The sequence below is a fragment of the Haemaphysalis longicornis genome, unplaced genomic scaffold (genome assembly GCF_048455015.1).
Source record: "Haemaphysalis longicornis isolate Haplotype H1 unplaced genomic scaffold, Haemaphysalis longicornis Haplotype H1 scaffold_5, whole genome shotgun sequence".
NCBI classification, from domain to species: Eukaryota; Metazoa; Arthropoda; class Arachnida; order Ixodida; family Ixodidae; genus Haemaphysalis; species Haemaphysalis longicornis.
This window is the reverse complement of record NW_027526385.1, coordinates 73,250,423-73,394,601: the sequence shown is the minus strand read 5'-3', so window position 1 is coordinate 73,394,601 and position 144,179 is coordinate 73,250,423. Positions and strand designations below refer to the sequence as shown.

General features: G+C 47.0%; 2 protein-coding genes and 1 pseudogene across 2 annotated transcripts; 2 read left to right on the top strand and 1 right to left on the bottom strand.

Annotated features, from left to right (window-relative positions):
- Positions 1-44,897: 44,897 nt before the first annotated feature.
- On the top strand, positions 44,898-90,664 carry LOC144139769 (lysosomal alpha-glucosidase-like). The gene is made up of 13 exons (XM_077672030.1): positions 44,898-45,095; positions 47,174-47,284; positions 50,831-50,953; positions 58,489-58,658; positions 63,808-63,941; positions 64,567-64,715; positions 67,800-67,942; positions 71,790-71,874; positions 74,278-74,444; positions 76,754-76,842; positions 83,609-83,658; positions 88,036-88,173; positions 90,599-90,664. The coding sequence occupies exons 1-13, from the start codon at positions 44,904-44,906 to the stop codon at positions 90,662-90,664; spliced, it is 1,617 nt and encodes a 538-aa protein (XP_077528156.1). The 5' UTR covers positions 44,898-44,903.
- A 10,706-nt stretch (positions 90,665-101,370) lies between these two features.
- Positions 101,371-102,746, bottom strand: LOC144139768 (BTB/POZ domain-containing protein KCTD20 pseudogene; annotated as a pseudogene).
- Positions 102,747-109,487: 6,741 nt separating this feature from the next.
- LOC144139766 (uncharacterized) lies at positions 109,488-142,774 on the top strand. Its single transcript, XM_077672029.1, has 11 exons — positions 109,488-109,521; positions 109,673-109,687; positions 119,113-119,253; positions 121,327-121,593; positions 123,407-123,538; positions 126,556-126,791; positions 131,648-131,772; positions 133,595-133,715; positions 138,708-138,875; positions 139,157-139,276; positions 142,505-142,774. The coding sequence occupies exons 1-11, from the start codon at positions 109,488-109,490 to the stop codon at positions 142,703-142,705; spliced, it is 1,560 nt and encodes a 519-aa protein (XP_077528155.1). The 3' UTR covers positions 142,706-142,774.
- Positions 142,775-144,179: the final 1,405 nt, after the last annotated feature.

Here is a 144,179-nt window from a genome sequence, read left to right as displayed (position 1 = left end):
GGCATTTGGAAAAGAGAACGATCATACCGCGCATGTAGCAGAAAGCCTTTTTTTTTCAAATTCACATTGGAAACAACTAGCCTTCAGCATACGCAAGATCCCCTTCTAAGAGGATGAACTTGCGTATCTTGATGGTTGGTTTTGACACTTTTCTCACTGTATTGTGCTAACCGTCACGTGCTTGGCTTTCTACTTTGTGGTCATTAGTAAAAGTGCGAGTACAAGCAGGACTATATCCTTCGGCAACCCGCCGCGGTGGCTCAGTGGCTAAGGCGTTGCGCTGCTGAGCACGAGGTCGCGGGTTCGATTCCCGGCCGCGGCGGCCGCTTTTCTGATGGAGGCGAAAAGCAAAAACGCCCGTGTGTACGAGATTTCGGCGCACGATAAAGATCCCCAGGTGGTCAAAATTAATCCGGAGCCCTCCACTACGGCGCGCCTCATCGCCTGCGTTGCGTCGGCGCGTTAAACCCCACGATCAATCAATATCCTTCGGCACCCGTGCTCCGACTTTAGCGTACGTGCATACACAATGTACCATGCATTCCCGCTTGCGAGATTTTCGTGTTTCTTACCCTGCGCACACCTCGTATAGAGCGAGCCGAGGAAAGAAACGCAACGTCAAAGCCCCCACGGCGTGAATGGCTACGCCCCGCTATATGTTTACCTCGGGCTCATTTATGGTTACTTAGCCTCAGCGGCACGGGAGGCACCAAGGCTGAAATACGAAAGCGCAATCGTCTGCTAGTTCATGCGTGTGTTTACCCGGGATCATTATCCCCGCGCACAAAGAGAAGTGGCTAGCGAGTAAATGGGGGAAAGCAGCCGCAAAACAACGCAAAAGCAAAAGCGGGAGTTTTTTTTTGTGTGTGTTTTTTGTTCCCGAAACGCTTCTTTAACGATGGCAAACTCTTTAGTGGTTGCATAGAAGAGTGAATGCACGCCAGCACAAAACGGGTTGCTTGTCGAGAGCTCGAGGTGTTGTTGTGGTGGCCCTGTCGTAAAAAAGCAGGGTTGAGGAGTGGCTGCAGTGTTTTGAAATCGCACGCTGAGCATCCTCGACGTTGTAAACATTTTTAGAGGGTCACGTGTTCCCGCAAAGTAACGAAGCTGCAAGCTGGCGCTAACGACGTCGACAGAAATGTCTGTGTAACCTAATAGCGACGCAGTGTTCGCTTCAACAGCAGGAGTAACTTTTGTTGTTCTTCACTCTTTTTCGTCATTTATGCGGGCGGAAAACGTCATAATTCTTGCAGGCCTTCCACTTCTGTACGCGCTAAAAATGTTAACGCTGCTTTATCTGCAACTTTTTTATTCAACTCGAAATTTAAAGAAGTTCTTTTTTTTAGAAGATGGTATGTTTTCCCGCGGCTTGCTTTGAAAAGAATATATAAAGGTCTAGTTATATGAATATCTTTATAACCTTTCTGTGGCTTCATAAACGTGTGTCAAAAGTGTTAATGGAGGTACTACTGGAGATAACTTTCATAAAAACATGAATGTGCTAGCTCTAAACGTGCAGTCACTCTAAACGTGCATCATTGAAATCTCGTTTGTCTGAATATCTTTTATCCTATTCCCCACCTGAAGATATTCGCATGCAGTATTTTAACGTTGCTGGTGCTCAAGGCTACTTAACGCTGCTACAGTAGTTTGTTTTAACTCTTTAAACAGAATTAAGATTTACTTCCCTCTCGTGGTTGAAATATATTTTCAAATAAACGATACCCCGGAAGCCTGTAACGACAGCTTTAAAAATTACCCATAATATCCAGCCCAATATCACATCGCACAAAGAAGCATTCAATTTTTAAAAATAAAATTTGCCTGTCCAAGACGGTTGTCCAACGATGCTGCATGCATTCGGGGGAGCGGGGTCGTTTGAACGCGGTGCTTCTCCGGCAGTGCATTTCGAAACGCGTTCCTTACCAGCGCCATCCACGTGGCATTAGTAATGTCATTTCCAGCGATGCAGAACGTAAATTCAGGCAGGTCATATGCGGCACTCTGGAGTAGATCCGGCTAAAGGATATCAAAACAACATTACTTACAAAAACCGCGCGTGGAATTGGTCTCAAAAAGTTTGTATTTCGCGCGTTCGGTTTTCTGACTGCCTTGATGGTAGTTCGCGTCGCAGCTGACAGATGGCGTCACCTGTCCACGGCGCGTGCGCCGCTCGTGGGACCTTGTTCTCGGCGGTTGCACTCGGTCTTGCAAGAGGTAGTGTCAAACATCCCCCTCGCGAGGGGCACGATCAAATGCAGAGCATTTCCGGGGGCGCACGACGTTAAGTAGTTTGCGTTACGTTAGTGTTGTTGCACTTGTGGCAACTGCTGACGAGAGAGCGCTCGTGAGCAGTAATTTGAATGAGTCAGGGATATAAGGCGCGTTCGTAACCTCCCATTTTGTGTCGGCTTTGTGGCGCAGTGGGTAGAGCACCATCTACGTTGCGTTCCGCCCGCAGGGTCGAGGGATCGAAACCAGGCGCCGGATGGTATTTTTGTTTTATATAGTGTAGGGGGAGGGGTGCGGACTACGAATACGGACGTCAACGCGGGTGACATCGTGAGTTACTGAAATGTTCTGCATTTAAAAAGTTTTTACATTTTACAAATGCAAAGAATGGATAGAACCACAGGAGCTCGAACACAGGCCGTCAGCATCAGTGCCCGGACCTCTACCTCGAGGCTACAGATGCCGAGCGACTGGCTGTGCTCAGCAGTTACTCAATAGAATACAGTGCGAAGTGACATTACACGTGTCACGTGGAGCGCTGGGCAGCGAGACGTGCGGAAAGACGCTCCCCGATAAGTGTGTGTCGGACTTTGCTGTCTCCCGCTATGCTTCGTGGTTCTCGCTCATCGCTTACGTGACGTGTCACGAGCACGCTGGCCGGATGCCACATAAGCATTGGCCCATTGTCGGCGATTGCACTCGCGTCACTGTTGGCGGGCCTGGTTGGTATTTCATTGTTCTTTTAATGCGAAAGCTTTCTTTGTGGGACCTATGGCTTTCTCTCAGAAACTAATGCATTTCCCCATTGACCGGTTGGTCGACCGCAAAGCTCTTATGCGATCTATGGACACACGTTTTGTGTGCGAAACCGGTCTTCCATTGGGTCAGAATGGTTACTCGAAAATCACGAAAAAACAAAGGTTCGAGATAACACACTGCAACCGTTAATCACGAAGAAGGAGTACAATGGTATACTTTTATCTCGTAAATCACGTATCGGCATACATTTAGATCGTTCACATATACGTTTGGTTGCGCGGAGGAATCGTTCCATGGGTTCATTCTTCGTTTCTGATTTGGTTTTTAAAGTTCTGACGATTAATTGGACGCACTTAGAGCGAAAGTTGGACGCACTCTTAGCGAAGGTTTTCATGCATTTTTCGCATAGTTTTGATGTTATAAAGCCTTCGCGATTCTTTCAACTTTAGGAAAGCCATGGTAGAGCTTTCTAAAAAGGCTTCACTGTGCAACACGCAATGTGAGAAAGCCAGTTTACAAAAACTAAGCCTACACTTATCGTCTATAACACGGCTGTACTGTTAAACACTAGCGTTGCGTAAAGGACCTTTTTATGGTAGCAAATTAAGTCATATTACATCAAAATATGACCGAATTAAAACCTTATAGGCGTAAGTTTAGTCTTGTTGGCTGGCTTTTCCACAATGCGTATTGCGCGTGGATGCCATAATATATCGAAATCTATAGGCATTGTCAGCTTGGTTTCAAAAAGCACTTTACGATTATTTTTTTACTTGTTCCATATCACTTCTGAGGGAAACACGTTTGAGCGTATCCACAACTCAAGATATCGGTCACCCTCCTGCAAAACCTAATACGGCCGTCACTATTTCCAGCGAATGGAATGAATTAATGCTTGGACGACTCAAGACATTATTGATTAGTATGAAGAGTGTGCCAGCCATGTCTGTATGGGGAAGAAGGAGATATGTTCTATGGGGAGGGCTTTATAGTAACTTCTTGTGTCTTATATTTTCCCGCTTCCCACTCCTTCCGCCCAGACAAATATGCACAGCTGTCAACTTCCCTGTTCGAAAAGCACCAGTGCCGTTTTCCGATTATCGATCGAAGAGGCAACAGATGTCGTCGCCGCAGTCGACACCGAGCTCGTGTTGGGAAGCCAGTTCAGAAAAGTTTCGGCCGAAACATTTGTGGTAATCCGGCAATAGTGGCGGGGGACAATCCCACGGGAAGGAGATGTGCCGGCTGAGGATGAGGAGGTGGCGCGAGAGGAGCGAGGATAGGACATGGCGGACTCGGCTGGGCGACGTGTGTGCAGCCGGATCGGCTGAGCGGTGTACCTTGGCGTAGCGGGACTCCAAGTAAAGGTGTGATCGAGGGGGCTCAGTGTCCTTCTGGGGAACCGCGGCCGGGTGCAAGAACCCCGGTACCACACATTGGACACCGTTTATCCATAATCCACAGCCTCAAGGTAGTAAGAAGCCTCACTGACAATGTGGGCAAAGTGTTCCTTCATTTCAAGCTCTTTTAAGGCAGTTCACATGACCTTTGACGGCGGCGTACAACGTTTCCCAATACAAAATATATCCATGCTGGTATAACGCATATTTCAAATTTGAAGCTTTGTTTCAAAGCTGCGTAATTTGACCAGTTTACAAGGTATTTCCAAACAATAGCAGTTTTATCCGGGTGACGTCACCGACCGGCTGGTATTGGGGATATTGAGTGGAGCAGAGAAACGGGCGGACGAAAATTTCGGTGCCATTGTACTCTGTGAAAGTGTGAAATTCGCCGGCCATTAGCCGACCAGCGTAGCCGCTCGACGTTTCGCTACCCGAGCCGATCACGCCGAGGAAACATCTGAGCACTTTTCGCGCGCTGGGATAGGGAGAGACCGCATGGTCTCGTACAGAGACATAATTAATCGTTACAGATTGGACCGGGTTAATTATCCTCCCCTCACTGTGCTCTCAACAAATGGCAGTCTGTAGCATAGCGCCTCTTACAGACAAATGCATTCCCCAATCCGGTCGTGCCCAGCCATTGTTACCCGGTGCCCTACACGAGCGCATGTAAGCTATGAACGGGCAGGGCAGACCGGCGCCATATTATTTGGGAATGTCTAGAGAAGCAGAATTCGTTAGGTGCTTTGCTATTAATTAAGACCGAGGAGCAGTGGGAGACCGTTCTGCGCAGCTTTGATCCGGCCGTACAGATCCAGGGTAGTCCAAATGGCCGAAGACGCCGCCGGAGCCCGAGGACTTCTGGCCGCCGTATGAGGAGGGTGAAGAGGCTTCGCCTCCTTTGCTTCAAAACCATGTTGGACAAATAAATGTTCCTGTTCTGTGAAGTATTGACTAATCACAAACTGTCAATCAAGCAGCGCCGTCACGCGAGGTACGGTTCAATGGGATTATCTGTGCAGCCCACTTTTTTGTGTGGCACAAAATGTGGGAAAGCCAGCTTAGATAGACCTAGCTTTCTCCGATATTTCTAAAGTCGGCTTTTACACCATGCATAAATTCATTTCTGGAAGGACATTTTTTTCCAGGGGGAATATGCGCCCTTGCATCACATCGGAGGAGAACAGGAGCCGAATGTCGTGGGTGTGCGTAAGTGAGGGGAAGGCCGCTTTCCTCAGTGCGTAGGCCCGGCTTCTCGTCGTAGCTCGTCCGTGGTCACGTGTGTAGCACCCGTTGTAGCGTAGCATCGGGCCCACAAACGGAGACTTTGAAAAGATCACCGCTTCTCCTCGTCGGTATCGAACTTCGTTCCCTCAGGTTGCAAATAAGTACACAATGATAAAATAAGGAAAAAATGGTATACTGAATTACTTACACACAATTAGTAAAAACTCAATCCAATTCCTTCTAAGGTGTTTTCAGTATGGGCAGCACCCTCACTTGACTAAATTCGGTATCAACGCCAGGCAGATACTGGAACTAGTCAAGAGAGGGTGCCACAGCCCGTTTGGGGAATCACTGCTCTGCACTAGTGTAACTAGATAAGATACAGAGTACCGTCACTGAGGGACGCAAGTGATTAACGGGGGCCATTTTGTTGTTTATCAGTGTTGCCCGATTGTCACTTCAGCGGCCTCTCTGCTAACTTGGACGAGGTCATTTGTAAACAACACTGCCGAAGAAGCAGCAACACGGCATCTTCGGACGAACTTCTGTAGCTGAAATGCTGCGAAGGGCGTTAGCTTTCATTCGCATTCGGAACGATGACAGACCCGCTGCGGTGGCTCAGTGGCTAAGGCGTTGTGCTGCTGAGCACGAGGTCGCGGGTTCGATACCCGGCCGCGGCAGCCGCTTTTCCGTGGAAGCGAAAAGCAAAAACTCCCGTGTGTACGAGATTTCGGCTCCCGTTAAAGATCCCCAGGTGGTCACAATTAATCCGGAGCCTTCCACTACGGCGCGCCTCATTGCCTGCGTTGCGTCGGCGCGTAAACACTACAACAAATCAATCAACGACGACAGTCGCGCGCAGCCGCAGAGCAGGGAGGACAAGCTGAGACTACCATGGTTGGCCGACAGAAGACGCATAAACAACAAAATGGCGGCGCCCATGAACCGTTGCAGTGTAAACAAGCGTCACGTGATTCGAACTGACCAATGATCACGGCGGCGGCATGGAACAACAGGAGAAAAGAGTGCCCATATTCGGTAACCTTATCTGATGACACTAGCTTGCACTATACAGCTTTAAGGTTCAGTGGAACTGCTGTAATGTATTCTTCACGGCCTCGTTGGATGTAGTGTCACTAGATAAGGTAACAGAGTATCGGCACTCTTTTCTGCTATTGTTCCGTGCCGCCGCCGGGATCATTGGTCACTTCGAATCGCGCGACTGGCGCCGTTCCGAACGCGAATCAAAGATGACGCGCTTCGCAGCATTTCAACTGCAGAAGTGTGTCTGAAGATGCCGTGTTTCTGCGTCTTCGGCAGGGTTGTTTACAAATGACCTCGTCAAACTGAGCAATGAGGCCGCAGAAGCGGCAATCTGGCAACACTAATAAACAACAAAATGGCCACCGCTGCTCACTTGCGTGCCTGTGACGGTACTCTGTAGCTTATCTAGTGACACTAGTTGGATGTAGTCACCGCCTGTGCAACCTGCGCACTTGGTGTACAACCTCTTTGCGCAGTAGAAATACTGCGCAAAGAGGTTGTCTTCAGCACCTTCTTTCTCTGGTTCTTTTTTAACAAACGGGAACATTTTGCGCAAAACAACAGAAACTAATTAGTTGAATAAAATTTTCTTCATTAAAAAACTTCATATCACAGCACGGAGAGAAACATGCTGTGAAATCGACGCTGCTGCAGAACTCAAGAAATTGTACACATCTATCTGCCCGCGCTCAGGCAAGGTGACACTCTTTCAGCCAGTACACCAACAAAGATCCAATACAACCACAATCGCAAGGGTATTATTACGCCAAGCTACCACACACCTAAAAGCAAACACAAAGCAGACACTCGTGAAAAAAGACGGATCAAAAAAGAAGAGACGGCTAACGATCGAAGCCGAGATTCACTACGCGAGCTAAGTTAACTCGACACAGCCAAGCTAAAAATCGAACACACGCTGTCGTCTCAAGCAGACTTTATACGTTGCTCTTTCAGCGCCTCACTTCACCCCACAGTGCTGGCACGTAACTAAAGCCACTGAAGAGCCAGTTTTTTTGCTTCAACCGCTCGACTCTGTCCTTCGGTTTTTCTGCTTCGCATACTCTACATTCTGCTTTAGCAAGCAAGCTGCTTCCTTTGAGGAGATCTTCTTCCCGCTTAGTCAGCCTTTCCGCTTTCCTTAAGAAGCTGGCATGCGCTGAGTGCACCGGCACTTACTTCCGTCGGCTAGTTTGTGCTCTTCTGCATGTGCCGTGCGGGGCATCGCTACTATGAAGAAATGTGTCGCCATCGCCAGGTAAAGACGGGATATGTGAACGATCCGGGCGTTTCTTTTGAAGAAGGTATTGCAGAGGTGACAGAAAGTTAATGCGTTCGCATGTGCTCACCTTGAGTGCTGCTTTCGAATTGGCTGCTTTGAATAATGGACGACACTACGTCTTGGTGTTCAGATGCTCGTTATGTGAATTTTGCACATCCCCAGTCGCTTGAGAGCGTTCGTTGCTTGACCGAGGCAGGCTTAACGGCTTTAACTGTTGAAGTAACTTCTTTGTGGCACTTTCAATACACCACGTTAGAATCGATGCTTTTACGGAAACAAAGACAAGAGAGCTACTAATAAATTTGAAGATGAAAGAAGCGGTCAATGCACCCGTTCAAGATTCGAAAATTTTTAATGGGTCCATTAACAAATACAAAACTGCACGTTTCGTCACGTCTTACTTGGTAGTAACTACAGCGGGAGAAAATAAGGACGACGGAAGAAGGAACACATACAGCAGAACGGTGCTGTACGCGTTTTTTTTTTCATTGTTTCCGTTTTCCCGGCCGTAGTTACCACCAAATGTCATGTACCATCTCACCCACATCAAGTATTTCTTACTCTCCCATCTTCCGCTTATACCACCCGGCATGTTCAGCGCCAGATGACGCCCCAACATAGGCCTAACGGAGCCCGTAATTTATACGCACTACATGGAACGAAAACCCCACCTGGTATAAACAAAACCAAGCACAGCTCATTCTCATTCAGAGGCACGATAGCTTTAACTATGTATAGGCTTGGTGACGCGGCCGCACATCGAGCAGACTCAAGAAGAGCGTAATGAGCTCAGACTCCGACCAGGTTCGCCACATGTTCACGTTATGTTCTGAATGACTGCCTTTCCTAACGTGTTAATTCGTCTGATTCTGTAACTCCGTCAAGTATCAACCCTTTTTTTCGTATTACTTCCAATTCAACACGCTTCGCCGCTACCTCCAAAGATGCTTACTCAGTCTTCGTTGCCTTAGAAAGAAAACTTCAGCGACGAATTACTCCCAGCAGTGTGTTCGGCGGCTTTCATGTGACGTAGCTGTGGCTATACAAGAGATCTTCAATTTTTAGGTAAGTCCGAGGCCTCAATTTTGTTTTCCATTACAACATCCTTTATATCGCGTGGCTTGTTCTCCAGACTATATATACACCTGTGGGGTGTTGGTAAAGTCGATTTCATTTGTTATGACGTGCCCTTCCCTGAGTGTAGCGAGATCCCGACACCTCCGCGGCACAGGCCTGCATCCTGGGAGACCCCCCGATCTCCAGCGATAGCTGTGGGGGCCCCACCACCGCAGTCTTCAGGACTTCTTCTGGGAAACGGGTGCTAACTTGTACAGTCAGAACTTTCTGCCCAACGGCACACTATCGCTATCAAAAAAAGAAGGGTATGAATTCATTCAAGTAAGGAAAAAGCGGGGAGGCAGTAAGAGAGGGAGAGAGAAAGGGGATTTTTGTTTTGAGCTTGGCGTGTTTTACATTGCATGAAAAAGAACGACATCTTTCAAATTCACGAATAAGGAGGGGGTTTTACTGAATGGAAAAACGAACTACCACTGAGGGTACCTTAGTTAGACCAGAGTCCTTCAATGCTTCTCTGGTCATGAAACTTCCGGCCAAGTTTCCTACGGGGACAAAGGCTACCGCGAGGGGCTCCACCGCAGATCGGAGGGCATCGGGCGGACGCCGCTGCTCTGTAGCCAGACCGGCAGGCAGGAACGCAGTAGCAGCATGCCCGTTCGCACCAAATTTTTTCGCCACTCACAAAATGACAAGTCCATTTGAGCGGCCCACCTCACGTAAAGCGAAAGCGCAGTGCTGATAAGGCAGCGCTCGTCTGTTTTATCTTACTCCGTAGTCCGTTCCATGCCAAACGCGCTCTGACCACGCCCCCGGCTTCCCTGATGATGATGATGATGATTGCTATTGGTTACCCTTTGAAGCGGGGTGATGACATGTCATCTTACCAAAAAGGGCTAATATAACCATGTTTTACACTCTTGGTTTAATACTAGCGCTGCTTAGGGCAGGCACTAAAGCTTATTAGGCCCGAAATACTTTCTTTTCCCTGTTACAGGTGGTAACTGTCCTAGGCAATATTCCCCTCTCTGCTTTTCGTCCACCAGCATTCTAATCTTCTTTTCGTCCCCTCGACAGCCTTGAAGTTAACTTTGATCAACAGTCTTGATCAACACCAGCGCCGTGGTGCGGCCTCCCTGGGCAGCGTACGAAGCTCTCCCTTAGCGTGACGGCGACGTTTCATGACCAGAAAGGCATTGAAGGACTCTGGTTAGACCTTCACAATCAAGCGAAGCTTTTCGGGTCATGTGATGCATTATGCGGAATGAGAACTAACGTAATTCAAACAATATGGGGGATGTCTCCCACTATATTATGAGAGACTACTAAATGGATTGAGTTGCAAGTGCAGAGTACTAGTTGAAAGCGTAATTCGCCCTGCACTTGAAAAACTACGTACAAACACCGAATGTTTCTATAATATCGTGCGAGCGTCGATCGGCTGGTGGATCAGCGCCTTATCTCGTTAGAAATCGGGGAAAGGAGGGAGAATAGAGCGCACACTTCCCATGCGCAGAATGGTCCTGCCAGTGCAAACGTCGTCTGCTAAAGTGTTCCTGCAAGTGCGATACTACCCCTTTCCTGTTGTAATCACCCGCTAATCTTCATTGCCGGGTGGTGACAGAAATTTTCTGTGCACTTTTTTTTTGCGGCAGTGAAGATAGGCGGCTGATTTACGAGCGGAAAGAGGTTGTGTCGCACTTTCTGGAACACCCTAGCAGACGACGGTTGCACTTGTGGGACCATTCCGCGCAGTGTGCGATCTATTCTCGCTCCTGTCGCCGCTTTCTGCCATGATAATGTGCTAACCCAACCACCGGTCCACGCTCGCACGATATTATTAAAACATTTTGTGGCGGTACGAAAATGAAGTTTTTAACAGCAGCCGCATACACATCAAAATCGGCCTTCGGAGAAAAGTAATTTCAGTATTCTAACCAGGAGTGAGGCAAAATATTTCATCATGGAATAAACTCCACTCAAGCCCACAAAAAAGTATGCGACAGCGCAGGATAAGACCCCCAAAACACTGCAGCGCCGGCGATACAATATAGCGCTCCTTCAAGAGAAAGTGAATTCAATTGCCTATACCGAATACCGAACAGCAAAACCGAAACCAAGAGTCGGACACTTTCTACCGTGGACGTACGTGCATCCCAGCATGCATAGGCCGAAGTATCATATGCGTGTGCGAAGAAAACAAGTGCTTGAATACATATTGAAATACTGAGTAGCAGCGCATGATGAAGCTCTTCTTTCATTCTCCTTTCATCCCTCAGGACATTTCGTTGAAACGCTGGTGTCGGTGCTCCTACGCGTGCATGCGGAAACCTCCAACCTGGGGTTATTGTACTTGCTGCTTTTTAAATGCGAATGAATTTCTTAGTCGGGGGTTGTCGTGCTCCGTCGGCGTGCGCCTGCATTCCTCCAGCGCGAGCGCACGTGAGCCCGCGCCTCGTAGTTCTGCCTTCGTCGTCGTCGTCGTCGTAAATGCGAATGCATTTCTTAGTCGGGGGTTGTCGTGCTCCGTCGGCGTGCGCCCGCAGGTGTTATCTCTCCGCGCTCCTCCTCGCCCCTAGCAACAGCTGTGGCGCGCCTAACAACCGGAGCAGGTGGTAGCTCGGGCGGGAGTAGCGAAGGGCAAGGGGAGAGGAGGAGCGCGCTCGGGCGTGTGAGGGCGCTCGCATCGCGGAGCTCGGCGGGAGAGAGAGCTCGCGCGCGGGGCGGGCGTGTTGCGCGGGTCTCTCTCTCCTCTCCGCGTACCCTCTCTCCGCTCGCTGCGCTCGGAAAATGTATATAAATGCAGTGAAGCGCACGCCTCTCTCCGTTACTGCTTGCCGCAGCGCACTCATCGGTGCACCCAATGCATTCGCATTTCCGCACGATCCCCTTCGGGGAGGTGGGGGAGTTTTTTTGTGTAGACATTTACTTTGTTACGGGGCGAAACCATCACTCTCACGACGTTGTAGCACACCTATATATTGACATTTTCCCTACACAAGAAAAAGAAATGTTCCCGAAAAATGTGGCTCGTGGGTATAGAAGAGTATACAACTGAAGACGGATGCTTTCAGTGCTTTATGTTTTTGCGCCAGTTGTTGCGCGTCCCAATAAGCTTGACAAGGTCGTCGTCGAGACGAGCCGCTGTTCGTCGTCTTGAATCGATGAAGGAACATGCGCCGGCCTGGGACGAAAATTTGATGACGCAGCGTGCATGAATACCGAAACTTCCCGTTCGTTACCTAGCGGTTACCGAGGCACACAAAAAGAAAAGACGTCTACGGAAAATTAAGAAACGCAGGTCGAACTCTCTTAACTGCTTCACCTCCTGGAAAATTATTGCTCGAAACGAGTAGGAAAGGATCACAGCCCCTTTCCTAAAAGAAAGATGTTAAAACGCGAAGCTGGTAAAACCGGAACAGGAAGCTTACGCAAAGGAATTTGCCGTTGTTGTACCGACAAGAAAAATGTTTTGGAGGCAATGACACTGACACAGCAGTTTTGCTATAATATAAGTGGAGCTGAGGTTAACCTTGAAAAATCAAGAGGATTTCGGAAGACCTGGTGGGGTGCGCAACCGCATCAATCAGGAGGTATAACATGGAATTCTGAAACAATACGGTTCCTTGGGCTTCCTCTACATCAGATTCGAAACAGTAGACCTCATTCGTCTCCTGCGCTTACCGTTGTGAAGTGAAAAACGCAGGCATGGACGGGGCTGGAGCTGTCTAAATTTGCGCGGGCAGAAATGTGTAATGCATTTTTCGTTTCTAATCCCGTTTATGTAGTGCAGGTCCTTAGCGTCACACGAAATGAGCTTAAAACATTTCATAGAGTGTTGGCTAACATCGTTGGGCGGTCCAAGTGAGAGCCCACCAGCCGTGAAAGCCTTTTCCCCCCGTTAACGTCTGCTGGTGTTGGTTCGTGCACTCTGGTGTGCACTCTTCACTCTTGTGGATTCTGGCTTCGCTCTCGTGCACTCTGGCGTGCACTCTTCACCCTGGTGTGCACTCTTCACTCTGGTGTGCACTGTTAACTCTTCACCGTGTGAAGAGTGCACTTTTCGTGCACTCTTCACACGGGTCTCCTTTTTTTAAATCCTGATCGTTAGTTTTCAGGGGTTTCTATTCAGCATAAATTGAGTGCTCATTTTCCTTTTTACTGAGAAGCGGTATATGTATACCCCCCTGCCCCCCCCCCCCCCCCCCCACCTTTTATTCCGGTGAAGCCGCATTACTCGGCGCCGCTCCGGTGTTCCTTTTCGCCACCGCCTGCCTTCAGCCAAGTACTGGTAAGAAAACTGGCGCAATGGAAGTCTAGAAAAAGATCAAGAACACCTGGGTACTTTTAGAATGTTAAAGGGTGGCCATTTTCATAAAAAGACGTTTTAGTTATCCCATGCCCTTATGTCCAATATGCCGCGCCTCAACCACCGAGCCCTTCCGGTGGGTTGCTTCTCATTATTAAAAAAAAAAGCTAGCGCATATAACTGCTCTACTTGATTGGATAAATGCTGCTCTATATATGCATTTGCCACAATTATATTTGCAGTAGAAAAACAACATATACTTGTAACTTGTAGGTGAGAAGTGGCACGGAGTGGGTTTAGGCGTTACATTAGGACACACAAAGAACAGGCAATTCTTACTTTGTGAATATATGCATACGCTATTTTACGTGCATATATACAGAAATAACCGACTGGAGGCGTTGTCCGCTCGTATCGAAAACGGACTGCACTGTATTCGCAAGGATAACGCGTGATTTGGATAAATCACTACCGCGAATCTCAATATCTCAGCCGGTATAGTTGTTCTCCCGGGAAAAAAACTGCGTCACTCCTCGCACAGGGTTGTAACTAATCGTTTTGAGACGGCCGCTTCCCGACGAGTGACGCTGTAACGAAGGAAAAACGTGGTCCTTACTTGTGCGCCTGAGGCCGTGTACGACACCATGCACAGAAGAACGGTACTACCAAATGCAATCGTTGAACTATGTTGTTTCTGAAGAAGAAAAGTTAAAACATAATTTTTGTACCTCCTAGAGAACACGGACTACACCTCGACGCTGTGTCACCAACCGACAAGGATTAACCATAACGGTTAAACAAGAACTCCCTCATAAAAAAAGAAAACTCGTAAGCCTTAGTTACCCAAGCGGATGTACCAAAAAATTTAGTGCCCTTCCACTTTGTGAAGAAGGATGACCTACAAAGCTGTGGTGCGGAGCCTCAACGTGAGCTTTGACTGGGTCGTCGTCCAGGGGGTGCACGAAGCAAAACACGTTTATTTGTACTTTGCGGTTGACCATAGTTCCTTGTTAATTAGCTGAATGAACCTTTGACAAACTGCAGTTTTGTTCCGGTGGACAAACATGGGGCTGCCCGTTGCCCTCCCGTAGAATCCCATCTGTATTGACAGCGGACGAGAATTCCACAATATTTATAACTTTACTGTGAACCATCCAATTATGAAAACTATATAAAACCCGGCGTTATGTTAGAGTCGTCTTAGCGGTTAATTGTCATATACGTTTTTTTGTACGGTTTCAAAAAAACAAGCGCTAGAGCCACTTTCTGTAATGGTATTCTCTCCGAAGAGTGACGTGATTCACTGTGCAACGCTCGATGTGGGAAAGCCATCTTACAAAGATCAAGCTTACAAAGATCCCCTTAACGCCTGCTTCACCCCCTAACACATATTAATTGCTGGGAAGACATTTCAGGGCGCAGCCCCTTGGCGCCAGTCTCTGGGATCAGCCACGTCAGCGTCGTCGTGACCGAGCGAACGATGAAAAGACCGACGAGAGAAAGAAGGCAAAGGAGGAGAACGTCGGGACATTGGGAGGGGAGGGCGCTTCGCCGTGGCTCAGGGTTGGTTTTGGAGCAGTTCATAATGAAGTGATCAATGCCACCAGTCACACTGCACGAGGGGCACAAAGGGGAAGAAACAATGTTGATTTTATGTAGCCAAGCTGGTGTACGGGCTGAGTCTGTTCTTACTCGGTGGAGTAGACAGGCTTCGGCTCTTTTCAGGCCCTTTGTCACGACTGATTGATGAACTGGTCGCCACATCTGCCTAAAGTGCTCGCGAAGGATCTGTTTCTGTATGCGTTGGAAATCGCACCGCGTTTGCACCGTCCTTGTATAAGATAAGGCGTCCTTGGCTAAGCTGTCAGCATGTTCGTTTCCCAGATCTCCAGAAGTTAGGAGTGCCCCATGCTACATCGGCGGACATTATTTTTCTTAGGGACCACTGGATTGTGCTAAGAGAGGTGCCTCATCTCCTACTCGGATTCTTGCAGTCCACAGGACTAAGTGAGGTTGTGGTGACATTGTGTGTCTGTTATTTTAGGACTAAGTGACGTGTGATGACCTTGAGAGTTTTGATATGGTATTGGAGACGATTAGGCGGAGCGATTGCCGGCAGCTATGCAAGGCTAAGTCCGCCGAATTCAACAATACGGACCACATCATGGCCCCCTGCTCCGATTCCTTCGGGAATCCGGCGTGTATCTATACATTTAGTTTCCCTTTATGCTGATTAGCAAACTTCCGCAATAAAAAAAACAATACTTACTACTACTACTACTTCGCCGTGGCGGCGCGAGTCAGCGCTCTCCGAAAGTGTGCGGTGGGGGAAGGGAAGGGGCAGTATGCTGTGCCCGCACGATGCGCTCAACGCTTGGCGAGAACGTGAGGGGGCGGGGGGCGTTCGCGTGACAATGATGTGCGTAACTTTTCAGCCTGTTCATGAGTCATGCCAAGGACAAGTGGAATGTGCCTGCCGGGTACATGACGGAACGCTCGCCGAAGCCCGACTCCCCTAGACAGTGGCGCCAGATTTTTCTCTAGTATATATTAGTAGGAAACTCTAGGCATTGCTCAGTAAGAACTGGCTGAGAGCGCATGTGCGCGTTCCACAACAGCCGCTGCAGATGCGCACGACCGGTTCCGTCGCTCGCAGTTCAGCACTCACTCCTGATGGCTCCAGTGCGCTGGGGCAGCACTCACTCGTGGGTTCTCGCAACGGTGAGCCTTTACGGCGGTGGCGCGAAGTGCGTCTCAGGAAGTGACCGCGAACTGCGTCTTAGGCCGGGTTCACACTGTGGTCGCAAATGTCGTAATATCTTTTAAAAATGACGTCATTTGACGTCTCAGCCAACCGAACTGCGTTAAACGCCGTTTTTTTTAGGTCCGCAGTGCACGATACGGCTGTTACGTCGGTAGTCAGAACATCGCCGCTCTGGCTGCAAAAAAAAAACAACGATATTACTGCAGAAGGTTCATCAAATTTGTTTTGTTATTAGAAAAGTGAACCTCCAAAAAGATTAATTTGTCAGTGATTATGTAGAAGCTTCAAACACGATGAACAAGAAAAAAAATGTTACCCTTTTTTGTTAATTTTGGCTTCGAGACAAAAAAGAAACCATATGGCTAGCTAAGCCAAGTAGGCGAAGAACGTCGCTAGCGGCAATGGCGGCGCCCACGGCGGCCCGCGACTGCAGCAACAGATTTCCCTCTAGTATACATTGGTATGAAACTCTATAGAGCAATGAGCAACGCAACTGCTGGAAATGCGTGGTCCAGAACAGCTGCACCCAAATATCACAGTAGGGAGTATCGTAATCACCAGCCATTTTTTAAAGAAAATATAAGCCGTCATGTATTGAAATATGAAGGCCCTAGGACCTTTTTAATTTGATATGATTTTTTCTCTATGCGCCGGGCGTGTGGCACGCAGTTTTACGATCCCGGGGATTTTAGTGGGCTCCGCAACGTGGCGCTACACTCGCTAGCAATTCGTGTCTACATTGCTCTGCTACCGGAAACGATCTGCTGGATCCTAGCCCCAGGCAGCTTTGCTGTGAAAGAGCCCGAACATTTCCGAGTAGGTACCTTCAGCAACGCCTCGCCCGCGCACCTTATGATTTTTAAATATTTACCATCCCTGATTACACTGAAAAGTATCGGAAGTAATAAGCAGTTTGCTCACTCTCATGGCGCTTTGGGTTGAATTAGGTCTTCAAAGGACGTTCACAATTGTTAGAACACCAGTTCCTACGAAGGTTACCGAACGCTCTCACGTTTACTCCTTTACAAATGGACAAGAAACAGTGTGTCTGGGTAAACTCTCGTTGTAGCAACGAAAGCAGCTTTAGAGGGTTTGTTTTAGTGCTGCAATAAGAGCATTTGATCTCTAACAAGTTATATCATCAGCTCAATGACAATGTTTGAACCGAAAGCGTGTCAGGATAGACTGTGTAGTTAAAACTAAAAATACACAATGCTTTTATGCAGTTGTATGTTTCTTTTTACTAGACGTAATTGAGGTGGCTTTGCTTTATATCTGTACAATATTGGAATTTTGATGTCGTAGTGTTTACTTGTTCACTATAACAAATTAATTCCTCTAGTTCCCCACAGGCATAGCTCGGCAGGGCTTTTAGGGTAAACGGAGAAATCGCCGCACTCGCCTGGTAAATGTTGCTTGCATACTTTTTTATGACTTTCCTTGTGTTGATATTTGTCACCGATATTATCCATATGCCTGTATTTCATATGTATTTAGCTTTTAGAGCCATTACAATGTTTCACAATGCCCAATGGTGTCAATAAATTGTTTTTAAACTGGTCCCACGGGTTGTCTGCAAGATGTTGACGAAAAAATTGCTTGGAGAGCAAAATCCTAATATTTTAGCCAATTGGCCCCCCTCCACCAATGTGGGCGCCTAGATGCGCCCCTGGCGGCTACCACACTATTTGGGGAGTCTACGCGTGGCTTCGGTTGTACTACTAAACACGGTGCCAAAACAAGCGCGTTTTGAGATTACAGCGAACATTACAACACAGATTAGCGGACTCTATGTTCGCTCCCTACAAACATTACCAAGTTTGAATTTTTCGAGGGCTTATACAGAGAACATTTGTCTTAAACTAGAATATTTTAGGATAGAACTTCGAGTTAGTGAAAAATGAGCCGTCGGTAAGGAATGGACCATCCTGTGTGCGTTCCACTACGCGGAAGTAGCCCGTGCAAGGGTCTCTATGGGATACGTATCGCAACCAACTCCGTAACCACCGAGTCTCCAAAGTGCCTATTTACCTCCGTCGATCTCGGTTTAGTCCGTGCTCTTGCAACCACGCTGTGTTTACGGCCGAAGCGCGCTTTGGGAACGGGCCCGATTGCCTTCGTCGGGAACGGGTGCTCCTGAAAGGGAGCGCCGTTCTTGGTCTCCTTATGTTGATGCAAACGCTTCCTCGGCACGTGGCCTCGACAAAGAAGGACCCCGGATCGCTGCTTTAAAAAGTGTGCATGAATTGCATGTACGCTTAGGAATTGACTAGGGAATTCCGGCAGCAGGCCAGCCCCACCGTCCCTTAACGCCGATAGGACGCCCCTGGTGGGCAGTGTACCACATTAGGTACGCTCGATACACTTGTACCGCCGCCGCCATCGTCACTCCCTCGCCCTCTACCTTTGTTTCTCCTTTGCTTGTCCCGACGCAGAGAAGCCGGCACGGTACGCTCTTCGGAGCCTTTATGTCAACGTTTCGACCAGAGACAGGTCTTCTTCAGGAATGAAAGCTTTGGAGAAAAATCATACGGACTCAGTGTGGGGGCGGCGCCCCGAAATACAAGCCACATAGGAAACAAACACACAAACGAGGCGCCGCCCCCACACTGAGTCCGTATGATTTTTCTCGAAAGCTTTCATTTCTGAAGAAGACCTGTCTCTGGTCGAAGCGTCGACATAAAGGCTCCGAAGAGCGTACTTTTACTTTGTATTTGTATATACATATATATATATATATATATATATATATATATATATATATATATATATATATATATATATATATATATATATATATATATATATATATATATATATAGCGTCTCTCACTTCATCCTCCCCCTCTTCTGCTTCCGCCTGTCACCAGTCACTCTCCTCTAAAATAACTCCATAGTTCTCTATATAAAAACACGGCCAGCTCTGCATCTTTTGGTTCCTTGAAATTATGCGGACCTGTCCCAAAGTGAAAACATCTTCGTGCGTACTTACATCACAGGAACGCACCATCGTCATCATCACTAACTGGGCAATTTATTTTCCCTAACGTACAGTGTACTAGAAGGTAGAGGCGTGTCGGGTGGGGGAAACACTAATGGAGAGCGCGGGTCCATTTTCCGGTAAAAAGAAATGTATAGAGCGCAGGCGTTCCCCAGACCACTCCTGTTGCAGCCAGCGCCACCTATAAATTTTAAGCTCAAACTAAACAGTTATTTCACAGGTTTTATACAACTTTATATTAAGAAAAAAAAATAAGACTATTTAGTGCAACAAATAAGGAATAATTTAACAAATAAAACTTCTGAAACCAATTGCTAAGCAGCGGCCGCCAGGGATACCGCTTACAACAGGAGTTCATCACTAGAATTTTTAGTCGCAAAAGGTATCCCCCTAATCCGCCCCGAACGACACACCTCTTACTTCAAGTACACTGTACGTAATGTGACAGACAGAGTCAGGAGTCGGAGCACCCCTCAGAGAGAGACAGCAGCCGATTCGAAGGTGGTAAAGTAAAATGGCGTGCATTTGTGTGCTTCTTAGGGAGGGGCACCATAATATCTAAGATTATAAGAAACATGCAAGTTCCATCCGGCCGAAATTAAAGCGACATCACATCCGACAATCCATGTGCACTCCCACCCCCTTCTCCCTGTCAGCCGTCCTCGCACCGTACAGAGCGGAATACGCACGTACACAGTTGTCACAGTTGACGATGATGGTCTCACCACTTGCTTTCCGGAGTAACGGCCCCCCAATTTTTTCAAGTACTTCCCTCACCCAGGAATGTGTTTCAGAGGCAACCGTACTCGAACCTGCTGCTAAATAAACTAAAAGGGACGAGAAACCATGTACTTTTCCTCTGCATGTCATCACGTCGACATCGTCAAACTGACCATTTGAATACTGCGGCAACTAGGATTTGCATATAAGAGTGTGTTTAGATGACACCGTCTTCGCTCTAGACAGCATCCGCCATCTGTGGAGCGTTGCTGGAATCTAATCTTAGTTGGCGCCAAATTCAAACCCAAAACTGGGCTGGTGTCGAAGATCGCGGCAAATCTTTCGTGTCGGCTACTCCGGGCGTATCCTGTGCGTAGAGAAACTCCACATGGTGGGAACCCCCGCACGACATGTATACTGCTACTGCTTCGCTTAGAACATTCATCATTCATCGCTCTATTCATCATTACAGATCAGTGAAAAAAGAAAAAACAAGACACAAAATGGCGAGAAACGAACACCACAGCGTTGCACTCCCAACAAATTTATTTTTTTTAAAAGACACCGCTTCTAAACATATTTCAGTCACCCACGTGGCGCTAAATCATAACAAAAACCAAACCAAACACAATCACTGGCACGTCTGCGCAAGCGTAATCTATTTCCCGACATGGTTACACAAAGGTGCATTTATGCGAATTCCCTTTCGTCCCAACGCTACGGAGGGCATGATGATGCAGCAGTCGCATTTTCGTCTCATATGGTATTCCTCGATTATCTCTTTATTGGTTTATCCCTGTGCTTTGATAACATCACGGCATCTTCAAAAACCCGTACAACCCCGCACGGGCTAAAGTGTTTCGCCAAATGACTAAGCTGATTCCTATTCAGTGATCACTGGTGCATAGACAACCTATCGGTTTGTCCCACTTATATGTGTCCACACTGAAGTGGAAACACATACACAAAACCCCTTGCCCATTTGACAAATGGCTCATATTTCTTTACCGAGTACACATTTTTGGCGTCCCCTTATTCCCTTTAGTGTGTGCTGAGAAGAGCCCGCTGTCCGGTCTTCATGACTAGAGTAGTCACGGCGGAGCCGACATACATTTGAGCCCCAGCAAATCTAACAGTTCCTCACCAAACCCCTTAATTTTTAAAGCGAAGCTTTGTTGTTCTTACTGGTGGCGTCTGTAACGCGAGAACTGGTGAAGTGAAAGTGAAAACGCTTCAGTGGCTGGAATCGAACCTGAGTCCCTCGAGTTATGACGTCGTCGTCTATTCGAGTGCTCCATTCCGACATAGTCGAAGCGGTTCGAATTTCGAGAGGGGTATATCGACGTGCAAAATTAGACAGAAAAAAAATTCACCATCTTTCCGTAGGGGAACCTTGAGTAGTATGCGAAGCAGCCATGGGGTCCACTCAAGTTCCCATTCGTTTTCAGTTCGATCACGGCGTTGCGGGAGGAAAATGAGGGGAGCCTAGCGCGCGCGCGCGTCATTTATACCGCGGAGCTACAATGGCGCCCCCAGCGGAGTATGCAGCGGCTACCGTCGCGTCTCTAACCCTAAGCTGCTTCGCATTATCGCGCGCGGAGCCTTAGGTGTTGCCATTCGTTGCGCAATCCCGGAGAGGAGAGGAGCTTCGGAGAGGAAAGGAGGAATGCCGGAGAGGAGAGAAGCGTCAGAGAGGAGAGAAGGAATGCCTCGCATACTACTCAGGGTTCCCCTACGGGAAGAGGACGACGGTGGTTGAACGCGAAGCTATCTCTTGATGGATACTTTGGTTGGCCAATCCCTAGGGGCATCCTGCCACAATCATCATCAGCGGTGCCTGGCCAGGCATGCGCAGTGTGGGTGTTACTGTGGACGCCGCACAACGGCGCCCACACAACGGTGGAGGGAACAGGTCGACCTGCTTCGCATCCAAAATGCTGCACCCGAACGTTTTAAGCTGACGATGGTCCGTGACGAGAAAGCTTCGCGTTCAACCATCGTCGTCGTTAGATGGTGGGGTGCCTGATTTTTCGTTCCAAAAATGTCCTATTAAATTCTAAGGATCGTTTTCGTAAATGGGGGCTTTTAGGTGTCCGTTAGGTACCTTTAAGTGCAGAGCGCAGCATGTCAGCACGCTTATTTAACATTCCTCTCAGATCAGAATGCACCGGGCTTGTATATGCCTCAAAAGAAATGGCTCGTCGCGCCCTTGTGTGCTATGAGACATGATGGTGGTAGCGGGGCTAGAAATATTATTCATACCCACTCAGAGGGATTGGCTAGGGAGAAGGCGCCGAACCGTAGAAACCTTATTAATAAAATATAATAAATTAATAGATAAATAAATAAATAAAATATTACGAGGTGGATTACGATGACACGACGATGACAATGGCGACTACGGGGACGACGAAGATGACGACGATGATGATGATGAACATTCATTCCGTATGTTGGAACATACGCACACGGTAACAATGGCCCGGTCTACAAGCGTTACTGTGTTATGATTGGAGCTTATTGTATGTCTACTTTATTTTCCATAGAAGAGACTAGGTGTGGAACTAAAATTAATTTCGCTGTGATAAAAAGGAGAATTGCCATACCGTGATCACTTTTACTCTCGTCGTCGTTGTCATTATCACGGTAAGCGTGACAAGCAGCGATCCTTCCGCAAACGAAGAAGAAGAAGCCAGGATTCTACCAAGAAGGGCGGAACGGTAAGCTACCTCAGCTGTTCGTTCTTATTTTGCGTGAAGATGCAGAATTACTGCTTTTGCAATGACTGACGAGCTATTTAGGGAGCGAAAGCAAATAGTGGAACCAGTTGCTAGAACTGCGCTCGTTTCGTTTTGAGCTGATCTCAACACCCCCTCCCCTCCTCCCTCAAAAGTGAGAAGTAGAGAATATGCTCACGAAAAGGATAAACACCTTTACTATTGGCAAAATTTGCATGAACTCTTCAGGAGGTTGAGTCCTGAGTCCAGGACCCCATATGCTTTGCCAGCCGCTACTGCCCTCTCCACCAGTCGAAGCTGGTCGGACAGGCATGCGCTGTACAGGGCGCGCCTCCAGAGCTCAGGAGAATTAAACGGATTCGGTTTGCGCAGAGGGTGGGAGGGGCATCCACAAACCACGTGGAAAAGAGTGCAGTCTGCTCTACAAAAGGGGAGCGAGGAGACGTAATTTGTTCGGTGTAGTGGCATACTCTTCCTTTTTTTTTTGAGATTTCAAAACGATTTTTTAGAGAAAATTTCCCGGGTGAGTGAGCTAAAGGCAGATGGACTCTGCCCGACTAAGGCCCATTCACCCGTACATGAGCGTTACTAACAGCGGTAGCAGCGAACACAAACAAAGCACAGAATGCAAGAAAACAACATCAATTCCAAAGAACTTCACAGAAAACAATTCAGCCAAACAAATACACATAAATGCAAAACACGCAATCATACCGCGGATACATCAGCAGAGTTCATTCCATAGTACCGGTAAGATACTTCTTGACATCGCGTTTGAAGGCATGTTTCGAACGGGATTCGTGGACCATTTTCGGAATATCAGGATGCTTGTTCAGGGTACTAAATACCGAAATGTTTGGGTCCCATAGTTTGTCCTAATCATTGGGGTTTTGTATAGCTCGTGCCTAAATGTATAATACATGTTGGGTGGTTGATACTGTCTATAAAAGGCGGATTCATCGAGTTTGATTTCGTTGCAAATGCGTGTTAAGAGCTTGAATTCAAACAGCTGCGTAATTTTTAGCAAAGGAAAGGTTTTTCAAGGCCCGGTAGTGATGTGCCTGCTCGATAGATAGGTGTCGGTGGTGTGGTGGAAGGGTGCGTCGGGCCAGACGTTGATGTTGGGTAATTTCCGTGTATGTCAGAAGGGGAGCAAATCTCCCCGAGGCGCCATTTTCTTCGCTCCTCGTGCGGCGGGTCATTTCTCGCGCGAGGTCGTGCGCCGTCTCGAATTCACCTCACTCCTCGCGAAGTTGCTCGGACAGGACCCCAAGAGATAGCCAGCAACCTTTCGGTTATAAGGACCACCGCCATACTTTCGGCGATATCCTTGACAATTTCCTCCCGGATCGGGCAGTTTTTCCACCATCGCATCCATTGCTCAGTCTAAGGCATGCTGTCCTTCTTAGGCAGCTACAAACATTATCATTCCCCACTCCAAATCTCGTGTCCATCATATGTCCTGGGGAATGTGAGGACGCTTGCCCCTTCTGTTCTGTGGAACGAGAATCACTTCACCACATCACTTGGTCCTGTCCAGTAATAACCGCCCCACGTAAAAGAAATCATCCCATCCTCCATAACATATCATCCTTACCTGAGTGGGAGGCTACTATCTCCAGCCCAGCTTCCCACGTGCGAGAAGCGCTCGCCCAGTTGGCTGAAGACACCGAGCTCCCTAACACCGGGAGCCCCACGGTCTAGATGACTGAGTTAACAGCTCAGTGGTGCAATCACCACAAATTTCGGGCAAAATAAAGTTACTACTACTACTACTACTATGGCGCCGAGTGACGTTGGGGGAATATCACGCGACAGTCTGCGTGGCAGTTACTAAATTAGGGCGAGAACACATTTAATATTCAATGACTAGCTAAATGTATGCAACTTTCTGCTAGAACCCTGAATCCTGTAAGTGCGGGTCTTTACCAATGAACCGCAAATACGTCATTATTTTTCCCTGGCATTCTTTTTTAGATGCGACTACATCTCATTCACTCGCCTTGTCCCTCCATGCGGCGTTGTCTGTCCACACCCCTCCCCCTACACTATAAAAAAAGAATAGTTAGCGGCGCCCTGTTTCGATCCCACATCCCTGTGAGCAGAACGCGAGGTACATGGTGCTCTTCCCACTGCGCTACAAAACCGAGACAGAATCAAATTCTACGAACGCGCCTTATATCCTTGACTCATTCAAACTACGTCAAGAAGCTACTGATACAACGCATGATGGGGCAATGATTAACACTTGCAATAAAAGAAAAGAAGCTCCCACTTACAGCAACAATGAAGGAGTAAAGGTCGTTGCGACAGCGACGCCCCAAGCATACCACTTAGAGAGATTGACCAAGATTGGCCAATAAAACATAATAATTATCATAAAAAATAATAATCATACGCGTTCCCGCCACGTTTCACGCGATTTCAAAATCAATCCAACGGAAACACCAAGTGAACCCCACGATGCGTCGCATCTACACAGAGTTTCCCTCGCGGGGAGGTGGGCGCAATTTTTTGCTAATTGGTAAGGGCGAGGAATCACAGTGTTGTCCTCCTGTTTAGATGAAAAACGGCTAGCCAGATTAGGGACGCTAGATGCAACTGGTCTTAACTGACTTTCCTGCGTGTTGAACATTGTAATAACCAATTTATTGTGGTATACATCACCTATCTTAGCTGCTTGTCTTGTATAAACATAGATTTGCAACAATCTATTGTTCAGACATATGATTAGCTCCCGTTGCGCATGTAATCAACATCTTATTTGTATACTGTACCAAGTGTGCTTCCTTGTTCTGCCATAATCTTATATTCCAAATGTTCGTTTTTTTTTTGTTGTTGTTCGAGTGCAGAGTTTTTACATAGTTCTGTTTTTTTCTTGACTGCATCCACTGATTTCCGATGTGTACTCCCGGGCCGGTGGCCTCGTCAGGAGACGTACGAGCCTCCTTTTGCCACGTCTCGTGGACATAACTGCGTGCATGTATTTATGTCCGAAATAAATTGAAATTGAAACCGAAATGGAAATTTTTATGTGTGACCAGCTGTGTACAGGGACGCTTAGGGGGGGGGGGGGGGGCGGTCTGCTTTAGTGCTCGTGTGTGATGAGTATTTTTGTAGCATAGACGGCCTCGGGTATTTTTGTTGTTGTTTTTATTTTCTTGTTTTATTTTCCTTTCTGTTTTTTCCACCCCTTTCTCCCTTACCCATGTGTAACATAACCAATTTTAGCCACCCGTAAAAAGTAGTCACGCGCTGCAGGGGTGTAGCCGGAGGGGGTAGTGGGGGGGCTGTTTTGATTTCCCAGTCTTCCCCCCCCCCCCTCAAAAAAAAAGAAAAAATTCTGAGCACCGCATCTCTCCCTCCCCATTCTTTTCACCCATTTTTTTCGCCTGTGCTATTCACACACTGAATGGATATACAATAAGGCAAAAACAAAAATAAGAAGAGTGTCGGTTTATGAAGCCAAAAAATGACTGAAATTTTGCTGCGGGGTGAAGTTTCTTTGTTTTTGTTTTTTTTACTAGCGTCGAAAAATATTTCTGGTTACGCCAACCATACGCAGGGTAGCCAATCGCGGCCAGTTATAGCCAGCTCCCTCCTTTAAGCCGAATTCAACGAAACCAATGTTCGCGGTGACAGCCTAATGCTTTCCATCGTGGTTTAGAAAAAAAAAATAGTTTCGGCAAACGAATATATTGCAGGTTAGATGGGCTCAACTAGAGTTCCATTTAACACTGTAAATTGATTTACACCCCTAAGAGTGCAAATCACTGTCGATAACTTTACCACTTTACACCCTAGCAAAAGGAAAACCAAAGTAAAACACTGTTCTTGCTGTTTTGTCGTTTTTATAACTCTTACTCCCTGGCAAAAACACATGGGAACACCCTTTTAAATAGTGTTTTATCATTTAATGTTCTTTTTGTATTTAGATAGGGTGATATAGACAGAAATGGGGTAGTTCTTTTTTACAGTGTATTAACCCTATCAGCCGCACTGTGCACCCTTAACGCCCCGCTTGGAGCATTTGCAAACCTCTGCGAAAATGTGCACCGTTTCATTGCAGGACATCATGTGGGTGCACGGAGTACCGATTTTGCACCGTCGTCTGCGCAACCAGCGCAAGTTGGTACTCGTCTGCGGGGTCCCGCTCGCGGTGTTGCTGCTTCGCACTTTCTTGGCGTACGTACATACTAGGTGGAATTCACAATCAAACTGTACTCAATTACATTTACCTTGCAAGCAAGATTCTAAGTGTGGCCCTAGACTCTGCCTGACCTGTGGGCGGACTCCGTCAATGCGATGCGCACTTGAAGCCAGCTAAGCCACGTTTGTCAAGTGGTAGCTCGCTCTTCGCACCGACAGCGCTCACAGAATGTGCACAGTTAAAACACGGACGCTGCTCGGTGCAGTAGGCGTGAATGTGCGGTGAGCTTGCAATAAAACAGCGCATCCTTGTGTCCTTTTCTGACGGCATCCGCCCTCGCCTCCCCCCTTTCCCATTCTCCGTGCCCACACCCCCCCCCCCTTCGGACCGCATGAGTCATTAGACGCTTTCACTGTACAACGGCACGAGGTGATGGTTTGACCTTGACTTAAGGTCAAAGTGACGCTACGGGGAACGACCTCTTTTCTGGATTTGTACCCGGGGTAATGGAGGTTTCGCTATAAGGTAGCGCAGTTTAACGACCCAATCCAAAAGGGAGCTGCGGAGGTTTGAACGTTGCATGCGCAAATGTGGACAATGGAGAGTAGGGCGCGAGGTCAGAGCAAGCACAGGTGTTTCTCCATGACCTCGCCAACATTGGAACTGTCAAGCATACTGTCACGCAAATACGCTCGACAAATGCCCAGACCTGGTAAGTTGTTATCGCTGCTAATCGTCCTTTCTTTGTAAAAAGACGATTATCGCTCTTCTACGACCCACGTTATCGTCACGTTATTGCTCTTCTACGCCCCGCTACGCCTATTAAAGAAGCTCCTTGCAACCCGAAAGCGGTTTTTATTGTCACAGTATATCCTCCTAAGGGAGTCAGTTCTACTACCCAAACGCCTGCAATTATTCATAAACAATGCTCTAAACTAGAAATCGTTCAATTTCACATACACCTACACATTCACCACTGGGAATCCTGCCACCATTACACTGGCAACCCCATCGTATCATTGAAGGCTTTTACTTTCGTATATTTCTTTCAGGAGCCCACCCAGTAATGAATCCGATACACTCGACTGGCGCCTTCAGGAAGAGCTAAAGTCTTACATTGCAGGCGAAGAAAAGAACAGCACGATGAGGGTGAGTGTTGCTCTTCTATTTAATGTGTCCCCAGGACTGACCGCTCTACTCTATAAAGTGCCGTAAGTCAGGAGGAACTACAGTATATATCAAGCTGAGGCCCAAGAGAATGACCTCCTCACGTTGTGATGTTAATAGTTTATTGTTCTTATGTCGTGACCAGCGGTTTTGTTGGGGTGGTTTAAATTATAATACGGCATCGTCTTGGCTCGACTTTGTTAGAGGAGCAGGAGGAGGAATAAACCTTTATTCAGCCCAGGAGGACACGTTCCGCTTACTATGTACAGGGGGCCGCGAGTCCCAGTTGCGTCCAGAGATCATTGCACTAGGGCTTGCTGTCGCTCTGGTGCTGAGCTTGTCAGATCGGCCTCTCCCACTGCTCAGGGTCGTGTAGTAATGGTATGGGCGATGGCCGGGGCTTCGGCTTCAGGTGTAGGCATATTTCGGTAAGTGACCGTGGTAAGGATGCTGCCAGAAGTGTCCAAGGTGGCTAGCGTAGCTGGAGAATGGGGGGGAGGGATGTGCAATATCCGTATAGCGTGACTGCGCGTCGTTGCCGTAACGTTTCTCAATGTGGCGTACGCGGGCTTCTCTCCGCGCCAGGTTTTACGTCGGGTGTGAAAGGATGAATTCTCCCGTTAAAGTTCGGCATCGCTTCAGATCTTTACCGCGTAAGCAGTTCGCAAGAGCTTTGGGTGGGCGATATTTCTCCTTGCAAATAAATGCGCACGTTAAGCATATACAGTCATATACAAATGAAACGCGACCAATAGAATATGAACCAGAACACTGAAATAACCCGATTTCTTTCCGTTCACGTCGAATTAACGCGTGGCTCTATTACAGCAACAAAGTTGGGAAATGTGGGTTTCGTATGCACCAACAGCCCGCCGCCATTATTTCACATCCGCGAACAGTATTCTTTTTTTTTAATTTTCAGTGTTCCGGTTCATATTTTTTGAGTTCACATTTCATTTGTTCATGACTGTGGGTTGTTCACCTATTCGTTTTCACCACTGACAAAATACCAACCCAAACTGTTGTCTCCGCGAAGCAGTTCCACTTTACCGTTTCACTTTCGGCTGCAAACGTACAGTTGACACACCGATAACTCTCTTGTTAGTATAAGGCAAATTACCTTACCGCTGGCGCCCTGTAGCACAAGGTTTAATATTTTTCAAGATTTTGTATTTGTTTTATCAAAATAAAACCTTTTCGGGCAGCAAAACGAGCTGAGCGAGTCACCAAAACATTGCCGGCATCTTTGCGAGCCCCAATTTTGTGAAGGAGAGCGATGGGCGATTCACTGAGAAATCTTCCATTAGTTTTTATGCCCAAAGCACGCCCTATGAAATTTCGAAACTTTGGCACCCCGCTCACAGGCGGACAACGTACACGATGGTGACAACCGCACAACCCAGTTCGATGTGGTGGCGACTGCGGCGGCCTGTCGAAAGATCGAAAAGATGGCTGGACCCCGGGTTGAGTGCCTCCCGAGCTCGGGCACCGACGAGTGGCAGTGCTTGCGTCGAGGGTGCTGCTGGCAACCCGGTGACCTCTCCAATCGTGAGTATATCATCACAATCATCATCATAACCACTTTACTTGAAGCCTACTGCAGTACTAAGGTTTCGGATACTGACTTCCAACAGGCTCTTTTCTTCGTCCTCCGAACACATTCCTTGCCACCAGATTTTTGTGTCACCTGTCCTCCAGTTCCCAGTCTTCTTCTTCTTTTAGTCCCCCCTTTCCATAGCCACTGCGTTACACTGAAAACAGCAAGTGAAGCCTGCTTTGCTTCCTCCGCAAAGGGAAGGGTTCAGCCATGGATTTCCTGCTGGTCGCACTCTGCGTTGTTGACCTATTTTTTCCAGCGAAGCAATAGTTCGTATCCAGTAGGTCTTCTCCGGTGACATACCAAGCGTCGACCAACGATTTTCGGCGTACGAAAAACGTTTTTTGAAAAATGACCTAAAGCCCCGTTCTTAACATAAATATGCCTAAAACGCGGAGACTTCTCCAATGTAACCTGAGTACAAGTGAAAGTCCGAAATCAAATCCGAAAAATCACAGTACAAAATCGAAATCAAAGCTGTTGAAACGCGCGATCGGACGGACGTCGGCGTCAAAACGAGGAAGACCGAGGTTCGATTCCGACCACAGACAGCGTTGTCTTTTTTTTCCTAACGCCCTTGATGTGCCTTCGCTTATTAGCATCATCAGTTTTGGAAACTCTTTTCGTAAAGTTGGCTTTTCTGCCGTGCGTTTTGGGGATGGGACGGTCGCCATCACTGAGGCATAGAACGCGTCGCTTTAAAAAGGTCCTAGCCTTTATATTTTTATATACGGTGGCTTGCATTGCTGAGAATCAGCTTTAGAAGTAAAATTAGACGCGGGAGTTTAGAATAAAATTAGGCTTAAAATTAGAATTAGGTGTTAATCGAAAAAAGATAAACCATAGCTTGGGAACTGGACCTATGACAGCATGCTCTGTACCGCAACGCATTAACTATGAGCCACCGCACCGTATTGAGCATGATCCACGTAACTGCGGCAGGCAACGTTTTAAGGTGGGAGCTGGTTGGTACTTGCTTATATGTTGGCACATGTTTGTTGGTACTTAATGGTACTTGTTCATTGGACTGTTCAATGGTACTTGTTCAATGCTCATTGGACTTGTTCAATGGTACTTGTTCATTGAACATCGAAATGGACTGCGTCCAGCGCAAATAACTTTCCATGCACCCTTCGCCGCACCGACTTACAGTCTTGCCATGACTCTAACCTTTTCGGCCCTGGTGTCGTCCATCGGCAATACCGCACAAAATATCTGCTAGAGCCTGGAGAACAATACCGAAACTGCTAGTCCTCTGGCCAAGAGTTTTTCAGGGATGCCAGTTGCGACACCATTTTTGTGCTTTCGCAGAACTGAAAAAAAAAGGCTGCGGCTGAGCTCAGCTAACCTGAGATATGCAAAGCAAAAGCTTGGCCTAGTCTGGTTGACTCTTGCCTTCGCTTGGTTAACCTTTGATGTAGCTGTTTTGCCGACCATGGCTCCAAGCCATTCTGTCCCGTGCAACGCTCACAAAAGGAGGCCCGGACTCACTTTCACTCACTACGAACGCGGCGTTCCTCTTCATAATGCGCAAAACAAGTCACGTAGCCCCCGACGACCCAGGGGCGCATGCGTGGGAAGCTGCGAAGCTCGCCGGATGGCTATCAGCTGATCGGCCGCATCCGCGGCGGCCACTGCCGCTAGCTGAGGAGAACGACTGAAAACTGGGTCTTGTGCGCAGCGCCGAAAGCGGGCCTGGTGAGTCACGTTATGCGCTTCAAGGGGTGCGTCCCAGGAGATGTGTCTGCGGTCAAAAAGTGAGCTTGCGCATCCATGGCGAAACTGCTGGACGAGAGTAGTAACGCTTTGCTTTAAAAAATAGAAGGTAGAGAGGAAACACGGTTTGACGACGGGACAGGTGAGGGAACCAATAAATGGATTTCTCAAAGTGTCCCCTAATATATGAGTACTTGCACGACCACCTTTATTTGTGAGCTGAGGGTGTTGTTGCTCTTAAGACAACTTAGGAACGTTTTTTCTCTTAAAAAAAAAGTTTCAACTGCCTCATTACCTAATTAATTTTCACTCCTTTAACTTAATAAATACTTGCACTTACAGCTCAATTTTTTTATTCTAAGCTTGTGGAGCGCTAATCCTCAGAAAACATAGAAAAAGTGTTTTTTATCCAAAAAAAATGTGGTTGATTCTTCTGACATAGGAAACAGTAAAACACCAAAGGGAAATGTGCAGCGAAATCTGAAGCTGAGCATAATTTCCGGGTCGGCGGCTGTCTTGTGGGCGTGCCTGGCGAGCGGCGTCCTGCTGGCGGGTCGCTTCGACAAAGGTTTACCATCGTCATTTCTGTGCCGGATATGACGTCAGGGAAATCTTGGTGTACCTCGCATTATACACTTTCGTGTTAAAATATAAAACCCGAAAACGAACAACCCTAGGTATAGCGTACGCATTTGTACTAAAGGTTGCTTCCCCGCAAGAACACCCTGCGTGCATGGGTGCACCTTTTACAGGCCGCTTGCTTCGTCGTACTGGCGTCACTTCCGTGACGGATATGACGTCAGCGAAACCTTCGTGTATCCGGGAATAAAACACGTTCGTGTTAAAAAATTCCAAGCCTGAAAGGGCAAACACGTCAACCACTCCCCTTCCTTTGCTCCCGCTTCAAGTGAGAATCGGGATAAAAGCCACGAAACATTTTCCCAGTGTGGCGACCGAACTGCTACATGCCTCCGGCGCTCCGCCGCTACCGGGTGCAGTCCACTCACGTGTCCAGCGGCCGCCCCACCAGGCTTCTACTTCGGCACATCGCTCCGACGCGGCTGCCGGAAGAGTCGGCTGTCGTCAACGTGGCGATCGCCAAGATCGCTTACGACGTTGTCAGGATACTCGTAAGTTTAGTGTCTCTACAGCTGCGTTTTCGTCCTTCGTACCTGGGCTTTATTGTTATGAAAGCGAGCTTTTAAAGAGTTTTTCTTGGGCTACTAAAACCCAGAAATTTTGGTTCTGTCTGTCTGTCTGTCTGTCTGTCTGTCTGTCTGTCTGTGTGTCTGTCTGTCGCTCCATCTGTCTGTCTGTCGCTCCATCTGTCTGTCTGTCTGTCTGTCTGTCTGTCTGTCTGTCTGTCTGTCTGTCTGTCTGTAACTCGATTCAGCGGCCCACTCGGCCAAAGTGAAACAAGGTCTCCGCAATAGTCTCACAGCCAAATACTCACAGCCAAATCTAAACGTCAAAGACCGGAGTAATATTCATATTTGTCAACATTGTTGAACAAGAACAAGACATTACGCAAATATGAGAAAGAAAAGTAACACACAAGGGATATTTAGAGTGTTCCTTTATGAAAAAATTCATAGTCGCTTGCTTTTGCGAAAAAAAATGCTTCAGCCACTGCAGAAAAAAAATTACTCCGCCGTCGCCTGGTATATATATATATATATATATATATATATATATATATATATATATATATATATATAGCACAGTGAGGGAGATAGCGTGTTTTGCGATTTCTTACATTATTTAATTCCCAACAGTTTCGGAAGTGGAACTTCCCTCATCAGGGGTTCTGTTAGAAGGACACACAAAACTTCTGTACACCCGTCGCATACGCGGGACTCCTTTTCCTCTCACCCTCGTCAAGAAAGGAGAACGCTTGTGGAAAGTGAAGCAGAGGGAGAAGGAGCAACAGCATTTCGTAACTATACAGAAGTGGGAACGCAAGGTGTAGACAGAGAGGGGATAAAAAAGAAAATAGCCCGTGGCCAGTGGGAAGCAGCCCCAATCGCGACGTTGCTACTTTCCACTGGCCACTGTCTATTCTCTTTTTATCCCCTCTCTTTCTACACCTTGCGTTCACCTTCCCACTGCTGTATAGTTACGCAATGCTGTTGCTACTTCTCCCTCTGCTTCACTTTCCACAAGGGTTCTCCTTTCTTGACGAGGGTGAGAAGAAAAGGAGTCCCGCGTATGCGACGTGTGTACAGAAGTGTTGTGTGTCATTCTAACAGAACCCCTGATGAAGGCACTACGCCATTCCGACACGGTCGTGGCATCTTGTATTTTGACTTTAGCTCACGTCGCATAGGAGAAGGCTTCGCGTTTAACCATCTTTCTCTTAAGAAAGGGCCCTTGTTTGCTTCTTTGTGTGTGTGTCTTCGTTTTAGAGGGAATGCGTATAACATATATATATAGTTCACTATAGCACTGCATTTTGTACGTGACAGTGAGACGCACGCACTTGGATTTTCAACGCAGATCTCGGACGACAGCCGGCACGAGTTCGTGCCACCCGTTTCCGTTGCGTCCGCGAGTCCAGACGGCTACACTCCGGTCTCCTACTCCGTCCGTCTCGAACGCGAAGACTTGCTCAGGGTGACCTCCAAGGACAAGCCCAACAGAACACTGTAAGCGTCAGCCCGTTTGCCCCTTCGTGTCAAAACATTGGTACTAGGCTCGCAGATGAAAGTAAGGAACCAAGGACAAGCCCAACAGAAAACTGTAAGCGTCAGCCGTTTGCCCCTTCGTGTCAAAACATTGGTACTAGGCTCGCAGATGAAAGTAAGGAACCAAGGACAAGCCCAACAGAACACTGTAAGCGTCAGCCCGTTTGCCCCTTCGTGTCAAAACATTGGTACTGGGCTCGCAGATGAAAGTAAGGAACCAAGGACAAGCCCAACAGAAAACTGTAAGCGTCAGCCGTTTGCCCCTTCGTGTCAAAACATTGGTACTAGGCTCGCAGATGAAAGTAAGGAACCAAGGACAAGCCCAACAGAACACTGTAAGCGTCAGCCCGTTTGCCCCTTCGTGTCAAAACATTGGTACTGGGCTCGCAGATGAAAGTAAGGAACCAAGGACAAGCCCAACAGAAAACTGTAAGCGTCAGCCGTTTGCCCCTTCGTGTCAAAACATTGGTACTAGGCTCGCAGATGAAAGTAAGGAACCAAGGACAAGCCCAACAGAACACTGTAAGCGTCAGCCCGTTTGCCCCTTCGTGTCAAAACATTGGTACTAGGCTCGCAGATGAAAGTAAGGAACCAAGGACAAGCCCAACAGAAAACTAAGCGTCAGCCGTTTGCCCCTTCGTGTCAAAACATTGGTACTAGGCTCGCAGATGAAAGTAAGGAACCAAGGACAAGCCCAACAGAACACTGTAAGCGTCAGCCCGTTTGCCCCTTCGTGTCAAAACATTGGTACTAGGCTCGCAGATGAAAGTAAGGAACCACCGTTAAGCGCAGCAACAACCAGACGAAGGACGGGACCACGTGGACGGGACAGAGAAGGAACGCCTCTGTAACCTATTTCGTCTGTTTTGTAGCGTGAACTACACTGGCCGAGGTTGATCAGTTTCGCCTGGCTCCTGGAGAGCCGTACTGCGCATGCGCGAGAAGCAGTGACGTCACACGGCGCACAGCTGGCGCGCCGCAGCCGCTGCCGCCACGACTGGATTGGATTGGATTCGATTAAATTGGACTGGATTGGATTAGAAATCGTTTTAACAGCAGTACCCTGATAATCAGGTAATCCTAGACAACCAGGAAACCTAAAAATAACCAGCTGAACCGTTGCTCACGCGACGTATATCCTGGCATAGCCAAGCTAAGCCACTGGTAATTTTTTGCCATGCTTAACAGTGGTGTGATACGGAGCATTATAACCTGTCAATTAATTGCAGTAGAGACTACTTGTGTAATTGTCGTTAACGGTGGACCCTCGTGGCACCGTTGCAATCCCGTTGGGAGATAGGGTTGAGGGATTAAGTTCAGCAGCACAAGTCTGTCGCACAACTGCAATATCTCTACCAGCAAAGAGCCGACCACATCAATCAAGATGACAACCGTTCTCTTTTTTTTTTTACTGAAGCTGGTCATGCCCAACATTTGGGGATAAAAGATTGAAACGCGACAAAACTGAGTCGCCGCGCAGTTTAGAGTCGTTAGAAGGACTTCGCAAAGGTATTGCAGACTTTCTTTAATGTGAGACTTCCTTGCGTGTCCTGTTTGAAAAACATGCGAGTGGTGGTGCTCATGAGTACAATGTGCAGCATTTGTCAAAAGTTCCTAGGCCACACCAAATATTTCCAGTTTAGAAAAATTCCAAGCAATAGCTTAACCATTGGATGCTAGCCAAATATTTTATGTCTGTGTGAAACGATAGCGCTTTCGCAACGTTACGGCGTGAAACAGTGAAGTAAAGCTTAAAAGGTAAGCTCGCACGTTGAATTCTTAACTTTTCGCCTGGCCTGGACACTTCTGACACACAACTGTATGTTTCACCATTGTGTATTGCTTTGGCGCCGATGGTTACGTCTAGAGTTTCATACTTATGTATAATAAAGGTAAATCTGGCGCCACCGTCTAGGGCAACCGCGATTCAGCGAGTGCTCCGTCATGTACCGGGCAGCCACATTCCACTTGTCCTTGGCATGGCTCATAAACCGGCTAGAAAGTTGCTTCTGGCTGCGAAAAAAAGTAATAATATTACTGTAAAACGTTATTCAAATTTGATTTGTTATACAATTGAAGCTTCAGTAAGATGTAATTGCCGCGATTGTTTAGAAGCTTAGTGCAGAACAAAAAAAAATGTTACCCTTTTTGTTTATTTTGGTTTCGAAACGAAACAGAAGCCGTATGGCTAGTTAAGCCAAGTAGGCGAGGAACGACGTCGCGAGCTGCAATGGCGCCCCCCACGGCGGCCTGCGATTGCTGCACCAGACTTCCCTCTAATATATATTAGTTTGAAAGTATATGGTTGCGTCATCTCGCAGTCAATGCTGGACTATTTTTTATGCGCAAAGTTCTAGTTGAATTGAGCTATATGTTGCGCGTTGCAAGCTCCCTGGCCTATTCCCTATGAAAGCCGCATCGTCTGCTACACGAATTATTCAATTTTCATGTTTCTCAGCCAATCCCCACTGGGAGGTTGACCACGCCGTCTCTACTATTGGCGGTAATTCTTCGAAACGCCACGCCATGCCACTCGTAACGGAGCGGCGCTAACAGCTACCGCCGTAACACGCCGCAGCGGAATGCCAAACCAGGGTCACTCGTCTGAGGGCTCGCGGCTCCCCTTTCTGCAGCCTCGAACTGAATCTGGCACACCTATACTACGCGGACGGGCAGAAACAAATAACGCTGAAGCCGCACGCGGGCCTCGTCTACGGTATCCGGCGTGGACCGACGGGAGAGACGTTCCTGAACTTGAGCGAGCCGTCCAGGCACCTCTTCTACCGGGCCGTGATATCGGTGAGGGAAAAAGGGCCGCAACCCACGTCAAGAAGATGCCTCCTTACGTCAACCTTCTGTTGCAGAACCAAGTTCATATTTACTTGTCACTGGGCGATCGTGCTACTGAATTCAAGTGCAGCTTTCTGGCTCATAGCAATTATTTCAGAAGTGATAACACTATAGTTACTCAACGTAGTGCAATCAATTTCGTCACAGATGATATTACAGTCAAAAGTTTTCCGCGTGCAAAGTTTCAAGTTTGAATTTTTTTCCTTTACCAGGTTCCAGAGCTCTCAAAACTATCCCGTTGAACTGCATTTGCAGTGACTTTGGGCAACGAGTTACACAAGGGCTATTCAAGGTTCTGCTAAGATTTTATAGTGTTCATACCCGAGTCGACGTCTTGCTGTGTGCGACTTATAACGTTTCTGCTATGATTTTAATAGGCTCCTGGGTGGTTGTCTTTTTGAGCGGGAAAGCTGGGGATGTTTTGAAGTGAATTAAAATTCGGTTGACTTGACGTTTGGTTGGACAGCGGGACACGTACGTCCCACTTTCTACTTCAGGTTCTCGGCACTGTTGCTTCGTGACAAATATCGCGTCATTGCGTACGGGTCACGAACTACACCTACCAACTGTAGCAGAGCATTCCACATGCATTTTCGTAACGTTGCCACGGAAGAGAAGTACGCTGCAAGCCGAGCAGAATCCTTTGGTTTTTAATATGCATGTCTCAAATTTGTACTGTAGAAACTTTATAGGTGTCTTCATTGCTGCACCGATGTGATCACCGTCATCGGTGCCCATAGTCGCGTGAGCAGCTCTCGCTCGAGCTGCTTCGTCTTCATCAGTCGCCATGTTGTAAATAGAAGCACCATCGTATCGTCAGGACGTCGCGGCTATCGGTCTCTCCTTATTTTACATTTTTGGTGCCGATAAACCCGGGAAGAAGGCCCAGCGCGATTCGGAGTCATCCGAACTTTGGCCTACGAGAAGGAGGACCCCTCGACGCCGACGACGGACCATTTGATGGACATATCGACGATGGTGCTACCCATGGCTGACCGACGCGATGGGCAGGCAAGACGACGAGGCATCCTCCCCTCCGAGGATTTTCTTCGGTGGGTCTAGAAAGCGATTCCGCAAAAGGTGAGGGGAGTGCCGCAGCTCATCGCGCAATGAAAAACAGACTAGTACCTCTGATGCACGAACAGGGTGTTCCTCAATCTAAGATGCGCCTGCACGAACTGAAGATGACCAGAGAAAGGACGCGGTCAATTGCTCTTGAACTACGCAGAAACGCAGAAGCCGCATTAGGGCTGACTCTAATGACGAGCGATGTTTGCGAGCTATTGACGAGCTTTCTGCGCCAGCTTCGGAAAATTGAAGTTGAACTTAGACGGTTGAATGAGGACATTGAACCGCTTATTGACATCGACCACTTGGATGAGGAATTCGCAACCAACGCAGAGTACGATGACGATGTTACTCACGTTATGATCCGCATATACTATCGATTGAAAACCCAAAACTACGACACCACAGGGCATTGCAAGATCCTCGAGAAATTGAATTCATCTAAAAGTTTCGGAGAGTTTTTTACGGCTACAGAGGAATGCCACGACCCACGTGATCTCGAAACTTCGGATGAAGAAACTGTCTTGACAGCAACATCACTGCCATCAGATTTCGTACCGCAAGCAGAACAGGAGAATGCGACTCCCTCATTGGCTGCGCTTGATTTTCGAACTGAAGATGCCTTACTCTCGTCTGTTTTTCAAGAATTCGTCGACACTACTTCGAGCGAGACAGTTTGCTCATTAAATTCCCTACCACCAGCACAGGCTACGTATGACGGACGTATCGAGCTGGAGACAACGAATGTACTACCTGCAGCACATCAAGGGCAAGACAAGACACGAAAAGGAAAAGCGATGCACGACACTGAGGAGCGGGATGCTGCCATTTTCGAGAAATATCCCAAGAGGAGTGCTGCCGAATTTACCAGACAACCCGGCGTAAGAAAGAAAGTTCGCGGAAAGCATGATTTAAAGAAAAAGGAAACATCTGATAACTGCAACAGAATTGTCAGTGTACAGAGCCCCAGAAAGAAGCAGAAGTCCCAGGGAAACTTTTTTCGGATCTCGAAATGTGCATTTGAAGAACTAACATCTGAGTACAAAAGCGTTGAAGACGGCTTGCGAATTTCTACCTGGCTGCGTCGACTGCGCCGATATTCCCAGCGAGGATTCATTCAAAAGACGGCACCTGCAGCAGTTTCCCCTTATGACTGCCTACCGGATCGGATCGGAACGAACTTGTGTTAGTTTATGGAAGCGGCCTGACCACGGTTCGTTGTGGGCGGGGAAGATGTAGAAACTTTATAGGTGTCTTCATTGCTGCACCGATGTGATCACCATCATCGGTGCAGCAATGAAGACACCTATAAAGTTTCTACATCTTCCCCGCCCACATCGGTGCCCATAGTCGCGTGAGCAGCTCTCGCTCGAGCTGCTTCGTCTTCATCAGTCGCCATGTTGTAAATAGAAGCACCATCGTATCGTCAGGACGTCGCGGCTATCGGTCTCTCCTTATTTTACATGTACGTTTTGGGGAGCTACCTTCAAGCAGAAAAAAGCTTCTGGTGAACAAATAAGGTCTTTCTTCCTCATCAGTAACTACTTGCCAACAACCAATTGCTGCAAAACAACTACTTGCAAACAAACAATTGCTGCTGCAAACAACTGTTATTTATGAGCGTGTATAGATAAACGAACTGATTTTTACTGAAAGCGGTGCCATTCGCCTCACGACAGATTGGGGGCTGTTCATACCGCACCGACGTTATTTTTGTATAAAGGAAAGAACAAATATGTACCAGCTGAAGAAGCACGTTTACTGGAAAAACTTCAGTGGTATACGTCGACAGTTAGCATGTCTGCGCCAACGAATTGGAGCTTCACCTCGTGGTGGTGCCGCAAGAGCTCAACCACCAAAAAAGAAGTCCATGCTAACTACACATTGAACAGTTTGTTCGCACCATTTCACCAGAAGAAGTATCTGCACCAAGTAGGCAGCAGGAGAAATGCCCCCCCCCCCTCCTTTTCAGCAAAGTGACCCAACTGGACAGTGGGACACACGGGTCTTACTTTTGCCTCAGCAATGAAAGGCTTCTTAGGTTTTGGATTTGTTTTGGTATAATCAAAGAGTGAGAAATAGCTAACCTGGAATGTTTTCAACGCGATAACAATTGTTCCCTTGTTGTGTACACCAAAGGGTTAACTGCCTATTTATTTATTTATTCAAAATACCTTACAGGCCCAGCAGGGCATTGGGTAAGGGGTGCGAAAGGGCAGATCATCAACAAATAACAAGAGAAGTTATACAAAAACTAGATATATAATACAGCAACAAGTCACTGAAACAAGAGAAAAGGAACATGATAACAGCGAGCAAGAGTGGCAAGAAAATAAGTACAAGCAACAAGAACATCTAGTGTAGTAGCCGCAACCGCAAAAAAAAAGGAAAGAAAGGAAAAGGAAAACATCATGGTGCTAACAGAAAGGAATGCCAGCGTTCTTGTTTGGCGGTTTTACATGGAAAAATGCTTGTGCAGGTGATTGCGGAATGTTTCTGGGTTAGTTAGCGATACCATCGCTAACATCGTTTGTAATGCCATCGTTTGTAATGCGATTACATCGTTTGTAATGCCAGTGCACGCAGTGTTTTTCTGATAGTCAGCTAACGTAGCCTTGACGGAGGCAAAATGAGGTCAAGAAATGTGGCGGAAAGAAATTTAGTTCGGGAGATGTAAGGAGCATGTGGCAGTAACGAATAATATTAGCGAGGCAAGCACAGGTGAATAAACGGCACTCACGTAACCCCACGTGCGTTTAACTGGAATCGGCACCATATAAAGATACCCGAATACTGCTGCAAGATACTATGCGAAAGAGCGTTTATGAGCTGCATTGTCTTGCACGATTAGGGCGTACGGGCGGAAAGAATACCAAATAACGAAGTTTTCAACTACGATTCGTGGCCTGTACCTCACGTATGCAATTTCCGAAGAAGTGGACTCGAAAAGCTCTGTCTAAGGTTAAAAGGCAAATGAGAATAAAGTTTTTTTCCAACAAACAAGCAGTGAGCCATCCCTTCGCGTCCACAAAGTGCTAAAAGAAGTCGATGAATGCAGTATTCGAAAAGTTGTCAGCTATGATCCTATCCACAAAAGATAAATCGGGAATATAATTAGTGAACGCTCGCCTGCAGTTCAAAAGCACTGTCAAGTAAATAACGAGCAGAACGTTATCTGTCCCACTTAAATAAAAGCTGTACAACCAATCCGTGCTTCCAGTGCTAAGCTATGGGAAGAAAGCATGGAATCATATAGAAAAGCTTGAAATAAAATGGAGGTCAGCTTAATTATTCAAAAGAGAAAAGAGTTATATTGTGGCGCTAAGGAATTCTAAATGTCTTAAATTGCTCAGAAAACTATCGGGGACAAAGAATAGATGGGGATGTCGCATAAAAAAGCGATAGGGTGTCTATGGATATGTCATCATCCTTACAGGGGCATCAAACGGATGGGGATGAAGGTAATGAATGTGCCGACGTCATGGCGACGACGATTACGAGTGAACCAACTGAACCAATTCGAATTGAAGCAATAATATTTAACATGGAAAATTACCTCAAGCATTCTCAAAATCGTTTTTTTTTTATATATACTCGTATAACTCTAACTCCAAAACAAATACTACGCACCTGTCACTGGCACCGCAGTTGCACTGCGGCAAGTTCAGCGTTATAGGTACCAGAAATAAAAGCTAAGACAGGCTACCATAGTTGGCTGGGAACCACGCTTGCTTAACCGCATTCGGCTATGTTTCGTGTAAGGAATGGGTGACTTAGATTAAGGTTGCTGATGGACGTTCCGCGCTTTTCCTGGACCAGCACAACGACCGCGCCCACACGAACGCTGCGGACCATCCCTTCCTCATCTTCGTGGAGCCCCAGACGGGAGCGGCCCACGGCCTGTTTCTCAACAATGGCAACCAAATCGGTACGAAAAAATTCGACGACCTCTTACTCTGTGATGAAAGATGACCAGCGATGCTGTGGTGCGGAACGTTGTGGCGTTTTAGCCTCTAATGGTCATATCATTTGTTGCCGGAGAGTTTCGGTGATACAACAGTTAATGCCGCTTTCTGTAACCACACTCCCACCGTAGATGTACATGCATTTACAGGAGACAGTAATTCTGTTAAGTTTAAAACTTCACCGTGAACTAATTAAGGCATGTAAATGAAACTTGGCCCAATGGTGAAATTGTTTCAGCGGCTTATATCTATATAATTTTTTCTAGATACATTCCACAACAGTGAGAGACGTTTTGTATTTTTTGAGGGGGGGGGAGGGGAGGCCTGGCTATATACACTGTCTTATACCAAGATACACTGTAAAATAATTTGCACCTTTGGGTGTAAATTACGGTCTAAAACTAACACCCTTACCCCCAGCAAAAAATCCAGAAGAAAACGCCCTTTAGGATGTTTTCTTCGTCTATGATACCCTTGCACCCTAGAAAAACAAGAATACACCCTTTAAAAGGGTGTTTTATCCCGAATTACACCCTTTGAAGGTGTAAGTGCGTTAGTTATAGACAAAAGGGTGTAACTTATTTTACGGTGTATAAAAACCCCTCCCTAGGGGGGGTTTAGTAATTTGAGGCGAATATTTGTGATTTCTTTCCTTACTGGAAACCGCTTTTGGCGCAGCTGGGAGCCCTGCTCCAGAGAAAGCGTGAGACGAGAGCAGCAGAGACTGTAGTCAGGCCTAGCACAGCTCCGCTGGTTAGAGTGACCCTGCAACAGTTTGGATAAGTGCTTTCACTCTTCCTTCGAGTCTGGAACCACTACGAAAGATACAATTATGGCCAGCACAGATCGGCACTGAGTGTTTTGCACGTCGCACCAGATACGCCTTCCATTTTGGCTTTGTTTTTGCGGCTTCATTTTCAAAGTTGCTATCGAAAAGCGTTCATTGATGTAACTGAAGAAAAAACATCCAACAGCCACTACATGGCCTCAGTGACGTAATTCGAGCCTTCGAAGAGCGCCAACGCCGGGAAACAGAGAAAAATCTTTCGAGCGAGTTTACAAGTTATCTGATGGTCATACAGCCGTAATTTTCGGCTGAGGTACTTTGCAACCCCCTAATCTAAGTACTGGGTGTGTTGGGTGACTACGTTCTGCAAGCATTTAATATTTCAAGAAAAGTTGAAAAAAGTGTTGCAGAATCCCTTTAAGAGAGTCTTCTCAGCAATGGAATGAGAGAAAATGTGAAGCGGACTTTAAAGGGGCTTGGTTTATAGCGGGGTATACATAGCGCTCATGGATATATTTGAACCCGGCGCGGTGGCTCAGTGGCTAAGGCGTTGCGCTGCTGAGCACGAGGTCGCGGGTTCGATTCCCGGCCGCGGCGGCCGCTTTTCTTATGGAGGCGAAAAGCAAAAACGCCCGTGTGTACGAGATTTCGGCGCACGATAAAGATCCCCAGGTGGTCAAAATTATTCCGGAGCCCTCCACTACGGCGCGCCTCATCGCCTGCGTTGCGTCGGCGCGTTAAACCCCTCAATCAATCAATCATGGATATATTTGTTGAAATGTCCTATAGCACCAATAATTTTCTGTACAGTAGGACGGCCGACTTTAAAGGGGCTCGCTTTATAGCAGAGCGGCTTACGCATTTACCCCTCTACTCACTTTTTACGCAAATTTTATTATTGTGATCCTAATGTTCTTTTTTGTGAAGCGTACTAACGAATTGAAACCCCTCTGGGAATAGAGGGATTGCGTTCAGGATTGAAGGTTGAGGAAAAAAGACGCAACCACGAAGCGGACAAGAGGCAGCGCTAACGCTGGACTACCGGCTGAAGCTAAGCGAAAAACAAGTGGTAGAGCAATAGCATTCTTTTCCAAAGATATCTACTCTGTGACGCCTGCATTGGCCGTGGACTGTTCGCAGGTTGCGTCATTTCTAAAGCGAGGATTTAGAAATGACACAACTGGTGTCGCGCCGGTGTCGCGCCAAATCGCACTGCAGGAAAACCAACTTTACACAGCGGGTTAAAAAAAACATGGTGATTATAAGCGAAGGCACATCAAACGCCTCAAGAAACAATTAAAGCCGTTCCACGCAATTTGTAAGCTACCGGAAGTGCAGAGCAGTGATTCGCCATAATTGGTGGTGCCGCCATTATCCGCTCACTGCTACCACCCAGCACGCTCTTCGCCTCCCTCTCTCACTCCTCTCTTGATGAATATGCAATTCAAATATCCCGCCTTCGCAGGGCTCGCGTGCCCCCTCCCTGAAACTCTGCCAGCGGGAGTTCTGTTCTTTTTGCGCTTGCTTTAATTTCGTGTGCTGGAGATGTTTTGCGTCATTTCGAACGCGTAATTTTTTTTCTTGAGCGGCCTGAGCCTTCCTGCATCATTTCGAACGCCCCATTTTTTTCTTTCGCGGCCGTTTTTTTCGCTTACTATCGTAAAAACAAACCCAACGAGCGTTCTTGACTAAATTAACGCGGCGGCTGCCGGTTTACACACAGAGTTTGCCTGAAATGTACATGCAGTTTTCTTCGCGCTAAACAACGAGGAGATGTATGACAAGCGCCAGCTGGTCACGAGGTTCGAATGGTTATGACTGTTTAAACCACGTAGTTTTCGAAGCCTCAGCGTGGCTCCCCGACGACGGTACACCAGGCTCTACTTGGGTCCGTCATCTCGCGGCGCCGCCTGATTCCGGCAGTCGCTTGACATCGACCGTTAGTGAGCTACGACGACCAGGCGAGCCCATAAAGTGCTCTGCAGTTAAAAAACGCTTCTCGTGGTCGGAGCCGAACCTGGTTCTCACGCGTTATGAAGCCGACTTCTATGCGATTGCGCACTTCCGTCACAGTCGAAGCAGTTTGGATTTTGTCATTTGACTTCTACAGGGGTTGCGTGGGAGTAACCTTCGCATTTCTGCCATCCTTCTCTCAAGAAAGCGGCTTTGATTTTTTATTTTAAGTAAATATCAGTTGCTACTCCAGCATGTGTGTTTTTTTTTTTTCCACTCCCCTTGGCGTTTGCATCTTTTTGCGCTGGTCATTCCCAACCTTCAATTCTGAACCAATTGGCACGGATAGCAGCACTACTTACATTCAGAATACGCATGCGTATGCGTCCAGAACTGCTGACGTCCCCGCACGGGAAGATGACACTCCGGACGACCGGCGGTCAGCTGGACCTGTTCGTCTTCGCTGGACCTGCGCCCATGGTGGTCGCGGAGCAGTACCAGTGGCTTGTCGGCCGACCCGCGTTCGCCTCGATGAATACGCTGCTCTACCCGCTGCCGTCAAGCGGACCCGTGGCACTCGCCAGCATCGCTACCAACGAGCAGCTAGCGGTCAGTGTAGGCGTCTTTCAGGATGGGGCTTAGCTGAGGTGTGCTGCTAAGTGTTGAAACGCCAAAGCTTTAAAGGGGCGATGAAGACGTAACAAAGGTTTGGTACATTAAAAATAGAAATATTATCAGATACTTCAAAAAAATTGTCCAGATATTAAGAAAAAAAGCGCGCGAATCCACTGAGTGAAGTGGGTAAAAAGCGAAGCTATAAACGATTCCCACAACGATTACCCACGTGCCGTCACTTGGATTCACGCATGTGGCTCTACAAATAGTGAAACCAGAGACAAGTGAAATGCACTCAGCCAGACCTTTTATTACCCCCAGGAGATTTTCTTTGCTAACGTGTAATGAATGCATGATTCATGAAAGGTGGTTGGTTGAGTTGTATTTGTGAAGCACATGAGTGGAAACTATTTTTATAAAACGAAAGGAAGCTCAAACCTGGCGTTAAACGAACTCACTTCTCCGTCTCTGCCGCCACCGACGGAGGCGACGAAATCGGCGGTACAGGCGGGGAGAAGTGCGTTGATGTCAGCTTCCTTTAATTTTTTAGCTCCTAGCGCATGCGCAAGGCGCGCCCACGGCCGCTACACGTGCCGTAGGTGGAGCTCACAGGGGTGCGAGAGGTCGCGTGACGCTGTCACATGGCATTCTGCAACAATGCAGGCGGTAAACCCACAGATGTGTGCACCGTCTGTCTCCCGTGTCTCCGCGTGCGCTTGTAGCTCAATCCGTAAGACAACGGGCTTTCGCTCCATTCCTCTATTCGTTCCAGGTTCGATTCCAGGCTGTGCCAGTAGCTTCTCTTGTCTGTTCGCGGAAGTTTTCTGTTGACAACAACGGTCGCAACAGAACCCTTGGGGGGTAGAGGTAAAAAGCGTCTCTTTAAAATAGATAAAAGAGATGCAACTCCGCAGCTGCTTCCCGGCAATTTCTCTGTGACGTCCCAGAATCCTGTTTGTTGATTGATTGATTGATTGATTGTAGGGTTTAACGCGCCGACGCAACGCAGGCGATGAGGCACGCCGTAGTGGAGGGCTCCGGATTAATTTTGACCACCTGGGGATCTTTATCGTGCGCTGAAATCTCGTACACACGGGCGTTTTTGCTTTTCGCCTCCATCAGAAAAGCGGCCGCCGCGGCCGGGAATCGAACCCGCGATCTCGTGCTCAGAGAATCCTGTTTGTACGATCGGCGGCCACTGACCTAAGCCCACCGGGAAACGTGACTGGACGATCGTAGGAAGTCCTCCCGTTCCGTTTTATTATATCCATTAGACGCTAACGTGCAGATGTTTTTTTAGCGCCGGACGGTATTGTGTCACTACTCCCCGTATTACGTCAGTGTAGCGCTAAATTTGGGAGTTCTCTATATTTCTTGTCTTTTGTTGTTTTTGTTGTGTTAGAAACGTCTTCTGCGGATGGAATGGAGCCGAGTGAATGACCGAAGGCTATTTCCTTCAACTTGGACAGCATTTCACTTTGTCTTCATGTCTCATTTAAGAAACACACACGGAAACATATTTTAAATGCAGAGCATTTCAGTAACTCACGATGTCACCCGCTTTGACGTCCGTAGTCCGCACCGCACCCCTCCCTACTGTATAAAAAAAATACTATCCGGCGCCCGGTTTCGATTCCTCGTCCCTGCGGGCGGAACGCAATGTACATGGCGCTCTACCCACGGCGCCACAAAGCCGACACAGAATGGGACACTACGAACGCGCCTTAAATCGTTCACTCATTCAAATTACTGCTGACGAGCGCTCTCTCGTCAGCAGTTGCCACAAGTGCAACAACATTAACGTAACGCAAACTACTTAACGTCGTGCGCCCCGGAAATGCTCTGCATTTGATCGTGCCCCTCGCGAGGGGGATGTTTCACTGCGTCTTCTCTCGGTCGCGGGACCCGTGGCGCCGTCTGGCGGAGGCGCGGCACAACTCGTAGCCCTTTCTTTGAAAAAGCGCCTCGAAAGCGCGGCAAATATGAAATAGTTTTTTTGTTCGCAATAAACAGGCGGTTACCGACTAGCCTACAGCGTGGCACCCCTGATCGTTCGTTTCTTTGTATCGCAGGCCGCAGTGAACCGGTTGGGATTGATGAAGGTTATCACAAAGCTCAACGTCAGCATCACTCCCAAAGTCGTCATTCAAGACAGCAGTGGCGACAGGCCTTACACCTGCTACGTAAGTTTTACAGGACGTTTTGACATCGAAAGCGAGCGTGGTTGTATGAGCAAGATACAAGTGCGTCGATACTGATGCGCATTTGAAGAAACAGCCGGTAAAATACCACTCGAGCGCATCTATGAGCCAGACGCATGCGGCCGTGCCACGGATGCGTCACGATATCAACCACTACTTATCAATTCGATAAGACAAAATGAGGAGGAACGTTTTGGGGAAATTATCCGAATGGCCTCGCTAACCCCGTGCAAGAGAAAGAAGTTACTCATTCTAGAGGCCAACCGGACACGCATATAATATATGAATTTGAATTCTAGATGGTTAAACCAATGCGGCGTCTTCGGCTTTCCCAAAAGAGCAAAGGAGTCGTCTTATTCTGAGATTGTTACTTGTCTTATCTGAAATTGTGTCGTCTGTGACAGGAATAGCAAAAAATGTATCCGTATCACTCATGGGTTGGAGTAAATATTTTCAGCACGTTTTTTTAGCGAAAAAGAAAATTCTTGTACAAAGATTACGTCCCCTTCCTTCCTTTTGTGCGTTTTTTCTGCGCTGTAGTCGCGATGATATTGAACCAACGAGACCAAACCTCAACCTTACTGTTTCCTAATACTTGAAATTTTGATCGGAGATGTTGACGGTGTTTATAAAATATAGGCTTAGTGGAACATTACGGAACCTGGCACTCCGCCCTTCGAGTTCTACTCACCTCGGCTTTCGGTTTGCTTGGGGGTTGGACAGCATGTAACGGTACTTCACTACACGAGAAAAAACGCTGTAATCACTGGCAGATCCGAGTGGGCGGGGTCGGCGAATGATGTGATCGACAACTTTTACACCAGACCCCTTCCCTTTCCCCTGCCATCCATGTGACCCCCCGAACTTGCACTGCGCTAAGGGGCACATCCCTTTACCCTCTTTCCACTTATATCTCAAAGATAATTCAGGATCAGCGGCTGACCTAAACACGATGGAATGGCTCAGGGGGAGATGCACCTACAATGTCAAAGCGGCCAATTCATAACCGTACATTGCGGCCGAAAATTGCCCATTCTGATGGCATTAAGAAGTTGCTTGTTGATTGATTGATTGTAGGGTTTAACGCGCCGACGCAACTCAGGCGGTGAGGCGCGCCGTAGTGGAGGGCTGCGGGTTAATTTAGGCCACCTGGGGATCTTTAACGTGCGCCCAAATCTGGAACACACGGGCGTTTTTGCTTTTCGCCTCCATCAGAAAAGCGGCCGCCGCGGCCGAGAATCGAACCCGCGATATCGTGCTCGGCAGCGCAACGCCTTAGTCGGAAGTTGCTTGTTGCTGTTCCGCCTACGCCGACCCAGAGTGGCCGGACGATAAGGAGAGACGGAGATGGCCGTCATACGGAGCTATTTACCACATCTTCGCGCGTATAAGCCGCACCAAAAATGCGAAAATTTCAGTGGCAAAATAGGGGGGCGGATAATACGCGGAGTTTTTCCTTATAGTGCAGCTTCACTGCAATCTGCGTTGTGACGTGTAGCTCCAACGCAGTAACACTGACTAAGCCTTCCATGCCAGCGATTGCGCAAAACATACAAGGACAAGGAAGAAAAGGAACAAACGAACAAACAAACAAACAAAACAAACAACATGGATGGAACCAGATATGACCTTGTGTACTAAAGTGAGGGCTGCGGCTCAGTGATAGCTTTAGCGAGAGCAGTGACAATGAGTGAATTGTGACCTTCGCCTTGCAGTCAATTTATTCTACTTGCTAAATATACACTTTTTCTATCTACATAGTATGTGATGTGTTGCTTGAGAAGTAGCTTCAGTGCAGCCTTTCCTGTATCAAATGTGCGGACAATACGCCAGGATTTTTTTTTCCTGGCGGACTGAAAGTGTGGATGCATATTATATGCAGGGGTGGGTTATACACGAGAAATCATAATATTTTGCTAAATAAATTGGAGAGATATGAAATACGTGGCATGTCAGGTATCCTTTTAAAAAGCTATTTGACTTAAAGAAAGCAGTTTGTTCAACTAAACTCTATTGCATCGGACATATTAGAGCTAAAACACGGTGTCCCGCAAGGCTCCAAGTTAGGCACGTTACTGTTTATAGTTTATGTAAATGAGATCACAAATATAGAACGTCCGCAAGAACATGTAATGTATGCGGATGACACTAACGTATTCTTCACGTCTGATAATATAATTGAACTTCACTCAATGGTAAATGTTTACTTGGAACAATTATCAAATGGGTTATTAGATAATAAATTACAACCTAACGCTACAAAGACAACTTACATCATATTTAGGCCGTACAATAAAAATGTCGAGAAAGAAATACCGATTATATTCAACGAAACCAGGTTAAGCCGAGTGACAGAACAGAAGTTCTTAGGTGTTTGGTTTCAAGAACAACTTTTGTGGAATACGCATATTTCTCACCTGTCCACCGAACTCTCTAAAAGTATAGGTCTCATATATAGAATCGGCCATTTGATACCACTATGGTCGAAACAAAACTTATACAATGTTCTAACATTCGAAGCTATGCTACGGGGTTTTGGTGTGGGGGTCCACAACCAAAACTAATTATAACAGGATCATTGTATTGCAAAAAGGAATTTTGCGCATATATTTAGATTATCGTGGCTGTTACGCATATTTGAGGACAAGTCCTTTATTTACTGAATATTCAGTGCTTCCAGCTGACCAAATGTAGTACATGAAGGTTCTGCACACCATTTATAAGCAAAAGACCCACAATCAAGTTAACAATAAATCTTCTGGCTACCATCTCAGGCATACAATACGGCACACTCCAAAAGTAAGAACGAACTATGGTGAGCAATCTTTCCTGTACCAGTCAACTGAAATATTAAATAAATTGGGAGAAAAATTAAACTTCTACGCCAGTGAACTAACGTTAAAAAAACAGGTCAAAGAAGTGTTGCTTAAGCAAAACGCTTGCAATACTGACATATAATTAAGGGTTTGAAGTATGTCTCTATATGTTCCCCTAAAGGTAGAAATTAAAAACAATTACAAACAAAAATACATTAATACGTGTTTGTGACATTGTAGTGTAACTGATGAAAGTTAATGCGTACGAATTACCGCGTTTATGTGTACACTGTGATCCTTCCGTGAATTTTAGACCTATGCTTTGTATAATACTAAGGAAATGTAGTAATGACTTTGCCTTGGGCTATTCCTGTATTGCGATTGTGCTATATTGCTTAAATTTGTGAACAGGCGTGTTATTATGTACGCTATAAACCGGGTGGCTGAGGCCTCTTTAAGGCCACGTTCGCCTTCAGTCTCAGCCTCCCCTTGGTTTTGCCAAGAAATAAAAAAAATACGGTAGTGCGAGTGCCTGTCCTTTTCATAGCGGCGGCTTGAAAAATGAAAACCACGTGATGCGGTGACGTCACTATAGAAAGCTTGGAAGTTTGAAACGTCAGAGTACAACACTTGTGAGCAGGCCGAGCATTCACGTTGCCCTCGCAAGACTCTAGTCTTGTCCGTTCTATACATGTTCCGTATACTTTTGCAGGACGAGAAAAAGAAAGAGGTGTACTTCATAGACTTCACGCATCCCATGGCAGAGCATCATTGGGTATGGATGTTGGACTACTCTAATGTTTCCACGATCGTCAACAGCTCCTACGACTTCTTGGTAAGTGACTCCCTGAGGGTCTATCTTGGACTTGCTGCGTGCCCAATTCATTTGGAATCACAATTTTTTTACGCGAACACCATCTTCGCAAACCCCAGGAGGATTGTTTTAATTTATTGTGATCGCCTTTCCTTTGGAGTCGGTATCAGATTCCGTTGCAATATGAATTTCTGTCTTAGCCAGCAGCGTCGACACGAAGTACTTAAAGGCAAGGCCTTTACAAACTACTACGCTGTTTTCACGGCTCATACGTGTCGACATTGCTTGGCGCGAAGCAATTCATTTGGCAAATTTGATGCAGAACATGAGTACATAGGTTAAGACGACAGTGTTCTTTTTATTCAAAATTCCCGTTGTGTTAGATTTGTACGTAAATAAAGAACAACGTCCAAGAGAGTGGAGGTAAAGCGATATAAAAACGCAAAATAACAAAGAAATACTCTACCTCGCACTGTCCCCAGAGGTGGGAAAGTCATCAAAAACTAAACGAAGAAAAAGACTCCGTCAGCTTCTGTCGACTCTACCAGCACAAATAACACAGCACAAATAACTGTGTTTGGCTGGTATAAACCCATCGGATCCAACCAACTGCTCCCGGTCGCGCCTAACTGAACGAAAAAATTGGCCGCGTGTCTGCTCCTTTTGTTGCAAATGTCGACGCAAGACGATAGACGACTGGCGCCCCTGCCAAGTAAATGCCTTCCTTCTCTTTCCCGCTCGCCTCCCATTCTGTTCCCCTCCCGTCTCGTTCCTTCCAAGATAACAGGCTAGAAGTTTGCTCAAGTCAGTTTAAATTTACCCCGTTCCATTGCTCCAAGTCTAGTGCCTCGACGCCAGCTCCGCCGTACGGCGGAGACGCGCGTCAATCGAGGTACCCTACTACAACGTTTATAGAACCACGTAGCCCTACTCCACGAGCGTTCCAAGCGGAACATGGTTCCCATCTAGTGGAACCTTTCGTTGCTATTGCCGTTTGGTTTCTTAAATGCCGCCAGGAGGTAGAGCTGGCAACAGCAGGCGACGGTTTTCTGCCATTGATGTAGTATTCCATTTGCTATCGAAAAAACCAAGCATCCACGAAGTTTTAATAAAGAAACACTGCAAATATCACATGTATTGATTTGCTGCCTTATATTTGCGTAATGTTTTGTTCTTGTTCAACAATGTTGACAAGTATGAACACTGACACCGGGTTTGGACGTTTAGATTTGGCTGTGAGTATATGACTATTGCGCAGCATTCGTTTCACTTTGGCCGGGTGGCTGAATCGAGTCGCAGACAGGCAAACAGACATACAGACAAAATTTGTACGTGTAAATAGCCCCAGAAAGACTATCTTCGTTAAAACAATTTTTAAACAGCCCTTAGCTGCCGCTATGTGACCCATGCCGCTGCTGCTAGGAACAAGCAGAAGAGGAAATACTTTTATTAGCCATGTTGGTTGCAAACTTGTTGCCCTCAGTGGAAGCGTGAGCGGGCGTCCAGATGAGCTCGATGGAACGGGCTGAGGAGAAGTTTTTTAACATACGCAGTGCAGCTCGGGACACCCACCCCGACTGGTTATTCCGGTAAGCTTGCTGGGAATCGGTAAATACCATCCAAACGTGTGATTGAGGAAGATCCAAGGCGATGGCTGCATGTTCTGCTTCCCTCATTGACTTTGCAAACCATTCGGCTTTTCGACTGTCAAATCAAGGAAAGCTGCGAGCTTTCCTCCCTTTGACTCTAATTTATTTGCCCGTGGGCCTTCGTTCGCTTCAAATGATTGGATGTCTTAAGTTCGTGAAAATTAAACATTAGTCATATCTAGGGTTGTTCGTTTTCGGGTAAAGCACGATTTTACCTGATTTTTACACCCCGAACATGTTTAAGGAGAATCGGGTTAAACCCGATCTCTCCCCGAATGGACCTTTTCGAAGTGGCGATCTGCACAACCTTGCGCTGACGGTCCGCCATTTTCGACCAGTACTTTCTTGTAGCAGTCCCCACAAACACAGATTTCCAACTTATTGCGTTTTGGTATTACTCTACCGCATGCAACCCCAGCTTAGCATATGCTGCAGTGACATCGTTGTGCCTGTGGTAAGGTGTAGTGAAAGTGCGTGCTGTCAACCCCTCGGCTGGGCAGACGGCTGCATCAGGCTGGCTGATGACGAGGAAGTGGAGGAAGAGAAGACGGAGGCGCGCGAAGGAGGAGACGGTCGGAACGAAGCTGCTCGATCGTTGCAGTGGTTTCTGCTCCGGGCCGGCGACAGTGCCCGGCGTACCTCTCGTTCCCGTCACTGAGGAGTGCTCCTGCAGCCCCGGTGCTCGCGTGCCTCGCGGCGTGGATCTGAGGCGGGGAATGTGATAACGCTGTATTCTTGCCTTTCTGTGGGCTTCTTGGAGAGACGTGACAGTCAGGGACCGTGTGGCCGATGCGGTCGCATAAGTAGCGTTTTAGCGGCTTCTTTTGGGCGTGGCTTCCGTCTCTGGGTGTCTCTTCTTCACTGTTATTCCCAAGGTTCGTGGTGTTTCGGGCCTCCAGGAAGCGGTCTGCGTGGCCAGCCAGAGAACTCAGCGTCTTGCCGCCCCGCCCCTTCAGGAATACAATGAGCTTGGCGTTGCAACACTGAGAAACTGCTCGGAGACGACAAGGTCCCTGAGTCCTTCGAATGTTTTGTAGCGTGAGCTTCACTGGCCGAGGTTGAGCAGTTTCGGTGGCTCCTGGAGAGCCGTGGTGCGCATGCGCGAGGAGCAGTGATCTCCACGGCGCAAATAACGTTGCTCGTTGCCCGGCATCTCTCACACACCCCACGCGCCCAGCATCTTCACCGACCTCCATTCCGCACGTGGCGGCCCGGTCCACTTGGCGATCATGCGACGAGGGGTGGCCGGGGGGGGGGGGGGGGACCGATGGCTCGTGCGTCGCAGCAACACCGGCGTGTGTCTGTGGAACCAGCTTAGCTCTTGGGCGATTGGTGACGTTGCGCCGGAGCCGCTTCATAAATACACATGTGTCACATAATGCGTACGCCGTGTGTGCGTCATTGAAGCAGCAGTAAGCATGATAATCAAGCTAATCCTAGACAACCAGGAAAGCTAAGAATAACCAGCTGAACCTTAGCTCACGCTACGCATATTGTGGCATAGTCGAGCTAAGCCACTGCTAATGTTTTTTGGGGGGGACGTGGCCGTCTCGATCCAATTGGCAAAGTATCCTGAGAGTCGGTCAGCAAGCTGTCGTCCAGTCTCCATGGCTCGCGCTTTCCTGAATTTCTCTTGGTAGCCTTGGGCAGTAAGTTAAAGGAATGCAGCAGAGCCTTCTTGACCGTTGGGTAATCCAGAGATTGTTCAACTGTCATACGGCCTACCACGGTGAAAGCTTCCCCAGAGAGGCACATGCTGATGGCTGTGGCCCACTTCTCCTGTGGACTAAGCGCTGTAGATATGCATGCAAGACATTTCGGTGCTCGTCAAAGATGGGTAGAAGCTTCTGAGGTTTGACCATGACCCCAGGGGGTGGCGTGCCGATAGGTCCTACACCGTTCTCGTGGCTGAGGTTCCCTTGGGACCCTACATTTGACGGCGGTCCCCGAAGTCGGGGCTCAAGCAATAGAAGCTCTTTGCGCCTTTCGTCCGCGGCCTTCTGCCTATCGTCCTCCTCGCGACTTGCTTGCCGTTGAGCGAGTCGTTCCGGGCGCTGATCGGCGCGTTCTTTCTTGACCCACGCGCGTAGCTCACGCCCAGATAAACCGTGCTGGACGCCTAGTGCTGTTAAGCTTTTAGAGGTCCACAGTGAGGCCTCTCTGTATGGTATTTACGTTCTATTGGTCAATATGCTAGCTGGATCCTGGCGGGCTGGCAACTTTTGTAAGGATGAGAGGCCCAACTAGCACCTCGCACCAGACCTAACGACTCGTTCCGTCGTACGTCACCATCACTTGTAATTCTAACCACGCAAAAAAAAAACGAAACGAAAGACTTGCGAATATTTACAGCGACCTCACAGGCACACGCGGACAGTTATATACAATAGAAGCCTACGGAGAAAGTCCTCAAGGCATCTCGCCAAACCACAGTCCAGGCGCGGATGTCTCTAGTGTCGGAAACCAACCGAGACTGCTGATGAGGTGGTGCTCGTCACGCCTACTCCTCGACGCGCACGGGGTATCCGATTGCGTCACACAGCTATAGTTTCCCCGCCTCAGATCCACGCCGCGAGGCATGTGGGCAGAGGGGGGGTTGTAGGAGCGCTACTCTCTCTTCCTGCCCTTCCTAGTCTTCGGCCAGCCTGGTGCAGCCGTCTGCCCAGCCCAGGGGTTGACCACACACAAGTTTCACTACACCATAGCACAGTGCCTGGAAATGGAAGCCGTGATGTCGATAGAACTTTCTGCCGGCTGAGATACGTTCAACGATCGGACAGGTCTCGAATGGAGACCGACATGTTGCGCATGCAGATGATAACGTATGTAAACACGTTTGCGTAAAAAAATCGATGACCAGGTTTCTGTAAATAAACTATTTTATTCCTTCGAAGTTATCAATGCTATTTACTGACATCCTTACTGATCCATTTCCAAACAACCTCCGAATTTCGAAGAATACTTGCTAGAAAACCCTCACATCTCTATTACCAACTTAAAACAAGCACCAATTTTAACGCGTTGGAGTTAGGAAGGTCGCGATACTTACTGATAAAATAAACTGAGTGCCTTCTATCGTGCATCTGTACTTTAGCCCGAAAAACCTGAATTTCAGAATGCTTTTATAAAAAAAAACCCGATTTCTGCGCTATTATCATTTTAAAAAATAGCACCCGATTTTTACCCCCGCTTTTAAAAATTTTTAAGCCTGGAAACGAACAACCATAGTCATATAACACATACTCGTCTATATAGTCTAATCGACTAACGACCACTCCAGACAAATGTGCTCACACGGTGGCTTAACATCGCTGCGCTTCCACTGCGCAACCCTACAAAGGCCTTCTTTGAGCTTAGCTTTTAACATTGCACCAGTAACATAACCACAAACTGATTCGTCATAACACAGGCTATATTACAATTTAACTAGCAGTAAATTTAGTATTGTTGTGATAGACATGTTTCGAGTGCAATTTCGCGACTTGAATGAACCTAACAGCTGGTGTCACCGATCAGACTAGTAAACACCATACTTGCACTATTCTAACACGCCCCTGATTGTGACTCGCAGGAAAGTTTACTCCAAATTTTTTTTTAATTTTTGTTTTGATTACATCTATTTGTATTTTGGAGGCGTTCATGTACATGAAAATGCGGCTTGCCGCTTTGAAGCCACTTTCAGCTTTGAGCACGATTGTAAAATTAAAAAAAAGGGGGGTTCGCCTTATAATTGTACATATCGTTGCTGGGTAACATAGGTTAAAGGGACCCTGCAACAGTTTATCAACTTTTTTTTTAATTCTAAATGCTTGCAGAATGTAGTCACCCAACACACCCAGTACTTAGTTTAGGGGGTCGCAAAGTACCTCAGCCCAAAATCACTGCTCTATGCCCATCAGATAACTTGTAAATTCTTTCAAAAGGTTTTTCCCTCTTCCCCGGTCTAGACGTTCTTCTACGGCCTGAATTACGTCACAGAGGCGACGTAGCAGCTATTGGCCGGTTTTCCTTCAGTTGCAGCGATGTACGCTTTGCGATAGCAAATTTAAAAATAATGCCACAAAAAGAAAGCAGAAACGGAAGGCGTATCTGGTGCGACGAGCAAATCACGCAGTGCCGCTCCGTGCTGGCGATAACTGTAGCTTTCGTAATGCTTCCAGGCGCGAAGGAAAACGTTAGATCGTTTATCGAAAATGTTTCAGGGTCCTTTTAATTAACATGGTTCAAAAAACGCTACCTAAATCTGCGTCTCTAGATAACTGGCCATGTCACCCGTTATAGGAAAAAGAAAGATGGGCCGGATTTAATTGTTGTTACCCGTTGTGGATCCCTAATCCGTCTTCATCTACTCTGCCGAGTACGACAGGGAAACTACCCCAAGGGTCTGTCGTAAAGGTGCCGACAACACCGCCGATAAACGGTTTCACTCTTTCTCTCGTGCTCGCAATCGCTTGGAAAGCCAGAGTTATCGCCAGGACACAGTAGCATTGCGGTGTTTTCTCTGCACTGCAAATACGTCTTCTAGCTTTGATTTACTTTCGTTGCAGTTTGGTATTAGATGGCTATCCAAATAAATTATTGCTGCAGCTGAAGGGATACTGGCTAATAGATGAGATATCGATTGAGTGACTTTCTTGTACTTGCTGACAAGACCTACACTAAGGAAAAGAGAAACATCTTCTAATCGCATTTCGAAGTTATCTGGAAGGCTTAGAGGCGTAATACGGGATGATCAAAGTTAACTGGACATTTTTTTTTTTTTAATTAGGGGCTTGGATGTACGTGAACACCACCGCCGCAGTGAGGTTATGCACCAAGGGGGACACACGTTGAGGTGATAACTATTTATGTGGGTGGCCTAATTAACTAAAACTGAATAATTAACTTTTTAGTGGCCGAAGTAACTCTGGACTCCGTGGGGCTAGGTGGCTGCAGCCACGGGCCCTAACTTTCAAGGGTGCCGTTTGGTCATTTAAAGATATATTGTGGCGCGTGCTTGGTACCCAAGATGGCATCAAATACCGACGTCCGTATCCTCTTCTTCATATACAAGCTAACCCTGGGCAGGTGGAATATTGCATTAAATTCTAAAGGACATCCGGCATTTTTAAAACCGAGGCACGTTCAACGTAATTACTGACAACAAAAGCGCAGCGTTATATCGTGCTCACATATCTTGGTACAATCGCCTCCGCAATGAATTCTAAACTTGGAGTCTGATATGCTAGGAATAAATAAAAAAAATAACTAGGAATAAATGAACTAGGAACCTGATAAGCTTTGCGGCTTGACACCAATGAAAATACAGGGCAGTGAGCTGAGTTTGACGCGCGTGCGCACATAAATGTCTCCATACCAGTGCAACGTACGTCATGTGGTGGTGTAATGCATGTTGCCGCGCGTTCGCGTGCCCCGGCTAATTTTTCCGCCGCGTATGCATACCGCGGCGAGTGCCGTCTTGTGCGACTCCCGCCTCTGCAAGAGGTGGACGCCAACGTGCCGAAATCAGCTCCGTTGTTTCAGTGGATTTACCATGCGTCGAACTCGCGTTAATTTTGTAGCGTGAACTACACTGGCCGAGGTTGAGCAGTTTCGCGTGGCTCCTGGAGAGCCGTGCTGCGCATGCGCGAGGCAGTGACGTCTACCGGCGCACCGCTGGCGCACTGGAGCCTCCGCCGCTGTGGCTGGATTGGATAAAATTGAATTGAATTGGATTGAATTGAAATCAATTTAGCAGCAGTAAGCATGATAATCAATCTAAACCTAGACAACCAGGAAACCTAAGAATAACCAGCTGAACCCCAGCTCACGCTACGTATATCCTGGCATATCCGAGCTAAGCCACTGCTAATTTTGTTTCCTTTTTCATCGTCAAGAACGAAAGACATGCCGCACTCTTTCACGCAGCTTTTGGAGGCACCCCGCTGCCGTCACCGAGGGCCCGCCACGCCCCAGTGTCCGAATGCGGCGGTGAATGGCGAGCCGACCGACATCTGCGGCACCGCGCGGATGAATCTGTCCACGTTCGGCAACCTGAGGAACGCGTACCCGTACCTGCTCGCCGAAATGACGCTCAGGTACCCGTTCCCCTACACTGTTTTCTCCACCTATGCTCCGTTTCATGAGATGGTTGCAAGACAGTGAACGCTACGAAAACATGCTAAGGCAGTGTCCGCGCGCAGCGTGATATCGTGCTCCAACTTCACATTCTGTTCATTGATTGCATCACTAAAAGAGGCATTGCTGTTTATAATGAAGTAATTTAAGCTCCACCAGGAGGCGGTCGTTCCCAGATCTTCGGCTGTATTATACCAATTTGTCTTTTATTCTCCACCTAGGAAAGAAGTGTCCGCTAGGGGAAAAGCTGCCTGGGCGGGACTTTTTCCCTGAGGGTAGAGATAAAGAAAATACTACAATAATAAGCTAAAAGCTTAAAACAACAAACGTCAACGCCTTTTTCTATTGCTTAAAGGGGCCCTGAAACACTTTTTTCAACTTTTTTTAAATCCTAAATTCTTGCACAACGTAGTCACCCAACACACCCAGCACTTAGATTAGGGGATTGCAAAGTACCTAAGCCAAACATTTCTGCTATATGCTCATCAGATAACTTGGAAACTGGCTCGAAAGATTTTTCTCTCTTTCCCTGTCTTGACGTTCTTCGACGGGCCGGATTACGTCACAGAGGCCATGTAGCGGCTGTTGGTCGGTTTTCTTTTAGTTGCAGAAAAGAACGCTTTTTGATAGCAACTTTAAAAAAATTGGCCGCGTATCTGCTCCTTTCGTTGCAAATGTCGTCAAAAGACGATAGTCTTTATCGGCTATTGCGAAGTAAATGCCTCCCTTCGCTTTGCCGCTCACCTCTCATGTTGTTCCTCTTGCGTCGCGCTCCTCCCAAGGTAAAGACGTCAAAGGTTTGCTTAAATCATTTTAAATTTCCCGCGTTCCACTGCTCCAAACCGGGTGTCTCGATGCGAACGCTGCTGTACGGCGGAGACGCGCGTTAATCGAGGCGCCCTACTTCAACGTTTATAGAACCGCGTTTCCCTACTCCACGTGCGTTGCAAGCAGAACGTGGAACCTATCTAGTGGAACCTTGCGTAACTGTTGCCGGTTGATTTCTTAAAATGTCGCGAGAAGCTATAGTGGCGCGGGCGACAGTAGGCGACGGCGAAGTGAATTCTTTTTCTGCAGTTGATGAAGTATTTAATTTCGCAAAAGCAAGCATGTTTGATTTTTTTATAAAGGAACACTGCAAATATCACTTGTGTATTGATTTGCTGTCTCATATTTGCGTAATGTCTTGTTCTTCTTCAACAATGTTGACAAGTATGAACCTTACACCGGACATAGACGGGTAGATTTAGCTGTGACTATATAAGACTAATGGGCAGGCATTGTTTTGCTTTGGCCGGGTGGCTGAATCGAGTCACAGACAGACAGACGGACAGACATACAGACAGACCAAAATTTCTGGGTTTAAGGAGCCCAAGAAAGACTATCGTCTTTAAAATAAAGCCACCGAAAGAAAGCAGAAACGCAAGGAGTATCTGGCATGCGACGAGCAAAGCATGCAGTGCCGTTCCGTTCTGGCGATAACTGTATCTTTCACAGTGCTTTCAGACGCGAAGGAAAGAGTACTTTTATCGAAAGTGTTGCAGGGTCCCTTTAAACTAAACCAAAACGATGAGTCATAGTTTAGAGCTAGAATTAAAGAATATAATGTTCATTAAAATCATATATATTGCATTGGGCACGGTCACCGTTGTTGCACGCTTCATAGCACCGCACTAGCTTGGGTAGTGACCGTGTGGAAGTAGGCCTCGTGGGAGCACAGCCAACCGAACCAAGGGAATGTACCACTGTACATCACCAACCCAGATTCCAAAGTTTAAAAAACCATGTCCTTCTATCGCACTGGCTCAGTCGCTAAAGCGTTGTGCTGCTGAACCCTAGGGGGCGGGTTCGATTACGGCCGCGGAGATGGCTTTTTCAGAGGAGGTGAAAAGCGAAAACACTGGCGTGTTCGAGATTTCAGCGCACGTTAAAGATGCCCGGGTGAGCAAGATTAGTCTGAAGCCCTGCACTACGGCGCGCCTCATAGTCCCTGTGTAGCTCAAGCTCATTAAACAACCGAAGTTTGACGATCATAATCAGAACTTCGTTACATTACTCTACTTTAGCGGTAATTTAATCAAACTTTATTAAGTGTTGCACGTCTTGGCATCGAGTGTAAAGGTTTACTTTGTGAGGAAGCTTATGTTAAAGTTAAGCGAAGTTAGAAGGACAGGAGAAGGATTCAGGGAGCTTCATTCTGACTAATAGCGCGCACAGACAAAGGCAAGGAGGACGACGTGATGAGCGCTGACCTTCTTTGCCTCTGTGTTTCGTCTGTGCGACTGTAAGTCAGCCTGGATCAGTACCAACTCGCCCAATTCTTGGTTCTTCTTCATGGAGCTCACCAGCGGGCGTATGCTGTGCTACAGTGGACCCCAAGAGAAGAACACGCGGAGGGGGGGGGGGGTAATTTACAGAGAAATATCGCGGAACGTGGAGGAGTTTTTCAGCATTACGGAGACAGTCGCGGCTGTTGTCATCATACTGAAGAACAAGTGATGCAGGTTAAAGATACCACAGGCCTATGCGCGAACAACCAGCTATGATGATCAAGCCGTAAACAGCGTCTACGAGGACTCCGAATCAGCAGTGAAGAAGGCAACAAGTTCACGATTCTGATGGGAGACTTTAACTCCAAGATCGGTAAGAAGCAAATGAGAGAAATGTCAGTGGGAACCTTCGATATACACAATCGCCACAGTTGAAGAAGTACACTGGTGGGATTTGCAGAGAGAAATAACCTGAGGTTGATGAGTTAACACATTCTTCTACAAACAAAAGAACAAAAAACGAACACGGAAAAGTCCCTATGGTACAACAAAAAACGAAATTGGCTTCAATTTAAGTGACAACCCAGATATTGTGCGAGACATAGACGTGCTAGCTCACATTGACAACAGCGATCATAGGATGTTTAGATGTAAGGTGAGGTTGAATCCCGACATAGAAAGAAGGAAACTCGTGAAAAACTAACCCCGCAAGGAGTCATTCATAGGCAGATAGCAGGTGTTTAAACTGACTCTTGAAAACAAATTCGCTCTTCTAAACGAGCAAAACGAGGCCAGTGTCTACAGCCTAAATGACAAGCTAACAACGGCCATGAGAGAATCAGCAGCAGCTTTGGCAGGAACAAAATGGGGGGTAAAAACTTAAAAACTAAGACACGATGGAACTAATTGCCAAACGTTAGAAAATGAAAGTGTAAAGTACGGCAGATCAGCCTGAATTAGCCAAACCGTCAAAACTGATTAACAGAAGTAAGACGAACAACCTTCGTGCATCTAACATGACAGTTTTCGAGGAAATGTTGCAAATATGGGAAAGCTTGAAATCGACTAAGAGAGAGAGAGGGACGAGACTAAGAGAAGAGCGACTGAGAAGAGAAAGTGACTACGAGAACGCGACTAAGAGAGAGAAGAGACAGGGTCTACGCACTCAGAGAGGAGCAGGGTAACATTACGCACAACTTGGACAAGATAATAAAGCTATCAGAACAAACCTACACCAGGCTTTTTGCTAGCAACGTTACACCAGGACAAACTACTGAGAGTACAAGCTTTCCACTAGTAACTAAAGAGGAAATTGGAGTGGCTATCAAAATTACGGCATGAAAATAGGAAAAGCGGCAGGTGACGACGGCATAACCATGGATCTTTCGAAGGAGGTAGGAGATATTTTACTCGAAGAGCTTGCTTTACTATCAAAACGTTCCCATTGCCTGGAAAAACGCCAACATTATTCTAATTCATCAGAAGGCAGATACCAAGAACCTCAAGAATTACAGACCCATTAGCACACTCTCAGTTGCTTACAAGCTGTATACCGAAGTTATAGTTACCGGCATAGGTGAGAGACTGGACTTCCAATAACCCAGAGAGCAGGCTGGGTTTAGGAAAGGGTCCTCAACCCTGATAAAATCCATGTCGTCAATCAAATGACTGAAAAATCCGCAGAGTATACTAAAACCATTTACATCGTATTCATAGGTAATGAGAAACCGTTTGATTCTGTAATGACTGTAGCCGCACTAGAAGCATTAAAAGACCAGGGAATAGAGGAGACACACGGAAGACTTAGAAGTAGAAGACATATAGGCCGCTTACCCCTCCACAAGCAAAGCGATAAATTCCCGATTCGAAAGGGAGTAATACAGGGAGGTACCATCTCACCAACACTATTCACTGCATGTCTGGAGGGGGTGTTTAGAAAGCTTTACTGGTAGAACACCGCATTAAGGACAAAAGGGGGAATACTTGAGCTATTTAAGGTTTGCGGACGACATAGTCTTGCTGAGTGAGACTGCACATGATCTGCAAACAATGCTTGAGTTACTACAATCAGAAAGCATGGCCGTGCGGTCAGAAATAATTATGAATAAATCTAAAGTGACGAAGAATAAGCATGCCAAAAGCGTCCTCTTTAGCTTAGGAAACGAAACGCAAGAAGAAGTAGAGGAATATAACTACCTCGGACCGATGGTTAGTGCTGACACCAACCACGAGAGAGAAATCCGGCGCAGAATAGATATGGGCTGGGAACATTCGGCAAGCGATCCCAAATAATACAAAGTAAGCTGCCTCTGTCCCTCAAAAGAAAAATCTACAACCAGTGCATACTGCCGGTGGTGACATACGAAGCTGAAACGTGGCGTTTTACTGAACAACTAGAAAGCAAAATTAGGTCTTCCTAACGGGCCATGGAACAACTAATGTTAGGAGTAAAACAACTTTTGTTGGGAGTAACACTCAGGGACAAGAAACGAGCTACGTAGATAAGAGAACAAACTAGAGTAGAAGATATCACAGTTCAAATACTGAAAAAGAAATGGACTTGCGCTGGCCATGTAATGGGACGAACCGACAATGGGTGCACAATTAGGGTTACAGAGTGGATACCAAGAGATGGGTCTGAAAGAAGGGGAAGGCCATTAGCCCAATGGAGAGATGAAATAAAGGAATTCAGGGTAAACTCTGGACTTCAGCGAAGCAGGACGTGAGTTGTTGGAGGACGATGGGAGAGGCCTTCGTCCTGCAGTGGACCTTAGTAGTCTAATGATTGCGAAGGTGATTTAGCGCTTCATGGTACTAAACGAACTTCTCTCTGTAACAGGTACGACCTGAAGATATCTCACGAGCGCTCCAAGCTTCTGTCCGACCGTACGTATCCAGGCCAAGGGAGATTCAGCGGGTACTGGAGACCGCAAGCTCCGAGAAACTGGTCAGAGCTGCAGGACACCCTGGCAGGTAAGGAGAGTGATGCTCGCAGAAAAGCCGACCGGAAGGCAGCCTTGTTCTGTTATCATAAGCATCGTTATCGCCGTCATTATCCATATCATGCTAATGTCCATTGAACAACGAAGGCATTTCCAGTGATCTTCAGCCTTCTAGGTGCCACGTAGTCATCATCATAACCATCATCTTGATAATGACTAATGGCGAATGCCTCTACCGTAAACTTCCAACCTTGCCATTGCCCTCACCACTATCACCATCACCACCATCCTGCTAAATTCTTCTGCAAATGGAAGACCTCTACAATAATCTTCCAGGACCTCTCTTATCCTGGCTAGTTCGAATATGTCTGTCTGCAAACTTCTTCCACGCCATCTTTATAACCATCATCACCGTGATTATTTTATTACTCTTACGAGAACCAAAAAAACTGACAATGTCAATGGTAGTAATGGGGATAGTTGTACTGGTGACGAAGGCGATGATGACGGCGATGTTGATCATCGCGACGACGATGATGATTACTATGCCGGCTACGATGGTTATGGTTATGATGATTATGGTTATAATGGTGTTTACCCCTATTGCGACGCCTATGTAAGACCTGAGCCTCGCTGCATTTCGTTCCCTCCTGCAGATATGTTGACGCACAACATGTTGGGGGTGCCTCTCTATGGGGCGGCGGCGTGCAACCTGACCGAAGTACAAAGTATGTCGGAAGTCGAGTTCTGCCTGAGTTGGTTCTCCCTCTCCGCCCTCTTTCCCGTTCACCAGGAACTGGCGCAGGTGAGCCACGTCTTCGGCGCTGGTGAAAATTGCGCTAGCGGAGTTAGTCTAGCCCAAGGAGGTTAAAAAAAATTGCTGGAGTGGAAGTCACCTATACCAACCAATGGGCTCGGCTGAAGCCTCCGGCGGCCATCTTGCTCGGGGAAAGAAACCAGATGCCGATTGCTTTGCAGTAGTATTTGCCGACTTTCCCAGCGGTTTTAAATTACGTAACGGATTCTCATGCTCTAATTCAACACTGCGAGCCGTTTCCGACGTCTCCGTATTGATTTCTACCACAGAAATTTCGTTAAAAGTCAGATCTCTGAGTACAGGGACATTGTTTTTTTCACCTTATGGCTCGGGTATGCAGCTGCCACAAAGTAAAAAATACATAAGAACTCGTTTATCTTCTTTATTCTAAACTGTTCAAATGCAGAAATTGATCGTGAAACAGCCCACTCGCAGTCCACTCGCAATGACCCTTCCGCTTATTCTGAAGATGGTGGTGTCAATTTCCGTCTAAGGCGTGACGTCCTATTGAGAAGGCAGAGCATCTCAAGATGAGGTGGCACAGATTTGGAATGGTGGCCGTGTCACAAAACGGGCAGAAGGTCGGCCGGGTGACGATGGGAGAGTGCCATTTTCTAAGGACGTCTGAGGGGTAGGCTGCGTTTGCATATGCTTTGCTTGCGAAATTTTCCATTTATCTTGACAGTCCGCTTATGAGACATAACAAGCCAGACGAAGACGCGTCGTGGAGTTGTCTACGGGTCGGGGTATGGACTTGGCGACGCTGTTGGTGCCAGGCATCAGGGGGTTGCGTTTCGTGCGAGTGCGAGTCATTCGAAGGTTAAGGAGACTGAAGGCTCTTCCGGGCAGCGTCATGTGCCTCCTAATTCCGAGCAACACTGGTGAAATGGCCAGGAGTACAAGCCATTCTAAGTTCTAAAATATTTCCCCGTAGTGTTTCTTTGTATTAGGGAAATAAGTCGATTAGCAACGCCATTGTGAGTGTGGGACGTATTCAGTTCTTGAAGGGCCACGTGGGAGTCGTCGGTGATGATCCGACAGCGCGTGGCACCATGAGCACTAGGCTTGGATTGTGGCTGCTGCAGTCTTTACAGGGCCCCGAGTATACGAAGCAATGCCGCTTCTTACACTAATCCAAAATGATTTAGCATGCGATTTGATCAGTTGAGAAACGGAGGGTCGGGGCATTTCCTTGTTACACCGGCCTCGCTACCCATTATGGCGGCGTCCATGAAGATGTCGTCTTTGTCTAGCAAGTGTTCGGCGCTCAGTTTGCTCAGAGGCCGCACACGGGCCCCGAGTCGAAGGCTGGGAATCGGCCGCTTGCATATAATTCCAACAGCTGGCTTTTTCCAAGGGGAAAACGGAGAAGAACGAGTGTTGGTCCGATTCGAGTTGTCGCATTTCTGCAGCTTACAGCCCTGATGAATCATCATCACCACCAGCCTATCTACGCCCACTGCAGGGCAAAGGCCTCTCCCATTATTCTCCAATTACCCCGGTTCTGTGCCAACTGTGACTAATTTATCCCTGCAAACTTCTTGATCTCATCCGCTCATCTAACTTTCTGCCACCCCCTGCTCCGCTTGCCTTCTCTAGAGATCCACTCTATTACCCTTAATGACCAACGGTTATCTTGCCTGCGCATTACATGCCCTGCCCACGTCCATTTCTTCTTCTTAATTTCTACTAGTATGTCCTTAACACGCGTTTGTTTCCTGACCCATTCCGCTCTCTTCTTGTCACTTAATGTTATACTTATCATTTTCTGCTCCATTGCACTCTGAGTCGTTCTCAATTTAAGTTGGACCCTCTTAGTGAGCCTCCAAGTTTCTGCCCCGCAGGTGAATACCGGTAAGATGCAGCTGTCATACACTTTATTCTTCAGGGACAATGGTAGCCTGCCATTCATTATCTGAGAAAGCCCTGATGAATAAGTTATTCTATTTAGGTCCCATCCTTGAGCATCTCCGGTGAAGTTACTGAGTGGAGGTAGAGGCAGGGCTTCTTCCAAAACAGTTATTCGGGAGTGGTGAGGAAGTCCTGTGACCGTGCGAACAAGAGACACTTGAACAGTACATCGATATCCTGGACGTGACGAGCACGAAATTCATACGCGGGGAAGCCGTACGTGAGTCTACCGAGGCTTAGTGCTCGGCCGAGTGTGAGGCAGGCACATGCGTCAGTCTACCATGCTTGTTAAACAGCCGAATAATGAGAGCAAATGTGGGGCGCCATTTGGAACGGAGCTCACGCGTTCGGACTACGGCAGGTACTAAATTATACTCCGAGTAAACGAATTGTTCGATTATTACTCTGAATGGTGGTGTCTCTTATCCTAAATGGTATTCGGAAAGCCGGATTTGATGACCTGCGCCCATCCACATTGATAAATTCCGTCTGTTGTGCAGATCGCTGAAGACCGAAGTTACGAAGTGATTTTTCTAGGCTGAGGACAGCCACTTGAAGCTCCGCTTGCACGATCATTTGGTGGAAATATTCGGCAGCTGCCGTACGGCGTATATATCGAAACGAGGGGATGTGTCTTGTTGAAGTATTCAGGCGATTCCATAAATAGCGAGATTGAAGAGGAGAGGTCTGACAATAGATCCTTGTGGGGCTCCTCTAGCCAAAAAGGATGTTCAGGGGGAACACAGCCTTTGTGGCTGTAAGGCACATCGGCCTCTGTTCGAGGAAACTCCTAGTCTAGCTTTTTTTTTTTTTTTTGCTTTTTGGCTGCGAAAGGCAAACATTAGTTCGTGTAGAATACCTTTTTGACTTACTATATTAAAGGCCTTGTCTCAGGACAAAGCTTGCGAGACCTGCGGTTTAGCACACGTCGGAGAAGCCCAAAGTAATCTCCATGCAGAGGTTGGGTCAAAGTCCCGTTTGTGCAGGGTGAAAGCAAGAAGCATTTACGACGTGGTATTGCATCCGGTTGCTAATCATAAGTTCAGTCAATTTGCAGATGGTACATTCGGAAATTTGATAATGATTTCGCCTTCACTGTGTCTTAAGGGGTGCTTAGGTGAACTCGTCACTTTTTTTTTCTTTCTCCCTGTCTCTTCGCAGGCAAATAGCGTTATTCAGCGGCACCTAGTGGAGATGGCGTCCAAGGCCACGGCGCTGCGACGCTTCTTGCTGCCCTACATGTACATGCTTTTTCTCAACAGCTGGCGCACAGGAAGCCTGATCGCGCGGCCAACCTACTTTGAGTGAGTACGGGGGAGGTTGCACTACTCCCTTCCGCTGGAAGTCAACTGCGTTTCTTGTTTATCGAATACCTAAGGGAGCTTTCCTGCTCTCAAGGCGAGAGCGTGGGGTTATTCTGAAGGGTACTTTTTGTATACACGTCCACCCGTCGACCCAGCTACCCGGCTATTTTACCGTCTACTGTCCAATTCATTTCGATTGATTGAAGGGTGTAACGCGGCGATGCAGCGCAGGCGATGAGGCGTGCCATGATGGGAGGCTTCGGATTAATTTTGACCACCTGGGGATCTTCAACGGGCGCCAAAATCTCGTAAACACGGGCGTTGTGGCTTTTCGCCTCCATCAGAAAAGCGGCCGTCTTGTCCCGGAATCGAACCCGCGTCCTCATGCTCAGCAGTGCAACGCCTTAGCCACGGGGCCACCGCGGCGGTTGTCCAATTCATTTCATTAACTTTTTTTATTTCATTCCGCCTTCATTCATCTTAATCCACAATGATTTGTTGGATTTCAAACTGGTCCCTCTTAATCCACGTAAATTCATTCTGATTTTTACTAATCCAGTTTAATTCATCGAAATCTACCCAAATTGTAATCACTAATCAATCCTACTTAAGTTGTCATTGGCTGCAATCACGTTTAATTATTTGACAATAATTCTGTGACGACGCATATTCACCAATTGACTCAGTCGCCAAGGCGTTGCGCTGCTGAGCCCGAGGTCGCGAGTTGCATTCCCGGCCGCGGGGGCCGCTTTTCTGATGGAGGCTAAAAGCCAAAACGCCCGTGTGTACGAGGTTTTGGCGCACGTTAAAGATCACCAGGTAGTCAAAATTAATCCGGAGCCCTCCACTACAGCGCGCCTCATCGCCTGCGTCGCGTCGGCGAGTTACTTTTCACCATCAAAAATCTATTCATCAATCGATATGCACCAGGCTAAAGCTTGCTTTGAGCAGTAGTAACGCACCCGGATCCTGCTGTAGACCCCCGAATTCAAATACCGCGTGAAGCTAAATGCGTTTCTTTTCGAGGGGGGAAGGGGGGGGGGGGAGACCGAGAAAGTATTCTTCAGCGGAAGAGGATACACTCGGGTACAAGTTAAGGACGGCAGTAACTCATGTAGTGTATCATGCCGCTGTAGGGACGGACCCGGATGTCAAAGAGCGCGCGCGTTTCGAAAGCAAATTGCGCTTATAAATTTGTGTCGTCGGTTGCTTTTAACACGAAAGTGTTGTATTCCCGGATACACCAAGATTTCGATGACGTCATATCCGTCACGGAAATGCCGCCAGCACAGTGAACACAGGAGAAACGCCAGAAAATGTATCATCGACGCGGATGGTGCTGCCATGTATGAGAGGTGAAGCGAAGTAGTGCATCGTGATGCTGACAAGTGTCGATAGTTGGCGTAAGCTGCGTCGTTGCGACGCCGACTTTAATGCGAAGAGAAACGCCAGCGGGTAGCGGATCGCGTGCCCGGTTCAAGCTACAAATTAGCGTTCCGTAAGCTGAGCTCGTCGCAACGCAACCATGTGCCGTATAAGCCACGGAGCAGGACCGAAGTGGTCGCGCCTTTGCCGAAGCGACCAGCCAGCAGGACGTCGCTCGCCAAGCATGCTTCTTTCGCTGCAAATTTCGCTGCACATTTCACTTTCGCGTTTTACCGATATCTATGACATAGGAATAAACCACAGTTTTTTCGCACCTAGTTTATTCGTCATCCCTGCGGTAATTTACAAGCAGATTAAGTGCGGAAATTCATGGAAACGACGAGGCTGCGGTGATGAGGCGCAGGGGCAACTTCCGTTGTCGTTCTTAACTTGTACCTGAGTCTAGAGAAGCTCAAAATGTCGCGCGCCGTAACCGCTGTTGCGAGCAAGCGGCTATGGAGGAAGCTGCGGTAGCGGATAGACGGGAGCTACATGGAAGTTCAACAGAAAGTTGAACAGCGGAAAAACAGAACGTGTAACTAGGCTTTCGCCTTCACGTAGAAAGTTCTAAGCGTCCTCCATAATTCTGATTCTTGCTGCGCCATCACCGACTCTACTGTAGCCCCTCTAAATTTCAAACTTCCATGTGATTCGTGGAAGTTTTTGCGATGGATTGGTTGCTTTCGCACTCAACTCATTGCTAAAAAGTCATATTTTCAATTCATTTACTTTTATGCCCATACTTCGCCACTGTTTTGCGGTGTGGCGGCAATGTACGACAACAAAGCTAGAGTATTGCGCAGTTGCCTGTTACATAACCTAGATGGCGCCACTTAGGAACTTTAGCTTCAAGTAAAACCAGGTAAGCGAAAACCGCAACGCTTCATGCGGCAGAGGAACGGGGGCAGGTCTAGCCTTAATAGCTGCAGCGACGGTTGTGGGTAAGTAATGTCACCACTTGCCATGTTTACTGTATGATCGCTTGGCGCGAGAGCGAGAAACTGCATCATTCACACTTACCATATTTGTAGTCAAAAGTTCGACGAAAGCTCGTTTTGACAGGAATAGGAATCATGTGAGAACGAAGTTTCGGTCACTGACCAAGTCAAGGTGAAAAGCAGAGACGTTTCGGAACCCGTGCGGATTCACTGATCACACTAAGCAGGCAAGAGCAGTAAGTCGCTTCTGCTTTTCACCTTGAATCAGAGCTCTTCGATGTATGCAGTTGCAAAACTCCGCCTCAAAAAACGGCTCGCACCTGGACCCTACCTCCTTGCGATCGTGCGTACGGTGGCGCCACCTTGGCCACCGCACGGACTATCTAAAAAAACAAACTAATTATTCAAACTGACAATTTAACGTTAAATTTTGTTTTAAACGTGCATAATTCTTTATTTTTGTACTTTCCTAAGTTATTTATTGCTTCCTCAACTGCAGTTTTTTTGTTGCCATTTCTTCTGCGTCTGCGCAACTGCCTCGATCGAGTGGCACTTGTGCGGCCACTCCGGCACAACACAGGTCCTACCTGATTATGCCACAAATTATCCAGTAGCTGATTAAGCGGCTCTAATCCTTTCAAGCTTGCTTAAAGCCGTGGAAGCGAATTTTAACTCTTTCTTTGCCGCCGAAAGACCGGAGATGACAAGCAGCAGACGACAATGATCTCGCTGACCACACGGCCGCAATTGTTTTTTACTACTCTTGGTTTGAATGCGTATAAAACTCTTGTGAGGCTGAGCACGTTGGGCTTCTTCGGTGCTACAAATTTACGTAAGCACCCAAATACCATTTTTCGCCCTGGTCGTCGAGCGGCGAACGACGTTGTATAGTTTATTTTGTCACCAACAAATGGCACCACTGTACGGGAAGGTCCAAAACGGTGGATCAATCGTAGGGCCACTTTTAATCCATGGGTCCTATCAGGAGTTTCGCAACTCCTACATAGTAACTCTGCCTTGAATTGGTCAGTGACCGCAGCGTCGTCCTCACTGCCATATTTGTGCCGATCAACATATCTTCCGTGTGATCCAAAGCTCACATATGCTAAATTATTAAGCTGTATGATTACCCAAATCAGATCTGCTCAAATCAAATCCTAAGTTTGGACATAATTGCATATGTCCACGAGGCAAGGCAAAAGGAGTTCCAAACGACTCCTGACGAGGCCGATGCCTCGCGTTTACACTTAAGACTGAAGTGTACAAGAATATTGCCAATCAACACGATGCATTCAATCTTAACAACACTGGCGAGGAAACACGAATTTGGGGCAACGGGCAGAAATAAATTGCGCCATCCGTATTACCCCAGTGCTTTCTGTCCTCTTACGGCCCTTTACATTCACGTGACTCAGAAATGAACCCACTATATTTAACCCGATTCGCTTCGCATGAGCTAAAATACACCGCGTTTCGGTTTTCAGTTTTCCAGGGGACTCAAAGACCCACCGGTACGCCAGCCAGTTCATGCTAGGACCCAGTCTTCTGGTCGTCCCGAAAATCTCCGAGGTATGCACCTTCATCTTCCGCCAGTGTTAGTGCTGACAGTGTTGCCTTTTGTTTTCTCACCAAACAACTTCTAGTGGAAAGCCGGAATGAATTTTAAGTTGCTACCTGTTTACGCTGTGCTGTTATGCGCAGTAGCAGCCTTCGGCCTTACCCAACGTCGAAGCGTCTTGTTTGCTGCGAGTCATCCGAGATGGCGACTCTGTTATAGACATTTAGAGCATCAATTAGGCACATAGCCCCGGAAGTGGTGGTTTGATGCCACGTTGATGCGTGGTGCTTTAAAAGTCACCAGCACTCAAAGAAACTGGCTCAGGTTTAACTCTTGTGCACCAAGTTATCACTAGCGAAACGAAGAAATATGCCCGCACTGTTTCGTGAAAGTTTGACTTTTCTTAATATTTCGCAGCCTGTCGTCTAGGTATATCTACTGGATGAATGGTTCTTGATTTCGCTTTCGCTGAAGAGCTCGCACGGAAAGCCCAGCCGATGTGTCATCGATAATGAGGCGGAGAGACGAAGCGCCGGCAAATCAGCCGTTAACCGCTCACCTAGTCACGTGGTCCGCTGGCACTAAACGCGTGCAAAGCCAGCCCAGCTGTTGCTGAGCCGTCAAGCGCAGGCGAAGCAGCCGTGCCACCTCCTTTTAGTCACGTGGTATCGCAGCAGTCAAGCAAAACTTTACCAGAAGCACGAAAGTTTTCTGACATCAAAACTGCGTAAAAATGCGTCAATATCTTCGCTAAAAGTGCATTCAATCTTCGCTGAAAGTGCGTCCAATCGATAGTCAAACCTTGAAAGGCCAAATCGCGAACTAAGAACGAACCCATGCGACTATTTTTTTGCGCACTAAGTAAACAAATCTATGAACGATATAAATGTCGTTTACGAGATAAAGGTAAACTATTGTCATGATCGATCGGTGTACTATCTTATCTAGAACAGTTCCCGTTTCGCGATTTTCAAGCAACCGTGTTGACAAAACGGTAGCCCGATTTGTGTCCAGATATCTTATGAGAGCTTTGTGGTCGACCAAATGGTCTACGGGGAAATTGAGATTGCGTGAAATGATCAACCTTAGCACCTAGATGAGGACCTCGCTGATTACGCGCAGCGCAAGTCCTTCCGCGAAATTTCCAGTTTAATATGTTGATCAGCAGAGGGACGACGGCAGGCGCACACTTGTCGCAGCCGAATTATATGAAGCCGATAATGAATTAGATAAAGTCAGTCACTGCTGCACGATTTTTCAAGATGATAGTTTTTCTTGGGCTGCATAAACGGAAAAATGTCTGTCTGTCTGTCTGTCTGTCTGTCTGTCTGTTTGTGTGTCTGTGTGTCTGTCTGTCTGTCTGTCTGTCTGTCTGTCTGTCTGTCTGTCCGTCCGTCCGTCCATCCCTAAATTCAGCCCCTCGTCCAAAAGTTAAAGTAATTCTTGAACAAGTAGCTTTTATAGGCAAAACGTTCACAAACCACCAAATCTGATACAATACGTCATACATATAAACATTGTTGAGTAAAAGAAATCATGAGGCATATTTCAGTCAAAAAAGTGAATACATAACTGGTACTGGCACTGTTCTTTTAATTGAAAACAGATGTGCGCTTGCTATTTGTTCGTGCAAATAAAATACACGCGTTGAAGACACCATTTCGACCAAAAAATAGAAAAAGAGCTCGGGCCAGAGCCTAGACCTCACGGCGACATTCTAATCTCCAACACTAACGAAAAGTTCTAATAGATGGCGCACGAGCAGCAGAAAGCGAGAAAATTTAATTGACTTAGTACAGCAAGCCTCCGCCCTGTTTATCGGGGCAGAAGCTAGAAGGCAGGGGAAGAGCGTGAAAGATGGGCGTGGGACAGAACCAAGGCATTTACGTGGAAGAAGCGGCAGATGTTTGTCGTTTTTCGACGACGTTTGCAGTGCACTGCCAGCCCTGCAAAAGGGCTACACACCTCAACACGCGCGCCTTCAAAAAATTAACAGCGGCTTAGCTCGGCTATGCCAGGATATACGTAGCGTGAGCTACGGTTCAGCTGCTTATTCTTAGCTTTCCTGGTTGTCTAGGATTAGCTGATTTTCATGCTTACTGCAGCAAAAACGATTTCCAATTCAATCCATACAATCCAATCCAGTCGCGGCGGCGGCGGCTCAGGCGCGCCAGCTGTGCGCCGTGAGACGTCACTCCTCCCCGCGCATGCGCAGCACGGCTCTCCAGGAGCCACGCGAAACTGCTCAACCTCGGCCAGTGTAGCTCACGATTCAATAACAGTGACAGCGGAGCTAGTTCTCAGTATTGAGGCCCTCGCACATTGTATGTTCTCGTTGGGCTTAGAAATTATTGTACAAAGAACAAGACTACGTGAACCCGTGGGGAAACTTTGAAGGGGGTTATTTTTCGCAGAAGACAGGTCCAGTGGAAGCGTACCTCCCTCTGGGCGTCTGGTACGACTGGTACAGCAGCCAGCCGGTGGTCAGTACGGGTCAGACGGTGCTCGCAAGGCCACCCAGTGCCATGGCGGCCCTATTCACCCGCGGAGGGAGAATTATTCCCGGATGGGCGCATAACACGTGAGTGTCCGCGAACTCGCATCTGTGGACACCGTAGTGGGAGCTATTTTACCTCTGAAGCTTAATACTGGAAGATGTGTACTTCGCTGTAACCTTGCCCGGGGTTGGGAAAGGTACTGCGACAACGCCAAATTTATAGCAAAATTCAATACTAGGTAAGAATCCACCAATTACCATTGATTCTAATGGAGATGCAACCTGCACGTCCTGTTTTTTTTTTTTGCATCCGCAACTGACTTGCACGAGTCCATCACGCGACGCCATAAAGCTGCCCATGTGGCCACGTTAAGGCCACAGCAAGAACCCTGAGGTTTTCATGCTCGAGAACTTTCCATTAGGAACCGAAGCGCTGATGCAAATATTTGACAACAGCGTTAGCTAAACCGGGAGTGCCGTCACCGCAAGCAGCGGAACTGGAAGTACGCCAGTGCAGTGTGTAAAGCAGTGGTCCCTCGGAACTTGTAGATCCTGTTGCAGCGTACAACAGGAACAAGCCAGGAAGGCTCGCAATGTTACCACCAGCCTATTTGTGGCCATTGAAGGACAAGGGAGTACTGCAAACTTTCAACATCTGCTATCCGACTTAGTCGTGGTAAAGTGGGCAGCTCTGATCAAGAATACGCACGACAGGGTGGCGGAGGTAGTTCGATCAACAACTTCCTCATAATGGTCCCGTGCCAGTTACTTTTCTTCTCACTTACACAAGTAATTTGCTTACTCAATCCATTTGCACTCGTTTACTTTCTCAACCATTTCATTAACTTACTCACACAACTAGCTGAATTTTTACATACACGTTTATTTGTTTGCTGACACGCTTACATCAATATTTTAATTACCTGCTTCCTTACACTTAACTACCCACTTACTCTATTTACTCGAACACTTAATTACGTTCTTAGACATTTACTTATGTATTTACGTGCTTACCTAATTACTTTACTTATTTACTTACATACTTACGTACTTATACTCTAATTAGTAACTTTTCTGACTTGCTGACTTATACTTTCTTACTGACTCCGATACTCTTACTTATACGTACTTTCTTTCGTTACTTACTACTTTATAGACTTGCTTACTTTCTTATCTGATTACCTACTAAACTTACTTAGATACCTGTTTAATATTTTTAACATCGGCTTTACGTAGTTACTCACGCATTTATTTATTTTACTTACCTACTTCCTTACGCTTAACTACACACTTACTTCTTTTACTCCCACACTTAATTACGTACTTAGGCATTTACTTCTTTGTACTCACGCATGCGTCATTACTTCACTTGTTACTTACTCACTTACGTACTTGCACTTATACTTAGTTACTTTTCATCTGGTTTGCTTATACTTACTTAGGTACAGTTACCTAAACGTACTTATTTACACCTATTTGTTTGCCCACAATTCAAGCTCGCCTACTCATAATGTTATTAGTGCGAAATCTTCTGGAAGGGGATTACCTGATTTCGCCTGCTGCAGGTAGATATCCATACAAGTAGCGTGTAATTATTTTGTTTCTCATAACACAAAACACGTAAGCATTACCGCGAAAGCTGTCTCATTTAAGTTTATCAGGTTTCCACAGGGCGTGTACATCAGCCCACCAACCATGTCTTCATGCTGAAACGCTGAACATTTTACGTCCCAGGACTTCCATACATTCTATTGTTGAAGCGTTTTAGCCCTTGCAGATACATATAAAACATTCTCACTAATACGAAACCTTTGCAAGAACACTGCAGTCTCTTCTAGAAGCCTTGGGAACCAAGCATCACGTGATTGCATTTTTAGTTTAGAGGTGGCGGGGTTTTGGGCCAGAGGAGAGTCGTTTAAACAAGAAACGCTTGAACTGTCTAATCTCCTTCTTTTCTGTAGCGTGTCTCCCAGTTTTTACATTCATGGCCATTTCCAACCAAGAATGAATTTCGTGTCTATGTCAGAAACATCTCGCGCTGACACGCAATGATTCCAGTGCTTTGTGCGAATAGCTTGTGCGTTTGCACAAACCATTTATTGCAAAACCGTTGCACAAAACCTTTGCAAAAAGTTTGTTTAGCAATTTCAAGAACGAAAGTTTTTTTGTATAATTGTTCAATGCTATTCTTATCTTCTGCAGACATGTTTTGTTTTCAGGTCGTAGCATTTCTTGCCTGTGTTATACCTTAGTAAGAAAACTTTTAAGTATGCTCTCCGCGGGAACATGTGTTTCTGTTAGATATAAAAAACATATTGGTTTAGATTTATAGGTGGATTGTACTTTGCAGTTGCTTAGCAGGAAATATTAATCGACGTTGAAAATACCTGCAGCTCCGCAGGGACCGTTCACCTGATCGTGTCGCCGGACAGCTCCGACTACGCTTACGGAGAAATGTACAGGGATGATGGCGTCAGCAGAGGTACGAAAAATCGGAACACCATAGTACACCACAGCGTTTCTCTGGCCTGGCTCTCCAGCGAGTGTCAGTTTTAACATATTAAGGGGACAGACAACCCGTTTTAGTCCAGTACATTTTCTCTGTCCCAAATGAAAGGGCATAACTTAAAACGCCTTAACCCGAAACGAGTTTGCTGATAGCGCCCTAGAACTGTTGAAATCAGAATTTGTAGATTTACCAGCCATGCGTGCCCCACCAAAAGGAATGCTGGCAGCCATGACAGTCATCCTTGCGGCAACATACTTTCCACTGCACGTAAGAATAAAAGATGCATTTAAAAAGGTGTCTCCAGCTAATACAACAACAATGTGCAATTTTTCCTGTACATTTATGCGGTTTTTGCATCACGCGTTGAAACCGACGGAGTTGCTTGGACGCATACGGTAGTGTCGTGTTCAGTTTAGACACCATTCAGATTTCAGTTTTTTGTGCAAAATGGAAAAATTCCCGCCTTTTCATTTAGAGATTTCTTGCGGGCCAGACGATGCCAGCCAGACCAAGCCAGATCTTGCAGCTAGACCCGCGTTTGTTTAGCCCAGTACACAAACGCTGTCTTTACATTGCTTCACCACTGAACGTTTACAGGAGCCCCTATTCTTAAGAGGATTTGAATCGCCAGCCGCGTGCCAATCATCGGGCCTAAATTTCCGGGGATTCAAGTCACGAGTCTTATTCTTTTGTTGCTTTTAGGATAAGCGTAAGCACATTATGTGCTCCAGGATTATGGTGTACGTTCCCACAGCTCTGAAGAACAATTTTCCTATAATCTTCTTTATTGGGGGGAGTGCTCCGCCCCGTGAGCAGCGGCGAATTTCTTGTAGTGACGTCATGATGACGACTGGAATGTTAGTGTTGCTGATAAGTGATTTAGTGGTAATGTCGATGCACTTGATCCACGATCCGTGTGACGAGGTAAGAAGCCCCGCCAAATACTATGTGACATTATATAAGGACGAATGGGTGGATTAAAATTACGTTTTAAGCATGATGCTTTAAGGGGACACTAAAGGGTGGAAACGAGTTCGCCTGTATTTGTAGATAACGGTGCCGATAATCTGAATGCACCATTCACGCCACTACCAGTTGTTTATTAAGGCAGAAAATGCCCGAAACGTGAAAGCAGGTGTCGATGTCCCGTATGTAGTTTGATACTACGGTTTGGGACGTCACAAAAGTTGTGAATGGCGAGAGCTCGTTGGAGAATCATATATAGACGTTTTCCTGGAACAAACCGTTCCTAAGTGGTTCAGCACGTGAAATAAATGCAAATCAAAGATGTCGTTTAAAAAACACAAACTACAGCTGCTATACATAACATAACGAATGGCAGGCGGCTTATCCCACTGTTCAGTAAGCCATAATGCTTTCAATTTCGTTTTGGAAAAGCGTTGGTGCATAATTAGCGAAGTCACTTACGTACAATGCTCAACGTCCGAGCTTCTGCAAGCGATAACCCCGGCAGGAAGCGGATAAAGCCCATTCATCAAAAGAGGCAAAAGGATCAAGATAAACTGCAGGCGTAATAACCAACCCACGTGAGCTTTTAATCACCCGTTCTCCGCGCACGGATGCTGCTATCGGTAAAGCCAGCCCGCGCCCGGCTCTAACAGTGTCACTATAAGATACAAATTACCGCATAGAGTTTCTTACAATATACACTCGAATTTGGCGCTAGCGTCTACGCCATTGACATCAAGGCCGTCTGTGTCGTCATGGGCCGCCATTATATCATGCGCTCTCCTTAGTTCCATCACTGGCTTGGATTGAAACGTTTTAGTGAACGCAAATTTAAACAAAGTGTCCAAAAATGCGAAGAATAGTGTGCAATTATGTAAGTGGAAAATAACAACAGGCTGTTTTAAAACTAAGGAAAAATGAAGTAAAGCGTATTTTTGCTGGAACGGCCTTGTGCTTGCTATTCCGCAGGCTAAGGTTGCAGTTACGAACAATGTTAATATTTGGGGGGAAACTAATTAGAGACTCTGATTCTATTAATTTTACCTATATTTCAAATATTAGGATGTTTGAAGAGTTTGGGAAGTTTTTTGAGCGTACCTGTAGAAACGTTGCCTGTGTGGTGAACCGGTGCATGGTTCAACTAGCTGGTTTAACTGGTAAACCGGTTAAACCAGCTAGTTTAACAAGAAAAAAGAAAACGTTGCATTAAACAGTCGTGTCGTGGATGATGACAAGATAGGATGGACACAGGTTCCAGTGTCTGTCGTATCTTGTCTTCGTCGAAGTACGTTTTGTTTCTTTTCGTCGGCTACAAATTTCGCGGCGGCATATTACCCGCCCAGTCATACCGGTCATACGTCCTTCGACTGCGGCATGAGCAACGTCAGGTGCAATCACGCACTGCCTGCTGTTTCACCGAACACGGCTACCACAGAACAGCCAGGATTTCGGCTTCCTTGAAGCTCGTAAACGTGTTAATGCATAGTGAAGAAAGCAAATCCCGAAAACCGCTTAAGAATCTAATTGTAATGCCAAGCCCCATGCCAAAAAGGGGGTCTTCCCATGAACCCCCCCGACGACATGGCTTACCCTTCGCAGTTACCTCTGTAGTATATTTACTAAGAAACTCTATGGTATACCGTCACTGAGGCACGCAAGCGAGCAGCGGCGGCCATTTTGGTATTTATCAGTGTTTCCAGATTGCCGCTTCTGCGGCCTCACCGCTGACTTAAGCGAGGTCATTTCTGAACAACACTGCCGAAGACGCAGCAGCACGGCATCTTCGGACCTACTTCTGCGGCTGAAATGTTGCAAAGCGTGTTGTCTTTGATTCGCATCGGAACGACGCCAGTCGCGCGCAGCCGCAGAGCAGTGAGGGCAAACGGAGACTATACCACAGCTGAACGACAGAAAAAGCATAAGCAACAAAATGGCGGCGCCCATGAACCATCGCAGAGTAACCAAGTGCCACGTGATGCGAACTGACCAATGATCGCGGCGGCGGCACGAAACAATACGCGAAAAGAGTGTCGATACTCTGTAACCTTATCTAGTGACAGTAGTTCAAACCATTTCGCCCGTGAAAGCTACTTACTGCGGGTGGTTCAGTTACCGATCCGACCTTGTGCTCTTCTATTCGTCGCGAACCATCGTTGATGAACTGTAAAGCGTGCGTCGCTCTGCCCTTGTTATGTTTGGGCCGGGGGAAGCGCTGGCAACGACGACTACTCGACACCGCGGCCGTAAATGGAGTGTTTAGTGTTTATTTCACGCTAGCCTCCTGCTAGAGAAGATAAATTAGATGGCTATTATCGAAACTTGAAGTGAAATGAACGGGCCGCTTGAACGGCGCAAGCCGGGACGCCGCACTTGATATTCGAAACGCGGCTTGCTGCTTCATAGGAGGCTTTGCTGGCAGCTGGCTTGATGGGGTCTGGGAGGCCGGTATAGGCGCGCACACCGGCCGCTCGATCATTTGAAGGCAGTTCTTATACCGCCGGAGAAAAATCATAGATGTCCAAGCCAGCCTTCTCGCCTGAGAAACGTTGTCGAGGTCGGCCATGGCTTGGATACATAAAAGCTACCGCTGCCAGCGTGAGAACGACTATCACCAACAGTTTACGCTCTATTCTGCACCGTTGCCTTGCTCCTACTTCGTGACATAGAGGCTACGTCACGAAAACTTGTAATGGAAGCGGAAGAGAAAAGTGCCAGCTTTATGTACTTTTTTATCAAATAACGCATCATTGCTCGTCGAACGCATCGAACGCATCATTGCTCGGGAGAGGCCTTTGCCCTGCAGTGGGCGTAGATAGGCTGGTGATGATGATGATGATGCTCGTCGAACAAAGCCAGGAAAGCTACGAAACGTATGATCTTGCAGTTAAAACAAAATTTCTTTCGTCCTTTAGTGTCCCTTAAGAAAGAGGTTACGATAAAGCTAAAAACAAATGATTTTGTTTTTAGAGCCCGAAAAGTACTGGAAGTATGCCGTCCATGCCCAGACACATTACGGTCTGCTTCGCTAGTTGCCAGATAATATTTGCCCAGATCATATTTGTCCACGAACAAGACAGTTGTTCTGCCACGTTCTAGGGCCGATTGGGCCTACATTATTTATATTTAGGGTAAAATTATTTACACCGCTGTTCACTGTAAAATGATTTACACCCCTAAAGGTGTAAATCACTGTCTATAACTAAAACCCTTACACTCTACCGAAAAAGAAGACGAAGGAAAACACCTTTTCGTGGTGTTGTTTCGTCCTTTATAACACGCTTACACATTGGCAAAAAACAAAAATCACGGGTCATCTCTACTGACGTGAAACCTGGGGAGGGGCGAAGCATGCAGTGTATAAGTGCATACTTGGCGCCTTGCGTTTTTGCCCGCGGAGATTAAACCGTTCGGGGGTAGAGCTATACAGCTTTGCTTTAAAAGCCTCATGTCTTTGAAGCACGAAGCGTTCTAGCGCGAGCCGTGGGAAAACGAGTGTCCCGGTGTGTTATTTTAGTACGCGTTTTTGCACACGGGGATGAAGCGTTCTAGCGCGACACGTTGGAAAACGAGAGTCCCGGTGTGTTCTTTCAGTACGCGTTATGCTCTAGCGTGAGGCGTTAGAAAACTAGGATCTTGGTGTTTAGTCCCGTAACTACATGAGACTACGACGACGACCAGAGAGTCTGACACCCCGAACCCGTAAGGGGCTTCACCCCTAAAACACAAAATTCACCTTTTTTAAAAAGGCTATTTTATCATTTTTTACACCCTTTCAAAGGGTGTTTTACTTTGTTTTCTTGATTGAGTGTAAGGGTGTTACAGACAAAAGGGTGTAAATCCTTTTGCTGTGCTGACTTTCTCCTAACTTATTTCCCGGCGGAGCTCTCTTTCATCTGTCTCTTTTTTTTAACTCCGCGCACCAGGTGAAATACTGGCGTACTGTTCTGATAACCAGACGGCTGTATGCTTGGTTGCCAAAGAGCTCAATGATTAAACATTATTGCCTAGCATGACTTTGCCGTCCAGTTTCCTGTGACTCACACATAAAATGTCGCTGCGCGGAGCTCCATAAACTGCGCACAGTAGGGCTAAAAAATGGCGCAGATTGCACAACTGGTGCATGAGTATAGCCGCCATTCCCTCTTCCTTCGTAGGAGTCCCGGCTGTTGCACCTAACAGGGATTTCCGAACCCGCAACCGAAAGTTCTCCATGACCGGCAGAGACGGATCGTTTTAAAAAAATTGAAGGGGTTCAACTCAATCTGTAAGCCGTCGGAAGTGCAGAGCAGTGATTCGCCTTAATGGGCTGTGACGCCGTTATCCGCTAACTGCTACCACCCATCACGCTCTTCGCCGCCCTGTTTCACTCCTCTATTGATGGATTGAACAGAGGTTTGTCCTACGCAATTCAAATTTCCCGCCTTTGAAGTGCCATCGCGCCCTCTGCCTTCAACAGCACGTGCGAGAGCTCTGTTCTTTTAGTGCTTGATTTCACCTCACACGTGCCGGAGCGTCATCGCACAACTGTTGATCGCGTGTCTTCCGCGGCTACGTTTTTCGCTTACTGTCATTGAAACCGACACAACGAGCGTTCCTAACTAAATGGACGCGGGGGCTGCCGGTTAATTACACAGGTTTTGCCTCAAATGAACCGGAGTTTTCTTTGCGCTAAATAATCGGGAGATGTATGAGAAGTGCCAGCGGCTCAGGGGTTACGAACGGTTATGGCTATATAAACCACTTGTTTTTCGACGCTTCTGTGTTACCCCGTTACGCTATGGGGCTCTAGGGTCCGTTATGTTGCTACTTCGCCCGACTGCGGCGGTGGCCAGACGTCGTGACAGCGAACGAGATACAACGACAAGGAGGCGGACGGGAGGAAAAAGTCCGCAAGCTGTCCCATCTGTCGCAAAGTGTAGCGGGTTAGCACGCGCTAGAACCGGTGGCAACCGGCTTCGCGAACTCGGCGCCTGTAGCGTGAACTCGGCGTCCGTCCTCCCACTTCAGGCGTGAAAGCACGTGAACTAGCGAAGACAACAGCATGCGAGAGATCACGCCACGAACGCTGGGCAGTGGGCAGAGAGTTCTCAAAGGTCGAGCGGTTCCGGCGCGCAGGAGGAGCTTCCTTTTTTTTTCTTGGTATTTTTTAGGGTGGGGGGGGGGGGAGGACGCCAACGGACCAAGCCCAAGCTTAAACAAATCTTCTGTTAAAATAGTACGCCGCAATCTATGTCGATCATATTATACGCCGTCGCCAGCACGGTTTTCTAACTGCGCCAAGCCACCATGCCAGAAACCGCATTCATTGTTACAGTGAAACCGCGTTTAGGAAAGAAGTAGATCTGGGTGCTTTCTTCTCATTCTATCATGTACGCAGATGCCACATTAATCTTTGTCGTCGTCTTTGGCGCTACAACTCTAACCCGCGCTCAGCGTTGCGTTCGTGTTTATTAGCGGGCTCTGGAAAGTTGGGAGAGGCGTGAGCTTTCGTTCAAGGACCTCATAAACAGAACCGTAGAGGTCTGAATTCTTTAATTAGTCAATCTCAAGATCTAATTACCTTTCTAAAAACTAATGTTTTAACTTTCGTGTGCGCGAGTAAGAAACGGAGTACGAAATTGACACGAGTTTAGTCAGCCCTCTTTAAGATTCTGTGGTGAACAAAACGACTTTAGGTTCATCTATCCATTCCTTTGGTGCCCTGTGGCAAAACAGCACAATAAAGAAACTCAGATTTGCTCAATTCACTCCCACTTATTTTCTTTTGCAGGGTCTTTTGAGGGTGGCCGCTACTCCCTCTTCCACTTCTCCTACATGAAGGTAATCCGGTGTATGACGTCACTGCTTGTTTTCTACTTTTAGACCGAACTTGATTCCAGTGACCTGATCCTTAAAAGGGCTATGCAGAAAAAACTCGTTTCTTTTATTCGAAAGACTTAGTGTTTTATAGGGCCCTAAGCGCTCGTTCAGCAGCAAACGATGTCAAAATTTCAATTTTCCCGCTAAATAGTGACGCTTCATGACATCGACAACGACGTATTAAGAGCAGGGCCCTAAACCTAACCACAGCCTGCTGACCAGGGCTGCTCCCATCTCACAGGCACCCGTTTGATTACCTGGTTTATGCCCACTTTTCTAGATGGCGCAGGTATACCGCTGAAGTGCCAGTGTTTGGTTAGCTTGTTTATCGCCCACTTTTATAGATGGCGCTGCAATACTGCTGAAGTTCCAGTACTTTGCACTTCGCTTATGGCAGGACTTCTGCAACTGCCGTATTTTTATTACGGTTCATACTAATCGTTTCCTAAAGCTTAAGTTATGACTCGACAAACGTGGTCACGTAAGCAACCGTGCCGCTTGTGTCAGTTGGTCAGTGTTGTGTAGACAAGTCGAGCGATTCCGACGGCTGTGTTAGACGTCGGAAAACTGCTTGGGGTTTACGTGTTCGTTCGTAACTTTATTTGTTGACCCACAATTCTTAGTGCAATACAAAGAATGTGCCCCACATTTAGGCTCAAATAGCTCGTTCGGCAAGCTTTTAAGCCCTGCCTAGTTTGTGTTTGCTTTTGCCGACCTCGGCGATACGCACAGCAGGGCTTATGACATCATAGGCTTTGTTGCGGGAAATGAGCTAGCGGGTCGCATGGCCATTCCACTTTTTCGTAATTATGCAGCTTATCTGAGCGAAGTTTACGTTAAAGGTGGTGTCAGTATGATTCTAACGAGGCAATCTTTACAACGAACCAAACTTGTGTTTTATCTGCATGGCCCCTTTAAATTTGGCTTTTCTGTGGCATTGCTACATCACTTTTGTGGCCTACCATTGAGAAACTTCTGGTATATTTATGTGCAATATTGTCACATATAGTAGACGAAAAATATCACATATGGTAGGTTACACAGTGGGTATTCGTAACTATTAAGAAGCAGTAAAAAGGGGCGACAAAACACAAACACCAAAACTCACTAAATTTAAACAACGGCTTTGTTCGTTATGATCTCGGGCAGTAATTGCTTCCTCTCACGCAAAAGCGCTGTCAGGGGAATAAAATTCACGCTGCCGCCATCTGCTAGAACTAGACACCTTGGATTAATACTACGGGCCTTTTTCATACATCGTTAACGTAAGGTCTAAGAGCAGGGTCAATATCAAGCAGAATTCGTGTGACGGAAACGTGGTTTTATCTGCGGTTCCTCTATCGGAATAGACAGCGTTTGTCCAAATAAAACCATTCATAAATATGTGTGCTTCGGCCACTCTGTTAAATATACGTTTTGACGTCAACAATGACATCACACAGCTGCAAAAAGTTCTCCCAGCATATTCTGTTTATTTTGCTTTCGTGAACCTGCGCAATACAGAACAAAAGTAATAGCACTGACGAACTGTTAAAGCACTCCATACTTGTGCGTGAAGACCTTGTGGTATTGTTGACCAAAATACCGCTGTATAAAGATCAGGCACGCAGATTTTCGATCTGCGAGACCTATTTGATGCAAAGTGTACTCATATGTTGTTGACGAACAATTCTGTAGTACCGGACTTCTAATGCAGTCGAATTCTCGCTGTTATTATAAACGTCGTTACATTACCAATCTTCTCTTACACGGCATAAAGATGGTGACGTTTTCTGTGGATTTTTGGATTGATGGGTTAGGTGGTACATACTTAATGGAGTACAGCGCATAACAATGTGACACAGAAAGAAATCGACAGATAAAAGAGCCTGCTCTCGTAGAATATTTAAGTTGCCTGTTTATGCATTATTCGTTTTAGTTTGTAGCCTGTTTATTTAGACACATATTCGATACTCCCACGAGTATTACTTGTTGGAGCAGCTCAAAGCTGCCGAAAATAGTGCAGAATTGTCTCATTCAATGATGTTTGGTGGAGCTCTAAAGGCTATATGCGTTTTAGCAGCCTCAGTCTTGCGCCGAATTAGCTAAAAAACCGCTTATTGAAGTTCACAGATCAATTTAAATAATATAAAAACGTATTTGTATAAACCGTTAAGGGAGTGTTTGTAGGCGTTATTTCAGGCTAAGGGATGGCGTTATACTCTGGATAAAACTCGAACACGGTTTCGCAAGTCGATTAAAATTGGCTAATTATGATTCTTTATTCTAAAAACGTGGGGTTCTATCGGGGTACACTTTGCACGAGATATTGCTGTGCGCTGCATAAAAACTTAAGCCCTCCTATAACGAGCTTCCCTGGGCAAGAGAAAGCGTACTTTGTTATAAGCTGCACTTAGCTTCTAAAAAGGTTGATTGATTGATTGATTGATTGATTGATTGATTGATTGATTGATTGATTGATTGATTGATTGATTGATTGATTGATTGATTGATTGATTGATTGATTGATTGTAGGGTTTCACGCGCCGACGCAACGCATGCGATGAGGCGCGCCGTAGTGGAGGGCTCCGGATTAATTTTTTCCACCTGGGGATCTTTAACGTGCGCCGAAATCTTTTACACACGGCCGCTTTTGCTTTTCGCCTCCATCAGAAAAGCGGCCGCCGCGGCCGGGAATTGAACCCGCGTCCTCGTTATTTGTTAAAGACGACTATGATTTCCTCTTTATATACTGGAGTGTGTGCCAAGAAAAACTTCCGCAAAGGCTAGAATTCTAATAATGTAATTTCGTTTATAATTCCGGGAAAAGCAAGTGATTTTGTTATCAGCAAAATTTTGCTACAGGCGGGTAGACTTTGCTCTGAATGCACAGGAGTGTGAGCCGTGAAAAAACTTCGAATAAAGCTGACTCGAAGAAAGCGATTTCGTTATAATCCTTGACATAACAAAATGACTTCGCTATAAGCGGTGAAAGCGGGTATGATTCGTTTTTCAACTATATACTAGGGAGCGTGGGCCATCAAAAACTTCCAGTTAAGAGAAGATTAAAATAAAGGAATGTTGTTATAACAAGAATGTCGGTGTAAAGAAGGGTAGATTTCCTCGCCATGCTCTGCAATGGGGGCCACGAAAAACCGGATAAAACCCGTTCTACATAGTGCGAATTTCGCCTGCGAATGCGCAGCCGCGGCGCCGGTCGTGCGGCAAAACGGTCTCTTCTCGTAGCTGTAGCACATTGCCAAATGTTTGGAACACTGTAACTTCTCCTGTTAACGCCGCTTGGAATTTGGAAATTTGTCTCAGCGATGAAAATAGGAAAAAAGCTCGCTTTGCCGCACAAGCAGCACCGCAGCTGCAAATACGCAGGCGAAATTTGCACCGTGTAGAACAGACTTTAAAGGGTCATGCAGACAAAGCACGTTTGGTTCATTCGAAATATTGCCCTGTTAGAATCGTACTGACAGCACTTTTGACTTAAACTTCGCTCAAATAAGCTATATAATTAGTAAGAAAGATAATGGCCGTGCGTCCCACTAGCTCATTTCCCGCAATAGAACCTGTGATGTCATATGTGCCAGTCTGCGATTAGCTGAGGCCGGCGAAAGCAAACGCAAATTGGGCAGGGCATATAAGCGTGCAGAACGAGCTATTTGTGCTTAAGTTTAGGGCACGTTGTTTTTATAGTAGCAAGAATGGCGGGATAAATAGTAGAAGTTACGAAAGTATGCGTATTTATAGAAGTACCGTTGCGTACTCCTGTTGGTAATGTGTGCATTATGCTTGTTTCAGCTGCACAGCACTACGGGGCTTTGGAGTTGTCTCAGACAACACTGGCTGATTGGCTTGCAACGTAGTCTTACGTGTCCATATTTGTTGAGTGAACACCGTGTTTCAAGAAGCAATTACTTTCTACCAGAACAAAAACAAGCCAGGTACAAATACGGAAAAAATATAGAAATGGAAGAAAACGGCCAGCCGTGGTATGGTGGTGCCATCTAGGCTGAGTAACCGTAAACGAGGCCCTGTAGCACACCAAGTTTAGCTTGAAGACCTCTGCTTATGATGGCATTGCAGACGCTATCAAAACACAAGATTTGGGGGGAGAATCAGAATTTTAACTTAAATTGATTAATTTCTTAATGAGAAAGCATCGTTTGCTTCCGGACAAGCGCTGGGGGCACTATAAAACACGAAATCCTTCGACTAAAACAAACTTGTATTTTGTCTGTATGGCCCCTTTCAGGCGCGAATTCAAGAAAAGCGTTTCGTTTTAAGGAGAATTTAGTTATAAAGAGGATATCGTTATAAATAGGGTTTCGTTATAACGTCAATGCGCAGGGCACCCTGTCGGGCCACTGCTCGGTGTGCCGGTGGCACGCGACGCTGCAGGCGGTCACCGTATTCGGGGTGCAGGAACCTGCGCCCACCAAGGTGCTGCTCAACGAACGACCGCTCAAGTTCGCCTTCGCGCACAAGGTGCGTCCGCCATTTTTCTGCCTCGCAGGAGCGCCCACTGCTCCGTTGAATATACCGGAGTCACGCGAACGTACCACGTGATTTTTTTTTGTAACTCTGAAGTTGTCCCAAACCACTTGCAAGGCAAGGAACCCGTCTACACTTTTTTCAGCTGTGTTCTAAATCTTGAATGCCTGTGGAACGTAATCAACAAACACATCCAGTACTTATAAAAGGGGGTCACCTTAAGCAAAAATTACTGCTTTATGCCCATCAAATATCTAGGAAACCTGCTGAAAAGATTTTCCTCTTCCACAGTCTTGGCGTTTTTTGAGCCCTCCAATTGCGTCATAACAGCAATTTAGCGGCTATTGGGCGCCTCCTTTCTTTTGCACCAATAGACGCCCTCGACAGTCCCTTTTGGATAAAGCCGCAAAGTGAAGCAGAATCGGAAGGCGGATAATTCTACTGCGATGAGCAGATAGCGAGTGCCGCTCCTTACTGTTGATAAAGATAGCTTTTGCAATGCCTCCACACACGGAGGAAAGAGTGAAAGCGTTTATCAGAAGTGTTGCAAAGTGCCTTTGAATAAGCAAAAAAAATTATACTCCCTTTTTTATTAAAATTCCTGTCGAATTTGTTTTTACAAAAATAAATAAATAAACCTGGTTAAGAAACTGTGTCTAAAAAAGACGAGATAAAATCATTTTTTTTAAACAAGGGGTTAAAAAGAACACTGCCTTGCTCTGTCTCGAGTAGCTCCGAACACAAAATGCCGTCTGGGCTACAAAAACATCCCCGCAAAAAAAGCGAGAAGATAGCAGAACAAAAACAGGAGATTACGAATAATATTCAGCCTCGCGCTCTCCCGAGTGACGCCAAACACAACCAAAACAGAACATGCATATATCCGGTCTACGCCACGTAGACTGAAAATTAATGGGCTTAAAAAGCACCGTGTGCCAATAAGAAAGGTTTTCCAAATTCATAGAAATGTTCCTAACGGCTTAGTTTGCTTCTTTTAGACATATACTAGTTCTTTACTGAGATAAAAATAAATAAGGCATTTTAGTTTATCTAGTTTTCCCTAGGTGGCGCTGGCTGTCAAGCAAGCAAGCGTTTTATTTCTTTATTTCAGTGCAAAAGTGATATACCTCTAAAATAAGAAAACTAGGCCGTCGCGAACATTGATATGTATTTGTTAAGCTTTTCGCATTGGTGCACGATGGTTTTTAAGTCCGCGAGTCATGAAGTAGCAAGTCCCTTAGGAATGTTAACAGGTGGCTCCCCCTTAAAGGACCCTGCAACACTGTTATAACATTTACTAAATCCTGAGTGCTTTCAGAACGCAGTCACCACAAACTATATATACTTCACTTCTCTAATGAGAAACGTTTTCCATTCAACAACTCTATTAAAGGAAGCTTGCTTGGTCTCGCTTATAGTGGTGTAGTTACCTAAAACGCACTGCAGAAAAGCCAACTCTACATGGTGACAGGGCCCACGTTGATAATGATGATGATGACGCAATAAAAATTGCCGTTCGTTGCGCAATTCCGCAGAGGAGAGGAGCTTCGGAGAGGAGAGGAGCGTCTGAGAGGATATGAAGAATGCCGGAGAGGAGAGGAGGGGTTGGAGGATGCCCAGTGGGGGTGTGGACGCCGCACAACGGTGGAGGGCACAGGCGCGACCGTTAGCTGCTTCGCATCTAAAATGCTTCCCATGACAGGAATCGAACCTGGGTCCCTCGCGTTATGAAGCTGATGTATATCTGATTGCGCCATTCCTAGAATATCGAAGCAGTTTAGAATTTAAATCGAATTGTAATGCTCGGCTTCGAACGACGACGATGGGCTTGGGAGGGGGGGGGGGGGGGTTCGGGGGGCGGAGGCGGGGGGGGGGGGGCTCATTTTTCTCACGATGGCACTGTTTGGTGTCGTCTGAGTTTGGACTTTCACTCGCATGCATGCTGCACTTTGAATGTGGACGCTGCGAGTATGAATCTCGAATGGTTTGCACTTTGACCACTGACGCTTTGACTTTGATTGTAGCTGCTTTGATATGGCCCTTCGCCATTTGATTTTCGCGCGCAAGCAAGATTCGCGTTTAAACTGTCGTAGTTGTTAGACGGAGGGGACTTGAGTTTTTCAGTTGCTTTATTTTTATCCTTTGCTTCATATTGACTATATGTAGTCGGACAGTCACAGCTAAAGTGCATCGTCAATTTCGTAAGCCAACTCGGTCACAGGTGGGTTCATTTGGCCATGAACAGTTTTTAAATCCAGTCTGAAAAATAACGACCTCCTTAAAATATAAATGTTGGTCGCGTAATTTTTAGTTCACGAATCATTTAGGTCATTAAAAAACGTGCATGTTCTTGTTTTCGCGTGATTTTTTTTTGCTAGTGACTGCGGCTGTCTAATTGCCGTCCTTTGTTTCTTTTCAGGCGCTCTACATTTTCGACGTTGATCACAGGCTGCGCAAACCTTTTGTCATTATTTTAACCAAGTAGTGACAAACAATAAATGATTGTTATTGTTACCACCTCTTTAGCCAAGACGTCGCATCCTCAACCATGCAGTTGAACCGTCTCCAAAGATCCTTACTGGTCGTCTTATCCACCCTTATACTGTAATGACTGCTACCGGCAGACAACACAACCTCTCCCATAACGAATGACGGTAATGTCATGTTCGATCTAGCCATAATTCGTGCATGCTTATTTTCTCATAAATATAAAGTATTCGAGAACTGGACCACTCGGCATACATTTGTAATTATAGAGCAGCCCAAACTTGACGGGGCGAAGTGGAGCCAACAACTTATCTTGGTCCCATCAAGTTCGCGCTGTTTTATCTGTATAGAATACATAATACGCTTCGCCAGTTCCATCAGTTCGGTGGCGCAAAAAAAAACACTAATACTAATTATTTGTTTCTACTAAACCTACCGGAACTGAAGCAGAAACGTGGGACCGCCGCCAGAACATTATTCTTGTTTCTTTCGTTTCGGCAGTATCGATGGTGAGGCGACGTACCATGAACTGCGGGTATCCTACACGGGTTTAAAATTTGACGAGGCGAGTTGATTCTTTGGTGTTTACGAAAATGTGTCAAAGACTGGGTTAGAAACAACATAGAAAAGAGGTAAGTATAAAAGATTAGTCCCTCCCACTCCGTGAAGAAGGATTACCTGCGAAGCTCGACGTAGCACACGAAATGCACGATACAAAACACGTTTGTTTGTAATTTGCAATCGAGCAATTAGGACTTAACCCAATGAAACTGAAGGACCCGAGATTATTTCTAGGGGACAAACATGAAGCTGTCTGTTTCCCTCTCGCGTTTTAGGCACTTTACTGTCTGCGTAACACAACCCAATCCGCTCGACCACTGAGGACACCGGAAAGTTCGCATGCGGGCGGTGGACGCACGCGTTTAAACCTCCCGCCAGCACAACAAACATGTCATCAGTGAGGGCATGATTGTACAACCTCCCACCGCCTACCCCAGCCCTCTTCCCTCCCCTCGCAACTCGTGCCTGATAAACCGGCAACCAGTTATGTGCGCGTGCTTAGAAGTGAAAGGCACCGCCAATATTCTTACTCTGAAATGCCTTCAAGCTGAAAACAAAATATTGGCTCGTTTCGATGTTTCTGCTCATCCGGGAGAGATTCCCAGCTATTCGGCGAGCTGGAACCTGGCGGAAACGGCGGCAGCAGCGGCTTTCTGTTGTTTTTGAACCCATTCGCGCTTCTGTTCCGGCAGACGTTCCTTCGATTCCGCTGTTCTTCCCCCGAGCGAACGACACGCGTCTGTCCATGGGGGTTAAAACATCGAAGAACTCGAGCTTTATTCTAGTGGACAAACATGCGGCTGTACGTTTCCGTCCTACGTCGTACACATCTCACTGTCCGTGTAACCCACTAACCCAATTCCAAACCGCTCCACCATTGGGGACAGCTGACAGGTCCCATTGAGCCACGAGACTTCCACGTTTAAATCCCCCGCCAGCACAACGCGCATATCATCGGTAGCGGCATGAAGACTAGTTATGCATGCACGCTCCCCTGCTTCCACCCCCAATCAGTGCACGGATATACCGGCAACCGATAATGAGCGCGTGCTTAGGCGTGAAATACAGGGGCAAAATTGTCTTGCGGAAAGTCTTTTATGCTGAAAAGGAATTAATGGCTCACGTCGGCATCCAAAGCGGGCAAGATGCTCTCGTAACGCCTGATAAGGGCGCTACCACAGTTATCGGCAGAGCGGCGGCGAGGAGGAGCGCCAGGGCGGCCCCCAGAAAAAAAAAAGGGGGGGGGGGGGGCAGGTGGTACTGCTTTCCAGCAAAAAACAGACAAAATAAACAGACTGCTTCCCCCTGGCGCCGGAGGCACGAACCAGAAAATTTGCCGTACGGCCTCCGTGATCGGCTGCCGATCACGGAGCTGCCGGCGGCGCGCCGCCGGTAGCTGATGTCGGAGGCCATGACTGCTGAAAGTCGGAGTATCGCTACTAATACGTAGAATTCTTACAACACTGGTTCTTTAAAGCCAGAATTGGCTGGGAATATCCGAATACGTTGGGTTATTTCACTGTTTTTAAGTTTTGTGTTGTTTTTGTTTTGCCAGTGACGCAAATTTATACGGTTGGGACTAAGTGCCTTTATTCCGCCCCGATCGTTGTCCCGTTTGACTTCATTCTACTTCCCCAATCATCATCATTCCCTTGTACAAAGGATGTCTTGAAGAGTATTGACGTTTGCGAAAATAAACTCGCACTAGTCAAACCTTAAAGAACTGCTTTATCAAGCAAGGCTAACCGCCCCCGTTACGTATGTTTACGTATTGATTAAATATACGCTTTGCTATCCCTGAGAAACACTCGGAGGGATATCTTCCGATTTCCCGCCATATCATGCTTTGCCGTAACCTGATTTGTAAATGGTAAGCGGAGATAATAATGAAGGCGATTCTTGTGTCTTCCACTGATGAAAGTGGCGAGCACTGTTGGTAGTGTACCGCCGATGGTACCACTGAATATATTGTACAGATGAAGCATGAGTGGCGACAACTAGACCCCTGGCTGTGTAACCAAAAGGGCCCCCATAATTCGCCCCGGCCGGTGATTGTAACGTGGAACATTGGCCACCATCGACTTAACGTTCCCAGCGCTGCCACATTGCAGTGAAAGTGGGGAGAACCGGCAGGCGAGCATATTACCCTCATGCGACTTGTATCATCATCATCATCATCATTGGAAGCCACACGTTCATCATCAATGTGTTGGCGCGAGCGCTGAGCGCGCATGGCAGAACCCCTTCGGACTCAGCTAAGCCCCTAAATGTTTCCACTCCTTGCTGCCGTAACGTCAATAAACCACAACAAAATTTAGGTGCACACGTGTACCAGAATTGACGGCGGCGAAGATGATTGTAATGATGATGACGATGATGATGACGACTATAGTTCCGAGGGAATGGCACGTACTCAATCAGGGTATTGGGCAATAGGCAGGGCTAGATAATATTAGTTCGCTACACTCAGGTGTACCTGGAGTGCCTGGTGGACAACTCTAAAGGCGAGGAGGGATTCCACTAAATCAAGAGAGCGTAGTAAACGGGAGAGCAAGGGGTAGAATGTTCCCATCTAGAATGTGGACATTCCTGCTTATTTCGAGCGGAAGCCAGACACAGAGCTTCGCGTCAGAATCCCGTTTCTGCAGTCCCGTGTGAAAGAAGACGCGGTGCTCGAGTGGCCATCTCCAGTCCGCCCAGAGGAACCTAATCTCCTGACGTAGGAAACTCTAAAACCAAAGAGAGATTGTTACGCAATTGTTAAAGTATTTGTCCTGATTGAACTAACACTGCACATAGCAGGTTGCGCCAGGAGAGAGCGGAAAATGTACCCGTTGACCTTCCATACACCACAACAAAGGACGATAATAAAAATGAACTGCTTCGGGGCACTAAAGTCTGTTTCCATGCGTTGGAGGCAAACGCCTGGCGCAAGTTCTTTATTGCTGCATCGTAAATTCGTCTCTTTTGTCGTATTCGTTTTTTTTTTCTCTCTCTCTTTTGGGGCTAATTTCCTGGACAGGCTTCTTTGCTACACCGTGTTTGCGTCTCTCTCTTTTCGCTTCTTCGTCTTAACGCGCGAGTTACATCACCAAGCGAACTCGCACACGCCACAGCTTTCCTAGAGTCAGGGTTCTCCGCGGCTAGTGTGCACCTGTTCTACTCACGTGACATCACGTTCAGATGTCACGCAGCAGTCATTATTCTAGCACTTTACTTTTGCCGTCTATATTTTGTCGAGTTTTTGGGAACCGGGCACATCAGTTTGTCAAGACTCAGAGCTCCCGATTCCTGGTCAATCCCCCATTGGATATGTGGAAAAAAATAAAGCCGTGAGAATTTTTTTATGTTTGGAAAGAAAACGCAGAGAGGTCGGCCTGATCGGATAGGCTCTGACCTGTTACTCAGTGTGAGGGAAGGGAAGGGGGAAAATGGCATAGATGGAGGTTGACAGGCATTAATATTGAAATAGAGCTGAGGATATAACTTTACACAAGAATGTCTGTACCATGTTCAGTAGATGTTCAGTTCACCGCAGCGGGATTGGGCTGCTGCCTAGCTGCCAAACCGCTGTTTTTTTTTTTTTTTTTTTTTTTGAAGGCCAGCACTGCCTTGAAGCCCTTGTTTGAACACTGCGGGTCTGACCAGTGTCCCAGCAGGCCGTCCTCAGATAATGCCTGATTGTCTAACCGGGACAACGACGTGACTAATTTTCCATGATGATGCGCGTAATAGGGACAGTTGCACAGTACATGCTTAATAGTCTCTGGTATGTGGCACGATTAACAGTCAGAATCACTCGAACCATTGACGAGGTGTTGGTAGCGATGAGTAAAGGCTACGCCGAGCCGCAGTCCATGGAACAGCCAAGCGGAGCTTCGCTGAGTCCCTGTTGGTATCCGGAACCTGCAACTAGGGTCCAGTCGATGTAGCCCTGGAACTGCTGTTCTGCCACTGTCAACACGTGGAGATAGCGCACTGATAGCACATTTGGCTGTTACTGAGGAGATAAGGGCTCAAGCTCATCAGGTCACAGATCTGTATTTAAACAGCGAAGCTGTTTAGCGTGCCGTAAAGTTTTCATGTCCGCAGTTTTCGTGTCCGCGGAACTCCTGGTGACCGCCCGGCAGTTAACAAAACGAAGATGATTTCGAAACACCTCCACTCAGGCGAACAATGGCCCTACCACTGTGTGGTATTCATCCACTCCTGGCCATGATTTGGAGGCAACCGGGAATCAGGCAGCCCACAAAGCTGCGCAGGAGGCTTGCTCTTTTTTCTCCTCCGCTGACCCCGTAGTCGCCCAGGCTTCAAACCTTCCTGAATGCTTGGACACTACCGAAAGTACCAGCATACCCCCCGCCATCCGCATACACCGGTACACACACGAAAAGAAACTCCGACCCAAGCAACTTACGCCCAGGGATCACGTTTCTAACCAACCTTCCCTTACAAGAACCCAAGAAATATTTGTTAACAAAGTCTATACAGCTGCATACTTTTCACCGGAAACCATTCGCAAATCCTACTACCCCACAGCAACCCGAAATGCCCATACTTCCAGCAAGTCGTCAAGGCTGATTGCACCACCTGATCTGGATATGCCCCAAATTCTCTCGATCCCTGAATTTCCCTATCCCAAACCCAGATCCCTGAACCCATACCGAACCCCTCACATTAGATGAACACGCCATTAACCTTATCATACAGTTCGTCACTAAGAGCGGTGTAGCGCGAGTTATATAGCGATGGCCTGCACCAGTGAATGGACCATTCAATGCTGAACAACCGTGATGCGACAAAACCCATGCCGCCTTCCGACGACCAAGAACTCATACGAACCCCTTTCGTCCGGGAATCATCCCCTACCAACTCCCCCCCCCCCCCCCCCCCCCCCGAGGCCCCCGGCCTTCCCTTTTTGAATAAAATATTTCACAACAACTAACCCGAGACCCGGCGAACCATGCAATCTATGCAATCTATAAGTGTATTCTTGGCGCCTTGGCGTTTTTGCCTACAGAGACGAAACTGTTTGGGGGTAGAGGTATGCCGCTTTGCTTCAGAGAGAGGGAGGGAGAAAACTTCATTAGGTACAGATGGACTAAGGATACGGGGTGGCCACCAGGCTGGTGGCCACTAAAGCAGCTCGTTCAACCAAGAGCTCTTGAGTGGCCACGTCGGAGCTGCCCAGCGACTCCTCCCACTGCTCACTGCTGGTGATGGGGGGAAGGGGTCTTGAGAGAGAGCATTCCCACATGCAATGGGTGAGCGATGCATACGCACCACAAAGGGCACATTCAGGAGAGGGGAATTCTGACGGGTGAATGTGATGGAGAAGGGATTTCGTTAGGAAGGCTCCCGTTTGAAGGCGTCTCCGTGCTCGTAGTTTATGTTGTGGAAGAGATGCATGGGCTGGTGGGTAGAGACGACGGGAGAGACGGTAGTGATCTGTGATGTCGTTAAAAGTTATCAGCTTGTCTCTGGTGGACCTGGCGCCATGGTGGGGGAAGGGGTTCATGCAGCTTTTCTTGAAGCACGAAACATTCTAGCGCGAGGCGTTGCCTGACGAGTGTCCCGGTGAGCTCTTTTACTACGCGTTACGTTCTAGCACGAGGCGTTGGAAAATGAGGGTCCGGGTGGTTTAGCACCGTGACTTTATGATACGAGATACGGCAACGACGACGACAGGAGACGCCGACAGCCCGAGCCCCTATGAGGCTTCGCCCCTAACAATGCCTACTGTTCGGGGACTCTGGGCGGTCATCGCCTTGCGACGACCGCCCAGAGTCCCCGGCGCACGTTCGTCAGCCCAAGCATATCCACTTAGGGAGATTGGCCAAGATTGGCCAAAAAAATTCCAGCTTTCGCCGTAATCGTGGCAACACTTGCTTGCAACGATAGAGACACGACATAGCGAACGCCCCTCCAACGTGATGTCCCAAGATTATCCCTTCCACAAAATGAGATGAGCTCGCACTTATAGCAACAATGATGGAGTAAAGGTCGCTGCGGCAAAGAAGAAGCAGTAAATCGGCTGCAATCATTTTCTTAAACCTTCATGATGGTCGTTATGATTTCGTGATGATTTCGTGAGGATTTAATTAGGAAATGGCAAAGCATAACAGTCTCGACCCCTGCTTGCAGAATACAACAAGCGGAGCTTTCGAAGTTAATCAATAAGCGTAAGACAGCCGACATACGGAAGTATCATATGGAAAGGATTTAGAATGCTATAAAGAACGGAGGCAGCCTGAAAGAAGTAAGAGGCGTCTAGCATGGGGAAAATCCGATGTATGCACTTAAAGAAAGCTCGGCAACGTCATGTCAAATAGGGATGAAATAGTTATATGTAGCCGAGGAATTCTAAAAGATCTGTACAGTAGCCGCGACATTCAAGATAATACCGAATGAGGAAGTAGTTCAAAGAAGGTAGACATCCCACCAGTAACGACAGAAGAAGGAAAGAAGGCTTTGAAAGAATTGCAAGGGGGCAAAGCACCCAGTGAAAATCAGATAACATCACAACTTTCATAGGTGGCGCGCAAATTTTACTAGAAAAACTGGCAAACTTGTAAATGCCTAATGACCACGAGTGTACCGGAATCTTGGAAGAACGCGAACGTCATCCTCATTCATAAGAAAGGTGGCATAAAGGTCTTGGAAAAGTAGAGGTCGATCAGCTTACTGTCAGTCGTCTGCAAGGTACTTACCAATGTAATCGCTGACAAAATTTCTGCCACCTTCGACTTCAGTCAACCTAATGAACATGCAGGGTTTCGTAAACGCTATTCAACAATAGACCATATTCACAGGATCAATCGGCTGATAGGTGAACTGCGCGGAGCATACTCAACGCCTATATATAGCCTTCATAGATTGTGGGAAAGCATTTCACTTCGTCGAAATCTCAGCAGTCATTCAGGCATTTCGGAATCCGGGTGTAGGTGAGCATTGCATTAGAAAACAGTTAAACCTGGATGTAACGATTCTCTATGTAACGAATTCGGTGTAGACGAGCATTACGTTAGAATACAGTTAAACGTGAATGTAACGGACCTCCGTGTAACGAATTCCTGGATTTAACGAAGTTTTTCAATTCCCCATAGCTACCCCTATCGACGCCCATGTGTTGCGGCGTCTATGTAACGAAACGTCGTGGCAGTGAACCGTGATGTAAAGGAGTCGGTGAGATGATCAGTCATTGCTTTTTTCATTCTGACTAAAAAATTGGCCGGAGAAACGAATTATTTAGCCAATACTAGCACTATCATAAGGCCAGCAGCAATGAAAAAGTCTGGAATAGCCCAAACCCGAAATTCGTCATGATGATGATGATGAACAGATGGACTAGCACCATTCCGTGGCTAACGTAGCATGGAGCCACTTCTTGCTCTGCTTGTTTAGCGTTACACGACACCAGCTAGCAAGAGTAACTACCCTTAACATTTTTTTTAGCCGGCACCGCAAATTACTGTGCGTTTCCCCGTGTTAGTGCGGTTTCGGTTCCAGACAAGTTGTGAGGTGCTAGGACGTCCTTTCGGCATGTAGTTGGTATCTCCACTTCTACCTATAGTATCAATTCGTTGGTGATGAGTGCTGCTGCTACAAAACAAAACGTTGTGCCTTTTCAGCGAAAGCGCACAATTTAAAATGCCGTCTCCGCTGGCGAGAAAGAAGAATGTTGCCGCCTGATATACTATGTATCCCAGCTATAGCAGCTTCTCAACAATCTTGAGTGCGGTAAAAATCATAAAGTTCGCAAAACGTCGCCCTTTTAGCTTACTTTTGGTTCTTGTAACGCATTAAGGCGCCAAAAAGTGTCAAAAGGCAAAAGTGATACTTAAGTTATGTTTGTTAATACCGGGGGTGAGTGACCTTGCTTGCTTGGAGCCCCGTGTAGCGCCTAAGCTCGTGCCAAAGCCGCAGGCGCAACTCACGCAGTTTTGGTTCTGAAATAAATACATGAAGGGTGAGTTCACCTTCACTGATTTCTAGCATTTTTGCTTCGTTTCTGCTTCATTCTCGGGAGCCTTGACTCGAAACTTGCATGTAACCAAAACCTGGATGTAACAAAAAATTGCTAACTTTTGTCAACTTCTTTACATCCAGGTTTAACTGTACCAGAGGATATCTGCAATCGCTCCACAGCTACATAAGGAGAGCAGTAAAATACATATAAGGAAGGGCGTCAGACAAGTAGGCACAGTCTTTCCAATTTTTATAAGAGGTATGCACAACATTGGATTGGGAACAGGTGAGCTTAAGGGGTAATGGAGAATACCTCAGTAATCTCCGATTTGCTGATGACGTTGCCTTGCTAAGTAACTCGGGGGAAGAATTGTACAGCATATGATTATCGCACCGGACGAAATGAGTAGAATCGTGGGCCTGAAAATTAATATGCAGTAAATTAAAGCAATCCTTAAGGGGCCCTGCAACACTGACGATAAGCGCTTCCACTCTTTCCTTTAGGTCTGGAGCCACTGCGAAAGCTATAGTTATCGCCAGCACGGAGCAGCACTGCGTGATTTGCTCGTCGCACCAGATACGACTTCCATTTCTGCTTTGTTTTTGTGGCTTTTTTTCAAGTTGCTATCGAAAAGCGTTCATTACTGCAATTGAAGGAAAACTGGCCAACAGCCGCTACATGGCCTTACTGACGTAATTCGAGCCGTCGGATGACGTCAAGACCGACCAAAAAATAAAACTTTGTTGAGCAAGTTTACAAGTTATGTGATGGGCATAGAGCAGTAATTTTTGGCTGAGGAACTTTTCTGCAAGCATTTAAGAGTTCCAAAAAGTCGAAGAAAGTGTTGCAGGTCCCTTTAATAACCTCGGGAGAACAAAGCGGTTTGAGATAGGTGACAAGGCCGTGGAAGTGGTCAACGAATATTTATACTTATGCCAAGTAGTACCCCGTATCCTAACCATGAGGCAGAGGTAATTAGAAGGATAAGAATGGACGCGCCGCGGTGGCTCACTGGTTAAGGCGTTGTGCTGCTGAGCACGAAATAGCGGATTTGATTTCCGGCCGCGACGGCAGCTTTTCTGATGGAGGAGAAAAGCAAAAACGCCCGTGTGTACGAGATTTCCGCGCATGTTAAAGATCCCAAGGTGGTCAAAATTAACCCGGAGCCCTCCACTACGGCGCGCCTCATCGCCTGCCTTGCGTCGGCGCGTTAAACCCTACAATTAATTAAAGAAGGATAAGAATGGGGTGGAGCGCATATTCCGTAAGCGTGTAGGTACAAGCCCGGCACTTCCAAAGTGATGCTGAACGTAACAGGCTGCGCCAAATGGCTAAACCAAACTAAAAGACACCAAAGCACCTTTATGAAAAAATTGCGTATAGAACTGACCTCAGAATGATCTTCTAAACTAAAAAAATGTGAAATAATTGCTAAAACTGCTGGTGCTCTAACGCGGGCCTTTGGTGCCAGTACCGGTGCCATCTTCCTCGAAGCCAAGAGGCCAAACATCGGGGTCGTTTTAGTGATGGTTGTGATGGTAACAGACATTTGCAGAGAAGGCAGTAACCGAGGGTACATACCTCCATGTTCCGCTTTAGCGAATGTTGGTGTCTAGGGGAGATGGGCTAGGTTATTAACTGGCTCAAGCGAATAGCGGCAAGGTTTATAGCAAGCCAATAGAGCCGCTACGTTATGCAGAAGTGGTGGCTTGGTAACGGAAGATCGGAACGCTTACGTTTGGGGTTTTCCGTTATCTGCAAGTATCAGAACTCGCGCAGTCATGCCAACCTACTGAGTAGCACATTGTTACAAAGCATGGACAACGTTATAAGCGGTGCAACAATCTTCAAAGCGTCGACTAGCCCCAATTTCTTTTATTTCCACTTTTTTCTCACCGGACCCTACCATAAAGTACCACCCACACGCGACAAAACCCTGAAGAAGCTGAAATCTTTCAGTCTGTGGCGCAAAGTTTGTAATTCCGCCCTCAGACTACGCTCACAAGACTACAGCAGGCCCAATAAATCCACGCCCGTGTACGTGCTGTATTAAACTGCCAACGCGTACGATTTCAAGCCAAAGTATCCCACCGTCTACGCGGCTGCTGCTCGCCGAAACGAGGGTCGGCATGCTAGGTCAGGTCATCCGATGGAAGTTGCACACTCGGGTCCTACTACTCCTTGGGCGAGGCGACCACATCTTCCTGTGGTATGGCGGGAGACTCCACCTCAGTGCCTGCCACGGCTCCCAGCTCCTGCGGGTGGCCGTACACAACCACGGACCTGTTGGCGGTACCACCAGCGGAGACGCCATTCATCCTCACAGGACCTGCCGAACGCGGGGCCTGCTGGTGAGTCGCAGTGTTGCGGACAGTTGGTGGCAAAGCCACAGGGTTGCCGACGTTCGTCACCGCTTTGACCGTGACTCTCTCGAAGTCGACGTGGCGGCTCCTGGTCTCTTCCTCCTCCCAGGACACCCAGAGGTACGGACGTTGCACGTAGTTGTAGCTCGCCTCACTCCTGCCACCCGATCGCCGCATAACATTATCCTTGTGTTTTGGGAAGCTTTCCATGCTGAGCCTAATTTTGTTCAGGCCTCGCTCTCTGAGCACCTGCTTGGCCACGTCACGATTTTCCATGTACTTGAAGAAACGATACATGGCTGTGCTGTGAATGATCTGAGAATGCTCGTCGCCACTCGGCGGCGGAAACTCCTCATCCCAGTCAAGGGCGTCATCATCGAGAAGAACCACAATGTGGCATTCACGTTCTCCTTTCTGGGCGGCCGAAACCATCCGGCGGAAGAGGACGTCTTCAAGGAACTTCTCAAACTGCAGGCGTGCTCGCTCGTCAGAGAGATCGTGAAGGAGGCCTTTGAGGTTGTGGCATCTGACGGTCTCCGCGTCGAACGGGATGAGGAGATGGTCGCACGCTTCCCGAAGTTCTGGGAATGTGACGCTTGGGGGACAGTCTATGAAACCAGTCTTGTAGTATTCCAAGATGGCGCCGAAGGCGGCCGCAGAGAGGCCTCCAGCGATTTCGTACTCCCCACGCTCGTTAGGCCTCATGTGGTAGGGATTCCGTGAATGGCCGAACATACGGGCCAGCATGGTGTCCGGCTTGAGTGCGAATAGCGCCGGGTCGACGACGAACCGCGTGTTGTCCACGATGAGCGTGACGCGGTTGTCCGAGCCGGTCAGCAAGAGCGCCGAGGCCGGCGGGGGAACCGCGCCTCCGCGGCTGTGGCCACCAGCCGCCATGCCAGCGCCCCGTGGACTCAGTGCCGAAGAGTTGCTGCAAGACAGGCTCTCCGTCGAGCCCAAACCCCTTCCCGAAGGTGAGCTGCTTCCGCCCCAACCGCTACCGGACTGGCTGCAGGAACAGCAGCTGGCCCCGACGCGATTTGATTTGGGAGGCTGCCGTTCAGCCCGTGCCTGCTAGCTTCCTCGTCGTCGTCCAGTTTGCTCATCAGGCGTGGCTTGAGCTTTGCACCACCGCAACTAAAGCCTTGTGACTCTCGCCGGGCCGACCGCAACCTGGTCCTCCGCATACCAAACAGTTCGGCAACACTTCAAAGAGGTTTGCCGCCTGACTATCCCCTATAATCTCGTTCTTTTACATATATTCACGCAACTGCAACACAGGTGGGCCTGCTTTCCCTGTGGTCATTTCTGACTTGAGTACCATGTTTCATTTTGCTCAATTTATTAAGGCATTAAGTTTGCGGAGAAGTAATCTATGAGCAGCTAGTAATCACAAACCCACAAAAGGAGGAAATAGAAAAGGGAGAGAGACATGCTCAAGAGGAAAACATCATCATCAACAACGACGACGCCTTATTCAAATTCACTGCAGGACGAAAGGTTCCCTTACTGACCTCCTGTCACGCGCTTCCCGGGTCATTTAGCTGCAAAATAATCAAAATCGTAACCCGCAATGTACACGGAAGACCGGTCGAATTTCAAAAGTTGCGGTTCAGATCATATTACCTTGCCGCAGTAGATGATAACGATTTGGTTTTGGTCAGTGTCCTATGCATTGAAGGCGCAACACCATGGCCAGTAGAAAATATATTTCTTTAATTCTCGAGCATAGTTTCTCTCGGTGAGCGCCCCATTCTTCATAAATTCCCCTGTTAGCGTATGAGCTATTCTAATACAGCTGCAGGCTATCTTTCATGATGATTTCATGTGAGGCAAGAAAAAATAAAGTAACGTTATTTCCACAGAAACAATCGACCATTTCTTCTTCTGCTGCCGGCGATTCTCCTCGATAAGACGAAGACACTTAGAAAGTACGTGCAGCCGGCTAAACCACCCGCTGTCTGCTACAGCTATTTTGTCATTCGGGGCGAAGGAACTGGGATTCTGCCACGGGGATCTTTGCAGTGCATTGCACTCATTCATTCTGGAATCAGGCCATCTGCCGTGCTAGACATCATTTAGGCCTACTGGATTCCCTTTTCAAGTATATGCGCGCCTAGCCTAGATCACTGCTTCGTCTGTACCACTTTCTTCGTGTTTCTTACTTCCAATTCTCATAAATGATGTTCGTTTTTACCTTTTTTTTATTTCTTTCTCTAATCTCCTTACTTTTATTTCTCTGGTCATCTACTGCTAATCCATCCTAATAATTAAATATTTTTCTTTCCCTACAAAAATTACCTAATTTCTTTCGGTAAGGCGCCCATTTCCTGGCCAATCCCCCTGAGTGGGTACCCGCCATTTCACTGGAACCACCACCACCACAAGGAGCCTCTAGTCCGGAGCTCCCGGGATTGTCGATAAGATAGTTTCTCCGCATTCAATCAGTGTCCTTTTCACTTCGGCGCTTCTCAGCAACTTAATACACAGAAATACAGCATACATACTCAACACAGTCCTTGCTATAAGTCAGAAGTGCGACAAGGTGGCGTGGGTACCTGCGCACGAAGCCATGCCAGGAAGCGAGAGTGCATGCACGTTCACCCGACCATTAAACCACCGGACGCCTCATCATGCAATTCCACACTCAAGGGCCTTTGGGACGTAAACAGGAAGTCAAGAACCAGTTTACACCAGAGATTTGCTATAAAACCCGTCACCATACAAAACACACACACGCTGGGAATCCGCTATACTAAGGCAGATCCAGACAAACGGGCTACCCATTGTACACCTCACATGCCGATTGCAGAAATTACTGGGGTCCCCCAAGTGTTCGAAGTGCAATTACTACCCCAGAATTTATCACACTCCCTGGACGTCCACACAGAACCCCAAGCGTCCCCACATACCCAATCTTACCCCACCCTTCATGGTAAACGAGCCAGGCGGACTCCAGCGCCGAAGTGGACCGGACACTGAAGCGGTCTGTTTGGTGTGGCCAATTCTTGAGAAATGGATGACCTATTGTTCTCGTGTTACTGTATCTTCATGATTTACGAGAAACCCAATTGCTATAACAAAGAAAACTATTGTTAGACCTCACGTTACATATTTTGCAAGTGCTGTTTAAGCGGCCAGTGTGGGGCCGGCGGCTCCGTCAAGCTGACGTATCGTCGGCTTTTTCTGCAGGCTTCCTGCATCTTGCATTTACTTGATGCAAAATAAATTAATTTAATACCTCAGATAAAATTAATCGAACATCAATTGAGCCGCTCGTCCCTCTCCTTCTATAGCGTCAGGTTCGGCCCAATGCGTCCACCTTGTGACTTCCTGTTTCGCAGCCATGAACTTATAGCACGTTCATTCCTACAGCGCGTGCAAGAGGTGGCGGGAGTCACGGGACCCGTCGAGACGGAGCAGAGGCCGGTGGTGCGCCGCGTTTAATCTTGACGACAGCGTGTCAACTTCGGCATCGTTGCGAAAGCCGCTCTCTACACGCGCTCTCTACACGCTGTCATTCTGTGATCTTCGACCGCTCGCTCTGTTGACAGATCGACGCGGCTCTGTGGAGAAACGCGAAAATTTTGCCGACAACCGCCTGGGCAATCCCCTTTGAAGACGCGTGTCTTCTAGCCACCACGGAAGAGACGGCCCATTTTCGGCGCACGCGGCACTAACAGTTTATAGCGTAAAATGTTTTCCTTCTCTATTTTTTGCGGGGACAACGTATTATATCGCGATTACGTTGCACGTCGAAGACAATGAAAACAGACGCGCTCGATCTGCCCTCATCATCATCGTGCTGCCGGGCTGCTCTCTGGGCGAGTGCAGTTTCGTCAACGTGTCGTAGGAGGGGGACGTCGCAGCGACGTCACCCTGCCCCTGTATTTGCCGCAGCCTTTTCCGTAGATGTGAACTCTCCACGGTCCACACCATCCTGCAAGAGAGATGAGCAACAGCCCAGTGGAAGATGACACCACCACCGGTGAGCCGCACACGATACCCTTATGGCAGTGTATATTCTCACATCAGCCGTGAGAATCACCGTAGAAAATTTCTTCCAGCAGATTCCGCAAAATCCTTCCAGGCTTTTGTCGCGGCGTAACCTAAGCCCACCCAAGCTACCCTAACTTAACCATACCCAGCCCAACTACACCGGAAACACCTATCTTAAGGGGGACTCACCTCATCTCATTCCTATGTGAGTAAGTCATGACCCATGGGCTTAAAAATCATCGTGCGCCAATGTGAAAAGTTTTACAACTCCAGAAAAATGTTCATGACTGCCTAGTATGCTTCTTTTAGAAGTATAGCAGATCTTTTCTGAAATTAAAAAAATAATCAAGAAATGCATTTTAGTTGGTCAAGTTTTAATTAGATGGCGCTAGTGGTCTACCATGCGAGAGTTTTATTTTTTTTATTTCAGTGCTGAAGTTACATATTTCTAAAATATCCAAAGTAGGCTGTTGTGCCTATTTCAATGTATTTGTAAAGCTTTTCGTGTTGGCGCAAGGTAGTTTTAAGCCCGTGGGTGGCGAAGCAGAAATTCCATAGGAATGTGAACAGGCGAGTCCCCCTTAAGCCCAACCTAACCCAATAGAAGTCGTGAGTGTCGATCGCACGATAATTGTAGGGATAACATCAACGCAAAAAAAAAATTGCCAACATAAGTCCCATTAACGAAAACATGCCTAATTCTGAAAGCCAAAAAAAGAAACACCATTGTTTCCCTAGACCGATTACCACACACACTTTGCACGTCCACACTAGAGTTTGACCTTAAATCGCACCTTAGTAGATATCTGCAGTTACTCGTTACACGCTCACGCCTGCATATGAATACACGGAATATGCTCATGCTCTGTATTTTAGATGCGGAGCAGCTTATGGTCGCGCCTGTTCCCCCGCCGTTGTGCGTCCGCCGTTGTGCAGCGTTCACACTTCCACTGCGCATGCACATCCTCCTCTTCCTCCCCTCCCCTCCTCTTTTCATCTCCTCTCCTCTCCGGCATTCCTCCTCACCTCTCCGACGCTCCTCTCCACTCTGGCATTCCTCCTCTCCTCTCCGAAGCTCCTCTCCTCTCGGGGATTGCGCAACGAATGGCAACACCTGCGGCTCCACGCGCGATAATGCGAAGCAGTTTAGGGTGGACACTGAAGTGAATTTGTCAATCTCCCGTTTTTGCTTGCACTGCGTAGACTGGCTCAAATTAGCACACTTTTCATCGTTTATCCGGTTGACAAATCGGTAATTATTTTACAATGCGCGAAAGAAGAAAAACTACCATGCGCGGTTTGCGGCGGCCGCACCAACTAAAGCTGTGACGTTGGGAGGAGCGGGCACCGTGATTGGACGATGCCCAAGGTTAGCAACCAAACAAGTTTCGGTTTCGGTTTCGGTTCTGTAAAACACAACCGGTGGCGTTGTTGAATGGGCATTCTCAATAACTCAGTAATCATCGTACCGCGCTTCTGCCATGTTGTCAGCTGTAAAAATGCATAAAGATAAGCCTCCCAGGACGGCTTGGAATCGTAGCATTCACTAGCCGAGGCCTGCGCAGTGCATGGACGCCCTCCGCGTACCCGCAGACGCCCAAATGTCATGCGCTTTTCCCCCATATTTGGAGCTTGCCTCACTCATGCCTGTACCGTAAAAAGCGTGTTCGCACCAGGCCAAGGGTCTGTTCATTCTGGCCTGTGCCCACTGCCCGCAATCAGTCGGTGCTTATGGCAACAGCACGCCAACGAGAACTCGCTAGCGCGCCAGTGCCAGCCTGCGCGCGTTCTGTGAACTAGTTCGTGGAGCCATGAACGTTGCGGTCCAAAAAAAGGTGAACTCAACGTAGAAAACATCGGCAGAAAACGAAAAAGTTAACTTACAAAAAAAAAAGCACGTACCCGCGGGAACTCGAACTCGTGACTTGCAAAACACTTGCGGCAACACACCTACCGCCCCAAACCACACGGCTACGGGACGGGCTCCGCAGACCTTGGTAATATAAGGTATATATTGTACAACAAGTTTACACTTTTATTTAGTTTTGGCATTTCAAGCAGCTTATGTGATTATTTGTTGTATTGCGCTCGTGCAGTAAGAGTCCCCCGAGTTTCCACAATAGCTCACGTCTAGCAATTGCATTTCGTAGACGGAAAAGCGTTCGCAGATGCGTAGTCGTGCTGCTGACCGCTGTGCTTGTTCGCCCAGCGCAAAAAAGTGCTTCCCGCACCCTATTTTTACGCTGTACGGTAAAAATATCAGTTGATTTTATTTCCTTAGTACCTATATTGACTTCGCTGACTCTTCTCCCGCCTTCAAGAGGCCTTATATTTTCCTACTGGCGTACCAGTCAGCGAAGCCTCGCATGTGCGCTTGTGCAGCGCTTGTGTGAAGCGACCTTGACTTGGAGCTAGATACAGTGTACAAACTAACCAAGTAAAGAAAGGCCCATTCTTCCATTCCCAAACGTGTCCTGGCTTCGTTTCAACTGAGCGAACGAATTGCGACGACCCGTCGGCGGCCGGCGGACGAAACGCTGGGCCGACTGACTATGTCTGAAGGCCGGGGAGCCGTGCAGTAGCGCTGCCAATTGCGAGCTCGGCTCCTCCCGACGTCACACGAAAACGCCACAGAAAATGGGCGAGTGTAAAGAGAGGAGGACAGCATTTTCGAATTAATTTTTCTACTAAATAAAATCGCGTAAACGCGCCCAGAGTGGTCGAAACATGACCTGGGGACTCCGGACTACAATTTGCGCTAGTAATCCCGCAATGTTTACATATCACTTCAGTGTCCCTTTAGGGTTAGAGGTGTTACGGTAGCCGCTGCATACTCCGCTGGGGGCGCCACTGTAGCTCCGCGGTATAAAGGACGCACGTACGCGCTCCGCTGCCCTCATTCTCCTCGCGCAACGCCGCGATCGACCTGAAAATTAATGGGAACTTGAGTCGACCCCATGGCTGCTTCGCATAATACTCAGGGTTCCCCTACGGGAAGATGGTGAAATTTTTTTCTCTTAATTTTAATACGTCTGCAGAATCTACCCTTTCGAAAATTACCCTTGGAAACTCAGCTTAATCGCTCTCAACAGCTCTTTGTGCAGCTTGTATTCCGTTGGAGTGAAATGGAAGATTTTTAATGCACCGACGACACGTGCACGTTTGTTTATGCCGCCTTTTCTTTCATGGACACGGATTCCCGGAAGGCTGGAGAGATGAATCTACGGCTGGTAAGCACCTGATCATGACGAATTTTTCCCTTCAAAGCGTTTCCGGCTGTCTATCGGTCCCTTAATAAAACGCAAATCATTTGGACATTTCAGAATCGATGGCGGGCTTTAGTTTTGTTGTTGTTGTTGTTGTTAATCGTATGCCCTAATGCTCACAACCCTCGGTTGTTTTTAAGCCCCCGTGTTTTTAATCCGCTCCTATTTCGACTAGAGTGACAAGCAGAGTTACTGGATATATACCAGTTGCAAAACTCCCCACAGGCCCCATGTATCAAAAGCCGGTCTTCGGTTGCCCCCCTGCGCCGGGGCAACCACGGGACAAGTTGACTAGCCTGTCATCTGTCGGCAGAAAGTTGAAGTAGTACTCAAGCGCTTGCGGCTGCTGCCATAAGTCATAAAAAAGCCGGGAAAACGCAAGTAAATTTCACATAATTATTGTCTTCTGATTTAAAAAGCAAGCCGCCCGGATTCTGAAGCGAAGTTTCGCAACTGGTATGTATTGAAGAACTCTGGTTGAAAGCCGACACTTTTGCAGCCGTTGCTATTTCGAAGGCCGTCTCTGTGGATGCCAGCGCCACCACCTTTCTGTGGCAGCGAAAGATAAATACTGTGCGGAAGAACGACAATTTAGGCGTTGAATTTGAAGGCATCGTATGCCCCTTTCGACTAATCATTCTTATGTGCGTTGTTCCCTGAGGTATGGAATCAGCGGACAGCCTGCAGAAGCTTTACGGTGAGCGGCTCAATCCATTCTGATCGGCCGTGACTCATTGCGCATGCTATTGAGTAACGCGGCCATATACCATTCAAACCATAATCGAGAAGCGATCCAAAGAGAAACAAAGAGGAAAATTAACGCATGATTGTTGCCCGTTTCTTTTCAGGGAGGCCACCTGCAAGTAAGTCGGTAATATGAAAACAACCCTGCCAACTTTAAAAGAACGCAGTGTCTAGCGTGCCGACCGACGGCACTCTAGCTGATCGTTGTAGGCATGGCTAGAGTGCCGTCCGACGACAATCGAATAATTAACACTAGGCTAGCACCGCTCGAAGAGTTTGTCGTTGTAGTGTAGACATTAAAAAAAAAAAGTCGTTGTAGTTTAGAGGATCCGCCTTAGCTTCTTGATCCCGAAGTCGGTGGTTCGAAACCGGCTCTTGCCTCGGCTTTTTTTTTGTTAGTTAAATGAAGTGTAATTTTTATGCCCTAGGTTAGTTTTGGTGTTTTAAATGATTTCTTTGTGTGCGTTAGGTTATCTTATGTTATGTTTAGGTGAGGTTGCCTATATTCGGTTACAACTCAAGAAAGGCACCACCTCATGTAATGTATCTCTCCGCCAAAGCGCCGGACCCGTCACGTCAGTGCGCACGCGTTTTGAAAGGGGTTTGCTATGAATGCGTGAAATCGTCTGCCTTATCTCACGCAGTTTGTTTGTCGTCACTGGAGTCGTTTATAAGCATATTAAGTCCAAAAAATCACGGGAACGGCTCACGCCATGCTCAAAATATTCCCAGTAACGCCCTACTTTCGCTGCGCGGAGAAAAATCCGGCTACGGTGATAAGGCACAGCGGCAACTTCCGGTGCCGTTCTAATGTTGTCACCGAGCATAGCTTTACGTTATCAAGAGCGATGTACTGCCAGACGAGTCAATTTTGTAATTAAACGCCGGTGGACGTCGATATAGTGCAGCGCTCATAATACCGTCGGGCCGCACTCTATACATGGCCTTAAAAGAAAAGGTGCACATCGATGTCTGATGAAATGATACTCATGCGAATCCCAATTCAAAAAATCAAAGCCCCTTTCAAATCGAATCAAAGCCAAGGGTGGTTGAAACGCGAAGCTTTCTTCCGTGCAACCTGAATCAAAGTCAACTGCTTCGACCGTGTCGTACTGGTGAAGTCGAGTAGACGTCTGCTTCATAACTGGTTGGATCCCTACCACGGGAAAGGTTTTTAAAGACGATAGTATCTCTTGGGCTACTCAAACCCAGAAAGTTTGGTCTGTCTGTATGTATGTCTGTCTGTCTGTCTGTCTATCTGTCTGTCTGTGACTCGATTCAGCCACCCGGCCAAAGTAAAATAGAGTTTCCGCAATAGTCTTACACACTCACTGCCAAATGTAAACGTCTAAGCCCTATTTATATGTTCATACTTGTCAACTTTGTTGAACAAGAACAAGACATTACGCAAATATAAGACAGGAAATTAGTACACAAGGGATATTTACAGTGTTCATTTATTAAAAAACTCATGGATAATTGGTTTTTCGATAGCAAATGATATTCTACGTCTACTGCAAAAAACCGCCGCCTGCTGTTGCCCGCGCCACCTCCTGGCGGCATATAAAAAATCACGCGGCAACAGCAACGAAAGGTTCCACTAGCTAGGTTCCGCGTTCACCTTGGAACGCACGTGGAGCACGGCGACGCGGTTCTATAAACCTTGTAGTAGGCCGCCTCCATTCACGCGCGTCTCCGCAGTACTGCAGCGCTGGCATCGAAGAACCCGGCCTGTAGCAGTGGAACGCGGTAAATTTCTACAAAGACTATCGTCTTTTGTCGACATTTGCACGAAAGGAGCAGATACGCAGCCATTTTTTTTCTTGCGGTGCTTCGTGTTTCATTACCGTCATCAGTCACGTGCGCTTAGTGGAAACCCGTTGTGTATAGTTGGCTTTCCCGCAGTGCGTTTTGGTTTTACGATCGGAGCAGGTGAGGTATAGAAAGCTTCGTTGTAACAATCTCGCTCTTCGATACTCCGCTCTTCTTGAGGAGAGAAAACAACTCTTATTACCTATAGTCGTAATGCAATGTAACCTGCATCTCACTGACGTTAAGAACTGACTGAGACGCAGGGAGCTGCTTCCAAAGGGCCGATACTTCATCAGTTTCTGGTGGCAGGTGTAATCGTTATTAGCCAATCCCTTCGACTACGTATGTGCGGAATGAGGAGAATAATTGCCCGTTGCTACTACTGAAAAGCCATTACCACTCCCTCAACTTATGAAAGCAGCTGTCACCGTCGCTGCCAATCCCCCTGAGTGGGTATGGGTATTTATTTATTTACTACGATGTATTAGTATTTATTATTACGATGATTATTTTGATGGATACCGTTATGGACATGATCATCGCTTTGTCCCTAGAGCAGGCAAGCGTGGCAAGGGGCGGCAGAAAGTTAGATGGGCAGATGAGATCAGGAAGTTTGCGGGGATAAATTGGTCGCAGTTAGCACAGGACAGGGACAATTTGAGATTAACGGGGGAGGCCTTTTCCCTGCAGTGGGCATAGAAAGGATGATGATGATGATGAATGAGGAGAACAGAGAATAGCTATGCGACTCACTAGCGGCTTGTATGCACTGAACTCACAGCGCATCATGGACAGTTTGTTGCGATTGGCTTAGAATACAAAATCCAACACAAATTCAACAGGGATTAGAGGCTTGCAGAACGAGCGATGTGCGCTTAAATTTAGTTGATATTCGTTTTAAAGCCAGAGGGATGCTGAGGTAAAGAATGGAATTTACGAACGAACACGTAAAGAAGCACTATGGCACGCAATACGCTGGCCGACGCTGCACAGCCGTCGGGCGCATAGGGCTTGCCTTATACGACACTGGCCAATTGGCATAAGCGACACTGCCACTTACGTTACCGTGCCTGTCGAGTCATATCCAACGCTTCACGACACGATTGCTATCAACCGTAACAATAAGCCGTAAAAGTACAATAAAAAGAAACCCGTGTGCGGACAGCGGTTCTTGAGCAGTATTGTTGCGTCATCAATGAAGGCAGGAGGTAACCAGGCTAAGAAAACTCGTGTTTTTGACTAAGGCGTCATACTAACTTTTGTTTTGAGTACCGTCCCTGGATACGTCATTGCCGATATCACGAAACACACGATGCAGCCGGAGAATTGAAATTTGGGCTTACATTGCTTAAGGCTCTCAGTGAATAAAGCATCGTTTGCTACCGGTCAACCGAGGAGGGCACTATAAAACAACCCTTTCAAATCCGGAATGTTTTGTGACCGTCACGGAAGTTGGCAAAAACGATTACTCCTCTTCAAACCGTCGCTCATGTTAGGAGCCCCCGCATTGTCCGCCAACTACTTACGAGTGTAAGACTAGAGACTTTGTGAACCGCGGAGCCATTAAAGAAGCTTTAAAGATTAAATACAAGATTGGTTCATCAGAAAGCCTGCTTTGTTCCGGTAACAATTAAAAATGCAAATTTTGCGATAAAGTTCTGACAAATAATCAAGATCTTAACGAAATCAGATGAAGCAGTGGCGATCCCCCAGCCAATACCCGTGACGTCTCTATGACGTACGTCACAGAATCTTCTAGGTGCGATCGGCGGCCGCCGACATATAAGCCTTCGCCAAGACACGTGACTGGGCAATTCTAGTGTGTGGGGCCTCTACTTCCGTTTGATTGTAGTATTACTGTTAGTATCACTTCAACACACTGATGATTGTTTAGTGTCAGTCGGTATTACGTGACTCCTCATAATGCGTCACTGACGCACGGAATTTTAGCATCATCATCAGCCTGTCTACGCCCACTGCAGGGCAAAGGCCTCTTCCATAGATCTCCAATTATCCCGGTCCTGTGCTAACTGCGCCGAATTTATCACCGAAAACTTCTTGATCTCACCTGCCCACCTAACTTTCTGCCGCGCCCTGCCGCGCTTGCCTTTTCTAGGCATCCACTCTGTTACGCTTAATGACCATGTCATCTTGCCTTCGCATTACATGCCCTGCCCACGCCCATTTCTTCTTCTTAATTTCTACTAATATATCTTTAACACGCGTTTGTTCCCTGACCCACTTCACTCTCTTCTTGTCCCTTGCCGTTACACCTACCATTTTCTGTTCCATTGCTCGCTGAGTTGTCCTCAATTTAAGTTGAACCCTCTTAGAGCGCCTCTTAGGAGAGTACCGGTAAGATGCAGCTGTTATACACTTTGCTCTTCAGGGACAAAAATAGGCTGTCATTCATTATATAAGAATGCCTGCCGAATGCACTCCACATCATTGTTATTCTGCTAATTATCTGTGCCTCATGGTTGGTATCAGAGAAACTGCTATATTTTGTCGCTTCGCACGAAATTGAGCAGTTTCATAGTATTTCTCCTTTTTTTCAGTCAAAAAACGTCTTTCTTGGCTGGAATTCAGCTGAGTGCGTTACCAAAGACCAGCTTTTTTTTTTCAGACTGCAGAAAGTATTGTCTTGTCTTCATGGCCCGCTTAAGCTGCGAGAAATTTAATTATAGCTTATGCCTCCACTTTTTGAACACGTTCCGACGCTTTCACGCACCCTACAATAATGCATTGCTGCCTCTATATTTCCACCAATAAAATGTTTTAAAGCATCAAGTCCTTCGCATTTGTTTATTCGGGCTTCTTTACCAAAATTGGTAACTATTTACCCGTTCTTTCATTTGCAGAAAAACCAGCGTAAGCATCCTACCTTGGCATGTAATTTTCGAAGACAAGTGTTCTTACGTTCAATGCAACCCTATTTTCCTACAATAGTGGCAATTTCGAAATACTTCATAGGATTACAAGTTCTCTGAAACTGAAAAACAATAAACCACAGAAAAATAATTGCGCTACCGCAGAAAAAGAATTGCACGCATAACTGAGAGATTCCTAATAGCTTGTTTAGTGTGATCAAGTTTCTATTGCTTGCATATGTACAGCTGATATAAAAGCAAACTTACATACGAACCTGCCCAGTGCCGTAACATTCTCTTAAAAAAATGTACAGTGCATGTAAAATTTAATGTCTGAACTGCAAAATTATAAATGCTTGAGTTCCTTTGTAACATCTATTCCGTTTAACATCTCCTTTCTAACATCCCCTTTGGCATCCCTTAGTGGCCGCTCACGCCTCTGTATGCTCGTGGCGCGGCCCTTGCAAGCCGGGATTGTTTTATCGCATCACCAGCGCTGCTTTGCTTAGACAATGCGTCATAAATTTATCTATAAGAGGTCTTCTACTAGAAGTGGCCTTTCAAACAATCCGGTTATTTCCCAATAAAGATTTTGAAGCCACGCCTGAATGCTTCGCGCGGAATCATACCATGACATCTCCCGTGAATTTGTTTCCCCTAAATTTGTCTCCACTCGGAAGCTTTGCAGTCTTTCCCGCGTAGTTAAATGAAGTATTAAGCCTTTCGCTAGGAACATACAGTCTCTCGATATTTCGAAGTCACTTAATTGGAATTTTCGTTTACTTGGCAGTGATGTTCTGGTCCCCGGAATTTTACATACAATTCGATAGAAGACGTCGCTCGATTATTCGAAGCTAAAACCCAATATATCGATTACTTGGAACTTTCTTAACCGATCATCGTCCTATCGCGATAAAATTCAGTATTTGTAAGCGCCACAACACAGCTGTACTCTCAACTATACTGTAAGCATGGATGTGACGAACCTCTATGCAACGAATTCATGAATTTAACGAAAGTTTTCAGTTCCGCATTGCCAACCCCATTGAAGCCCATGTGTTTGCGACTTTTATGTAGCGAAACATCGTGGCAGTTAACCTCTACGTATCGAAGTCTGCAAGCTTACCATTCCTTGCTTTTTCCAGTTTTACTAAAAAAAAATCAGGCGGAGAAACGAAATAGCCGCGCGTCTCCGCTCCCGTCTGTGGTATCTGTTCATCGGTGATGAGTTCTGCTGCCAGAAAACGAAAAGTTGTGGCTTTTCAAGACGAGCACGCAAGTTTAAATGCCGCCTCTGCTGCAGAGAAACAAGAATGGCGCCGCCTCGAACAGTATCCCGCAAGCACCCTCTCAACGACCTTGAGTGCGGTTAAGAGCATCAGCTTCGCAAAAGGCCACCCTTTCAGCATAAGTGTGGTTGTTGTAACGCGTTAAGGCGCCTAAAAGGGTCAAAAGGCAAAAGTGATACTTGAGTTACGTTTGTTAATATGGGTTCAGTGACCCTGCTTCCTTGGAGAACCGTGTAGCGCCTAAGCTAGTGCGAAAGCAGCAGGCGCATCACACGCAGATTTTAGCTGTGAAATGAGTGCACGAAGAATGAGTTCACCTTCACTGATGTCTATAGCATTTTCTCTTCGTTTCCGCTTCATTCGCGCGACCCTTAACTCGAAGGCTGTAAGGAAAAGTAACAAAAAATTGCAAATTTTTGTCAACTTTGTTACATCCAGGTTTAACTGTATATATGTCGGCGCCATCGCAACGGAGTCTGCGCACAGTCGATAAAACGGCAGGCCACGTGAGACTCGTACCAGCGTACGCGTCTCTCTCTTTCCAGCCATCGTTGTTGCGCACAGCTCGGTGTGAGCAGTCTGTGTGGTGGGTGGGCGCTGCAGGCTTGGAATTTAGCGGAAAGTCTCAGCTATCATGACAACACGTGTCGTACGCTCGAACTGCCGACGAAAGTCTAGATTCTGACCAAAATCAACAGCGGAGACGTGTTGTTGCTGTTATTGTGCTGTTATTGTGTTTTTTGTTCAATTGGCAGTTTGGTTAATTTTACGTTTTTTTTTTTTTTTTTTTGCGGACGGTTCGTAATAACGGAAGTCGACTGTGCATGCGCTAAACATTCTGTACTTATATTTCTTTCTTATCCCTGAGCAGCAATCGTGACGTGGGGCAAGCTGTCTGCGTCGCCGCCATAGGCCTGGCAATTCTGCTGGGCGTGGTCATGTTCTTCCAGCCCGGAAAGCCTGGTTAGTCCCACCGCAGTTCCTTCGTTCCACTCACTTGCATTAGCGAGTCGCAAACCCTGGAGAGCCCCTCACGAGCGAGGAACGTACAGTTTTCACGTTCAATCTTCGTTCATAACGTACGGTCTATGGACAAATGTAACGTTACCACGAAAATACGAACCAGAACGCACGGAAATGGCGCGATTTCTTTCCATGTAAGTCAAATTGATGCGTGGCCTAATCACAGTAACAAAGTTGAGAAATGTGGCTTTCCGAATATACCACTAGCGCTCCGGTATTAGACCTCAACGAACAGTACATTTTCTAATGTTGCGTGTTTTATTTCATCGTGTCATTATGTCGTCACGCAAACCATTATGTGCCTGTTTTTTGCGTATGTAGTTGTGTATGCAGTGCGGAATGTTTAAATTTTATGTCTATTTATCATGAAAACTAACCTGCATGAGTACGAAGTGTAAATATTATGTAGTTTAAATTGATTCCCTGTAAAGTGGAAGGTTGCTGTCACTCTTTTTTTTTTACTTATAGCTTAATAGATGGCGTGATGAGTGTTCTTTGCATCTGTACATTGTCCCCACCTGCTATGGTCTCAGTAGAGACTGGTAGTATTGTAAATAAACAATTAATTAATTAATTAATTAATATTTCCGTATTCTCATTTCATTTTCCTAGGAATGTACATCTCAGATTCAGTTCTTGCCACGGTCAGGTCGTCTGTGTCTGCAAAGAGATAAATAAAAAGTTGAGAAGAGATATCTCTTACGTGTCAAAAATTGGCTAAGCTATTAAATTATTGCTGGGAACAGCTGGCTTCGGAGCTAAGTATTTATTCGCGTTCCGACAGCTCGCGAGCACTGAAACCCCTCCTGGCTATTAGGAAGAAATCATTACGTGGCTTTCCGAACGCTTTAATTAAAAAATAATAATATTCTTTCCTAAAGAAAGTTGAGAGAAGCGCGAAAGCTAAAAGTGCGTCCAATCGATAGTCAAACCTTCGAAGTTCCAAATCGCGAACGATGAACGAACCAACCCATGCGACGATTTTTCGCGCACTAAGCAAACGCATGTGGAAAAGATCTAAATGCATTCCGATACGTGGTTTATGAGATAAAGGTATACTGTTGTACTCCTTCGCAAGGATCTATGCGCTCATTGTGTTATCCTGTTTCACGCATGCACCGTGTGTCCAGAGATTTTATCACAGCTTTCCGGTCGACCAACTGGTCTATGGGGAAATGCATTAGCTTTTTGGCATGAAGCCATCGGTCCCAGTAAAAAAAGCTTTCGCTTTAAAAGAAGGGTAGGGTCATAACACAAAGACAAACGCCCTTACTGGTTAATTTGGGGTTTGCTTTCTACTTCCATTGGCAGCGAAAAAGGACGATAGAAAAAAATTAGTAGTGGCTCAGCTCTGCTATGCCAGGATATACGTAGTGTGAGCTAAAGTTCAGCAATCCAGTCCAATCCAGTCCAGTCCTGTCCAGTAACTGCTTCTCGCGCATGCTCAGCACGGCTCTTCACGAGCCACGAGAAACGGCTGTCAAGGGGCTCCGGTGCAGCGTCAGACTTGGCTACTGCGCAATTGAGGCGCACACCTGGGCACGCGCCGGCGCCAGTGCGTCTGCCACGGCTATGACGCAACACAATCCAACACAATCCACTTTAATCCAATTCAAATCCAATTCAATCCAATCCAATGTCCCTCGCGCTTGCGCAGAACAGACATTCACTGCACACGCGAAACTGCTCAACCTCGGCCAGTGTAGCTTACGCTACAAAACGAAGATCAACCGTTTACGGCTTATTACCATCATCTTTGTACTAAGAAGGCGGCCTTCTGGCTTAATTTGCGGGAGGTGAATGCTCCCGAAGTCTTGACAACATTTCGATTGCGCTTTACATGTGTTAGGTTACAGAGTTATGAGAAGGGTTCGGGATTTGGCGGAAAGGCGGGGCGAACCTTTCTCCCCTCTCACGGACGGAACTGAAATATTTTTTAGTGCTAAATTATACATACAACCAAGAATTTTGCATCGACCCAAAACGAGCGGCAAATAACGCCAGAATGATTATGGAATAATTATTTTGCATAACATTTCACTTTTACAAAAAATAAAAATCAAACTCTTCAGATTGGATGTTTTATTTTTTTTAACCCGTTATACCTTGGTGGCATGGGAAGGGATTCTGTGTGCACTAGCTAGCTAACTAAAGTACAGTAGCAAAACATTTATGGTATTTAACACTCCCGGAAGCTACATCCGGGCTAGGAGGCACACCGTGGCGGGGGGCTACGGATTAACTTGGGGATCTTTAAGGTGCTCCAAAGCCTCGACACATGAGTTTTTTTTTTTTTCCTTTTCACCTCCATGTGAAAAGTTGCCACATCGACAGTAGGAACATGATTCAGATGTCAAAGGATAGGGGAAAACTGAGGTATATTCACCCCTAGTTCAAACATGAGGAATATCATGCGTGCGTACGTGCGGGCGCCACCATCTTTAACTCCATTCCGCTCTGCCGCTCTGGTTTGTTTTTTATTTTTGTTTTTCTGCCAATACGTTTATTTCTTCTACTGATTCTTTTATGTTTGTGGCTTTCGGCACGCAGCCCGACGCCGCGTGGCCATCCGGAAAATCCACGCTGACGTTCGCAACAATCGCGAGGGCAGCAGTGGCGCAGGCGATGCCGGCTACCACCGCCGCGACCGGGTAGCGAGGCTCGGCCGAGAAGAGACTCCCGACACAGAAGGCAAGCCGCTACTATACTTTCATCAAACAAGCCACGAAGATAAAATATAACTTTCTTTCATTAAAGGGACCATTTTGTCCGGATAACAATGACGCCAATTTTATCGTACACTTCAGACAAATCAGGCATTTTTGTTTCGAAATGAGCCTGTAGCGGAAGCCGCTCGGCACCCCAGCGCAAGCGGCTCCCGCGAGACGAGGCTTTTAAAGACGATAGTCTTTCTTGGGCTACTTAAACTCAGAAATTTTGGTCTGTCTGTATATATGTCTGTCTGTCTGTCCGTCTGTCTGTTTGTGACTCGATTCAGCCACCCGGCCAAAGCAAAACAATGCCTGCGCAATAGTCTTATATAGTCACAGCTAAATCTACCCGTCTATGTCCGGTGTAATGTTCATACTCGTCAACATTGTTGAAGAAGAACAAGACATTACGCAAATATGAGACAACAAATCAATACAGAAGTGATATTTGCAGTGTTCCTTTATAAAAATTCAAACATGCTTGACTTTTGCGAAATTAAATACTCCATCAACTGCAGAAAAAGAATTCACTCCGCCGTCGCCTGGTGTCGCCCGCGCCACTATAGCTTCTAGCGCCATTTTAAGAAATCAACCGGCAACAGTTACGCAAGGTTCCACTAGATACGTTCCAAGTTCTGCTTGCAACGCACGTGGAGTATGGAAACGCGGTTCTATAAACGTTGAAGTAGGGCGCCTCGATTAGCGCGCGTCTTCGCCGTATGGCAGCGTTCGCATCGATACACCCGGTTTGGAGCAGTGGAACGCGGAAATTTAAAATGATTTAAGCAAACCTTTGGCGTCTTTGCCTTGGGAGGAGTGCGACGCAAGAGGAACAACATGAGAGGTGAGCGGGAAAGCGAAGGAAGGCATTTACTTCGGAAAAGCCGATAAAGACTATCGTCTTTTGACGGCATTTGCAACGAAAGGAGCAGATACGCGGCCAATTTTTTGTTTTGATTTTCGGGGCTGGCTTATTATGAATTGAGACGGCCAGTAGGATATCGGCGAAAATCTGTCCAACATGTCAACGACGACGTCAACAGAAGAAGTGAACGAAATGAAACTGAGAGATGTGGAACAATCATTTCATTTCTTTTCACCCGTCCCAACAAAATAACTCTGGTTTGCATTTATTTTTTTACTCCCATATTTATCATTTTAGTACTTAAACTTAAATAAATAGCTGCCGCTTACAAGCCCTGGCAAATCCCCGCCCCCCCCCCCCCCCCTATCCGCACTCTAATACTACAAAACACTTCATTAAGGTGAAGAAGATGTAAGGTCTCACCTGCTCTCCACGTATAGTTATACTGCACTTGAAGCCCTGTTGCATATTTTAATGCCTTTTCCACCAAAACTCAAGCGCGCCATGCTTAAAAGACAATTTAAATAACGTTTTCACTAGAACGTCTTGTCAACTTGAGTGCTTCAATTCAATATGAGCCAAATACTCACTTATCACCCCGTATGCCTAAAATTCACGGCCTCATTTTTGATTACTTGCCGCCATAAGCTCCCCCTAGCTGACATACAAAATACATCACAAAATGACTTTGACGGCGTTGCATTTATGTCCGGTAACAAACTTCCGCTTTTTGCTCAAATTCGCGTTAGGTGGATCTGGCTCATTGCAAAAAAAAAAAAAAAAAAGCCTGGAATAATGGAGGTATTAAGGAAAGCAGATGAAGCCGTGGCGACACCACGCCACTTTTCGGCGATTTTTTTATGACGTACAGAATCTTGTTCATGTGATTGGCGACCGCAGCAACACATGACTGGACGATCGCAGTGGAGCCCCTAGTTTCGTACGATTGCTTTACTTGAATGCTAACGCGTAGTTAACACACCGGTAACTATGGTTTTAGTGCTGGCCCATATTACATCACTTCCACCCGCATTACGTCACTGCAGCGCGAAAATTTGAAAGATTTTCAATACTTCTTGCGCTTCTTCGGCCCATTCGTTGGAATGGAGCTGATTGAGGTACCACAGGCCAGTCCTTTTAAACTGCACAAAGATGTATTTTGTCTTCATGGCCTTTTCAACGCACCAGCTCCGCCGGAGGTCACGATTCCCGGAAGGAAAAGGGGTTTTGGCGGGAGGAGGAGTCGATCGGACCCGAAGCCGGGCGCCGAATTCGACGTCATCACGACTGAACCCCACCCGGAAAGGGCGGAACAAGACGAGCCGACCACCAAGCCACATGAGCCGCCCCCAGCGGCATTGCCTAATGACCACAACACGCCGAGGGTTCCAACGGACTACGAGAAGCCGCCGTCCAACGTGCGGGACGTGGCTGCGTTGCCACCGGTGGCCATAGGTGAGCGCTCCGCTCTGCTTCCCCGACGCACTCGCAGCATGATCTGAAAGCACATTCACTGCTTAAAAACCGCTGACTTGCTACAGCCTACTGGGCAAGACTAGAAGTATTAAATTCCCGGGCCATCTCCGCTAACGTGAAACCTGGTGAGGGGTGAAGCATGCAGTGTATAAGTGCATTCTTGCCGCCTCGGCGTTTTTGCCAACGGAGATGAAACCTTTGGGGCGTAGAGGCAGACAGCTTTGCTGTAAAAGCCTCGTGTCTTTCAAGCACGAAGCGATTTAGCGCGTGGCGTAAACGAGTGTCCCGGTGTTTTTTTAGTACGAGTTACGTTCTAGCTCGAGGCTTGAACGACTTTCCCACTGTTTTAGTAGCGTGACTACATGAGACGAGCGACGATTACGACGACGACGAAAGGAGGCGCCAACAGCCCCATACCCTAAGGGACTTCGCCCCAAAAAGGCAGCGCTTAGTGCCCCTGCAAGCAACTTTTAAAGCGGAAGCTCTACTACGCCGTGTATCGCAAAGTCATTCGTAGCGTCGCAATGACCTTGAGCTGCCGGAGTGCAAGTGGGAAAGGTCTGGCGTCACGGCACATGATCCGCAGCGGTGAGGCGCCGCAGCTGCGCTCGTTCGGAGCTTTGCCGCAACTGTAACACATGACTAGGCGAGTGTGTGACGGCTTATTAGCGGGCGCTTGTTCGCTCAGTATCGCCATAGATGGGGCGCCGGCTTGGCTGTCTGTGCGTGTGCTTCACCGCAAGCTACAGGCTCAATCCAATCATCCAGCAGTTTAATTTTTATGAAACACGGCGCGCAGTCTTCGCAAAACCAAGTCAAACAGACTTTTTACTCGTGATGAGTGGGTTTACAGGGATTAAATCTGACACACTTTTCTATGCGAAGGCGTGCGGTACACCTGTCAGCCAAAGTAACGTGTTAGTGCATTTCGCTGCCCACAGCTAAAAGCAATGTTTTACATGTCCATGGTTAACAATAAGCTGTGAGTACAGCATCTCGCTGCTTTAATTCTGCTATTGAACACTTGCAGCCAAAAAATGAACGTTCTTTCCAGACGCAATTCACCTACAACATAATGATTAGTAGGGACAACTTGTGATTAAACAAGAAAACAATTCGGGGAATCCTTTAATCACATTCGGAAATGTTTAAAATCGATTAACATAGCCGGGAATCGACGTTTGTTTTGGATGCAGTGAACTTGCTGAAATTCAATACTGAAATGTGAATATCACTACTTCTTTAACTTCTCATTACAGGTTGTCAGTACCGTTATAACGTTGGCGTTCCAAAGCCGTAGCACTCATTTCATTGCTGTGACTACCTCCGAAGCCACCTTTAAAAGCTGTAGACTGGGCTAGTTATGGTAATTCATAGTGAACAAAAGTAGCGCAGCAGAAACACAAGGGACAGAAAGAATGCACACGGACGAGCGCTCGTCCGTGTGCATTCTTTCTGTCCCTTGTGTTTCTGCTGCGCTACTTTTGTTCACCTTTAAAAACCCCCGCCATAGAGAAAATGTGGAAACATTAGGAAACCTTTTAGAATATAATGCTACCTCATTTGAAAACCAAGTTTTAGTGAACAAAATTTTGGTGCTAAAAAGTAGATGTTCAGCAAGGTTCAGTTTCTCTCCCCTAGATGCCGCGTCCGTACGCTCCCTTTACATTTACTTCGAACGGGGTCGAAAGCAGGGCGCGGATTCGGGAGCGGAGTTTCGCGCCAGGTATGGATTTTACAAATTTGAGCTTAACTGCAAATCCGCCCGTTCGTTTCTTTTCGGCTCACACAGGTCCGGCTCCGTTAATCTGCGTGACGGGGACTCACGCACGAATTCCCCTGCTCCCTGTCGACGGCGCCTGCGACTTCGCTGTCTTCTCTGACGTCATCTTCGGGGACAACGAATGGGTGGCAGCGAGCAGCCGTAAGGCCATTTTCTATCCGATTTCGCCGTGACGTTACAGGGTGACGTGCGTGCGGAGGACAAAATACACATAGAAACCAGCATGAATGATTGCATATTCGTTAACGTATATGTCCAACTTCGAAACCCGCATAGGTTGTTCGCAGATTGCTTGTTTTAAAGGAACCCTCCAAAACTTTTTTCAACTCTCCTTTTTATCTTAAATGCTTGCAGTACGTAGTCAACTAACACATCCAGTACTTAGATCAGGGGGTCGCAAAGTACCGCAGCCAAAAATTACTTCTCTATGCCATCAGAGCAGCTTGCTCACAAACTCTTTCTCATTTTCCTGGTCTTGGCTTTCTTCTAGGGCTTAAAATAACGTCATTACAGCAATGCAGGAACTACTGTCCGGCTTTTTTTTTCAGTTTCAGCAATGAACGGATTCGATAGCCACTTTAAAAAGATAGCCACAAGAGGAAAGCAGAAACGGGAGGCGTATCGGATTGCGGGGGTTTAACGCGCCGACGCAACGCACGCGATGAGACTCGCTGTAGTGGAGGGCTCCGGATTAATTCTGACCACCTGGGATCTTTAACGCGCGCCGAAATCTCGTATACACGGGCGTTTTTGCTTTTCGCCTCCATCAGAAAAGCGGCCGCCGCGGCCGGGAATCGAACCCGCGACCTCGTGCTCAGCAGCGCAACGCCTTAGCCACTGAGCCACCGCGGCGGGTGGGAGGCGTATCTGCTGCGGCGAGCAAATCACGCAGTGTCGCTCAGTGCTGGCGATAACTTAGCTTTAGCCGTGCTTCCAGACGCGAAATAAAATACGAAGTGTAGCAGAGTCCCTAATTGGTGGCATTATTTGGCTAGCAACAAGAAATTCGGAGTATACCGTAACAAATTTTCACCCACGCTTTTAGTTCAGCGTTTTTTTTTTTTTTCGTAGCCCGATAAAGCACTAGCGCCATCTATGTGACTTTCGCATTAGCGAGCCGGAGGACGAGCTATATATAGCAACACATTTCCAAGCTATTACCACTGTGGCACGATTCATACATGAAAGCATTAGTAAGCCCATAGGTAGCTCCGGATAGATTTAAGGGCAAAACAGAAACGCAGAAACAAAAGTTCCGGCGTTCTTTTTTTACCTGAAAATTCACGCCAGATTGTGTTTCTAACATAAATAAAGTGTCCTGTTCAAAAACACGGCATCGAAGAAGGGTGAGATACAGCAAAGGAGATACAGAAGATAACGGAAAAGGTTCATAATTATTATGCCTCGCGCTGTCGCGAGCGGCTCCAAACGGCAAAAAAACGACTCGGCTTCCGCGTGTTGGTTGGTTTAAACCGCCCAAACCCGGTCAACTCCGCCGCATCGCGTGAAAAACAGCGTTACTAAAACAATTCAGCTATGCATGCTACGCACTACGTTGCAATTCCCCAATTGAAAATTCCAGCCCCAATTTTATTTATTCCTACTTTATGCATTTTCTTGTCACTTTTGCGCTGCTTTCAAACAGTAGTTTAGACTACTTTTTGTGCAGAACTGCAGCAGCGTAGCGACCATACCCTGGACGAAACCGGTATAAGGTCAATCAGATAAACAAACTTAATTTTGTCGGCAAGCCGCAGCTTTCAGAACCTTGGTAAAATGAATAAACACGGTATTTTGGTGTAGTGCCCCAACAGCGATTTGCAAGACGCATTATTTTACCTAGCAAGAATATCCGAACACAATCTTGAGAATCAGGAAGGTGGTTTCAAGTGCAGGGAAGTGCTGTCGGTACCAATAACTACAACTGCAAGGAAGGAACAACACTTTAATCTTCTTCCACCGGGCGACGACAGCGCGCGAAATTTGAAAGATATATGGTGCTCGTTAAAAATTCACTGCGTGAAGTCAACCTGGAGGAATGGCTAAATTACTGCCGTGATTTGGTTATGGCACCATCTTATCTTCGCGATATAACTAAAGCAAATCACACAGCCCCCCACATAAATATATTCTAGCAGTCAGGCGTTAAATACTCATGCTGGAGCTCGCAGCTGCTTCCCCGCATGACACCATGTTGAAGAGCCCTCACAGTTCATATTTCATGCAAGAGTAACGTGAAGTGGTGGAAGAGCTCGCAGTTAAGGAAAGCGGAAAGCTTCCTCATTCCCATTTCCCTTTTACATGTCGTTCCAGACACTGCAGTGCAGTGCAGAGGAAGGTTGTAGGGGTATAGTGTAACATAACAGACAGATGTACGCACGGACATCAAGCGCGGACGCACCTAAACCACCAAACTTACCACTGCAAACGCTATTTCACTGGTGGACAACGCTGCGAGATCTACATGCGTGTATATCTTGTATTTGTTCTCTGTTGAGGCAGCTGTAAATGGTCGACAGAGGCCCTCATTCTTCAGTGGGTACAAATATGATGATGATGATGATGATGATGATGATGAACATGATGATGATTATGATGGCGGTGGTGGTGGTATTGAAATGTTGTTGTTGTTGTTGTTGTTGCTGTTGCCGTCGTCGTTGTCGTCGTCGTCGTCGTCGTTGCCGCCGTCGGTGGTGGTGGGGGTGGTGGTGGTTGTGGTGGTGGTGATAACGATTATTATTACGTAAAGTAAAGTAAATGCGTTGTAGTACTGAGTTGTTTAAACTACCTATTTTCCTAAGCCATTAGCAACTGGAATAAACTACCGAGTGGTGTCTGTTATGTCTAATGATGCGTTTTCGTGTTTTTTGTAACGTGTTTTTTAATAATGCCTGGTTTTCACTTTTGTGTGAGGCTTTAAATCATATTTATATTTGCCTGTTTTTTTAGGTATGCAATTCGGACTTTGTACCCACTTTAAGGCCTTGGGAAAAGCGCTATGGGTATGAAAAATAAATAAATTGATGCTGGTGGTGTTGGCGATGATGATTACGACGACGGTGATGATGATGATGGTGATGGTATTTGCTATGCTGATGATGATGAAAGTGGTGATGGCGGTGGTGGTGGTTGTAATGATGATGATGCATCTCGTTCAGGCAGCAAGCTGGACGCGTACCTGCACGATGCCGAGAAGTCTTCGGCCACCACCTTCCTGCTTTCCTTCCCGGCCAAGATGAGGCACGAGCTGGTGCCTTTCCTCTCGTCCACGGCGGCCACCGAACTGATTCGGAGCTACGCGGCCCGCGGTATTCGCGGATACGGCTTCGCCAAAGCCGAAATCCCCATCTCCCATTTCCACAACCTCAGTTCGGACTACAGGACCGTGCTCAAGGTACGCACACCGGCCTCCGATCTCATTCGCAGAACCACGTCTGAACAAGAACCAAACGCACAGACGGCTAACCACAGACAAAGCGTTAATTGATGGTTACTCGTGCACAAGCCTGTGTACAATAATGCTATAGTGCGATAATAGGTTGAGCACGTATAATTCAACGTTCAATGTATATTAAACATTAAAAAATAATGATTTTCTTTCACACCAAATTGATCCCTTTACAGCTTGGTTTTGGCGTTTTAAGCACTATAAAATTTTCTGATAGAATTTGAAGGTAGAGGCATGAATACTTATTCCGATCTTCCTTTATTAAAGCGAAGTTTTATATGCCCCCTGATGGCGACCATGCCATCACCAAAACGAACTGCAGGAAAGCCAACTTTACACAATGGGTTTCACGTAACGAACATGATGATGATAAGTGAAGGCACATCGATCGCCTCGAGAAGAAAACGCTTCCCGTGGTCGGAATCGAACCTAGGTTCCTCGCGATATAAAGCCAGCGCCTATTTGCTGGGGACAATCCGACGCGCTCGAAGCAGCTTAGACTTCGGACTTTGACTCCGCTTGCATGGGAGGACGCTTCGCTTTTTAAACTACTTTCTCTTAAGAAAGGCGCTTTGATTTTTTTTTTTTTTTTTTGCGTTTTGGGTGATTATGTATACTGAGCCATAGTTCTTACATATATACCAGTTTCGAAACCACGCTTCAGAATGCGGGACCTGCGGGCACCCTCCTCCTTTTGGTAAATGAAGAGCAAGCGTATTGGCGCGCCATCTAGGGGATCTAAACTGAACTTTGCTAAACATTTCTCTTAGTAACACACTTTATTCAATTAGACCTGCTATTCAAGTTATGAAGCTTTCAGTTAGGAAATATTTATTAATGTTTGAGTGGTATTTCTTCCGTCGCTAGCCGAAGCAGTTTCCGATAGCTGATCACTCCTTCAACTTTGAGTCCACTGATGGTAGACTAATCAATTCCCCCTGTTGCCCCTAGTCCCTCCTTGTTTACCCTAGGGCCAGGAGGCAAACCAGGGATTTGTTTTAGATACATGGGACGTATTTGTAGCTTCTCAACGGCATATATTGAATATCTGAGGGCCGTATTATGAGGCCCTCCTCCACTCCATTTGTTCCCTCCACACGGCTGAGGGGAGATTCCGCGATGCTTATGCATGGGGAAATGGATCTGAAGGTTCTCCTCCACTGGGAGCTCGGGTGGAGGGAGGATTCAGAGTATCAGGGTATGTCTTGAGCAAGGTCATGGCGCATGCCCATAAAGACCACCTTGAAACCGTTTAGCTTCGAGAGACAGCGTATATGCTTCATTCCGGGAATCCGAAAGATGACCTGGAAAGGAAAACCGGTCTTCGAATGTTTATTTAGCAAAACAATGCGCTCGCCTAGGCGTGGCCTATTTAACAGAATGTGTAATCGCAGCACGACACTAAAGACCATACATTGACACGATTTTACGTTATGTACGGTTTACCACGACCGAAATGAAAATCCCAATCCGGTAAATATAACCCACTACAGCAGACCACTTGAAGGATGGCGGAAAAATTGTACTTGAAAAACTGACAAACCTGTATACGCAATGCCTAATTACCGCAAGATTACCGGAATCTTGGGAGAACGCGAACATCATCCTAATCCATAAGAAGGGTGACAAGAAGGACATGAAAAATTACTGGCCGATCAGCTTACTGTCAGTCGTCTACAAGGTATTTACCAAGGTAATCGCTAACCGAATCTCTGCAACCTTAGATTTCAGTCAACCTAAAGAACAAGCAGGGTTCCGTAAAGGATATTCAACAATGGACCATATTCACACGATCAATCAGGTGATAGAGAAGTACGGTGAGTATACTGAACCCCTATATATAGCCTTCATAGATGATGAGAAAGCATTTGACTCGGTCGAAACCCTAGCAGTCATTCAGGCATTACGGAACCAGGGGGTAGATGAGCATTATGTAAGAATACTAGAGGATATCTACAATGGGTCCACAGCTACCGTCATCCTCCATAAGGAGAGCAGTAAAATACCTATCAGGAAGGGTGTCAGACAAGGAGACGCAATTTCTCCAATGTTATTCACAGCATGTTTACAAGAAGTATTCAGAACGTTGGATTGGGACCAGGTGGGAGTAAGAGTTAATGGAGAATACCTCAGTAACCTCAGATTTGCTGGTGACGTTGCCTTGCTAAGTAACTCGGGGGACGAATTGCAAAGCATGCTTTCCGCACTGGGCGAACAGAGTAGAACCGTTGGCCTGAAAATTAATATACAGAAAACTAAAGAAATGATCAATAACATCGGGACAGCACAGCAGTTTGTGATGGGGGGCGAGGTAGTAGAAGTGGTAAAAAAAATATATCTACTTACGCCAAGTTGTGACCCCGGATCCCAACCATGAGGCAGAGATAATTAGAAGGATCAGAATGGGGTGGAGTGCATATGGCAGACATTATCAGATAATGAATAGCAGCCTACCATTGTCGTTAAAGAAGAAAGTGTATGACAGCTGCATCTTACCGGTACTCACCTATGGGGCAGAAACTTGGAGGGTCTCTAAGAGGGTTCAACTTAAATTGAGAACGACTCAGCGGGCAATGGAGCGGAAAATGATAGGTATAACATTAAGGGACAAGAAGAGAGCGGAATAGGCCAGGGAACAAACGCGTGTTAAGGACATACTAGTAGAAATTAAGAAGAAGAAATGGACGTGGGCAGGGCATGTAATGCGCAGGCAAGATAACCGTTGGTCATTAAGGGTTATAGAGTGGATCCCTAGAGAAGGCAAGCGTAGCAGGGGGCGGCAGAACGTTAGATGAGCGGATGAGATCAAGAAGTTTGCGGGGATAAATTGGTCACAGTTGGCACAGAACCGGGATAACTGGAGAATAATGGGAGAGGCCTTTGCCCTGCAGTGGGCGTAGATAGGCTGGTGATGATGATGATGATGAATGTAACCCGCCGCTACGTACCGCAGCCTCGCCACCACTGAGTCATGTTAGGCGATAGTTTAATCGTGGCCAATTTTCTTTGCGTTATAAAAAGTACCCAAGAATGAAAACACGGGTTTTACCCCGGAGGTAACAGCTTATGGAGGAGGCCGAAAGCGACAACCTTTCGCTGTCGACATTTCAGCGGACGTTAAATACCATCAGGCAGTCCTAACCAATGCCTAGCTCTCCACTACAACGCGCCTCCTATCCCTGGTGTAGCACCGGCGCGTAACCCCGCCCCCCCCCCCCCCCCAATATGGAAACTTGGTGGCAGAGAATTAGACTACGATGGAAAGAATATGGACACTCTTAAACGCATGAGAGAGCAACAAAATGTTTTTCTTGAAAGCGCTTAATACACACTTGTGGGTGTAGGGAACAAGTTTTGGGGGTCGCTTTCACTACACTCTTCTTCATGTACTATCACACCTACGACACACGTTCGAAAGATCCGCGCCAACACAGTCGTCTTCCGATGCGAAAGCATCAGGTTAACTCGGTTAGTCGGAAATCGGGCGTCCTTCACCCGCAGACTGCACATAAAATAATCGGCGGTTCAAAGAATAAAACAGGTCAAAGAATACTCTGATCGACGCCAAATTTCACACGAAAGCTTCTTTCAAACGTTTTCCGCAACTGAGTTGAAAGAACACGTGGTAAATTTGGGACAGTGTGGGATCCGAAACAGGGGCTTCCGGAAGGCAGGGCCAGAACACTTCTCCAACGCCACCGCAGCTCGGTATTGGCAGCTACCTAGTGAGTGCATTGTAGCCTTTCACTTCGAAATTAGGATTAGAGAAGTGCACTTGGGCCTACGTTAGGAGAGTTCGAACATGGTAATTGCAGAAGCTGCAGTTAAGAAGAGTAGAAAACTGCGTCCTCTCCGAATGTCCTCTTCGGTTGGCGATGCGAACGAGGTTGTGCGTGAGTCATTGCAACCGAAAGAACAAGACGCCAAAAGATAAAGCTAATGGTAATAAAGAGAGGACATATTCGGAAATCGGACAAAAAGTTGGCCGCGTATCTGCTCCTTTCGTTGCAAATGCCGTCAAAAGACGATAGTCTTTATCGGCTTTTGCGAAGTAAATTCCTTCCTTCGCTTTCCCGCTCACCTCTCATGTTGTTCCTCTTGCGTCGCGCTCCTCCCAAGGTAAAGACGGCAAAGGTTTGCTTAAATCATTTTAAATTTCCCGCGTTCCACTGCTCCAAACCGGGTGACTCGATGCGAACGCTGCCGTACGGCGAAGACGCGCGTTAATCGAGGCGCCCTACTTCAGCGTTTATAGAACCGCGTTTCCCTACTCCACGTGCGTTGCAAGCAGAACGTGGAACCTACCTAGTGGAACCTTGCATAACTGTTGCCGGTTGATTTCTTAAAATGGCCCCAGAAGCTATAGTGGCGCAGGCGACAGCAGGCGACGGCGGAGTGCATTCTTTTTCTGCAGTTGATGAAGTATTTAATTTCGCAAATTCAAGCTTGTTTGATTTTTTTTTATAAAGGAACACGGCAAATATCACTTCTGTATTGATTTGTTGTCTCATATTTGCGTAATGTCTTGTTCTTCTTCAACAATGTTGACAATTATAAACATTCCACCGGACATAGACGGGTAGATTTAGCTGTGACTACATAAGACTATTGCGCAGGCATTGTTTTGCTTTGGCCGGGTGGCTTAATCGGGTCACAGACAGACAGACGGACAGACAGACATACAGACAGACCAAAATTTCTGGGTTTAAGTAGCCCAAGAAAGACTATCGTCTTTAAAATGCTTTTGCAATAGCTGCATTATAAGGAGCGCTCAGCAGTACATCTAGTTTTCTTCCAAGCAGCTACTGAACGTGGCCATGAAAGCGGCGGTGCCATCTTCCGGCATCTCCTTCATGGGTGTCCTGCTACGAGGCGACAAAGGAGCCAAGGAGGCGCCTACATTTCCTTTCCCGACGGACATTGCCAGGTGAGAAAAGCGGTAACAAAAGCCGGGAGATGCGGAAGGTGATCAAATTAACACCCTTTACTTCAAGCGATGACGGTTCTAAGCCCTTTTGATTTACATGGCCTGCACACCTGTCCAACAAAGGAGCGCTTAGCAAACGCCCATTCTTTATAAAGGTTTGGTCCTGGGTAAGAAGAAGGGAACGAGGATCTGGAACGAGTAGACTGAATATTGTGACGAAAAGAGGCAGAAGCAGGCAGTGGCGCACATCTCCCGGCTGTGCCTTCCGTAGACGAACTTGGAGACCGACACGTAGCCCTAGGCTCGTGCTCTCGTTCTCACGGCCGAACCATCGCCTCATCTACCATTGTTCGCATCAGTTGTCCTGCCTTTGTGTAAAAATATGCAAGCCTCTTGCAGTGAAACAATGACGCGGGATGTTGTTTGGAGCAGGCTCATGATGAGTACACGATGATGAGTACACGATAATGAGTACACGAGTACACGTCGATGAGTATAAGTTGATGAGTACACGAAAAACCGTTCAGGTTTTGGTGGAACACACTAAAAAAAGTGACGAAAAGTTGTATTGCGTGTAGGATGTGCAAAATAAAACAAAATGAGCTCTCAAAGAACACGTTCTTTGTGTACACACTTTGTCAAAATTTTTTGGGCCAATCCTAAGGCTTTCTGACCACAAAGAATTCAAAGAATCGGCTTTACCTTTAAATGTGGCAAAAAACGCTTTAAGGCAGCAAGAAAGAAAGGTGTTTTCTCTAGCTTTCCTGCATAAAAAGTTTCAGCGTCGCTCGGGACGTGCTTGGATATTGAATTTTTTGCAGCCTGCCCGTTTCCGGCTTGGCCCACAAAACTTTGACGACGACTGTACGTTGTATAAATTTTTTAGTTGTACTATGTCAGATATTTTTTTTTTTTTTGGATTCTCCCTAAGACTTGCAGCCAACTTGGCCCTGAGTGGATCGCGAAACATAGAATGGTGGAGAACGATCCTCGCTGAATAATCATGCACGTCATACGGTGGCACCTTCTCTTTGGCTTTCTAAAGGGCGCTTGCGAGCAAGTTATCACAATCGAGAAAGTTATCGCAACTATTTGCGTTGCGAACATATTTACCGACCACCCATAGCTTCGGTTATATATTGTGCGGCTTCCCATGGTGCAGTTTCCAGGCAAATGGCTGTACGCGCTTCCGTCTTCCGCTCTATTTTCCCAAGCGCGCTCTCACTTTCACGCCCAGTACCTACAACGTACTCTACCCTGTCTGACTCTTGAGGCTGTGTGTCTCATTCGGCAGGCTCAAACCTCATGCCTTTCCTCCCATCACTTTCCTCACCACATCTATCTATGCCCCGGCCATCCATCCTGTTCCTCCGGTTCTTCCTACCCATCCATCCCTCATTCTTACTGGGAATGCACCCCACCACGCCTTCTTGCCCAATCCATCGTATCCATCACTTCCTGGGAGCTCTGGCTGACTCCCCCGCCGACAGTGAAAATACATTCTCCCCAGAAAGCTGCCTGTGAACTCGCGTACCGGATCCCCACAAACATTCTTCAACACTACGTGGATCTAGTGAATTGAAGTCTTCAATTAAGACGTAGACCTAGGTCCCGTGGACAATAAAGTTTGTTTTATCTATATCTCCTGCTATCTTAGGAGCGTGTTCTATGCGATGCTTATACGTAAATGGTTATGCTTGCGTCGAAGGCTTACACCGAAGTGGCAGTTATAGAAAGCGACCATTTACAGACAATGTTTACGTGTTTATGAAACCCAAGTCTGTCGTTTATGAGGTATCTATCGCATCTGACATTTTTGCAGCAACGTCAACCTGTTTATCGGCATCTCCCACACTCCTGTGATACCTCCAGACGGGTGCAGAGTGGAGCCGTCGAGTTCGTGGAGCCACGAACACATCAACGACGCAAGCCTCCCGTCTGTGGTGCGTATACGAAGTCCGCAGGTCAACATTTGGTCACCCAATAGAGGCCGTAGATTGCTCAGTGAACGATGCCTCCCCCAACGGAAAAGAGTGACCATTTCTGTCTGATTCGAGCCTGGTTCTTGATAGGGCAGCGCCAATAATTTGTCGTCAAGCCTTGTCGATGCCAACAGTGATAATGTGTGCGTGGCAACTAGGCTCATTATCTAAAACGCAAAGCCACGGGGCTTCATGTAACCGGATGTCGCAGTAGTCAAAGGCAAACATAGATGCGGAGAAAACAAAGTAATGTTGACCGATTTCCAATCGCGTACGACAACAGAGTTCGTGGTATTCCTGGGGGGCATTCTAACGCTTCAATTCTCAACCATACCACTCAAAACAGAAACATACAGCTATATTCTTGTGGTGTTATGCTTCCCGTCTTGTCATGGTGTCCCCGTCCTCGGAAAACGGCTAGTTTTCGTGCATTTTTGCGCCCAACCGTATCGGATATCGACGTGTCCATTTCAACGTTTATCTATATTTACTCTCTCTCTCTCTCTCTCTCTCTCTCTCTCTCTCTCTCTCTCTCTCTCTCTCTCTCTCTCTCTCTCTCTCGTAATACCGACGTCTTCCGAGGCTCCACGAGCACCAAAGCGGCGCAACTGCGCCTTCCTGGCTTGGATTGTGGGCGCCGCAGACCTGTAGCTTCTTTTCGGAGTATTCGCACCAGCGCAACTGAATCATAAAAGTTCGTGAAAGATCCACAGGTGGATCTTTAAGAATACGTGAGGCTCGGCCCGATGCGCACGCCGGCTCGCGGCTTTAGAAGACCACAGCACGGCATCTCTCGCGTGGCCCTAGCACACCGTCAAAAACCATATGCCTTGCATTCACTCCGTCCCAGGGGTCACGTTCATTCGCTCCTTTTGTTTTCCACCAGAATCGGCAGGTCGTAGCCTTCATTCCCTTTTCCTCTCCTTTTGCCGTATACTCAGCCCTGCAGTAGATACGCACTCTGTTTTACAACGCGTACAAGCGGCGACGGGACGCGTTGGGATGCCGTGCGTCTTAGCAACTCGGTCTCCAGCTGTGCGAACGCTGCACCACCGCAGCCAGTGCCGCCGCCGAGTCGGTTGACGTCATGACTCTCCACGTGCGCTTTGTCGATCTACGTTCTTCGGTCGCTCCTTGTCCACAGATCAAGGGCGAATTTTTAGATGCGACGCTGAGAGCATCTCTTGTCGGCGGCCCTGTCCTTCCTGCGTGCGTGCGTTGTTGTTGTCCGCGTGCGTACGTTGTTGTCCGCAGCCACTCTCCCCCTCTCCTCTCCGATAGCCAACACTCTCTCGCGAGGGGCATTGGATTGGATTCGATTGGATTGGCTTGGCTTCGCTTGGCGTGGCTTGACTTGGATTGGATTGGATTTGGATTATATTGGATTGAAGTGGATTGTGTTGGACTGTGTTGCGTCATAGACGCGGCACTCTCTCTATCCGCGGTCTCCTCTCCTTCGGGCGCGCTGCGCATATAACCGGTGTGGCGCTCTCCGGTGGCCTTTCGGTCGACGGTTGCTCTTCGCTTGCGCTTGAACCCCCCTCAGCGTCGCATCACACCAGGGTTCCCGCGAGGGGAGGTGGGCGTATTCCAGTGTTCCCGCAATAATAAACAGGGAGGATTAAAGGGGCAACAAAATGAGCATGAACCGAACTGAGCACTGAACGTCCTTGTCCAGGCAAAATACCCTGGTTTGTTGTAATTTAGTTGTTTTGTTGTGAATATTACGCAGTGCACCAATCAACCCGAAGTATAGTGTTTTCGACCTTTCGCTGTCGCGTTGGCCACAGCTGGCGTCATCCCGGTTATCATCATCATCAGTCTGTTCATTACTACTGCACAGCGTGGAGGAAAGAAAGCTTAGGGGAGGCCCCGTTGGCCACCGGCGAATTGGGAGAAGTGTGGAGAAAAGGACAAAATTTTCAGCCCCTTAGGGGCTCGGGCTATCGGCGTCTCACGTCGTCGTCGTCTCATGTCGCCGTAGTATTTAGTAGTCACGGTACTAAAACCTCGAGACACTCAAACGCCTCGCGTTAGAACGCTTCGGGCTTCAAAGACACAACACTTTTACAGCAAAGCTGTATACCTCTACCCCCCCAATGGCTTCTTCTCGGTGGGCAAAAACGCCAAGGCGCTAAGAATGCACAACTTTGCTTCGTCATTTCCCAGGTTTTACGTTAGTGGAGATGGCCCGGGATTTTTTTTTTTTTTTTCACGTCCATGTAGGCCGCTGGCAACCGCGTCCTCGCAACGGCGCCGAGGGCCGGCCCACTGAGGCTCTAGGTCACTGCGCGGCCCAGCCGGTAGCTAATGCTCGACAGGCACAGAGAGAGAAAACACTTTATTTTGAGGCAAAGACGAAGCAGACGGCAGTGGAGCGAGCGAAGGCGGAGGAGATGGCGCGCGCTCGTAAAATACGAGAAAAAAGGGCGGCCTACAAAAATGGCGTTTTCGGCTTCAGTAGAAGTGACGTTAACGGCTTCTCCTGAGCTTTTGTTTCCTCCATGCTGCGCAGCCTCGCTAATGACATGGCGCTCCACGCCGCGAACAGAAATCTACAGCCTACTTGTGCACCGTGCGGAGTAGACGAAGATTTAACGTGGCCGCAAGAACAAAATACAACTTTGGTTAAGTTGAAAGAACTAGTCTTTGGTAAATCACTCAACTCTATTCCAGCCACAAAAGACGTTCTTTACGCGGCAAGAAGTCCGAAACACAAAAGAAATTGGCGCAGCTTGTACTAGTAGTGGAAGGCTGGAGAAACAGGTGCTCTTGAGGCCCGTCTCCCTTCGTCGGAGACCCGACTGCTCCACCTCACATGAATTTCCGATCTTGCCGCCTACATTTCTCCGTGACTGGAAGGCGAGGGTCGTTTTCTCCGCACGTTTTCACATCTCTCCCGAAACGGACCACGTTAGCACGTGGTTGAACCCGCAGCAATCGGCTTCTCGAACTCGGCGTCTCTGCTCCCCACTTAAAGGAGCCATGAAGAGAAAATACAACTTCGTTTAATTTCAAAGAACTAGGATTCAGTATCTCACTCAGCTCCATTAGAGCCACAAAAGATGTCTTTTTGACGAAAAAAAAGCAAGAAGTATTTAAAAACTTTCAAATTTTGCGCCACAGTGACGTGTTATGAGCAAGAATGACGTCATACGGGCAAACAATAAAACATTAATTTTCAGTGCGTGAACTGCACGTTAGCATTCAAGTGATGCGGTCAAAAGTAACTGGAGGCTCCATTACATACGTCCAGTCATGTGTCGTCGCGACAGGTCCGTTAGGCGGCCGCCAATCGCACAAACAAGGTTCCATGACGTCATAGAAAAGTTGCGAGAAATTGGCTAGGGTGTCCCGAGTGCTTCACACGTTTTCTTTAATATCTCCGTTATTTGTTTGAATATTGCGATGATATTGGTATCATTGTTATCGGGACTAAGCAGTGTTTCTAATAAACCCAACTTGTATTTTGTCTTCGTGGCTCCTTTAAGCGGCGAGAAGAACAGCGAGAAGCGGCGAGAAGAACAGCACCCCAGAAATCACGCCATGAACACTGGGCAGAGCGTTGTCGAAGGTAGAGCTGGCCGACACTGGGCGCTCTTCACGAGCCGCACGCTCACGTGCACTCGGTATTTGTTATCGGTATTTTGTTCTGGCAACGCTGGACGGCGGAACTTTTAAAAGCTTCAACAGCTCTGCTGTTCAAAGCATTCAAATTTCGCGCTACACCATACAGCAGTGACTCAGTAGAGGGAACACAAGACACAGTTACTGGTCTGTTGACTGCACGATATAATCGAGGTGGAATGATTAAACGGAGCTGGCGACACTACTACAATCGCACAGTCATATTTATTAGTGGTGGCACTGGTCGGCACCGCCATAGCGCACACAAGATAGTGTGATATCATGTGGACCCGCTGAAAAAGCGACTGGTTAGTCGCCACTGCTTCATCTGTTTTTCTAGGTATCCAGATTGCTTCTTCGAGTTTGCGATAAAAAATTAAACCGTTCCACTCAATGTGAAAGCTGTTGGAAGGGCAGAGCAGTGATTCGCCGTAATGGGCTGTCGCGCCGTTATCCGCTTACTCTTACCACCCATCATGCTCTTCGCCGTCCTGTCTCATTACTCTACTGATGAAATCAACGGAGTTTTGTCTACCGAATTTCAAATTTCCCGCCTTCGCAGTGCTCGCGCGCCCCCTGCCTGAAAGGGCGCCAGCGAGAGTTCTGTTCGTTTTGTACTTGCTTTTACTCCAACACGTGCTGGCGTTGCACTGCCATTTTTTTTTTTTTCTCTTACTGTCGTAAAAGTCAACCCAATCAGCGTTCCTAACTAAATGGAAGCCGGCGCTGTAGGTTAATTACATATAGCTTGCCTCAAATGTACCTGCAGTTTTCCTCGCGGTAAACAAGAGGGAGATGTATGACAAGCGCCAGCGGTTCACGAGTTTCTAACTCTTATGACTATATAAACCGCTTGGCTTTCGAAGCCTCTGTAGGATGCTGCGACGATAGCTGCTATACGACGGAACGCTGTGTGGCTCTACTTGGGTCCAGCGAGTGAGCTACGACGACAAGGAGTGCCCCTAAAGTCCTCTGCAATTAAAATAGCGTTTAACGCACCGAAGGTACACCGGGGTTACGAGGAGCGCCATAGTGGAGGCTACGGGCTAATTTTGACCACCGGGGTTGTTTTTAACGTGCGCCGAAATCTCAACACGGGGGACCTACGCTTTTCGCGTCTATCTGAAAAGCGGTCACCACGACCGGGACCATACCCGTGTCCTTAGGCTCATCAACACAACGCCTCAGTCACTGACCCACCACGTGGATTAAGTATGCGATGGAATTCGTACTATTTGAATTGGTACAAAAGAGCCCAAACCGGTATTTTGTCTTCATGGCTGAAAGGTTATTCGCACTGCATTCCACATCTTCGTGGCATCGCAGAGCACGACGCTGGACATGTTGCGGGACGGGCGCAACATGAGCGCCACTTTCGCCCTGTCGCTGACGATGGGCGTTCTGGACTACCGCATCTCCACCGCCGGCCTGGCGGGCATTGACGGCACCTGGAACATCGCCTGCTCGCACAGCGAGCTGGAGCCCTTCGAGCAGGTGCCCCTCATTTGTTTCGTCGTAAAAACAGATACAGTGAATGTTCGTTAAAACTAAAAGTTCTTTATAGCAAAACTGCTTCGTTGTAAGCGGTAAATTGTTAAAAGAGCAAAGGACTTTCTTTTCCTACAGTGCAGTTTGGGCCTTGGAAAACTTCGAACTAAAGCGCCAATTTGAACAAAGTGAATGTAACTACTATTGTAACGAGAATTAGTTCCTTATAACGAGGATTCGCGTATGTGTCAATAATTAGGACGTTTTGATGCCTTCTTTGTGCGCAGTCGTGCCGCAACCCGCTGATGCGTGGTCTTGTGGGTGCCGAAGACCTGATCGTCTACGACTTCAACAAGAAAACGAAGACGTGGCGGTCGTTCGAAACGGCTGACAGCATCGCGGTGAAGGTCAGTATGAACAGAAAGTTACAAAACTTATTCAATTTTATTCCCCTCTTCGCTCCAGCATTGCGGATGCCCGAAATAAGTATCAAACGCTTCGTTGCACACAATTTGGCACATGCAAGAAGGTATTTGCTAAAAAGAGTTATCCACATACAGTCTTATACGACACCTGTACACGCCCCCCACTATTTTAGCGTACGGTAAGCAGCAGCTCTGAAGAGCTCTGAATTGATATCGACACTTTTGTTCTAAAAGAGTCTCCATGACGAACCGCACAAGGTGTGGTGCGACGGATTGAGTCGGCAGAGGTATTGCCATCCAGAGCGGCTGAATTTTCCCCCAGATTTCTTTTTTACCGGTTCATTTAATACCATTTAATTCCTGTCCTCCGATCTACACGCTTCAAAAACATTAAAAAATTCCTGGACAAAACCCGCAACAACAAACATATCGCAGGTTGAAACCAACTTGAAATAAATAAAATGGGCACAAGAAAAAACAGTTTCAGAAAAAACGCCGATTCAATGCTGATTACAAAATTTTAAAAATCAACTTTTTAATCAACCTATTCCCAGTACGTTTAATCAGCCCGTTCCCATTAGCTGTATACGCCGCCATTTTAGCTCATAATCACTATATGGAGCTGATCACGTCACGGCGATAACAGGTGCTCTTCCAATCTGCAGATGGATTTTCTCGTCCTGCAGCCTGCGATCCGTTCTGAAATATGTACAATCTCGGCACCTTCTGTAGGCACCCAGCGTCACATACTGGTTCGCTTGGAACACTACTATTCTTTCGTGCAGCTGCTGAAGGAACTCCGCTTTTCGTAAGAAAAGGGATTTAACGTACACCCATAGAAACTTTACTGCCGCTTATGCAAAAAAAAAAAATAATAATAAAACCGTTCCATTCGCTGTGAAGGCTTTCGGAAGAGCAGAACAGTGATTCGGCATAATGGGCTGTAGCGCCGTTATCCGCTCACTGCTACCACCCAATGCAATTAAAATTTCCCGCTTTCGAAGCGCTCGCGCGCCCACTTCCCGAAACTGCACCAGCGGGAGTTCTGTACTTTTAAACACGATAGCCTTTCGTGGGCTACTTAAACCCAGAAATTTTTGTTGGTCTGTATGTCTGTCTGTCTTTCCGTCTGTCTGTCTGTGACTCGATTCAGCTACCCGACGAAAGTAAAATGCGCACTGCGCAATAGTCTTATATACTCACAGCCAAATGTGAGCGTCTAAGCCCTTTTTATATGTTCATAATTGTCAACTTTGTGGAACAAGAACAATACATTTCGCAAATATAAGACAGGAGATTAGTGCACAGGGAATATTTACAGTGTTCGTTTATTAAAAAATTTATGGATGCTTGGTTTTTCCATAGCAAATGATATTCTACATCTGCTGCAGAAAACCGCCGCCTCTGGCGGCATATGAAAAATCACGCGGCGACAGCAACGAAAGGTTCCACTAGCTAGGTTCCACTAGCTAGAGAAGTTGCATAAATTCATGCCGGAGGAACCTGAGTGGTTACCCATTCTTGATGTGCATGCCCAGTTTGAGATGTTTTAAGCCACCCGCTTCAGTTGATTGAAGGCTGCAGCTTTTAATTTGTGTACAGTACGTTTTCTAGTGTCGCTAAGCAGGCAATAAAGACAAAAGTCTTGAGTATCCTGATTCGTAGATCCGCGGGTTTTGTTGCGAATGCCCTGGGTTCGAACCCCGCGGACATGCCAGGAAGTTTCAAAATATTGCTGAGTTTGCTTATTTTTCTGTAAGATGTTCTCTCAGATCAGTGTGCGCATTTATTTCGTAAATAAGAGTGGCTTGGTATCTTTTAGATTCGTTTAGGAGATAGGGCCGGCATATCAACACGTTCAGTTAACGTTCTGCGTCGCAGTGGAAGTGGCCAGTTTGTACCTTTCGTGGAACAGAACATCGCGGCGTGTATGTCATCTCTTTGCTTACCATCATCTGGAGCCATTCCCGTCCCGACGGTAGCTGCCACTCTTAGCCAATCTCCAGTGGAATTTCTCTGCCCTGGCCTACAACCAACGCGGAATTATCTTTAAAGGGACCATGCAGACAAAATACAAGTTTGTTTTATTCGAAAGATTTCGTGTTTTATAGTGCCAACAGCGCTTGTCCGGAAGCAAAAGAAGCCGTATTCACTGAGAAACAATTCAATTTAAGTTAACATTGAATATCCCGCGAAACCGTTTGTTTTCCTGACGTCTGCCATGAAGACATGAGGGCGGGTATACAAGCAAACTTCGAGTTCGTAATTTAGACTCTCCAGCCTTGCTTGCCGTCAGTCCTTCCAGATGGCGTTACCATAGTCAGCCTCGGACCCTTGTCCGACGTTGCTTTGTCTCTGACCCTATTTTGTCCTGGCTTGTTTTTTGTTTTTGTTTTTTACTGTAGAAAGTAATCGTTTTGTGAAGCATGGGGTATGCTCTACAAACAGGGTCACGTAAGACAACGTCGCTTATGCCAATCGGCCAGTATCGTCTAAGACAACTCCAAAGCGGCTGCCTGCTGAGCAGCTAAAAAAAAGCATCGTGCTCCCAGTACCAACAGCAGTGCGCATTGGTACTTCTATGTTTACGTGTATTTTCGTAACTTCCATTGTTGACCCCACCATTCCTGCTGCTGTAAAAGGAATATGCAGTACATTTAAGCGCAAATAGCTCCTTCGGCAAGCTTGTAAGCCCTTCCTAAATTGCGTTTGCTTTTGCCGACCTCACCGAATCACAGCTGGACATATGACATCATTGGTTCTGTTGCGGGAAATGAGCTAGTGGGTCGCATGGCCATCCCCTTTCCTAATTATATAGCTTATTTGAGCGAAGTGTGGGTTAAAAGTTGCATTTATAGTTGTGTGTTTACTGTGTTCGCAGAATTGATCGCCTATAATGTATTTTCATGTGTTGTTATGCGTGTTATTTTAGTTTTTTTCTTTCTTTATTTCTTGTAATCAGTGTGTACCTTCATATTGTTACCTTGTTATGAAACTTCCAACTTCGATGTACGCCCCCCCTTATGTAATGCCTCCGGGCCCTTAAGGTTGAATAAATGAAATGAAATGAAATGAAAAGTGGTGTCAGTGCGATTCTAACCAGGCAATCCATCGAACGAACAAAACTTGTGTTTTGTCTGCATGGCCCCTGTAAACGTTCGCGTGCTGCTGGCTGCAATGGCTTTCCCACATGGTCGTCCACGCACGCAGGTCCGGAGGTCCTTCCAGCTGATGCGTTCGTCGGGATTCTTGAGGTTCGGCTGGGCGCTCTACGACGTGGACCTCGAGGACCACAGCGCCGCTTGCGTTCCCAAAGGTCCCAGCGAGCACGGCGTTAACCGGCTGCTCCTCACTAAGCAGCTCCTACGGGATATGGGGCGGAACTCCGTTGCGGCGCCCCCGGCCGCATGACCAACGCTAAACGCTCATCTCTACAATTTCGAAATTCACTAGAAATAGAATTCGACTACGCCCGCTAGACTCGCCTCTCTATCAATGCGTTTAGAAAACGCGAGGGGTCTCCGAAACGCGCTGTTGACTCCATCATGTCGTGCGCGTGTAGGCGAAGAACTGTATAGGAAAGCAATTCCTGGAGCGGGCTTTCCGAAATAACGCTACGCTTTACCTAATTGATAAAATGCGCTGGCAACATGCGTATAAAAATAGTAATATTATAACGAAGATATTCTTCTATTGCAGGGCCGTTTCGCAATGGCTTTTAAATTTCTAAATTAAATAATTTTGAGAGCACCGATGAGGCGTGAAATCAAAACTTTATGAAGACCGCGGCGATTCGGTGGGGTTTCAAGCCGATATCTTTACAGAATTTGCGAGTGATACCACTACTTAAAAACGTTACTGCAAGCAATAAAGAAATTCAAAGTCTCTTTTTCTCTTTTTTTCGCGCTCCTGTAGCTGTAGCCCATCAGTGTCCCCGGCTCTGGAGGAAACGCGCGTGAGGTTCCGGCGAGCGGCGCGACTCGGCATATCTTAGTAGGGACGAAAGTCGATCGTCGCTATCCGTCACACGAGATTAGCTGACTTTCTGTATCAAACGCGTCTTTCACAAAATATTAATAACGCTGAAAAACACGGAGAGTTTCTGCAGGAGGAAACGCCGCTACACGCGCCACCACGGCAAGCAAATGCACGTCTGCACGGTCAACTAGGAGCCCTTCTGCTGTATGCACGAATCGCGACACGGCATATACCACAGCAGCTAAAACTTGTCACCGCCCGCCAGAGCGGGGCTATTGCTGAAAATCAGTTTACAAATGCGCGAGAGGGGGTGATAGGGCAGTGAAAAATCACGCTGGTGGTTGTCGTCCGGGCGGCTTCGTAAAGCGGTGACTTTGTAACTGCGCCTTTTCCGGGAGCACCGCAGGCGGAAACGCTAGCGTGCCACTAGTCGTTGGTGTAAATCTTCAATTACTGTCGTGAGCGAGCATGTTGTGTTTGGGACCCCCCTATCTGACCTATCTGACCTTCAAACGCTCGTTTCCCCTATTCTAAAACTGACGTGCCGAAGCGACCACGGCCGACTCGAGGAGCCCGGTCACCGGGCAGTTCTAGCGGACCGACAGGCCCCGCTCGGCAGATGGGAGGAGGCTGCGCGACGGCTGCTAAAAAACAAAACAAAACAAAAAAAAAAGCCATGACGTACCGCTGAGCGGAGCCAATGTCTTCGCGCATCCCGAACCTTGCCCTGTTTTTCTAAATGGTATTGCGCCTGGTCGGTGACGTCACAGCTTACACAGTGCTGTGGAAGCGCGATTAAAGGGTAAGAGCTCCCGGCCTTATTGCTAGGCTAATACTCAACGCTTATATACCGGTTTTGCAGCCGGACGTTCCTATTATTACGCCAGCGATTGCGCACGTAAAATCG

Bases quoted from the DNA above. Each gene is read 5' to 3' on its own strand.
- LOC144139769 (XM_077672030.1), top strand. From the start codon at position 44,904: ATGACACTCCGGACGACCGGCGGTCAGCTGGACCTGTTCGTCTTCGCT. The intron at 64,716-67,799 runs GTGAGCCACGTC...GTCTCTTCGCAG, and splicing joins TTCACCAGGAACTGGCGCAG to GCAAATAGCGTTATTCAGCG. The intron at 67,943-71,789 runs GTGAGTACGGGG...TTCGGTTTTCAG, and splicing joins GCGCGGCCAACCTACTTTGA to TTTTCCAGGGGACTCAAAGA.
- LOC144139766 (XM_077672029.1), top strand. From the start codon at position 109,488: ATGGAATCAGCGGACAGCCTGCAGAAGCTTTACG. The intron at 119,254-121,326 runs GCAAGCCGCTAC...TCAACGCACCAG, and splicing joins AGAGACTCCCGACACAGAAG to CTCCGCCGGAGGTCACGATT. The intron at 126,792-131,647 runs GTACGCACACCG...TCTTCCAAGCAG, and splicing joins ACTACAGGACCGTGCTCAAG to CTACTGAACGTGGCCATGAA.